General features: G+C 36.1%; 2 protein-coding genes across 5 annotated transcripts; one reads left to right on the top strand and one right to left on the bottom strand.

Annotated features, from left to right (window-relative positions):
• Positions 1 to 78993: 78993 nt before the first annotated feature.
• Positions 78994 to 102254, top strand: LOC129261334 (TBC1 domain family member 19-like). The gene is made up of 8 exons (XM_054899401.2): positions 78994 to 79068; positions 80553 to 80700; positions 84424 to 84501; positions 88484 to 88593; positions 91518 to 91609; positions 92125 to 92240; positions 94749 to 94904; positions 97474 to 102254. The coding sequence occupies exons 3-7, from the start codon at positions 84426 to 84428 to the stop codon at positions 94883 to 94885; spliced, it is 531 nt and encodes a 176-aa protein (XP_054755376.2). The 5' UTR covers positions 78994 to 79068; positions 80553 to 80700; positions 84424 to 84425; the 3' UTR covers positions 94886 to 94904; positions 97474 to 102254.
• Positions 95398 to 133107, bottom strand: LOC129261169 (uncharacterized). Of its 4 annotated transcripts, none has more exons than XM_054899228.2 (18): positions 132823 to 133107; positions 127163 to 127301; positions 124364 to 124434; positions 120734 to 120917; positions 119731 to 119805; positions 117600 to 117688; positions 116736 to 116809; positions 115083 to 115138; positions 114139 to 114222; positions 113389 to 113453; positions 109732 to 109812; positions 109046 to 109106; positions 107740 to 107893; positions 106869 to 107011; positions 104112 to 104219; positions 101349 to 101405; positions 99670 to 99759; positions 95398 to 98149 (listed from the first exon to the last, which is right to left on the bottom strand). In XM_054899228.2, exons 1-18 carry the CDS (start codon positions 133098 to 133100, stop codon positions 98009 to 98011), a joined length of 1950 nt encoding a protein of 649 aa, XP_054755203.2. In that variant the 5' UTR covers positions 133101 to 133107; the 3' UTR covers positions 95398 to 98008. The 4 variants fall into 4 exon arrangements, with proteins under 4 accessions (XP_054755203.2, XP_054755204.1, XP_063955179.1 ...); XM_054899229.2 differs by lacking the exon at positions 132823 to 133107 and adding an exon at positions 129768 to 130064; XM_064099109.1 differs by lacking the exon at positions 95398 to 98149 and having other exon boundaries at positions 99465 to 99759.
• Positions 133108 to 144179: the final 11072 nt, after the last annotated feature.

The following is a 144179-nucleotide window of genomic DNA, read 5'->3' as shown; positions in this document are numbered from 1 at the left end:
CTATTCACCAATGAAGAAGTCGTAGAGTACTGGGAAGCAACTGTGAAAGACATTTTATTAGAGAGATTCCTGCTAAAAGACAGACTTTGTTTTAATAGGCCCCTTCATATTTGACAAGTTGCCTTAGCATCTGATTCAAGCTTTGTTGTTATTACTTATAATCTTCAAACAATATTAGTTTTTAAATACTATTTGATTTATTAATTTTTTCATTATTCATTTGATTTTATTTATTAATTTATTTATTGATTTATTCATCTATTTATTTATTTATTCATTCAAGTTTTTGGGTTGATTGAAGTGTTATTCATCAATGACATCTTCTTGAACCCCACCCCAACCTCAAATATGAGCCAGTAGATAAACCAAAAGAGAGATTTGAGAAAACAGGTTTAGATCTTATTGATTTTCAGTGCAAATTATTTGTAAAGTGGGGAGTAGGGGAAAAGAGAAATAGTGAAAGTGTTTGCTGTTTATTGTACCAATTGAATAGAGTCATGTATCAGTATCAGTTTGATTTTATTGTTCAATTTAATTACATGTATGATGAATGAAAAGCATTTGAAACATTATTTATTTTGAACCGAATGTCAATGGTTCAACAAATCTGTAGGCCAGCTACTGTCTGCTTGCAACCCTTTCACATGGGTATCTTTTCTTTCCTTTGATGTGTTTTTTTCTCTGCTCCTGAGATAGTATAGTTTGTTTTTATCACTTCTATCTTTAGTATTGATTCATTCTTGTGATAACATGGGGCTTTCGTTGTTTTGGTTCCACATATAAAAGATTAAACAACTGGACACATTTTCTCAATGGAATTTCACAAATGTACAGAATGAAAAAATATATACATGTATATATAGCCACCTTGCTGAAGATTTTGTGTAGTTAATAAACCTCTAATTATTGAGTTTTAGTGGTGAAAATGAAGAGATTTGTGATGGGCGGCCCATCAGTGGAGCCCCTTGCCCCCCCTTGTATGAGAGTGGAGAGATGTTAGATATAGTGTGAAGAGGGGATGATAGAGAGAGAGAGAGAGAGAGGGGGAGTGGAGATGGGAAGTGAGAGAGAGATGGACAGGGGCCACGGAAGCGGGGGGGGGGGGGGGGTCTGGGGGGCTTCAGCCCCCCCCCCCACTTTTTTCCAAAACTGTGTGCAAAAACGTAAATATGACCATAAGATTGTGATTTTTTGCATGGTCAGCCCTCCCCCACTTTTGGCTCAGCCCCCCACTTTGAAAACCGTTCCGCGGCCCCTGATAGAGGCAGACTAAGTACAAGAGCTAACAAGAAGAGTTTATATGAGGAAAAAAGAATGATAAGATAAGGGTGAACAAACTTCAAAGACGGTTGGACTGAAGTGTATGGATTGCGTAAAAGGAAGAAAAGAAAACATTATAATGTCACCTTGAGGAGAGATCCAATATAATGGTCCAATGTAGAAGAGGACTCCAGCGGCAAATACAGAATATAGTAAAGCAGAAAAGAGGAGCAAGATCTAGTGATTTTTAGGATTTTTAAGGAAAGGCTTAACTTTTGATTAATTAGCATGCTAATTGGATGTTGGGTTAGACCTCATTTTAATCAGATTATCTCCCACGGTTTCGTTCATTTAGGATATAATAAAATCCATAGATCAAAAGATAGATTACCGGACAAGAGATTAAATGAGATATTGCATCAAGATGAAATTGGAGATGAATAGGAAGATGATATAGGAAGATGATATAGGAAAGATACATGTGCCGTGATAAACAAGTTTCTATAAACAGGAAACAAGAATGAGAGCAGGGGGCTGAGGCGCTTCCAACTATTCTATCACCCACCGTTGATTTTCCTCTTTGGACGATGCACGTATCTGCGGATTTGTGGCGGGTAAATACAGATCAGATTGGGCTTTTGGGGATGAATGAGGCGCAAGGATCCATGGTCATGGTCAATTGGAAGCACTGGATGCGTAATTACCTTCTCACCATCGTGTAGGGTCATGCTTAGAAAACAAACTAATCCAGAGGTGTCTCTTCCCCAAGAGGATTGACCTAGTAAAGCAGTGACATTTTCACTCCCCTTCCTTAGATAGCAGCGCCAAAGGCTACGATGCAACGGATGTACTCGCAAGGCCAAATCTTCCACTCCTGTTCATTGGCACCCTAATCTTGCATTGAGTTTTCTGATTCGTAGGTTCTGTTTATGTCATATTTACCTCCATGGATACATGATACCTTTCTGTTGACAGCGGGCATACTTAACACAAATTTAGCTGACTGGTCATCATTGTAGCTAATGGATTTGTAGATATGAGAAGCACCTCTCAACCCATCCACGTGTACATGTATAAAGTTCATTTTCTTGAAGATTTTGCTATCATCGGAAAAATATTAATATACTGATGACGATGCAAATGGAATGTATATCTTTTAAAGGGAAATTTATCCAACCTAAGGTCCTCAACTACTCATTTCTGGCCATATTCATTACCCATAATTCAACATTTGTAGCAGTGTACATGTAGTCTTGTTATATAGATCCACGTTAATGATAACATTCTCACTAATTCAATACTCGGTACATTTGTATCACAATGATTATGTTTAATACCAAGTTGCAAAATAATTACCTTTCTTCTTAAAAAGCAACATTTTCTTCTTCACACAAATGAAACATATAGTCTAGTCTATTCCTTGTTTTACTAACAGTTATCTCAAACTGCATATTGCAAGGCGTTTTATAACACACAGTCAATGAAAGACCACACAAGTGTTGGTCAGTTCGATCCCCTTTTAAATCCAACTCATAATTTTAAGAGTCAATGAGACTGCTTTGATATAAAAACTCACCTCCCATTTGAGTACATTGGATTAATGCTACATTCACATCTACTCTTCAGAGTCGATTAGACATTGAATCTAAAGGAATGTTGTTCAGCCAACAATGATGCCATGAGAAGGTCTTTAAAATTGAGCGCAATTGTCAATTTTTCCTCATCTGTCTAGATCCGGTTCATAAACATGAACCTAACTTTGTGGATTCATGAAATCTAAGCTGATATATGACCATGCTGGAGGTCTTGACGACTCCAAGACAGATGAGCACATGTGGGCGCAGTGCATCTTTAATTGGTATTTCATTGGGAAAGACTCGATACCTACATACTGTAGCTGGAATGATCTGCTTATTTTGTTAATTTCTCCTCAATTAAACATTTTCTCCCAACTATCACTTGGCATGTATTTTATATTCATATTACAAGCACTTGGCTGGTTGTTTTATTGGATCCTGTTTGGACTCATTATGAGGTTGTTGCCATAACTGGCATTTTTGTCTCACCTGCATAGCAGAGTGAGACTATAGGCGCCGCTTTTCCGACGGCGGCGGCGACGGCGGCGGCGGCGTCAACACCAAATCTTAACCTGAGGTTAAGTTTTTGAAATGACAGCATAACTTAGAAAGTATATGGACCTAGTTCATGAAACTTGGCCATAAGGTTAATCAAGTATTACTGAACATCCTGCCTGAGTTTCATGTCACATGACCAAGGTCAAAGGTCATTTAGGGTCAATGAACTTAGACCATGTTGGGGGAATCAACATCAAAATCTTAACCTAAGGTTAAGTTTTTGAAATGTCATCATAACTTAGAAAATATATGGACCTAGTTCATGAAACTTATACATAAGGTTAATCAAGTATCAATGAACATCCTGCTTGAGTTTCACATCACATGACCAAGGTCAAAGGTCATTTAGGGTCAATGAACTTTGGCCGAATTGGGGGTATCTGTTGAATTACCATCATAACTTTGAAAGTTTATGGATCTGATTCATGAAACTTGGACATAATAGTAATCAAGTATTACTGAACATCCTGTGCAAGTTTCAGGTCACATGATTAAGGTCAAAGGTCATTTATGGTCAATGAACTTTGGCCAAATTGGGGTATTTGTTGAATTACAGCCATAAATTTGAAAGTGTGTTGGTCTAGTTCATAAAACTTGGACATAATAGTAATCAAGTATCACTGAACATCCTGTGCAAGTTTCAGGTCACATGATCAAGGTCAAAGGTCATGTTAAGGTCAAAGAACTTTGGCCACGTTGGGGGTATTTGTTGAATTGCCATCATATCTCTATAAGTGTATTGGTCTAGTTCATAAAACGTGGAAATAAGAGTAACCAAGTATCACTGAACATCTTGTGCGAGTTATAGTAGTTTTCAAAATCAGCACTGCTGCTATATTGAATCGCGTGATGCAGGTGAGACGGCCAGAGGCATTCCACTTGTTATCTTTAAAATCTTTGATGTTCTGTAAGATACCTTGTCTTAAGTCGAGTGGCATCTTTCCTGCAGGAATCCCGTAAGGATCTTTTCAATTACTAATCTTCATATTTCATAATAGACAAAATAATGGGAATGCAGGAAAGACTCTCCTGTGCTGGAGACGTGGCACATGCTTTTGAAAAGCTGCCATAGAAGCACCGTGCTCCTTTTCTAAATGAAAAACATGTTCTTGACAGTGTCATTCAGACCCCCTTCCACAAGGGTTGCCGATGGGAACGGGAAACATACAAGACAGATCCTGACCTTGAATGTGAAGGGTATTGTGCCTGCAGCCTTCCTTTACTTGCTATGCCATTATCTATTTCCCTTCCTCTTTGGTTATCATTTGCCCATCTTATTTCCTGCTTTCCCCTCTTTTTAGCGGTATCTCCTTTTGAGCTGCAAGACTGTTCCCTTTCACTATCCCCTCAAGATACATGTATATCAGGGATTGTGTTAACATATAGCAACATGCTATCATTACATCTTTTCAGGTATCAAAATATATATGGTAATTCCCCTATTTCTTTATCTATACCCCTCCCTCCACTTATCTTTCCACATCCTAAGTCCCTGTTTTCCCCCTTTTTTATGTGTCCCGTTGTTTTATGCTTTAGGACTCCCCCCCCCCCCCCTCATTTTCCCCTCAAAATATAAAGCAACATGCAATCTTAAGCCCTTTTCAGCCCTGTGAAAAAAATATAAATATAGCCACTTCCCTCTTATGTCTGATGTGATGATATTGCACCTACCCTAGTTCATCTAAAATAAAACTTCACATATTATAGTTCCCTTTTATTGATATATAGGAAAAAAAAGAGTACCCACACTGTAACAACAACAACAACAATAATAATAGTAATAATAATAATGATAATAATAATAATGATGATGATGATGATGATGATAATGATAAAGGTATATTAGTATTTATTTACCCAGGGTGGCCACTTCAGTTTCGAAAAATGTTTTCCCATCGGGCCCTGCTATTATTGTTACCCCAGGCGCTCATTCACCCATTCACCTCACCTGGGTTGAGTGCAGCACCATATTGGTAAATTTCTTGCTGAAGGAAAACATACCATGGCTGGGATTGAACCCACGTCCCTCAGATTGAAAGACGAGAGTCATAACCAGTAGACCAGGACACCCCCACAACTGTTGTAAATCTGACACTTACTAGTGTCTTTGGAGTACCACATGTTTAAAGTGTTAAATTACACCCTAGAGATTGAACATAACACCTAAAGAGTGTAAGGTAACACCCAAAGTGTTATAATAACACCTATGGGTGTTGGAACTACATGTATGTCTGTAAATTTAGCACCAGAGTGAAATTATTAATGTAGTCCTCTGTCTACACCAGTCAACACCAAAGTTTTTGTTGTGTAAACAAATGAAGAAGTAGCCCTTAGGATCCAGTGAGAACCCTCCCTGTTGATGTAGTTATATTTTGTGCAATTCCCAGACAATGTTCCGTCAATAAACTGATGAATGCTGTCTATTATATTGCCTGGTCTAATTGTCTTATAATGCCATAATTGGAGAACATCATGTCAAAGTCAAGGCTGAACTCACGTTGCATACCATCTGCTTTTATTTGTCCAATCTGCGATACTGCTAGCAGGGTATATTACCCAACGTATCTCGCAAGTGATAGAGTTCCATTTCATATAAAACTCATTGGGTGATTTCAAGTTCAGCGTTGTTGTTAGGTCAATTTTTACACAAGTATATAAACACCAAACATAAAATTAAGATGGTCCTGAAACATCACTCTCTAGTTTTTTTATGTCAAGAATGTGATCTGGATCAGTTTTACAAACTCAGAATTGATTTTGGAGCTAGGGGAAGCAATTCCAATTCCAACACCAATGCCAACACCATACTCAAAATCGCCCATTATCTTTGATAACCTATATATGTAACAAAATGATGAGCCTTTATGTTTCTTGACATAATGAGGTACATGTATGTAGTTCAGTCAGAAAATCTAGATGTTTGAACTAACAAGAGTACGTACATGTAGAACCAGTGCATTTTTTGTGAAGTTCACCTTTACATGTATTTTAAGAGAAAATGACATGACTGAATGTATTGTTGAATCAAATAAGACTCAAGCTGTCTTTGAACTGAAGAAGTTTTGTTTAGGTTGTACTTCAAGTTTGACTGGGGATCATTTAGGTAGATTCAGTTTTTTTGTATGACTACAGCTTGTAGAATCATCTTGGTACTTTTGGCAGCAATAATCCATTTATCAGCAAAGAACATACAGCTTGTCATCTCATCTTATGCACATATGTTCCTATTCTTATTACAAAGTCATAATAGCATTTTAATTGTTGATGCGTTTTATGTGTGTTTCGCATCCAAACATAATAATCATGCCAGTAAACACTTAGCACCTGCACTGTTCGTGTTTGTCAGAAGAAAATGACATTGAGTATTCATGGAATAACTTAGCACCATTTAACATTGAACTCTTAAACCTGTCTTGGAGGTTATACGATTTCCGGACAGGGATGGGGGGTCACCATGAGTTAAGTGCAACTTAGAGTCATGCTCAAACTCACACTTATTTAATCTTAATGCGTAATCTTTTTATGCCTATTTAGTGGTGCGTGTGCCTAATCTGACTAATGCGGTACTGCGCGCAACTTTGTAAAACTTACCCCCTTTTGTACTTATATGTTTTGCCATTTTGTCTTGCCTGCATATAGCAGAGCGTGACTATTAATAGGCGGTGCTTTTCTGATTGTGGCAGTCGGCGTCGTCAACATTGAAATCTTAGTCAAGATTAAAGGAGAATGAAACTCTTGGAACCTGCTGAATCCATATCAAAGAGAAAAATCAAAGAAACATATTGTTGAAAGTTTGAGGAAGATTGTATGAATAATAAGAAAGTTATGAGCATTTGAATGTCGAGATCACTAATGCCATGTAGATCCTCCAATTGGCAATGCGACCAATATCTGTGATGTCACACACGTACAACTCCCTCATTACTTTAGTACTTATTTCACTTATATTCTAACTTTTATAGAGTCTATCACAAGGTGAGGTGTTCTCTTTATGAGAGGACAAGTACAGTGGTTTCACAACATTATATCATTGATGAATCGTTTGTCATATGATTAGAATGAGCAAAAAGAGATGTTTTGGGGTATATTTTCAGTGTCCAAAAGGGGAGTGTTGTTCATCTGTGACATCATAGATCTTGGTCGCATTGCCAACGGGAGGATCTCCATAGCATTAGTGATCTCGACATTCAAATGCTCATAACCCTTCTATTGCTAGTCCTATTTTACTCAAACTTTTGTTGATCTTATTCTTTGATTTTTCTGCTTTCACAAAAGCTAACTTGCTCTAAGAGTTTCATTCTCCTTTAAGGTATTGGAATATCATCATAACTTTAAAAGTATAAGGATCTACTTCATTAATCTTGGACATAAGAGTAATCTAATGTCAGTGAACATCCTGCATGAGTCTCAGGTCACATGCCCAAGATCAAAGGTCATGTAAGGTCATTGAACTTTGGCCATGTTGAGGGTATTTGTTGAATTGCCATCATTACTTTGAAATTTGAAAGTGTACGTAATAGAGTTCTTTTGAATTTACCTCCTTTTAACAAACCTTGAGCACATTATCTTATTTTGTTGAGGAAAGGAATTATGAATGAAGCAAAAACTATTGGTTTATCCAAAAGATGCTAAAATCTTGCAGTTTGTAATAAAGGCCATTGTTCTCATAGGCCTGTATTCGGAAGTCCAGGGGGCTGTTTCATAAAGCTGTTCGTAAGTTAAGAGCAACTTTAAAAACGACTGGTGATCCTTCTTGTGTTAAATAATGTACACCAAAATTTTCATTGGCAATGGTTTAGCGTGTAGGAAAGGATCACCAGTCGTTCTTAAAGGCCGCTCATAACTTATGAACATCTTTATGAAACGGCCCCCTGTTTAACTTAGGCCATGGTCTCTAACTCTGTGCTAAAATTATGGAAAGCCAAAAATGTCACAATTTTTTTTTACATTGTATATTCCCATCTTTACTGTGTTCATTTGTCATGCTTTAATGATGAAGAAAACTGTTTTAGTTACTTCTTCCTGATAGTTATGAATTATTTTAGTGTCAATCTAACTGATAAATTAAACCTGTACCGCTAGTCCTCTAGGATTTGTGTCACAATTGGCAACTTAAACCGCAACTTTAAACCAGTGTTTGCATTAACCCCAACTTCAGAACATGGCCCAATTAGTCATGCTTTTGGTGAAATGTTTGATACAAAATTGCTTCCAGCTGACAGATCTAGGACTTTAATAAAATCCCGGGGGGGGGGGGGGGGGGGGCAGTCAAATGTATTTGCTGTACACATGCGTGAGCAAATTATTTCCCAAAAACCCCTAAACGAGTTTTATCTTTTTCGCGGGCTTTATTTACACAATTTGGACCCTAATCAAGTTTTCGCCAAAATGTGACCTCCGAGTAAAAGCTTGGGGGAAAAAACATACCCTAAACACATTTGGCTAGTCTTTCAAAAAAAAAGCTTGGGGGGGGGGGAAACATACCCCAAATACGTTTGACCACGCAATTGACCATTGACCAGTCTTTCAAAACCACCCTTTTTCTTGAAAATCAGTGTTTTTTATACCCTTAACAAGTCCACGCGCGGACCGCGTCGAAAACTGAAAAAAAAACGCCCCTTTAAATGCGTTATTTTGGTCACGCATGTGTACAGCAATGTATTTGACTGCCCCCCCCCCAGGGGGTGGGGGGTGCAAAGAAAGTGTGCACTGTGATTTTGTTAAGCAAAAATTGTTCTTGATACCAGAAAGCATGCAACTGCTACTCAAATTTATGTCAAGCAAGCTAACAGTTATCAATTTCACCGATAATAGGGGGGGGGGCACACACTTTTAAAACAGTATAGGTGGATTTCACAATCTCAGTGAGTAGGCAAGTGGGGGGGGGGGGGTATGCACTCGGTTCCATTATCTTGTAATCAATCGTAACTCTAGAAATCCATCAGTGTCATAATTTTTCCTACACCAAACTTGCAGGATGTCCTTTGTAAACAAAGAAAAGCACAGTGAATTCAACAAAAAAAAAACCCAATGCATGTATGAATATACATCAAAGCTACAAAATATTTTTACAAACATGCATTTTAAATGTTGATGTTGCTGGCCGTCCATAGTTGCGATTGATCGGATCAATCACAACTCTTTGTAAGACAGGGCCCTGGTATACAATAGATGTTACAGATGAATTCAATTCAAACAAGGCAATGAGCAAATAATAGATTTACAGAGAATGTAACAAAAATAGTTTCAAGTTTATGGCCAAATGTTTCTATTACAATATGAGAAATTTCTCAGAAATTATAAAAAAACACGTGTCCACATGTACCTATTCAGAAGCTAGTTTTCATTGTTCAAGCTTGCTTATTCTTTTTTCCTATACCTACTGTGATTGCATGATAAATATTCTGTCATCAATTTAAGGATTTTATTTGAAATTGTTGCTCATTCAACTACTTCTCTCTTTCAGTCTCATTCTCTTAACTTACATTTTCTTTCCTCTCCTCTTGTGATGTTTTTCCACCTTACCCCATCATCAACATCCTCCTTTTTCAATTACCCATATCTGCTCAATCCTTTCTCTGTATCATTCGATCTCTGTCTTCATCTATCTGCATATATATCTTGTGAAGAGCTTTTTCACATGAAAGTAAATGTGAATTTGCACCACATTGATTTAAATTTGTCAAAACATGTTTTAAAGTAATAGTGGATACAAACTTATTATGTACCCCTTCAATATCATTTCCATGATCAACACTAGAAGTCCTAATGCAGTACAAAACAGAGATGGTTGTATTGAACCAAACCGGTGCAGAATAAAGTTGTTTTCTTGACATTTTTCATTCAATCACAAGTTTCAAATACAATTTTGAAATTTCAAATTTGCATTTACGAATATCAACAAAGAAGCAGAGATTGAGATCTCTGGAAATTGAAAATTGTGAAAATTTGGCATTTGCTTCCCCCTCGTTCTCGTGTGAAAAGCTTCTTCAACAAATGCTTGTATCGCTTGCATGTTCATCATGTTAGTCACACACTAATGATACCATCATGTGATGGATGCCGCAGAGAATTTTCATTTCCCATCGATCAGAAAACACTTTACTCCCTACCTCCCCATACCCCATCCAGGGGTTTTCTTTAATATTTTCGTCACCATCCTCTTCTCTTGTCTATTGTTTCTCTCGTTTAGGCCTCCCAGGGGCCCCTTTGTAATAAAAGTGTTGCATGCATCCATGCATTTTTGTGTTTGTTTCAATTGCTATATATTTTCATGTTTTTGTTTCGATTTATTTTCATGCAGCAAATAACCATGTTGTTTGTGTTCTTGTATTTGTATTCACCCTTTTCTTTTCCTCACACCTACCTAATCATGAAAAGCAATTTTTGTCTCACCTGCATAGCAGAGTGAGACTATAGGCGCCGCTTTTCCGACGGCGACGGCGGCGGCGGCGGCGGCGGCGACGGCGGCGTCAACACCAAATCTTAACCTGAGGTTAAGTTTTTGAAATGACAGCATAACTTAGAAAGTATATGGACCTAGTTCATGAAACTTGGCCATAAGGTTAATCAAGTATTACTGAACATCCTGCCTGAGTTTCATGTCACATGACCAAGGTCAAAGGTCATTTAGGGTCAATGAACTTAGACCATGTTGGGGGAATCAACATCAAAATCTTAACCTAAGGTTAAGTTTTTGAAATGTCATCATAACTTAGAAAATATATGGACCTAGTTCATGAAACTTATACATAAGGTTAATCAAGTATCACTGAACATCCTGCATGAGTTTCACGTCACATGATCAAGGTCAAAGGTCATTTAGGGTCAATGAACTTTGGCCGAATTGGGGGTATCTGTTGAATTACCATCATAACTTTGAAAGTTTATGGATCTGATTCATGAAACTTGGACATAATAGTAATCAAGTATTACTGAACATCCTGTGCAAGTTTCAGGTCACATGATCAAGGTCAAAGGTCATTTAGGGTCAATGAACTTTGGCCAAATTGGGGGATTTGTTGAATTACAGCCATAAATTTGAAAGTGTGTTGGTCTAGTTCATAAAACTTGGACATAATAGTAATCAAGTATCACTGAACATCCTGTGCGAGTTTCAGGTCACATGATCAAGGTCAAAGGTCATGTAAGGTCAAAGAACTTTGGCCACGTTGGGGGTATTTGTTGAATTGCCATCATATCTCTATAAGTGTATTGGTCTAGTTCATAAAACGTGGAAATAAGAGTAACCAAGTATCACTGAACATCTTGTGCGAGTTATAGTAGTTTTCAAAATCAGCACTGCTGCTATATTGAATCGCGTGATGCAGGTGAGACGGCCAGAGGCATTCCACTTGTTGATATAAAACTCCGGATGACCTTCCAAATCTTTTCAGGTGTCTTTCATTATTGTTTTTGTTATCATCATCATGATCATCATCATTACCCTCATCGTCTTCACCATCACCACCACCACCTCTACCAACATCATCACTATCATCATCACAGTCAGTATCACCATCATTATCAACATCAGTGACACCAGCATTAACATCATCACCATTATCACCATCATAATCCCCCCATTACTAATCTCCACCATCATTATCATTATCACCATCATCACCACCACCACCATCATCATCACCATTGTCACCATCATCATCATCATCTGACAAAAATGTGGTGACGCTGATGGAACTTCCAAGTTTGCCATCCATGAGCAATACAATAGGTAAATAATCATTTGTTATTAACCCATGAAGATGATCTAAGCTAGGTATGACATGTTTTTTTTCTGTAACATTTCTTGACCTTTATCAGTTAAAGCTCTATGCAGAAATTAATGAAGAACTGAAAGAATAGAAATGCCTTTATCACAAAATCTGTGTGTATGGTACAAATTATACCCTGCAAACATCCTTCATATATTCTGATAACAATGCAGCATTCGCTAGCAACAGTGCCCTTCACATTTATAAATCTCTACTTCCACTGCTATGTCAGTTTCTTTGAGGCAACAATTTTAGATTTTTTTTTTCCTGAGAATGATTATGATACTCCCTTGGTGTTTGGTTTAATGCGATTTACCTTGGTGTTCTTGATTATCAAGACTACATCCATCACCATTTCTGTTTTTGCAGTTGGACTTTTTCAATTAGGAAGAGAAATGGTTGCATTGGAGGTCCATTAGATAGATGGAATGTTCACGTTTCTAAAGGCTGATTCCATTAAGACCTCCTGTGATAACAAAATTTGATCTTGGAAAGGATAACTTGGAAATCATGATTCATTTGAAGCTATGAGATTCTATGAATTGGAACTGAATTGTTTTGCCCTTCCACGATCTGGGACCTGTTGCAGGAAGATTTGTGTTCAATTGCAACTCAAAATATCAGTGTAAGACCCAAATGTGTGTTTTTGATTGGTCGATATCAAGTTGCGATATTTAAAAATTGCATTAGATAACAACTCTTTCTGTAATGGGCCTATAAACAGTATCATAAAGTTTTTCGAGAGCCGAAATGATAATAATTGTTTTTAAAGTTTGCTTGCTTCATTCATTCATATTTTTGGCGGAATAATGGCAACAATTATTTCAATTATACTTTTGATTTGAATGTTGATTTGTAATGCTGAGAAAACACAAGTGTGCCAATACTACACATTGCTAATACTTTGGTTTTAGATATGCAACATACATGTATTTGGTGTTAATTTCTGTTAGTGTTATGTAAACCACAGGTGTCACCTCATAATCAAACATTTTCCAAAGATGGTCAATAGGTTCCTGATTCTTGTTGATTTGAAACTTTGAGAAGAAGAATACTACATGTAGCTTCATGTTCAACTACCGTTGATGGGGGAACAATTGTGATTAGATCTATGCCATAGTCACACCAAACATTGTAATCCCATGGTGTTAATGCCATTGAACTTAACACAACACCAGGAAGTATTATTGTTGAGTTAACACCATCACAGTGTCAAAATATCACCAGCCTGTGGTGTCATGTTAACACCATGAAGAAGAAGTGCCACTTATAATTACTCTTCTTCATTGTGGTTTATGTCGAGCACTGTAATGGTGTAGTTTCTGCACCTGTATTTGTGATCCTGTTTTGAACCTAGGCGGTGTTATATTTAACGCCTGTGGGGTTAAATATACCATCTATGTTTTGTATTGCATTAGCACTACTAGTGTTGATAATGATATTGAAGGGGTGTATATTAAGTTCATATCTACTATAGATTAGGTTTAGAGATGTTTCTTTTCTTTTCTTCAAATGTTGATCGTCCTGTTTTTTATTGAAACAATGAATTTTATTTATTTTGCATACCATAATAAATGACCACCCTTGCAAAGCTTCAACCCGGAATGTGGTTTGAGTAGTCATTGCACTTTAACTTACACCAAAATAAGATAAAATAGATCGGCAAAGCAAGAATAAGTCATGCACGATTGATTGTTACATGAATTTCCTGTTGTAGTAAAAACAAATCAATCACAAAGTTTCATTTATTCGAAAGATTCTTAACACTGCATTTTGGGACTTATGCATGATTTGCAACGGAGCATAAGTTTCTTCAAAAGCCTCATTGGCCTCCAGTGGGTTAAGACTCTCTGAACATACTGAATTGATAGACACTTGGTGCCTCCGAGGCAAATAAGGACATACACCAGTGTACTGGGAAACAAGAATTATATCCACTGGGATGGGACTTTTGATCTCTAATGTAGTCATTGCTGCCTTCTGTTATCCTGAAAGAGATAAAACTCATCTTAATACCATACTGAATTGATAGACACTTGATGCCTCTGAGGCAAATAATACATTCTACAATCTGGGACAATGAATTGATAGACACTTGGTACCTCCGAGGCAAATAACCTTGACATTCTACAATCTCACATCAGGGCAGTGGGAAACAAGAATTGAATACACTGGGGTGGGACTGTGATTTCTAATGTTAGTCATTGCTGCCTTCCAACATCCTGAAAGAGATTAAAACTCATCACGAAATCCACCCATGAGGTAATACTTAAAATGCTGTTAGAAGTATTCCCAGCCACTAAAAGGAGAAAAAGACGACATTAAAAATTCCAATATCCTGTCCAGAGATCTGGGAGAGAGCAAGCGGTTATATGTCTGGGCTTCCAGCGGTGGTCCCAACTGGGCTAATCCCGGGAGATTTGGGGGACTGAAGCATCCACGGTGTCATGAATATGTGTTTTCGGGGAGGATTTGTTTTCTCTCTTTTTGAGCCATTGATGGTTTGAAGCTGATATGGGCTTTCAATTACGAGTGTTCCCGAGAGGGTTCAGACTGTTGAAGGACCTGTTGATATCTTCCAAGGGGTAGGATCACTGCAGAACTGCAATTTGGGATGATTTCAAAGAAATGTCATACATGTTTTTTTTTATCATTTAATGTTTTGTATATCATATGCATGATTTATATGTGCCATGACTGCAATGAGGCATGGAACCTCAGTGTCTATGCCATAAATTTCTGGTAATCCCCTGTTTTTAATCTGCAACAAATCTTACCCGTAAAAACTTGGATTTTGAGCAAGTTTTATTTTTTTGTGAAACCAATTGAAGTGTCCACTTTTGTTTATTTTTTTCCAGTAGAATGTATATTTGGCAATGGAATATACAACAAAAAGGTAAACACAATTTACCCTTATTTTTATGCAATTGTTTTCAACAAAAAAGGAAAAATAAGAGTTATATTGTAACTTGAGGATTAAATTGGCTGAGAGTGTTTTTATAGAAATTCATCATTTACTGTTGATTAATTATCATGAACTGGATATCTGACTATTTTCTTATTCTCTTTTTTTTTCATCACCATTGCCTGTTTTGAAATTAATGATTATGGGATACAAAATGGCTCCCAATTCTAAAACAAATTAATATAAACTCCCATGAAACATTAAGCAATGGATCATACTGTATAATCACCTCAAGATCGAAAAAAAAAATGTTAGAAATCACAAGATACTCTCACATAAAACACCTCTATATTTTGAATGAGTTTGTAAGAATTAATGAATGTATGAAACCATTAGACACACAGCCACATCTCCTCATGAAAAATTTTCGGGAAAGTGAAAGCCTCCACAGAAACTAAGAAATGCAAAACACTATCAAAAATGATGAGAAAAGCAAAACAGAAGCATCATTTACACAAGTTGATGAAACTTTGAGATTCAATTGTGATCTTAAGTTGTGTGACCACCAATGGAAACCCTCAAGTTGCAATGAGCCTTGTATCATAGCCAACATTTTGTTAATTCAATATCTGAATGTTGAATCAATTGAGTGAACTCCCCGTTGATCCACATATGAGCACATCCACACAAAATGATATTTGAGCCATGTGAACAAAACCAAAGTTGTTTAAATTCAGTTCAGCTTACCTTTTGTATTTCATATGGAACCAGATGAGTGAACTCCAAGTTGATGTAAGAAGACATTCACCTATGTTGTGAGATGTGATAGAAGATAGATTCACTGAGTATATTAATTGCTATGCTATTCTTAACATTTCAATGTTGTTTTAATCACCGATGTGTTCTCATTAGAACTTCGCTTATGAAAGATAAATGACATTGGCAATGTTACTTTCTTTAATGATTCCCTATTTTCTTTCCATAATTGCTTATACATGTAGACCCAGATCTTCCCAGACACCCCTGAGTTATCAGTAACTAAATGGAAAGTCTGCAGGTGAAGATTGCTCCTTGGGCTAACAAAATGTGAAATTTGTCCCTCATATTATATGAACAGATTAATGCTTCAAGGTATTTTCAACATCTAATAGCACTTTCACTGATACCTAAACTACCATAGCTCCGATATTCTTGTTAAGATTGCACTTATTTCCCCTCATGTCATAAAAAGCTTCAGGTATTTATCTGTTTCAATTTGTTATGGCACTTGTGATGATATCATAACCACCTACAACGTTGCGTCACAAGAAAGGAGACCGGGATTCCCACATCTTTTTTCTTCAAAGGCAAATTAATTATGATATTTTATTTAAATCATCAGATAATTCAATAATTCCTCTACATTTTGATACCTAATATGTGACAAATACTTAATGCATTAATAAGCACAACGAGTTGGAAATTTTAATGTCAAAATCAGGTTGTGCAGAAAAATTTGTTTGTGATACCTACAACCGTGCTATTCGAGAATGATCTAATTAGGATATTTCTTTTGTATTCTTCGTTAAGTTTCTCTCACTGATTCCTGAAATGAGAGTGGAATCAGATGCATTCTGATAGGCCTCAATATTTATTGTTTGTTATCTGCAATGTGTGAATGATTTGCAAGTTGTTCGTCTCAAATTAAAGATGAGATTCCACTCTTACCATACATGTAAGTATCAAATTTATAGTTAAAACCTGTTTAATAATTGAGAAAATTTATCTCTGAAAACGGATTTTCTTTTTTTGTTGGACACACTGTATAGAGCCCTTGAATGATGCCTCATCTAGTTCCCACATAAAAGCTGTGTCCCCCCTCATATCATGTATGTAGATTAAAGCTTCAGGTTTTTTTTTTTAATATATCTTATCAAACTTGTAATAATGCCTTAACCAGCTCAAACATTATTATAAAAGCTGTGCCTATTTCCCCTCATATCATCCTATAGCTTTTTTAACATCTTATAGAATGTTTAATGATACTTGTAAAACCATCTCCAACATTATTATAAGAGCTTTGCTCATTAGCCATTTATATCTCATTATCATTCATCAAGTCATTCATGCCTTGATGAGGTTTTGTGTCTGTTTAAGCACCTGGATTGCCTTCACACCTGTCTTCCGACTTTACAAAAACAAGAGTTGCTCTGCTTAGGCAATCATTCCTCCATCTTTTCTCTTTTTTTTCCGGGGCAGGAGGGCGAGGTGGGAATGGGAGGAGGGGGGAGGGGTGATGTGAAGAAAGAAAATCAAAAGGAAGTGTGCAGATTGATGCTGTGGGATTTACCATGTAATAGATATGATCTATCACTAAAGGAAGCAATAACATTTATGAAGCATGCACCAAAAGAGGATATCATCAAGTGTTGACAGTCAATTTCTCATTAATGGCTTCTGATATACTCAGGGGATTCCATGCACGTTTGCAGTGGAAACAGGTACCATTCTGATGCTTCCATACTGCGGAATTGGGTCATTATTGGCTTCAGATATGTTGAAGGGATTGCATGCACGTTTGTACCGGAAACGGGTATGGATCTGATGTGTCCATACTGCTGAATTGGTTGTTATTGGTTTCAGACATATTTAAAGGTGGTTTCACACCGGAATCTGCCAATGGTAGAGAGTTGCGTAGCAAGTGTGCGAAAATTTGCTGCTTACTCTCAACAACAAAAAAATAAAAAAAATGGTAGTCCCTGCGCAGGGTTGGGTACGTTTTGTTACTTGTCTACGTACGTCATGCCGGCATTGCTTACGGATTCAATGTCGCAGCTGTGCTGACTTTGAAAACAACTACTGAATAGTTATTCACAAAAACACTATTCATATGACAATAAAAGGCCATGTTCATTAACCCTAAATGACATTTGACCTCGATCATGTGACCTTAGACTCATTCAAGATGATTGATTACCCTTATGTCCACATTTCATGAACTAGATCTATATCTATAAACTTACAAAGTTTCAAAGTTACATGTATGATGACAATTCAACAAATACCCCTAACATTGACAAAGTTAATTGACCTTAAATGACCTTTGACACACTGGTGGGAGTGTGAACACACTGAGTGACAATGTGAACACTGAACACACTGTGTGCCACTGTGCACACACTGTGTGACAGGGTGAACACTTTGATGGCAGTGTGAACATGCTGTGTGACTTTGTGTTCTTTCCAGCAGTGATTAATTATCTCACATTGTATGGAAACTGATTATGCACTCTGCTGCATTGTATCCTAATGACTCTTTTTATTTTTTATACCGCATTCACATTCTTCCAGGTTTCGATTTTCAACCACCCATAATGCAATTTCCTGCTATTTTAATTCAACATTAGCTTAAAGAACATGGCAACAGAAAGGAATTTGGGTTTGACAATCTAAACTTTGTTGTCACTCAAGTGTTTTAAGATAAAAAATAGAAACAAACTATGTCCTTCTTGTGTAATTATCCTGACTGTCTTCAAATTAAACTAGGCAGATTTACCAGTCCACATTTTTTTTCACTAATACATATTATAGCAATGAGGGATCTGTGGGGTTTAAGTGTCTTTAATTCAACCAACTCTCTCTATGTATTAAACATAAGGTGGTGTCCAATTTTTTCCTTTAATGATTATCAAAAGTGCTTCCGTGATACTTCCTTATTCTAGGTTTCAATTTTTAACCACCCATTTACATTCACCCTACTTTACTCCTGTTTAATTTTCTTCATTCATCATTAGCTCAGCTGTAGAGAGTTTGGGGATCACAATCTAAACTTTATTGTCACTCTAGTGTTTATAAATAAAATAAAATGGAAAGAAAAATCAATGTCCTCGTGTAATTATCTGATAACTAGTCGGATTTACTGGATTTGCTTCTTTTTTTCACTATTCTTCTAGTGACAGAGGGATCTGTGGGTTTTAAGTGTCTTTGATTCAACCAACTCTCTTTTTATAAGTATCGACTTTAAAAGTGCCTTGGTAAAGACTTCACATTATTCTAAGTTTCGATTTTTAACCACACATTTACAGTCACCCTACTTTGCTGATATTTGAATTTTCTTAATTCCACATTAGCTCTTCTAAAGAGTGTATAACAGCAATGGAAAATTGGGGAACCTTCTAAAAGGCAGTGTCCTTCACGTGTAGAAATTTCAACCACATTTTTACTATTTTGACAGCCTGGCAAACTCTATCTGTCAACAATTGATTTTTTTCCTTGCGTTCTGTTACTTTGTGGTGGGGATTGTTAAGTGTCTTGTAAAGCAACACGTCTGCCCTCACCGCATACCGATTTATTTTTTCTTTATCTGACAAGGACGGAATGCTGGATGTTCGGTTCTCCGCTGATTTTGTACATGTACATGAAATATGTAGGATACTTTTGAAGTTTGTGAGACTAACACAGATACCCAGGCAATCCTCAATATTGTCCCTTGTTTGATATACATGTATAGAAAAAAAGTGCCAGGATATGAAATAAATGAATGAGTGAATTGTACCTTTCATTGCTTATCTGTCATTGGATTTGTGCAATCATGGACGAATTTCCATATTGCTTTTTTCTCCGCCTCCCCCTTCTCCCATAAGATTTTTTTTCTTTGATAATGCAAGTTTACTGCATACTCTACATAATGTAATGTGAAAAAAATAGTTGGTTTTGCATTGATAAGTAATAATGATAATAATAATTGCTGGATTTATAAAGCGCTTTTTGCCTGAGGATACAAAGCGCTGCTATTTTTACCCTGGCTTTAGCTCGAGCTACCATCACCGGCGCTCGGTGCATTCAAGGAATTAATCCTGTCTGGTACCCATTCACCTCCTCTGGGTCGAGTGCAGCACAGTGCGATAAATCTCTTGCTGGAGGAAAACACGCCGTGGCTAGGATTCAAACCCACAATCCTCTGAAAGGTGAGAGACACCACTAGACCACGACGCGCCCACAAATGTACGTGTCATACACTTTTTGAAATACATATATCTATATTGTGAAGTTCGGACTCACTGGTCTTTTAGGTGCTTCTGAATGATATTGTTGCCTCACTTAGTATTTCAAATTTTATTGGAGATGTGTCTACTCGTAGCCAGCGTACAACATACATGAGGGCGAGGTATGATCTCGTTCCCATCACCGCCCATATTGTCCCTTAGTTTCCCCAGATGGAATACTTTGGGGCAACCATCTACAGATCTACCACAAAAAATATTGAAGAATACAGATGAAATCAATATTCTACATACACTTTGATAATAGTATTTGCATAACCACATAATTTCGCAAAAGAAGTAGCCCTTGAAATGAAAGAAATAGCCCCAGGAGCACATTAATTGCCCCAATGAGAGAGAAAAAAAAAAACCTTTAACAATAATACCTACTTCGTACTCTGCTCATAGCATCTGGAATTTTATACTGTATCGATTTGTGAAGTGCAATTTATGTTTTGATTACCATCCTCAAATTTAATACAGTGATCTTGAAAGACAAGAAAGAAGCGAAGGCAGAAGAAACAAAATCATGTCATCAAATTGAAACTTAATTTGCGAGGGAAAGATCGTCTCTTGGTGGTAAACGACCCAAAACGTTGAGACCCTGAGGGGAGGTAATCTGTATCTGAAGTGGCCTTGTGTTAACACGCAAAAGTATTTTTCTAAATTTCTGCTTATGTAAATCCAAATCGGCGGGGGTCTTACGCAGTCAAGAGGATTGGGGAAGCGCAGTAGAAACATCCTAAAGCGAAACTCATTTGCTACTGTTTACACTCGCGCCGTGGAGTGATGTCGAGACCTCCCGACACGGTGCTTTGAAACAACAAGCCGTCCGGCGAGAGGAGCGATCTGAAGTGGGTGGATAAATACTTGAGTGAAAATTGTTTTACAGCTCACCATTGATTGCATGCTTGCGGATACGAAGAAGGAGGAGGCATAAATGGATGCAAGAGTGTTTGGTTTAAGAGAGGCATTTCCAGAAAGACATTATAGGAAAAAACCCTTAGCTGTGACGGTGGAGTAGGGAATTTTGATTTTTCAATTCCATGAAGATAATACATAAGTTGGGTGCAATATCTGTTTTAATCATTATGCATCTGTGGAAGAAAAGAAAAGAAGAAAAATGCTTTCAAAATCATCTTGTACTTTTTACAGGGGCCGTCTGTTTTCCCCTTTGTTTACCTTTCTTTCAGTTTCTGACTAACTCCTCTATTTGCCTTTTAGGCCTGTTAACGTTTACACTGTATGTACCCATTAATTTATATTTTACATATACTTTTAAATTTGCTAAGGATACCAGTTAAATGCAAGACACCACAAAAATTGCATGGTGTTTCAAGCAGATGTTATAGCAATAATGATTTTGTATCTCTCTGTCTCTCCCTCTTTGTCCCCCCCCCTCCCCTTTCTTTCTCTCTTTCTCCACCTCTCTCTTCCTCTTTCTCTCTCGATCCTCTTCATCCCCTTCCTTCTCTCTGTTTATCTCCATTCCTCGATTTTGTTTGACACGCTTGCTTTACCGTGCCTATATGCTTGATTCTCCTTTATGGAAGAGTCATCCTAAACGCTGTCAAGTATGGTGAAATTGCAAACCATGTATAGGGAGATATTGGCTTTTCAGTAAAACATTTATAATTTGATAGCTATTCCAGGACAGGTATTGACCATAAAAAAAGGGTCACTCAGGGACAAATGTGTATGTGATGTGGAGGACATTGACATATCCTGCAAAAGGATGGACAAATGGGTATGTCATTTGAACATGCAAAGTTATATTACTTTTATGAGTGCACATGGCATGGTATTGTTGAACTTGAAATGGGAAATGTGTTTGGTTGAAGCGGCTTTTTATAAAAAGAAGCCTTTCAATTTTGTAAACCAGTCTTTGCTCCAGGGGTCTCATGTGTTTATCCATTTCCTCATGACTTGACGTTGAAGAAGTGTGAGCGTCTGCTGATGTAGTTTAAGAAATTTAGTGTATTGTTTAATTACAATTAAGTACTTTTTTTAGATAGGTCTATTCTGAATCATGCTTCCTGTCTGTATCTTTTCAGTTTCAATAAACGTGGTAAAGCCTGTTTAGATCTTTGGTATAGGTTCAATAATTACACCATTTTCGATGGCAAGGGATGGGATACCAGAAATATTCCACAAGTTAGGGCCAATTTGGCAGGAATTGTAGATGAGTGTGATATTGCGTGTAACAAGTCATGGGGTTTAATATAATACCTTTTATATTTCATCCGGGGGGGGGGGGGGGGGGACTTCCATTGACGAGTGGATACCATGCGCTACCGTGGGGTCTCGAAATAGCACCCTTAAGTATTTTTCCATATTCTGAAAATGCACCCCTTAAAAATTGTTGGCTGTAAAACCCTACCCATAACAAGTATTGAAAATAAAACAACACTCTTGGCAAGTATTCCCTGAATTGAACCCCTAAACAAGTACAGCGATATTTTAATTGTTATATGTCACGGACGTCGGTTTTACCCTTACCTACTTGTACATCATAGGGTTTAGAACTCCCACACCTCGCACAAATCGAACTCTAAACACATAGTGTTGATTGTTGGGGCAATTTTAGTCTTTTTTATACCCTTGCAAATTTGACCCTAAAGACGTAGCTTTCCTAGCGAAATAGATACCCTTTTTCATTATTTTAGTGTTTTTGACACCCTTATTACGTGCCCTATCTTGAAAAAGACATCCTTTTTACGTGTATTTTGGTCGCGCATGGTATCCACTCGTCAATGTAAGTGCCCCCCCCCCTGGATTTCATCTGATGGTACCATAGCATTTGCTCCTTCTGGAAATATATGCATATTCTAAACATAAGTTTGAGCTTCTAACCTTACCTCAACCATAATCCTAATAATATGATTCTGAACCAAAGACTATCACAACCCTCATTTGGACCTTATTCTTCAGAGATATAAATGGCGGAGGAGCAGTTGTCATAAGTCATAAGAGCAATTTTTTACCTTATCTGACAATGAAATTCTTTAGGCTTCAGTCACAACTCGGAGCGGCGACCGACTGATATGTAGCCTGCACTGGCATCGCTGGAATTTAGGCATTCGCCCAACGATATTTGTAGAATTCGAGCAGGCTGTAAAAATACTTCTCGGTGGCCGAGCAGTGCCCTGTAGTACCCATTACTCAATAACAAATTTGGGTCAAATCCGGAACTTTTCTGTTTGGGGTCTGAGCAGTGACCGACTGACGACCCACTGATTTCTGGGCGGTCTCCCACTGGCCACCAGCCTATGTTTCAGCAATCACTCAACCAATCTTGAATTCACCCTGAGATCATCGACCGATCTCTGAGCGGCCAGCTACCGGCAACCGGCCGGTGAACACTCAACAGCCTTTGATCAAACAAGTTCAATTTTTTACCTTAATCGTTCGATGGTGACCGCTCGATTGGGTCGATTGAGCAGCAAGTAAAAAGTGAGCAGTCGCAGCTAGAATTTTAACTCCGCGCTAAATCTTGAGCGGCGACCGAGCAATGCCCCCAAAACTAGTGGTGCCCGGATGGCCGCCGCTCATGCCTGGGCGAAATTGACTAGAAATATGTCGCCTGGTCGCCGAGCCGCCTAATTTTGGGGGTTGTGACCTTAGCCTAAGGTCTACCAAAACATAACATAGACAGATGGGGTTAGTGCAAACCTTTATTAAGTTGGAAAATACCTAAGATCAAAGAAACTCTTTAAATAAAATGAAAGTATTATTTCTTCTACTTATTGGTATGATCATTATCCACATCTTTTCCAGACACTTTTCATTAGTTGCGAAAGAAATATATTTTTCTGCTTGGTTGGGAACGTTTGATCTTCACATACCATAAGTAAATACCCTGAATAAGACCACTTCTTTTCCTTCCTATTTTGTAAAAGGTTGTTAGGTTGAGTAGAGAAAATGTCTTCAGACCTACAAGAACCCCCATATCAGACACAATTTGAACAACCTGGAAATAAATTGCATCACCCGAATGACAATGTACTTGAAACTATCGACGATTGGTTCTACGAGCAAGAGGTATTTATCTCGGTCGATAGCGACGGACCATTTTATTGCAGCGGGCGAGAGTGCCACCGCAGACCGATCAATGAGCAATATTGTCCTAGGTTTGGACACGTTGAAGTAATTGCTGAGGCTTTACTGCAGAGAAAGCTTTAGCTTGATCAATTAATCTCTGTAAAGAAGACTTGTGGGAGATAATTTATAGTTGGTTTGACTTTTGGCTGTCAGGGGAGATAGATAGTTGCTGGGTGCCTGTGAAGTGGTGAATGGGAGAGTTGTATTGAGATTTGTCTTTTGTTCCAAACATGCTCTTGTCTTTTATTATTCTGCTTAATAATTTTGTTCCCTTTCTTTCTAAAATTTATTTAAATCATTTGGTAATTTCATACCCCTTCTTTATCTTTTCACCCAACTTCCTTGTTTCTCCTGTTTGTACATTTCCAGTTCTTAATATTACATTTCTCCACAGCTATTTACTATTTTTTTCTTTCCTGTTTATTCCTCTTTCCATCTTTTCTTCATTTATCTTATCCTTCCTTTATTTATTGTATGTCCTTATCTTATCTTCATCAGCTCTTTTTTTTCTCTCTGCCATGATTAAAAAAAAAACACGAAAAATTGCTCTGTCATTTCACCTTCTCTTTATTTACTAATGAATATCAGATAACTTGCCAGAGCTTAGCAGTTACTGCATTTCTTTTTTGCAGCCGTCAGGTCTGTAGGGCATGGACCTGCTGGTTCGGTTATATGTTTCTTATTGAGATTAGGGCATTGGCACAATCTGACACACTGCCCCAGAGAAATAAGATGCAACAAAATTTGAGAGTGTACCTTTTAAAAACTATGCTGAGGACTTGAACTTTAATAACGAAGGCAGCCTTACAAAATTTAGAACTTAGATTGGCCTCCCTGATGTTGTACATCTTTGGGGTTTGGAAAATGGACAATTTTTTTTTGCATCAAGTCTGTGAAAGTCAGTATTAAGGTCATCAAGATTAGGCCAGTACAAATCCATGTCTCCCTATAAAGACAGTATACGATTAATGCATTGCCTCTAAAAAAACCAGACCATATTCATAAAGGCTGTTGTTTGTTCCTCGCTCTGTCGCTTTGCCCAATTTAGAGCGTTTTGAGGACATATGCCGGGACAATGTTTTGCCTTTGATATTGAATGTAAATTGGCTGATGGTGGATAAATATAGGGGAGCACTTTATTGATTTGTTAGTATTCAAACTCGGTGCGTGTCCAAACTGATCGGATGACATTACTCCAAACATCGGATTTATTTGCACCGCCCAAACATAGATTTCTCCTTAACTTGTCTGTTGGTATTATGGAGTCGGGTTTACTTGAAAGTCCTTAAAATTAAAACATGGTATGAGTGGATGTTGTGAGCATATCATTAGAAAAATAGGATAAGGATTGCATGAAAACAATCCTGGCCATGAATCAAATGCAGGAACAACTGTGGTGTTAGATCAGTGTACATACAGGACCACACCATTCATTTTACACCGGTGCACAATTGGTGGTGTTAAGTGTTAACATCCCATGGTAACACCTGATATGTTATTTTACACTCTTTTATGTTATGTTTAATCTCTAGGGTGTAGTTTTGACAATTAAAGGGTGTATTCTCTTGGGACACCAACTGGTATCAATTAGATTTAGAACCCCCCAATTATTACAGTAAAGAAGCTTTGGGGTGTTAATTACCTTAAGTGTGCACTGAATATCTTTTCCCAGGTATCCTATTGTAAAGGCACAATGCCCCTTTTCATAGCGGTTTCCTGCATCCCCCCATTGTTTTGTCTATGATATTATGTGCATATTGGTAATGATAGGCTGCTTGCGAGATGCCTTTTATTCAACTTTAAAACTTCAAAAAGTTTTCTATATAAAGAAGAAGGAATTACTCTTTCATATATGCTTTTTGTTTTTACCTTTTTGAAGACTGAAGTACTCTTTAGGCTATTTTCAGAGGACCTTCCCTGGCGTTGGCCTTGGGGTGGCTTGTCGCTGAGGTTCCATGCCAATTGCTCCGCTGTAAATTCCACACGCTAATCGAATGACCAACTTCAACCCTTGGTTTAATCCTACCCTAAACCTAACATAAACCCTATTTCAACTCCAACCCTAACCCTACATCTTAGACGAAATTAAGCCCGGAGCAATTGTCGCAGGAGCAAATGTTGCGTCACCGTCACAGATGGTCTCGTGTGAACATTGCTTGCTCATTTCCTGCATACATGTGCTTGTGTACATGGTGGTGCTTGGGAATATAGATTTAGTAAGGTTAGGACTCTTTATTGATTGCAATTTGTATGAGATGTCAATACTCAAGATGAGATCAGGATATTGTCAGGATTATGAATTCTGTGTTGGCTTGGATAATGGCAAAGAAGAAGCGAAAAACATTCATGCATGTTTAGATCTGGAGTAAACCGATGACAAAAATGGGCATACTCCTCTTCCTCTGTTTTGATTCACTAGTAGTGTTTCCCATGTTAAGAGGCAAATGGACCTCTGACATCATCGCTGAACCTGGCAAGCTTTTGTATTTAAAAAAAAGGTGAACAGTTTGAGGATAGCTCAGATAGGCTCTTGATTTTATAGAGTTATAATTTAGAAGCAACCTTATTTTTGTCTACACAGTAAAAACACTGTAAAAATTTTATACCATGCTGTTCAGTGTATGAACCTTGCAATAATCGTTAACAGAACAACCATGTTTAAATATTGATAATTAAATATTAGAAATTGAACTTTATTGTTTAAGATTTTAAACACTTGTATAAACTGCTTAAACAACTACTGTAAGGCTTATAAAGTAAACAATGTTTTATAAAGGTTTTAAAAAGCGTTTTTTTCTGTGTAACAAAGTTCTGGGGCCCATTTCATTAAGGACTTACAACTGTGGTAACTTTGACATTATGGCAACTACCATGGAAACCATGATTATGATTGGCTGCTGAGCCCTGTTACCATGGTAGTTGCTATTATGGCAAAGTTACAACAGTGCAAGTTGTTTATGAAACGGGGGCCCCTGGACAGGAATTAGGGGGTGCTTCGAGATGATGGCCGAGTAACCTTCTGTTCCAATGATCTGAAGTTCTGTTTATTAGTTTTTCTTCCACCTGTTACTCTTATCACAGTTATTTCTCTCTCCTTTCCATCTACCCATGCTCTATTCCCATTTTCCCTTCAGTCTTTCATTTTGCAACCCTTTCTCGTCTCTCTCACCCTCTTTCTCTCTCTTCCTTTCTACTTTTTACACTTTCTCTCCCTTACCCAGCCAGTATCTCTCTCCCCCTCTCTCCTTGCTATCTCTTTTATATAGCAAGGATATATATTATAGCTGCCCCGCTCCCTTTGTCTTCGTCTTGTCTCTCCTTTCCTTTCACTCCTCTCTCTCTCTCTCTCTCTCTCTTATCCTATCTCCCTACTCCTGTCTTTCTCTATTTGCTGTTCTCTCTGTCCTCCCCTTCCTCTCTGTCTCTCTCCATCATCTTTATCATTTTCTTATGATAATTATTTTACCCTGCTTTTTTATTTATGTACATCAGACTTTTCAGTCTATGGACTGGTTTTCAGTATTTATTTCTTATTAAGATAAATACCATACTGCCTACCTAGTACCTACCACCCCCCCCCCTCTCTCTTGATGTCTCTCTTTCTATCTCTCTACCCAATGCATGTCATACCCCATGATGCTCCTTGATACGGCTCCTGCCAGTGGATCCCTGTGGCATCAATCAATAGAGGATCAAAAGAACACAGGTTCTTCTTGGTCTGTTATCTTGTCATCCACACTGAGGGTTGGCCTCTAGAAAAGCTTTCAATCCACATCCTCCATTCTATGTAAAAAAATACAGTCTTTGTTTTGTATACAAGGCAGCACCAGCAAGTAGGTGATGGGTGCATCCACACACGGCTTGAACCTACATACCAGTTGTTCACAGTAGACATTTTGTTTAAAAATTTATACAATGTGGTGTACTCCATGAACTAGGCCCTAATGTGAACCTTGTAGGAGTTGTTTAACACTTTGACAATGGATAGGATCCATGCTTTGACCAATCATGCAAAATTTATTGAGTATTATTTTTGATTGAGATTTTGAACACTTGTTTTAAAAACTGTTTAGACAGCTACTGTAAGGTTCATATACTGTAGTAAACAGCATTATACAAAAATAACAAATTAAACATTGCTTTTACTGTGTAACTGTCTAAAGATGACAAACAACATGATCCATTTAAATAATCACCAAAATGTTGCATGTTTAAAAGTAAAAAAAAAAAAAATGTGCCAAATGACTCTCATAGAAAATATAGGTATATAATTATTGAGAAATTACAATTTCCAGCCAGATATCTGGGCCTCGTCTTAGAAAGAGTTACAATTGATCAATCGTAACCTACTAACTGTACCTGATATAGCCTTGCTAAGCCGTTAAATCCATTTTTTGCACTACTTGATGACTGAACATATTGATATAGGTGAGAAATTGTTAGCTACTGAGGAGTTTGAGCAGGTAGTCCATCCACTAGGGAATTCCCCTATAGGTGCCACGCGCGTAAAACATTCCCCATAGACTTGTGTGTTAAAATGACACTTTTTTTTAAAAGTCATAAAATATAAACGTGAAATTAGAGGGTCGAATGTTTACTACCATTGGATAGGATAATGTATCTGACATTCCATATCTGACCAGAAAAATGTATTGTAGCCAGCTGATTTTAAAAATAAATCGCCATTTATGAAGATAACTATGATGGGATCAAATTTATCAACTGAAACAGTAAAATAGCCCTAATTCTTCTGCAAGTCAAAAATAGTTCCAAAGTCATTTGATATATCTTCCCAATTTTGGCAAAGGAAGTTCAGTAGTTACCATCCGTAGAATCATTGTTAGATTTTCAATCATATTAAAACACTTTTGTCAATCAGCAATATCAAATTGAATTTTTTTTTAATAGGTCGTGTCGATGAATATCCTTTGCCTTCATGTTATAATTAAGCTAGTGGCACCAATAATAATGCACCCTCCCATATGATCTTCAGTATGGTTGTTTTTAGTTTAGATCTCATGATAAAGTTAGGTAATGTAAATAAACTAGATATAGATTTATTTTAAATGATGTGACAGTTTAACCTTTGATTTCATGACTTTCTCATGAAATAATTTAGCTGCAACCTCAGGTACTTGGTTTAAAAACTGACTCCACATAAATATTTGTTTTATTCATATTTTTTTAGTCATTTCCTAGTCATGCTTGCAAACCACTTAAATTTTAGACACTGTGTATATGATATGTACAGGTACTTGTGAATCTAATGAAATGACAGTGTGTGTATGGAAAGTACCCCCGCCCCTTGAAGTCAATGTACAACAATTACTTTGAACAGCACTAGGCCCTAAACAGCACCCCTGTTATCTTAATGTCCAGTTGCCCATTAGGAGGACAAATAAAATGCCATCTCTATTTTTTGCTACATTTCTACAAAAATATGTTGCCAAGAAGTAAAATTACCTCAGTATGCTTCTAATCTATATTGCTCTGTGATACAAGCAAATGGCCATCTTGATTTAAACCAGAATCCACAATAAATTGCCAATTGTTTCCTAAAAGGGTATACAGTGCATCCCACACAAATCAAAACCGAGATTTAGCGATGATTTATCATAACTTAATCATAAATACAATAGACAAATGACGTACCATTGTAAAGCTTAGAATCTCCTCTTTCATCTGAAATTACTGGGGGGGGGGGGGGTATCTGAATTTCAAAAAGAAAATCACATGCTTAAAAGTTCAATATCTGCTTTTTTATTTGATACCTTAATCACAGAAAATTGTCAAGAAGTGAAAAAAGTTGTGTTCCCTTGAAAAAATGCCTGTATTTCCATAATTTCATTAAATGAAAGTGTTTTCGCTGGTTTCCCTCAGAACCTATCACATGGTTAACAAACGACTTAATGCATGGCTGGTCGTCAACAAAACAGAGTGTTGAGTGAGTCTGAACGCTAGCCTGTAAAACATCTTCATTTTATAAAATTATTGAAATTCAAACCTTATTTCAAATAATCAGAACTTTTTTTATTTCTTGACCATTTTCTGTAATTGAGTTATCAAATTAAGAGCAGATATTGAACTTTTCAAAAATGTGGTTTACTTTTTGAAACCCAGATACAGCCCGCCGAGTGACTTTTTGGCATCCCCTCTTCAAATTATTTTTGCTCAATCATGCGTGAATGAGAAATAATCTAAGTATAAACTTCAGATGAAAGAAGGGATTCTAAGCTTTACAATGGTTGGTCATTTGTCTATTTTATTTGTGATTAAGTTATGATAAATTATCATTGATAATTCTTGGTTTTGTGGGACACACTGTAAAGACATATCAAAACTATCATACAGTGCATGCCCATATGGTAGGGAATTCAGTGTGCAATTGAGCTTCTTGCAGGGCATTGTCCCTTTTAGATTTTTGAAAAGATATCATGTCATTATTGCTATCTTTTTGTTATTTTTGTGATTTGTGTATAGTAGAATTCAGTCATCATTGTTAAAGATCCCATTATGTCCTATGCATAGTTTTATCAAATTGCCCTTGGCAGCACCTTGGGAGACAATAGAAACAAGATCAAAAGGCCTTTTTGCTGGTGCATGTGTTTATGAAGACCTTGTTGGAGGGGAATAAAAATGTACAAGATGAATAGATAGAGGGAGACATGCTAGAGGAAACAAAATGAGCAAGGGGAGGGTAAGATGAAAGGAGAGGTATGAGAGGGGGAGGAGCCGTGGTGTAGTGGTTCTGACTCTCGCCTTGTAAACAGAGGGTGGTGTGTTCGAATCCCACCGCGGTCTGGCGTCCTTTGGCAAGGCGTTAATCCACACCTTGCCACTCTCAATCCAGGTGCTAAATGGGTACCCGGTAGGATGTGAAAGTCACTGTAGCTTGTCCAGTACTGTGTGCGCCTCATTGACGACTGACTGGAATACTCCCCAGGGAGTGGTGGATATGCACACATTGTGTGCGGGAATGACTGATTGAATCCGATGACCGGGGTAATAATATATCTGTAAAGCACTTAGACACGTCGTTTCCATGTATTAAGCGCTATATAAAAGCGGATTATAATTATTATTAGGGGGAGGGATAGGGGGCTGGATAGCAAAACAAAGAGAGGGAGAGAGGGGGATAGATAAGAGAGGGGATAGTAAAACGAAAACAGAGGGAGAGAGGGTGGATAGGGGATGGATTAGTAAAACAGAGAGAGAGAGAGGAGAAATAGAGGTAAGAGAGGAGAGGGATAGGGTAGTGGATAGCAAAACAGAAAGAAAGGTAGAGGGGTGTTGGATTGGGGAGGGGATAGCAAAACAGAGAGAGCTACAGAGGAGGGGATAAATTGGAAGCAGAAAGACATGAAGGAGATATAGAAGGACAGAGAGACAGAGATAGAGATAATTGGGGAGGGGACGGGAAGAGAGGGGGATATAATGCAAGAAAGAGAGGGGGAGAGAGACACTCACCCACTCACACATAATTGTATGAGAGGATGGGGAGGGGAGGGACAGGGTAATCACATGGCAGGAAGTGTATGACCAGAGTTCACTTAAAACAGTACCTAAAGAACAGGAAACGAACATCCTTAAAAAAAAAGGTAAATATTAAAACTTGTTGAGATATCGAATTCACTGATCACCTAGACAATTAATGTGATATTACTCAAGGGGCATTGGGAATTTCCCCCTTCGCCCACACTTCATTTGAATTACCTGGAAAGGAATACCCTCATCACATGGGCAAAAATCAATAACACATGATTATGGAAAAAAAAAATCAGGAAAGAAGCCACCACATATTTAGCATTTCCTCACAGTTTGAACAATGAGGAAGCAATAATAACCATTTCCTACTGGGAGCTGATGTTGGTCTTTATGAGTTACAGGCATCAACTGCTTACAAAAAAAAGATGGCTAGACTTTCAGTTCACTGCACCCGAATTACTGTATAGGAACAGAATGCCCAAGTTACGTGAGCAAAAAATCAATATCACATGTTCTTCAGTAAGTGATGAATGAACCAACAATGATGTAAGAATTTATGAAAGAATGGATAAAAGAGTTCATTAAAATGAATATATACTAAAAAGATGTTTTACCTTGTCTTATCCCCTCAAACTAGTCGGGAAGCAAAAGTCTATCTAATGGTAAAAATGAGAATTGTTTGAAATGTTCATTGAACTTTTAAAAGTAATTGTTTGTACTTTTTATCAGGAAATGAATGTCTCTCTCTGTTCCACTCTTCTTCCCCCCCCCCCCCTCTCTCTGTGCAATGCTATTACGAAAACCCAGTGTATCATGTGATTATCTAAGACTACTCACTGCAGTATTATCTGTTATTTTGATAAACATGGTAATGTGCAAAACATAAAGATTGAAGAAGTAGGGAATGTTTGAAATCATTTTCTGAACTCAAGCCCTAGAGTATATTTACTTCCGCTGCATGAAAAAAAAATAGAATATTGTAGCCTTTTTGCCTCTTTTCAAATGTTGGAACTCAATAAAGATGTATTTATTTCAAACTTCTTATTCTATCCATTCCAACAAAATTCCAAAGACGATTGATGTAATGAGAGAAAAATAATGAATGATACAAAGTGGCTTATTGCTGACTATTTTCAAGTAGTTGAGAGTGAGGAAAGCAAGGAAGAAAAAAATGTTGTGGGAGCTTTCAGCATGATATCCAGAAAATTAGTTCTTTTTTTTCAGTTTTCCCTTTTCGATTTATTTCTTTAATTTTCTTTTACTTTTTTGTGTCAGTTGTGGATTTTTTTATTGTTTCTATTTATCTTTATTTTTCATTTTTTTCATTTTTTTTTTGGAGGGGGAGGGTTAGGGGGGGGGGTCAAATACCCTCCAACCCCTTTCCATTTGTATACAATTGGTCTTCACCCACCAATTATTGAGCATACACTTCCTTGGATGTGAAACAAATCTAGATCATCTGGGGTTAATGACTGCCTGGGTTTGATGACTTGTTGTCCTGGAGATTTAAAGCTGAAAAGATTTTTTAAAGATATGTATTTAGGATTCAAAATTAATCCAGAGCTTTCCTTGTCACTGTCCACAGCTGCTCAGGTTTTATTATAAATCCATGTAATCTAGGGTGTACATATCAAATAAAATATATCTTCAAATCAATTTTACTAGCTAAATTCCACGTGCTCTTCATGATTAAGGTCTACTTTTATTCGCATAACTATTTCAAAGTTCTGCGCAAATCATTTTACACTAACATTTCAAAAGTAAGTGGTGCTCACTCAAGCGGAAATATTTTTGGACAGTTATATCGTCATTTGCTTAAATGGATCTGTACCAATGTTAAAATGTGGAAAAATCTGTAAGATGTTACTAATGTATAATTTTACAGGATTTTTTCTAAGTGTAAACTTTTTTTGATACGCACTGTATATATAGGGATGGCCATATAGATAGGGTTTGCATTAGAAAGCAATGTGAAGGCTTATACTAAAAAGGCTCACCCCCCTCCCCATATAAAATACACTGAATATTAGAAATACATGTATATTAGAAATACAAATATAAAAAAGTAATGCACTAAAATTACAACATTACATCTGATAAAACATAAATGAATAGATGAATAGATCAATGAAAAAAGTAGTAATTAAAGTCATCTAGGAAAAGTTTCACCAAAGATTACCATATGTTGTTATAACAAAATTCCATTTAGAAAATGTAAATCCTGCTTTTGGTCATGTGCCACCTTTAAAAAAAAGGCATTTTCCATTTCAATTCCCCTATTTCTTCTATCAAACATTAATTTCCTCCTCACCAACACATGCCATGTGCTGGCTTCCGTTTCAAACGAATCTAATGTTAATGCTAGAAGGTATTCCCCCATGATAGCCCTTTAGCTGTTGGCAGGTGCTATTTCAAAGCCAAGACAACTAAGGCTCTTGTATGTCTCCTATGTTTTACCTGTTTTTCCTGTACAAATCACTTGTCGTGGATTTTTTTATCATTTTTGTTTCCAAAGATTTCATATGAATTCATTATTCATCTTTATGTTTCACCGTAAATCACTCCTGCATTTTTGCCACTTTCATTAACTTGACGATACTATGAATTGCACCCTAGAGACTGAAATTCGCCACATCCTCCCCAACTTTCTTTCTTTCTCCCCCCCTCTCTCCCTCCCTCTCTCCCTCCCTTCCTCTCTCCCTCTCTCTCTCCATCTCTCTCTCTTCCTCTATCTCTGTCTCTTTCATTAACATGTAAGATGAATGTGCCAGCTTTATAACAGTATCCTTAACCACCTGGAACCTGTTGAACCATGTACAAAGCCTATAATATTTCTGAAAAGTACCAAGTGTTAAAGCTGAATTAAAACAGAAAATGTTGGGGAGGTTACATGTATTTCAATCCAAGTATAACATCAATAATGCATCATGGTGTGTGTGTGGGTTTTTTTTAGTGGAAACTGCATAATTGTACATAATGATCTTCAGATATGGATAGTGTGAACAAAGTCTTTTTAACAATATAAGTTTTGGAGTTAACACCTAAATTTTGATATAGTTTTAGTGTTAGCCCCCCCCCCCTTAAACAAAAAAAAAACGTTCTGTTGTATAACTTCTTTGAAGTTTGTCAAGATATTTTTGTTCTCTTGTGCACCCCTGGACCTGATGTAGAATTATCTTGAGTATCTTGAGTAGATATGAACTCTCTCTCTTGAGACCCCAACTTTTTTGGGGGGTTTGCCTCATATGCCATAAACCATTTGACTTTAATCATACTGCCAAGTGTTTATTTCTTAGTTTACTTGTTTCACGTGTGAATGGGCCTTTATCAGACTGCCAAAACCATCAAGGCCACCCCTTCAGTGTACTCTATTAGTCGGCACAAGCCCTTCACATTCTTTACCCAGAGACAGGGGCATCTTGGTCCTTGCTCCTCGAAGAGAGGGACGGGGGGGGGAGGGCGTCGGTTGCCGTATCAGCATTGCTGCCAACTGCCCCAGTTTTCCACCGGCAGTCTCGAGCCCTGTGACATAAAGCGTGGCGATTGATCGTTGGGCTGGTTTCTACGATTGATCCTACACTACAATCAATCATAAGAACAAATCCCATAAGCAGTCAATGAGTTTTATGTTACTGGGACGTGATGTAGGTTACAAGAAGTGACTTTTTTTTATACCCATGATGGCCTCATGGCCCTTCCTAGATGTAATGTTGACGTAGGTGGGACATTTGGAAATGTCCCTAGTTTTGACATTTTCAGAATATCTGAATTTTGTTTCAGATGCACTCCATTAACATTGAAGTGTAATTTAAGTAGCATGTTTTAAAGGTCGGCTTAAATGGGGCGAATCCTGTTTTCATATGTCTCCCCCACCCCCTCATGTCTCATGTCTCTCTCTCTTTCTCTCTATTTCTTTCATCCTTACTACACTAAATTTCATGGATAAAAAAAATCCAGTTCAGCTGCAGTTAATAGTGTCTAACCAAACACTGGATAACGAACAGTTAATATTTTATTTACTAAAAAGATTTAATTTTAAGCTTGAAGAATATTTAATGATTGAAATTAAATCCAATAGATCTCTTCTCTTACGTTCAATATTAGTTTTTCTCTTTTATTTCCTGTACCATTTCAATTTCAATTAAGTTACCATTATTATAAATATAATGTCTCTTAATTCTTCTCCTCATCTTTATCACTTTAAATATAATTAATGTTTTCTTCTTCACCCCCTCTCTCTCTTTGTCTTTTCCTTTCCCCTGTCTCTCTCCCCTCCACTCTCTTCTTTTAATCTTTTTCTCTGTCTCCCCCCTCTCTCTCTTCTTTTTTTCTTTTTCTTCTTTTTTCTTCTTCTCCTTGTTTTTCCTTCTTTTTTTCTTCTACTGCTTCTTCTTTGTCTTATTCTTTTTTGTTCCTTCTTATTTTATCTTTTTCTTCATGTTCTTCTTCTTCCTCTTCTTTCCCTTCTTTTTCTTCTCTTTTCTTCTTTTTCTTCTTTTTTCTTCTACTGCTTCTTATTTGTCTTCTTCTTCTGTTTCTTATTTTATCTTCTTCTTCTTCATCTTCTTATTATTATTCTTCCTCTTCTTCTTTTTCTTTTTTTGTTTCTTCTACTGCTTATTTGTCTTCGTCTTCTGTTTCTTCTTCTTTTTATCTTCTTCTTCTTTTTCTTCCTCTTCATCTTCCTCTTCTTCTTCTTCTTCCTCTTCCTCTTCTTCTTCTTCTTCTTCTGTTTCTTTGTCTTCTTCTTCTTTTTCTTCTTCTTCTTTTTCTTAATCTTCTTCATCTTCTTCTTCTTCTCTTTCTATCTCTGTCACTTTCTTTTCCTCTACTTACCCCCACACCTTTCCCGCCTCTCTCCTCATCTCTCTATTTGTTTTAAAATGAATGAAATTGAGTCCTGAAGGATGATCTGAATATAACTTCACTTTGTATTTTTTTTTTTTTTTGGGGGGGGCGGGGTTCAAGTATTCAAGGTGCCTTTATTTATTTCTCTCTCTCTCTCTTTCTCTCCTTTATCCCTCTATCTCTTAGCACTTTTAAGTTGTATCCACCCAGGTTTGAGGGGATTGTATTTTGTCTGCAGTGTACAAGTGCAGACACCACAATAATCAGCAGCTTTGCTGATGACACCAAAACATGTTTATACTACAGTGGTGCGCTGGATGAGTGACTATGCTCTGACAATGTTTCTTAAAGTGGAGATTCATTTTGGCCCTCGAGGGAATTCATGGGATTGCATTGAACCCCAGTGTTTGGATATGGCCAGTATGTTTTATTCACTTTTGTTTTCCAGGCAAGCTTGTCTGATTTTATCAAAAGGGAAAAAAAGCTAATATTGTAACCAAGAAATGAAGCTATTTGGTCATTAGATCAAGAAATTGTTGTTTGTATGAACCATAGATACTCTATACAAAAATCAAATTAAACAGCCTTAGGTATAATTTGATTTAATTTAATTTACATGTAATTCAATGTAACTCAACAACAATACCTATCTGAACACTCCAAAGAAAGCATAGAATGAATTGGATGGTACTTACATCTCTTAGACTCTTATACAATACCTGATTAGTTCATGTAAAAAACTAGGTAAGATAGAAAAAGATCACTCTTTCTGCTGACTAACCATTTCAAACATTGATCAATCAAATAAAAATATATAGTTGCCAGTTTGAATTATTGACACAGGATTTTTTACTACCACTACCACCACAGCAACCACCACTTTAGCCACCACCAAAGCCACCCTCACCAATGCCACTACCACCACCACCACCAACACCAACAATTCTTCCTTTATCACTACAGCCACCATCACCAGTGACACCACCAGCAACACACCCACCACTACCACCACCAACACCATCAACATACCAACCACCACAAATACAACCATCACCACCACATTTCCCCATCATCTTTATGTCATCCAAATACTGTACACAATGGTACCTTTAAAGGCTTTTTCAATTATTAGTAGAGGTTGTCTTAAATTTAGGCTGTCATCAGGGTACGGGATGTTTGGAGAGAGTGTTTAAGTTAGGGCGTACTCTAATATACAAATTGGCCATGGATTTGCTGAAGTCTGCTGTATTTCTACTGTTCATAATGCATTGTTTTGATGACTTGTTCAGTCATGAAATCCCTCTTAGTTGTGAAGGGCACCCATAATAATGACGATAAAAGTAATAAAGATGAATTTAACTAATTGTCTTCATTCGATCTATGGAGTTAGAAAAATACAATTACCCACCCTATAAAAAATACTAAATAACATATTCATTCTGTATGGCCTCTTAGAAGTGTGAAAAGGGGAAGAATAAATTTTCCCATGGGAAAATTTATTCTTCAAATAATAGATTGAATTTGGCTCAGATGATTGCTAAAGTGATATTTCTTAGAATGTTATCATTAAAGTGTGAAGCTAATTGTGAATGCATCATTTACTCAGCCTTTTCATTAGTTGATAGTCATTAGTCATTCTGTGTGGTAGAATTACCATACAGAATTTCCATGTAATGTTACAAGTATCTTCTCCCGTATTCATTGTGACTCCAGTTTGATCATTTGTGTGGGGGTGTGTGTGTGGGTGGCTGTTTGTGTGGGGATGGGGGTGTTCGTGTGTTTGTAATTGAGTTTTTTTTTTCAGACATGTATCAATCAGATATTGTTATATATGCCTGAGACCAACGCTCAACGTTATCATCCGAAAGATGCGACCAGGGCTCAAACCTCAAACCTTTGCATCAGTTCTTAACTTTCCAGTGTAAATTGGATTACAGGCGTGTGCCTCAAAGCCTAGTATTTCACATGTCCCTATAAAAACGCATTTATTGTTTAATATCTTCATATCAGATAACCAACTGAAAGTTTGAATATTGTGAGGTTGAGTAGGTGAACACTGTAATGGTTTGTACTCCTTTGGTCTACACGTATTTGGTGGTCCTCTTCTCAGACAGGCTATACCACTTGGTCTAAACCCATTTGGTCTACTATCGATTTGGTCTCGTTACTGTTAGGTCTACACCACACTTGGTCTAATGCAATTATAGTCTAATTCTAATTTAGTCTGATGGTCAATTGGTCAAATGTCCAATTTGTCTACTAATTGTTTCAACATCGTCATATCAGAATTCGGTTCATAAACAGTTCATCTAACCATAAGTCTAAAGTGTTAGGCCAAGTTGATATTAAACAATTGCCTAACTGGTAATCAACAAAATGACACTGATCAGGGGAAAAAAGGCAAACAAATATATCTGACAAGATTCTGGGCCTTCCCATAATTGTTTTTCATTTTGAGTAGTTATATTATTTAATATTCTTTTAACTTACCTGTGATTAAAGTTGATAAGTTGCTCTGGAAGTAAGGCAGAAGATTTGCTCAGGGCCTTAAGGTACAGGAGTGCAAAGAAAACCATTCAGGTATACCAGGTAGTCATAAAAAATATACACTGTATGTAATTGAAAAATCTGTATTACGGAGAAACCAAGCACCATGTTTCATAATTTCTTCGTGGCATTTGACCCAAATCACAATCGTCTCAGCACCACATTTGCATAATTGTCCATGATAGATGACTGTCCACACTAATGATTCGCATCCAATACATTCCAAAATAGTGTTGTCATATGAAGCTCACAGGTGTACTCCAAAGATTAACATGTAAATCTTGTTTGCAGACAAGTAGCTATCAAATTCCTCAACTATCAACAACAATATCTATTTGCAAGCCTCCAAAGAGAAAAGCATGGGAGCGATTGGCATTCATAGCATTAAAGCAATCAGTGCCATTAGCTTCTGTGCTTAATATGAAATGCAAATACTAGAGGTTAGGTTACTACAATTTGAGAGAATTAAGGATAGGAGGTGAAATACCAATGCACTGCCAAAGATCATCATGATGACTTTTGAGGACAGCTTTCTGTCAAAGGTTGCCTCGATGGAGGGGTACAACAATATCCTGGCGAGTTATCAAGAATGCTAGGAAAGCTTTAATTATTGATCCATCAGTCGGATATTTTGTTTCCCATGTTTACTTGCATTCACAAAGCACTCAATGCTTTTCTGCTTGGCAGACAGATCAGGTATCGAGCGGAAACTCCGTTCAGATCGATACAGGTGAACTGCCACACGCTGCGGAAATCGCTTCAGCAGCGGAAAGGTTAAGCGATTTGTTTCAAGGTGCGACTGGTATCACATGCAGCCACTGAGATCTTTACTGAATACGCTTCCCAGGTACCTTTCCTTCGACCCATTGTATCCGCTTGCTCTCGTTTCCTAGTGCACTGTCAGTCAAGAATATCTTAGCATTTGATTGCTTTAATGGTCCACAGAATGCCAACAGAAAGAAATGCCACTTTGGACTCTTCAAATTGCCTGACATTATCCTGAATGAATGTCTGGTCTCTATACTTTTCCCCCTCTCTTCTTCCATTCAAAGCCTACTGTCTTTGTCCTGTTTTTCCCCCTTCCATTCAAACGCCTATATTCTATACATTTCCCCCCTCTCTTTTGCCTTATTTCCATTCAAACGCTTGCCACATCAGTCAGGAAGCTTTGATTCAATGTCAAGAGCTTATGGCACAAACCATGGACATAATTTTCAACTGAACAGGAAATCCTTCAAATCATGCGTGGTGCTATATGATGCTTCTGCTGGAATAAACCTGTTTTATGCCTAATTCAACTTTTAGAATATAGATGGGTGGCAAAATTCTACCCTTCATCAGCAGAGTGGAACTGGATATGCTGCTATTCCACAGTATTTCCGAAATCAAATGATAGATTCATTATGCCTGATACGTGTTACATTTATGGTTGACTAAGTAGATCACTTTCTATAGTAAAAATGACTTTTGAAAATAACCTTGTGAAATTCTGATTTTGTTTGTATTTTTGTTTTATAAATAGGTTTGTGATAAAACAGGATGTGTATCTGTTAGATTGAAAAAATTACAAAGCCTAAGTTTTGAAGATGTTATCCCTATAATTCACTTTCACTAATTAACTTTGTTTAAAGAACAAGTGCTAGCTCATATGATAAGGTACCTTGCGGGAATCCTCGGATTCTCACACTTCAACATTGACAAAACAATGAGGGATGCAGGAAAGCTGCTATTAAAGGGATGCTCCTGGCTGAAGATAATATAATTTGAATAGATAGAAAAGTCAGACAAACATAACACTGAAAATTTGTTCAAGATCGGACAATGCATAAGAAAGTTATGACATTTTAAAGGTTTGCATTTTTCCAGTAAAACAGTTCTAGGCATGTCTTCATGAATAGTAACTGAGCAAATTGATGATGTCATATCCCCACTTGCAGTGGCGTACCTAGGATTTTCCACAGGGGGGGGGGGCAAATTCGTCCGCCAAAAAATTTGACAAGGAAAAAAAAAAAAAAGGCTTCAACCACAAATAAAGGATTTCGTACCAGCAAAAAAATTTGAGAAGCCAAAAAAAAAAAAAAAAAAAGGTCTTCAAGACTCGTCAGGGGGCAGGGATATGTCCCTTGCATTGGTTGTGACTCGTCAGGGGGGGGGGCAGTCTGCCCCCTCTGCCCCCCCCCCCCCCCGTAGGTATGCTAGTGCCCACTTGTTCTTTTGTATTTTATTGTATAAAATTAAGTTTATTCATATTTTTCTTTTACAAGAACTAGAAAAATTGGATTGAAACTGATTTAGTGCATTAGATATTCATTCCTGCAAAATGTTCTTATAAGGGAGACATATCATTCACACATGTATGAAATAATGAAACAAATATGATTTCATGTAATAACATGAGAAAAAGGAAAGTGGGGATGTGACATCATCAGCCCACCTAATGAATATTCATGATGACGTGCATATAACTATTTTCACAAAATGCTAAAGTTTAAAATTTAATAACTTCGTTATTTGTTATCAGATTTTGATGATATTTTCTGCATTTTGCTCTGTGAATTTTACTCTATTTAATTAGGTATAAATATTTTCAGCCCTGAGTACCCCTTTAAAAGACGCATAGTGCCTTTAAAGAGAGGTTCATGCAAAAATACATGGCACAGACCTTTGACAAGGAGCCTAAACCAGGTTGTATGAATCAAATTGATTTTTTTCCTAATCTACTGGTTTTTAAGGTTGTAGCTTATACAGGTTGCTAAAAGGCATACGAACCATCAACATTAATACACCCACCTCAAGTCCTGAACTACTCGTACCTGGCCAGGTTCATTCCCCATAATGCAACACTCTGAGCAGTGTAGTCTTATAATACAGGCCCACTTGAATTATTACACACTTATTCACTAAATACATTCATATCGAAATAGTTAAATACCAAGTAGCAAAACAGACAACTTTTCTCTCAAAACCTTTTAGATTCTCTGTTCAAAATAAAATAATTATAGCCTAATTTTATCTTTGTATTAGTAATATTTTTCAAAAGGTATGTTTTAAGTCTAGCCATTTATAAAACACACAGTCAATTAGAAACAACACACACAGTGTTTTTTAGTTGGGTCCGCCTTTAGATTTCATCTTTAACATGTCGGGACCCATTGATTTCACCCTGGCAATAGATTTCACTGCCCAGACCATGACACAGAATTTTCACCTCCTCAATGCTGTACCCTCATCAATGTGCAGTAAGGCTGATTTCCCCGAACCAGAAAGATTTTTTGAGAAACCTCCCTACCATCTTTAAAAGGCGGGATGCAAATTTACCACCAAATAGGTCGTAACAGATTAAACGGCAAAGGTTATACAGTGCGTCCCAAAAAAAACTATACACTTTTGAAATGGCTGCCAAATGAAAAATGTAGCACTTTGGGGAAAAAGACTTACATATATGGAAAGCCAATAAAGTCAACTTTCAAATGACACCAAAAAGTTGGAAAACTATTCATGCTTGAGCGAGCACTGCCCACTGAAACAAAGGGTATGAAAATTAGGGTGGGCCGGAATTAGCCTTCCAATTTCTTTCAGGTTTTTTGTTTGGTACATGCAAAGTTGAGGATTATTTGGTGAATTAAAGATCAGTTGTGATCAGTTTGTTGATTGTGAAAATTTAATGCGTTATTAAATTGAAATGTAATGCATGAGTGATCATGAATTGCAATATTTAGTGCAGCATTTTGTCTTTATCATGTGGATCTCAACAATGTGTTCATGACAGTCAGGAGAAGAGGGGGTAATATGACTTAGGTAGGTGAAGTACGTCGATGGGATAAAGGTCAACAGACCATTTAGCTACCCCTCTCTCCATCTCAATCCCCCCCCCCCCCCGCTTCTCTCCTGATCGAGAGACTAAGCTCGGCTAGGCTGGGCAGGAATTAGCCTTACAGTTTTTTTGAGTGGTTAGTCCTTTGGAACTTGCTAAGCTAAATTAATGAGTGAGATAAGTTTTGGTTTCTTAGGCAAATTTCATGAGTTACTAAATTGAAATTTAATGCATGAGTGAACAGGAATTGTAATTTTAGTGTAGCATGTGGTGGTACCTGTTACAAGCAAGAGGGCTAGATATGCTAAGACTTGGTTAAAAGGGCATTCCTCTTCTTTTTGTCCTTTTACAAATTAAAAGTCATATGTACCCTCCCCTCTCCACCTCCATTTCCCAGCCTCCCCCCTCTCTCTGTCTCACTTCCTGGATTGTAGCCTATTCAAAACTTATAACTGCCAAGAGACCGGTGGCTGATGGTCAGTTTTTTTTATTGAATGATTACCAAGAAATTTAATGATTATGATGATTAATGAAATAATTTATTTATTGAAAAAGAACTGAATGTTTGATTGATCACATTGCACATTGAATGAGTTGATTTACTGATAAATTGTTGATTAAATGATTGATAGGAAAAAGTTGATGCCCCAATTCAGAATTATTCATTAAATCAACATTCTGCTCTGGACTTCACGCGTACATGATAATAGCCATCAGTCTCTCAACAGGAGGGGAGGGCGGGAAAGAGGGAGGGGGCGGGGGCTAAATGTTTTGTTGACCCTTATTCCATCAACCTACTTCTCCCACTTAAGTCCTATCTCACCCCCTATTCTCCCGACTCCCATGAACACATTGCTGAAATCCACATGATAAAGTTGAAATGCTGCCCAAAAAGAGATCCAAATAATAAAGTTGAAATGCTGCCAAAAAAGTGGAATTTGTGTTCACTCATACATTAAAGTTCAATTTAATAATTTATAAAATTTGCTTATGCAACCAAAACTGGTCACGGTTGATCATTAATTTATCACAACGCTTTGCAAGTTCCAAAGGATTTGCCTCTCAAAAACTGACATAAATTGGAAGGCTAATTCCAGCCCACCCTAATTTTCATACCCTTTGTTTCAGTGGGCAGTGCTCGCTCAAGCATGAATAGTTTTCCAACTTTTTGGTGTCATTTGAAAGTTGACTTTATTGGCTTTCCATATATGTAAGTCTTTTCCCCAAAGTGCTACATTTTTTATTTGGCAGCCATTTCAAAAGTGTATAGTTTTTTTTGGGACGCACTGTAGAAGGAGATTTTGAAGCAAACATGGCATTATCACTTCTCTGACTTCAGGACTGTCCGTGAACCTGCATGCCATCCAGGTCATTCAAGATCAACCATCACATGTACCCACTTTCATCACCGTTATTTAGATTTTCTTACGTTAATGCAAAGTAGAGTCTCGTACATTACCATTTTACGTTGTCACCGTGGTTGTGTTTATTTGGAAACCTTAATCTCATTATATTTTATTATTGATGCTGTATATACTTGGATGCATCAGGAAGGTGATGCAGTTATGCTCATCAATGCTTCAAGAAATAATACAACAATATTTTGACAGGGTAAGGTAGATTCTTAAAGAGATGAAAGGTTTAAGCATTGATTGAGAGAGAGAAATAAATCTATTTTATTACCGAATTATTTATTTTCTTCTTTATCATGCTACATTGATATGCATGCTGTATATATTTTCAAGTGCATTGTATAGCTATTAAATGACACTTTTTATTCAAGCGGAGATGGATCTTCTTTTCTTTGAAGTATAAGCAGTTTAGACAGGTCATCTTTTTCTAGTTCAGGAAGAAAATTTGTCTTTTTTTATACGAAGTGTCGTGTGAGGAGTGCAAATAAAGTAGGAACTCAAAAAAGAAGAGATATCTGTTTAATTCACTGCATGCAGTGCATGCTTTTATTTCAAAGTCTATTTTAAGTTTTGGAAAATCCGCCAAAAGGCCATTTTTAAGGCATAATTCAAATATTACTGATAATGGGCAGTGTTTTGAAAAAAAAAATAGTTTCAACTTTTCACAAAGAAATAGGGTTCTAATGTCAAAAAAAAAGTTTGGTCGTTCATCACACTGTTTTTGAAGATTGGAATATGAGATGATACTCGTTCTTTTTCAACTATCACATCTTATAACCAACCACACAAACAGCTTGTCATGTTGGTGTCATGGCCACTTTCTCCCTTTTCTACATATTTCCATGGACCCTAGGGTCCATGATATTTCTTTCTTTCCATCCCCCCCTCTCTCTCTCTCCAATGTCAGCTATCAATCCAGCCTGTCCTCCCCTTGCTCCATCTTTCCATATCTTCACATCTTTCTCTCTCCCTTTCTCTTGTCTTAACTCCCTCCCTTCCTCACCTTCAACACCCCCCCCCCTTCATCCTGTCCTCCCCTACCTTCTCCCCCTCCCCCTCTCTCTCTCTTCCCCCTATTCACTCTCCCTCTATACCCCTCTTTCTCTTCAATACTCCCCCTTCTCTCTCTCTCTTTCTGTTATCTACCCTTTTTACCTCCATTTCTCCATGATCTGAAAGCTAAAACAGAGCTCAGGGTGAAAATGTTCCTGGATGTTTGCTACATGTAGGTTATACCTGAGGGCAGGGGGCTCTTTGTTTTACCATCAAACTGTCACTCAAGACAGAATGTTTCAGTGAATGTTTCTCAATTAGTATATCCCCCCAAGGTTTGCCAGAGTTGTGTAGGCATGTGGATTACAGGCACTGGAATTTAAATGAAATGTTTGGAAAGGGGCACTGCCCCCCCCTCCTTTCCACAAAAATAATAAATAAGGTAAATTTCAAAGAAAAAAGAAAAAGGTGAATATGAACAAAAAAGTTAAATTTTCCATAGAGATATCATTGATCTGGGGTTACAATGCTTTTATGAAAAGTGTCCCGGTTCATTGTAGGTGATGTGTGATATTGTTACCTGTTTTTTTAAAGATAAAATGGGGGCTTTTAGAAGAATGTTTAGAAATTAATTTCATTGTTCAAGTTGGTAAGGGGATAAATTCGTCGGCGGTCATCCAAACATACGACGGTGCAAACCCATTTCAGAGAAAATCGACTTCAAAGTTTACTATAATTTTCACACTTAGTTCCCCAGCCTTACAACATATTCATTGCTAGAAAAACACATGGTTGGAAAGACCAAGATAATTGCTTACAAAAAAACTAATGATCCAAGAAAATATCGCAAAAGAGCTACATGCTTATAATTTCGGTTTGAGCGGCTCCAATTTTCCCTGTACAAAAACGCCATAGGGAATACAATAACCCTGACCGCGATTTCAATGCGGGCGGTCAGTCAAAACGTATCGGTTTTCACGTGCAAAATCAATGCAGTTCCTAGTGCCGATACGACGGTTTGGCTGACTGCGCGCATTGAAATCGCGGTCAGTCAAAACATCGTATTGCTCTGTTACAGTACACGTTTCCAATGGGATTTGCGCATTTTATTAAAAAATTGTATGGCATTGCCATGAAAATCCTCTCATATCTCAGAAAATAAAATAAAATGCTGCCTAGAAATTTATTTATGAATAGAGTAGGACTTGTACTTTCATTTTATGAAAAAATCTCATAATCGATTTTTGACCAAAATTGACTGATACGACCGTTCGGAAGACCGCCGACGAATTGATCAATTGTTTTCTTGATTTGTATAAATAGTTATTATTATGGGTTTTTTTTTTTGGGGGGGGCAGGGGAAAACTGTATCAATCCCCAATATGCAAATGTTATCCATGGATAAATAAGAACACCAGTTACAACATGTCATTTAAATCAACTTTCTGTGTGGGTGCTCTCTGCTTTAATTGCCTTCCAGTGATGTCTTAGGGTATGGTTTTCAACTGATTTTTTTGTTGAAAGATCGATGAACGAAGAAGACCATTTTGATTCTTGCTGCCATTTTCATTTATTGTACTAATATCTTCAAATTTAGAGCGGTTGTATCTCAGGCTTTGAAGGGATATGTTATGACACTTTTATTGAATGCAAAATCAATCCTTATGAATCGAAAACCAATCTTTACGAATGCATGCCTTCTTTCTTCATGAATATGGTAATTTCATGAATTTAGTAATTGGATTAAAATTTGATTTCATAAATTCAAATGAACTTTTATTGAGCACCAGTGAGCATTGTTCGTAATTGGATGAAATAGTTCTGAACTTAAGTTTCGTGAACCCATAATTTGACCTCTTTGTTCACTCATAACAGGTTCGATTGATATGTTATGCTGATGGATGGTGTTGTTTTCGGTGACTTTGCAATATGTTTATTCTGGATTTTGGAATTTTCATGCAATTTTGCCCTAATTTTTTGCCCTGTAAAATCTTTTGATTCTTTATTCTTTTCAAATCCATGAGAGTTTTTTTTTTTGCATATCGTTAAAAAACATGAAATTTGTATTAAACCTGCCATTAGACTGGTAACCTATCATGCTGTCAATGATCAATGACTTTTTAAAGTCTTGAACTGAAACAGATATACGGCAGCAAAATTGGTAAACAACAATTCATTGCTGGCTCATTGTGGTCAAGGAATATCAAGATTATGTAAGCTATGTACATTACCAATAACATGCATTCTGATTCTCTTTTGGTATATATAGTAGTAGACTGATATTTGATGACACTGATAGGTCTGAGCAGGAAGACTAGCAATCCTATGAACAAAAGTGTAATGTAAGGATTGCTGTAGGGGTTTCCATCAGGCCCTGATGTGAACGTAGTGAAATGGGAGATGGGTGCATCTGCTGCTCAAAGTGACTTAAGAGTGGGATAGGGTTTCTGAAGGGACTCTGGCTCCTCCTGAAGGGGGGCTTTGGGGGTGCTGGTGAGTGGTGGGAAGTGGTACCATGGGGTGTGAGATATGGGATACCACTGAAGCTGTGATGGGAGGGAGGGTGGTTAAGGGTAGATGGCTTCCAGAGGAATTCATAAACAGATCATATGTAAATGCAAATATAAAATATGATAGATCGAGGAAAAAACGGGTCAGTCAGGCCAGGGTGCAAGAGATTGGTATACCAGTGTGGGAGGAGTGATTGTTATATTTATTATGTTGTTGGTCTGTTGCTGATGATGAGAATGATGCTAATTGTGATAATGGTGATGAAGATGATGATGATTATGAATATGGCAATGATGATGATGGTAATGGTGATGATGATGATGAGGAGGAGGATGGTGATGTTGATGGAATGATGCTCATGACGTTGGTGATGGGGATGATGATGATGTTGATGATGATGAAGATGATGATAATCATAATCATAATGATCAAAATGATAATAAATATAATTTGCAACATCATGTCATGCATTTTTTTATATGGGTGCATCTGCAGCTCAAAGTGACTTAAGAGTGGGATAGGGTTTCTGAAGGGACTCTGGCTCCCACTGAAGGGGGGCTTTGGGGGTGCTGGTGAGTGGTGAGGAGTGGTACCGTGGGGTGTGAGATATCGGATACCACTGAAGCTGTGATGGGAGGGAGGGTGGTTAAGGGTGGATGGCTTCCAGAGGAATTGATAAACAGATCATATGTAAATGCAAAAATAAAAGATGATGGATCAAGGAAAAATGGGTCAGTTAGGCCAGGGTACAAGAGATTGGTATAACCAGTGTGGGAGGAGTGATGTTGTTGGTCTGTTACTGATGATGAGGATGATGCTCATTGTGAAGAGGCTGATGATGATGAGAATGATACTATTTATGGATATGATTTTTCGTTGTATACTCTAGTTAAGATGTGCTAGTAAGACAGTAAAATATAATATTCACAGAGAGGAAGGTAGATTAAAGGTTTAACCTTGAAAGTGATTAAAATATTAAAACACATCTCGTAAAGTTTGAGCTTGTCACTTTAAACCCTATGATTCTTTCAATTGTGTAAGAAAAGATATAGGTCCTTTCATTCAAAGTAATGTCATAATCTTAACCTAATAAACAGTTTTATTCAAATTTTCGCAAGCCTATTCACCTAAAAGTTCCCCATGAAAATGTAATAAACTACTGGTTGTAACGTACATGTATTTAGAGTGGCATAGCTAGATGTTGCTACCAATTTCTCTGATTTTATGTGTGTTAGCTTGTCCACAGCTTTGAATTATTCTCCACTTAAATGCATTCACATGTCAGCAGTTTGTCATAAAGTCACCGTAGCATGAATGTCCGCCCCGGTTATTACATATATAGTTGATTTTAGGTTTAGCGGCGACGTTCACACTGCTACCATCACAGGCCTGGCAACTACTCCTTTTTTTTCAGGAGTTGACCTGTTTTTAAGATTTTTTTATCAACCAAAAAGAGGAGCACTCCGTTTTTTCCATTTAAAGATAAAAAATGCACGCTGTGCAATTAGGACTCCTTTTTTTTATTTTCAAATTTTGGCAGGCATGCCATCATTCCAACAAGCTGTTTCCATATTGTACACAATTGTACATAAAATATTTCAACTTGCTGATGTCCGAGCAAATACTCTCCAAAATAAGGAGTGAATGACATACTCATAAAAGAGTATGAATAAAATTCACTAGATTGAGGGTGACTTTCATTTGTTGGGTGAATTTCACCCTTACCTAGTGAAATTTGTGTGAAACATTGATTCTTGTAATTATTGTCATCTTAATTCGTTCCAAATTTTACTCTACAAAACTGTTGTAATACTATTTGATCGAGAAATTATGGAAATGGTGAGTCAAATGATGTTAGCAGGGTGAACTCAGTCCCCAGTCCTAATATAATCTAGAATATGAATCAGAATTGCAATCAAAAAGTGAGAGAGGGAGATACACTGCAGAGATGGGGAAGTGATCGCAGGTAGAGAGAGAGAGAGAGAGAGAGAGAGAGAGAGAGAGATGTGGTGGGATTTGAAAGATAGTATGATTGAGTTATAAATGCAAACCATCATTTATCAACTGATTGTTCATTAATAATCAAAAGCAGCAATGACCCCTCATTGACCTGTAGTCTTTACCAGCCATGGGAACATCCCCATTGTTGATACGAGTATTATCAACCATCCCAAGTGTGAAGGTGACATGGTTCTTATTGCCCCACTGCCCAGCCGAAGGGCTTGCATTCCCTTCCGATAGTACACAGTCCATCGAATAAATCCAATAACAAAGGTAGCTCATCTTCGGCTCGTTGGATCAGGCCCTCAGCTTGTCGAAACAATCTAAAGTGGTCTGAATTTAAGTCTACTGTAGAGCGTTGTGGCCCAGAGGATTAGTCTTCTGACTTTGAAACAGAGGGTCTTGGGTTTGAATACCAGCCATGGCGTAATTTCCTTCAGCAAGAAATTTATCCACATTGTGCTGCACTCAACCCAGGTGAGGTGAATGGGTACCCGGCAGGATTAATTACTTAAATGTATGAGCGCTGAAAGGCAGCTCAAGCTAAAGCCGGTGTAATAATAATAATAACAACGCACCTCGGAATAGAATATTTATAGATAGGTGGCACTATACAAATTCCTATTATTATTATTATTATAACAACGCACCTCGGAATAGAATATTTATAGATAGGTGGCACTATACAAATTCCTATTATTATTATTAATAATAATAATAACAACGCACCTCGGAATAGAATATTTATAGGTAGGTGGCACTATACAAATTCCTATTATTATTATTATTACTGTGTATCAATTTACATACTGGAGAATATGACAATGATTTTGAACTTGTAAAGACTCTTTCAGGACCCACTTGATTGTGAAAGTACAAAGCAGTTATCACTTTGCAACCCTTTGAATTCCATGCCTTGGTTATAGCAACAACAAAAAAACAGAACAAAATCAAACCCCCGCAAATCTTACCAAAGGAAATTTGTACTCTTTGTACTGGTGATCAATTCATTTTTATGGCTTTCATCAGTTCTAATTCTCGTTCGTTTCATATAAAAGGGTTACTGCATATAATAACTTTTCAAATAAAAATAATTCTGTTTAATAGTTTTGCTCTTATGAAGACAAATCCCGGAAAGAATGTTTAACCCCGAAACACATGGATTATTTTGGATTTATCAGCAATTACATGGCTATAACATGTATACTGACAACATCTAAATTTACCCTTGAATTTAATCTCTTTCTTAGATATCACTACATCTGTTGTTATATGGGTAAATTTGTTTTGCCACTTACAGGGAAATAGAGATTACTTTGATGGGATTCCGACAAAACGGATCTTAGAATTTCAATTTGAACTGTTTCTGAATAGTTCATAGGGTTCAATCATGGGGGTTGTGTTTGATTTTCAAATCAAATAAATGGAAATTTGCAATTTAACATAGTGCTTTGTACATAAATTAAACAAAGGTAACATAAAGAGGATATGAATTAGAATGAAATAAACTTTGTTGCCCCTTTCAGGAAACTTGCCTTTCAATTTACAATATAGATATTTAAAAAGTGTATATAAGAACATGATTGAGGTTAACAAATAAGATGACATGTATTATAAATCAACTTGTCTGCAGAAATAATCAACATTTTACATCGGGTTTATGGTCAATCTCTGGTGTAAAAGTACAGAATGCGGAAAAACTTAAAAATTTCAGTAATTTTTGTTTGTTAACATTATAACCAATGGCAAGATCTGGGCTACGTAACATAAAGGTTTGCGATGAATTGCAAATATAAAATAACTGCACCGATTGGTTCCCTGTCAGTAGTCAAAACAAGGTGCGCATGCAACGATGACCTTGATTGGTCACTGGTATTAAGCGATTGATTGCAAATATTGGGGGGGTGGGATTAAATCATGTTACTGGTTCTTGACCACTGGATAGTAAGTAAGTAATCCTGGCATATACATGTAAGAGGTGAATATGATATTGTCAAATATTGACATCAAGGTGATCAGACTTTAATAAACATGGCATTGAAATTGACATTGAAAAGAAAACTTCAGTTTAATTTAACAGGCTACCTAAGACAGCATCAAATGTTTGGAAAGGTGGTAGTTTCAGCATTAACCCCAATGTAAAATCTTGGAGGGGTTGCAAATTTCAACTCCTGTCCTAGGGAATTGTTTTCTATAGAACATTGTCATAATCGTAACTCTGGACCTGATGCCCTTTGTAAAAAAATTTCTTCCTTATTCCTTTTTTTGCACCTTTGATTCTATAAATGCATAATTTGTGACCTGTAGCTTAAAACTTACTGAAAAAGGTAACTTTGCTAATAGATGCACATGTAAATAGTAATTCATAGAATAAAATACTAGCTTTTGCTTGGCTGTTGTGCAACATACCATACTCATCAGCCAATCACAATCCAGTATTTTGAATAAAGAAATGAAAAGTTATCAAAAGAGCAAAGTTACTATTGTAGGAAGTTTTATGTAACATGCCGTTGGATTCTGTGCCCAGACTCGATCTGCATTGCTCTAATGAGATAGGAATCATCAAAGAACTTGTGTATATATGTCAACAAGTGTCACACATGCTAATTAAGATTGATATGTAGATATGTTGTCTTACTGATCAAACACTTTGCTTTAGTCCGGTCTGTTTACACACTGGATTGTCAGCATGGCATCTGAGGTATGTAGAGACGGGACAAGTGATCTATGATAATGTTTGGTACACTCCAAATTTCAAGGATTTAAAATAAATCCAGATCGGCTGTGAATTTTTAACACCTGAATATTTCTCCTTTTTTTTTCAATTCAATTCAATGTATTTTTCTCAGTATAAAACAACAATATAAAAAGTATGTAATGACATGAATCAAACAGAGGCATGATTATTATACTGAAAGGTTAGCAGCCAAAATGAAATGAACCCTGTCTACGGCTGACCCAAGTGAAACAGACTTAGTATTTTTAAAAATCAAAGGAGAAAAGTGGAAAGGTTTGAATATAAATCTATTATTTTGCTGGTAACTATTCACATCTGGATCTATTTTAAATCCTTTGAACTTATTAATAATGATAGTAATAAAGTTTTATTTACCCAGGGTAGCCACTTCAGTTAAGAAACTGCTCTACCAGCGGGCCCTGCATAACATAATATGTTATTATTACCCTTCTCCAATCTTAAATGCTGAGCACCTAGCAAGAAGGCAGAAGGTCCCATTTTTAAAGTCTTTGGTATGACTCGGCCGAGGATCGAACCCACAACCTCCTGTTCATGAGCCGGACGCTCTACCACCGAGCCACCATGTCCGTTTGAAAAAAATACTTACTCTGCCTGCTACCGCATTGCCCCCCCCCCCCCTTATCCAAGGGACATTGATTTGATGAGTTAAGTGTCTGTCATGTTGCATAAAAGTTCATCACTTAAATTCAGCTATGTGATATAAATAGCAATTGCCATGAATACAGGGCTCATCAACCAATCAAAACCAGGATTTTAGTGGATATTACCATTGATTGCAAATTAAGTTATCATCAATTTTTTGTTTCGTGCAACAGGAATGACAAGACAATTAAATATTGAACTCAATTAGCTACTCCCTGGAATTAGACTGTACTCACACGCATTGTATGAAAGGGGAAAAATAATGTATCCTAACAATCAGTCACTTACTGGAAAAAACAAGGGGGGATTATATACGGTGAATAAGTGTAACAGGGGAGCCAAATGTGTGTAATAGAGGGTTTTTCAGACGTGTATCAATCAGATTGTGTCTGGGACTGATCTTCAACGTCACCAGGGCTCAAACCTCTGCATCAATTTTTAACTCCCCCACATAGCTTTTATTCCAGGCATATTTAAACATGCACGTTCAATTTTCACCAGAGAGGGGGCTATTTTTGAAATGTGAGTGTAGAATAGGCATGCTGGCAAACGTCGGAAACGGACACAAATATTAGATCTTTGAGCTGATGACCTATTCCCCATGCTAAAATACTTTTTTTGTAAGGTGGAATCATTCTTCGTTCTGAAATTCTATAGATACACTGTACATAGGTTTTGTTTAGGGATCTTCTGGTACCATTTGCAACAGATTTGTGCAAGTGTTAATTCAGTACAGATTTGTTATAGTGTGAAGAATATTCCTTCAAAGTTTTAAAATTTGTTAATTATGTGGTGTCTATTCTAACTTATTTTCAACAATTGTGGATATTTTCCTTTCTTTCTGCAACATTACAATAACATCAATTTTTTCGTATGATTAATCACAATTGAAAAATTAAAGTTTACTTACCAAGTTGCTCATCATCTGCTTTTGATAGACATCATCACGAGATTGTCCTTACCATTCCAGTAAACTTGTCCAACAATTCATGAAGCTACTCCCTGTATTCAAAGCACCCCAGAAGTTCATAGAAAGTCAAAGGTCAACACACTCTTCACCAAAGCATTTAATGTGCTTATAGGTTAATAGTTTTGGATCCCTGAGGATGATAATTACTCCTCAAAAATTGTTGGTTTTTAAAAGAGAGATATATATGGAATAGCATTCTGGCTGCCACACTCCTGCCCTGTGTGCCTGCATAAATACAAGATGCTTATTACCATCCCAGTTTGTGAAAAATACGAAATAGCAATTCAAATTTGTCAATTACACAAGATAGAGCATATTCTACTACTTGTAGTAATTGTGCTGTTTGAGTTGTATTGATATCCGTTGAATTCGCCTAAAGCCTTACATTCTTTAATCCATTATGAAGAGGGATTTTTTTGAGAGAGAGATAGGAAGGTGACCAAATTTGGAAGTACGTTGGAAAATATTTTTTTAAAGCATTACAAATGTAAAATATTTCATTCCTTGGAAAATATTGTGATATGGATGCTGTAGTTAGTAGCAGAAAATCACCTGTTTTTTGGTAGATGCATATGTGTTGCATCCTGCATGGGAAAGGTTCCAAGAACCATATAAGTAGTTTAGGTCTTGAGCTGGAACTGGCAATACGCAGTCTGGTGCCCTGCCAGGTAATTTTCAGAAGGTTCAGAAGATAACGAGGCAGTGGTACATGTATAGTAGCTTTGATGCATTTTTTATTTTTTTGGGGGGTAGCCAATTTTTAAAGTTTGGGGTCAATTTGCCAATTAATGCTGATTTTGGTTGCCAGTAGCCTTTTGATGAAGCCAATATCTGAATATTTTTATGACAACATGTGTCATTACTCCAATGTGCCAGACTAGAGTGTTGCTGCCTTGTGCTATATCTCTTCGAAAGGAGTTTGAACTTGTAATTTCAGCCGTCATATTCTCTTTACCATTCCTGCCATCCATCAAAGAGAGGGAAAATACCTGGCGTTCCATCCCTTAAAATTTCAAAGGGCTTAAACTTTCAACTTCAACCTTTATAATATTTTAATCATTCCTGAATTTCAGATAGAAGAGAAGCTTACAAAAGACAGGGAAAATAGGAATCCCTTTTTCTTTATCACTCCTGTGTGATAAATAACAAAGGTGGCTGTAATCTCCACCGTAGGAAATGGGCCATAAGACTATCATATCACCTATTGCCAATCTCTACAGGTATTATGCCATGTTTTATTCTCTCTTTTTTTGTCATTATTCAAGCCATAAATCACACCACTCAAGGTTTCGAAGCACCTCTTTTTATTTTGCTTGTCATTAGAATTGAATATCATAGGTGTACTTTGCTTGGAAAGACCATGTCATCCATACCTCTGAGGATTTTGTCTTATTTACTTCTTTAGCTCCATCCCACCCCACCCCACCCCACCCCCCTCCCCCTACGTTGGATGGTTTTATGTCATTGATTTTCCAATGTGAATGATGAATGAAGATTTGCTCATCCTGCTGCATAGTTAATGAATTTACCACATACATTTATGAATGCTAGCAGTATAAATGGAGGCAGAATACCCTTTATTGTCCCCTTTATCATTGAATAAAAAGACCTTGTGTTCCTCCTAGGAATCAAATCACATAAGAATCCATGATGTCTCTACATAATGTGTGTTTTGTTATTTTTTCCTAGTTTTTCTCTTTACATTTTTTATATATCTTCCACTATTAATTTCTGAACTCCTGTCATGTCTTTTTGATTTATTTTGATCTATTTCTCTGAACCTTTTATCATCTAGATTTCTGCTTATTTCTCCTCTTTTGCTGTTATCTTTCTTCATTTCTGTTCTCTTTCTTTCTGATTTCCTTTACATCTTTAGTCATCTCCTCTCCATTTTGTTTTATATTCTGTCAAAGTTGCCTTGTGTGTTTCTATACATATTTCATCTTTTCATGAACGGCAGTTTCCCTCCAATTTCTATCCACTATATTATTCTTTCTGCTCACTGTAATTGTTATTTTTTACATTTTCCTCATGATCTTTGTATCTAAATTTGTTTCCTTTCATATATTCTATCTCCTCTTACTATTATCAATCATGTCTTCTATATCTTTATTCCATAGTTCATGTTTCCTTTCTTCCCTTTCCCTTCATCAAGCTCCCTTTATCATTTTCCTCACATTTTATGAACCTTTTTACCTGATCTTTCTATATTTTTCTTCCAAATTCATTGTTTTCACATTTTCTATTTCCCCTAGCTTTTTCAATCCTGTCGTCTTTCTTTTCTGCCATTCACCATATTTTTCTTTTTAAAGGATCTTTTCCCTTCCAAATTCATCATTTTCATATTTTCTATCTCCCCTTAATTTTTCTTCAATCTTGTTTTCTTTCTTTTTTATCATTCATCTAAAATTCTTACTTTTATATTTTTCTTCCAAAGTTCATATTTCATCATGCCCCTTGCATCATTTTCCTTGCATTCATTCTACCTTTTTGCATGATCTGTAATCTTTCCCTTCCAAAGTTAATATATTCATATTTTCTCTCTTACTTTTTTCTATCCTGTCTTTTTCTTTTTTTATCATTCATCTTATCTTCCATCATTGTCCTCACATTCTGTCTTGTACATTTTGTTTAAAAAATCTGATATTTCCTACCTTTCCTCCCCATCATTCATTCCTTGTTATCTTTTTTTTCACGTCCTGCCATGCATATATATACATCCATCCACTGGAGTTGAACTGTCTCCATCCTTTGCCCTGCCATTTGAACTAATCTATCGCATTTGAATTAATTTCTTTCCCAAATCCGTGCTCCGCAATCTCCATGCACCACGTCACCATGGTAACTTAATCCCTCCCATCTGCTTGCGTTGTGGTTTTTAGTGAAATGCGTGGGTTGCTGAAAAGAAAAGGAGTCACAGGTCTTTGTGTTTTTCTTGTAAGGGTCTCTCCTCAGAATAAAAAAAAAACGACAGTGCAAAGGGTGAGTCGGGGGGGGGGTTAAAATTTTGTCATGTTATGTTTCACAGTGGCAATGTCAAGTAAACCTAAGTGGAGATCCTGACATTTCTCTTCATGTATAATCAAAATTTTCTTAGAAGACATTATCTTGCATTGAATTAGATTTGTAATTGCAAGGTTATCATTTTCAAGGAAAGTTGTGCTCTTGGCCTAATGCATGCTATTTACTGCTGTCTTATTTCAAATTTCTAGGGTGCCTTAATTTTTTTTTCCAAGATATTCATAACACCTTAAATTTCCCTGGAGTGAAGATATTTCTCTCCAGACCATACACATTTTGAAGCTTTTATGTCAAGCTTTGGTATAGGAAAAAAATCAAGAAGTCGATGATGAACGGGTCATAGATATTTTTAAATTTGATCTTCAACACTACCGTACACTGGTGTAAATACTTTGCGTCACACCTATCGTTCAAGGGGGATGGAACAATAGATCACCCCCCCCCCCGAACAATAAATGTGATGCAAGGATTAACGCCAGTGCTAGTGCTACCATAATGTGGGTATGAAATGTTAGAAAATGTCCATATGAGCTCTAGTAATATGAAATAGCTCTGTAAGCATAGGCAGCAATTGAGGGGGGGGGGGGATGTGCCCCTTCAAAGTTTTAAGTTTGTAAAGCAGACTTTGAGAGAGGGTTGTCATGCCCCCTCCCCTTGCTTCACAGCATGGAGCAGGGTGAGATAACTTCTACACTGTAATAATCAAGCATGTTAAAGGTAAATTGTGACATTGGTTTAATTCAATTTTTTAAAATATATTTCGCGCTTTGCTTTCCACAATATTGATATACAAGTTCTGATTCCTAACAATGCCTGGATTGGCCAGAATGTACTGTTTTGTTTTTCCAAAAAAATAAAATAGATGAGAAGTCCCGAATTGTCTGCTTTATTTGGAAGTATGGTTAATCGAAGGAAGGAAATATGAAGAGCGCCACCTTGAGACCAAATGATTCGATAACTTCCGATCAGTGCAAGACAACACCGCCCAGATTCGTGCCGTGTGCACAACATTTACTTTGAAACGTACGGTCGACCTTGATCACATTGTCAACAATACGGGGAAAGTCCCGCTTTGCTGCACGTTGACCGCGCAGACTGAAATCAGGGTTGTTCTGTTCCTATATTTCCTTCGATTTCGTAGAAAGCGTGTGTAAATACGGAAGATGCATTGGACGTGCAGGCCCCTGTAATGCACACTTTCAAAGAATCAGATACCGCGGACATGTCAAATCCTTGGTCAAACGTGCTTCGTGCAGTGACCATCACGACAATGACGTTATGCATGTTCAGCCCGGCTACCCCCACTTCTTTCAAATTGCGGTGATTTGGGTTTGTGTGTGTGTGTGTATATGAGAGATTTTTTCCTTTCTCTCATATATTTCGTTTCTCTCTTTATTACTTCCTCAGTGTATGGAAGGCTAGGCAAGCAGGACAGGAGGCGTGTAAGGATGCTTGTGAAATGGAAAGAAAATGGCTATTCGTATTTCTTTCTTCCTTCCTTCCTTTCTTTTTTTTTCTTTCTTTCTTATTTTCTTTCTTTCTTTCTTCCTGTTTAGTTACATTTTATTATACACAACTTTTCCTTTTCTAATTCCGTTCACTAAACTGTTATAACGTTTTTTGATTTGCTCATTATGATTCATATCACGTGTTGTATGATGTCTTTATTTATGATACTCTTGAAAAAAAAGAAGGAAAAATAATAACTGTGCGTCCTATATAGACTACCTCTATCAGTAAATTACAGCCTCCACCTACAATACCGCGTGCTCTGTTTTTTGTAATATATATAGCCTACTATTCCGTTTCTTTTATTTTGAGGCCAGCTATAATAAAGGTTACGAGTCAATCAATGACATATCAAGCTGCCTACGTGCTTGGGTCGAAGAACATCACGAATATTGTTATATTTTGGGGATTTCATTTCATCTTTCGTTCCAATGGGGTGTATGGCTTTACGATTTAAAAAATCTGCTCGCGGGCGAGCATAAATGTAATTTTTTGAAAGTATATTCATGATTATTATTATACCTCACCCTTTTTCTTTTTTCTGTCTTTATTTAATTTCTCCCCCGGGGGGGGGGGGGCACTCGACCAAAAAAAGTGGTAGGGGTGTGCCGCTGGCGAGACTAAAAACGGGGTCTTGGAGCGGGCTTATTGTAAAGAGGAGGGCCCTCGGAACGGGCTTTTGGAACTACAAATGTTTGTGAAAATGGGGGTCCTTGGAACGGATCGCCAGCGTGTGAGTGCGTATCCTTGGCGGCGGAAGCAAACAAAATTAGGGGAGGTCCACCTGAAATTTTGGGATGGACACAGGTAAAATTTGACAAGCCCCCTCCCCCTCCCAAAAAAAAGGTTATCAACCTAAATTTTAGGAAAGTGGATCACCCAAATTGTTTGACAAGGAAAATGAAAAAAAGGTCATCCGCCTACATTTTAGGGGGGGGACCACAAACATTTCAGGGGGGTCCACGTGAATTTAGGGGGGGACGCACGAAACAAAATTGACAAGCAAAAAAAAAAAAGGTTATCAACAAATTTTTTTGGGGGAACCGTCCCCCCCCCCCCCACCTCAAGTCCCCCCTGTCCTCCCCCCCCCCCCCGCTTTTATGGTGCGTATGTATCCCTATGGAACGGGCATGCGTGCATGATGCAGCGAGTCCGGCGGGCGCCGAGTGCGCTCGCGTAGAGGTGGTCGGACAGCGCTCTGCGGCCGCTTTTTACCAAAATTGCAGCTTATTGTAGCAGATCAATGCGACCGGAACGGCGTAACGAAAAATATGCGAAGTTTTCTAGCGGATTTCTTTCTTCTTTTTTTCTCGATAAGAAGAAAAATGCTATGCTTTGGAGCGGCTTTCTTTGTTCTTTTCTCAATAACACAAAAATGCTATGCCTTGGAACGGAAATTTGAGTGTCAAAAAATGGGGGTCCCCTTCGCGGCACATACCCACTATGCATTATATACTGAGTGCCCCCCCCCCATCCTTCTTTCTTGGAGGTACAGCTTTTAGAGGGGACCGTGAGTCCTGAGCCCTTTCTGTACGCCCATGTATAGGGGGTCGAGTATATACTTGAGTAAACTAAATTTAGTCCTACGAGCGCGTGAGCTGCAATAAAAAAAAAAACTGACTGACAATATAATGTTTAGTAGGTGCATGCTTATTCGCGCCGTCTCCGGGAAGGGGCAGGTTGTGGCGGAGGGGGGGGGGGTGAGGTAATTGGTTGCCGACAGATATGAGTCATTAGGCTTTAGTGTTCCTCATCTTTACTTCTTTCGTCAATATACGGGCAGACCAAGAACAAAATATCTCGAATATTGTTCGGAGCGCAAACTGACTTTTGTTAAAGATTTAGACATAAAACAGGGACATTCTAGCCACTATTTATAACCATAATATGATTAGGAAGAGTATCATGCTCAATAAATGAAGAGCCCACTTGCAAAAGGGGTTAGGTCCATTTTTCATCAAATATGATTTTTTTTTTGGGTCTCAATGTATAGATTTGTAGTAGCTCTATAAGGTGATTCCAAAAAAATTTGAAATTTCCATTAAAAAGTGATCTAATGGCAAAGAAAAATCACTTTTTTTTAAGGGGTTAGGTCCATTTCAGTTTAGTTGCAAAAGGGGTTAGGTCCACACAGAATTTTTTTAAAGATATGAAGACTGGTCGATTTCTTTTATATCCAATTTTATGTTCTCATGGTAGGGTATCACAAACATTAAATTTCGCATAAGAATATTGCAATAGGGGAGAATAAAAAAAAATAATAAATTTCTTGGAGTTGACCTATAACCCCTTTTGCAAACAAACTATTCTGAAGAGCTCATTTGTCAAAAGGGGTTAGGTCCATTGTTCATTATTTGTTTTGTTTTCTGTCTCGAATCCTCTAAAATTTTAGTCGTTCTGATGAAAACAACGAAATTTTGAAATTCGAATCATATGAAAACGTGAATAAAAGTGGCAAAAATAAATCACCTTTTTAATCAAAATAGATTGGATTCATTCCAGTTTAGTAGCAAAAGGGGTTAGGTCCACAATGATAATTTTTAAAAGAATATATAGAAAAAAATTGAAGACAGGTAGATTTACTTCATACCTAATTTTATGTTCACATGATAGGGTAGTACATCATGACAATTTAGTTCCTCATAAGAGTATTGCAGTAAGTGAGAATAAAAAACATGGTTTTTCTCGGAATGGTAAAAAGTGGACCTAACCCCTTTTGCAACTAAACTCTTCAAATAATGCGAGCGCGAAGCGCTATCTTATTTTTTTTTATTCAGTCTGACATGAAAATTGTAGATTTTAATCACAATCTATGTATGTCGATGAGTAATCAATGACAGCGCATAAGATAAAGCATAAGATAATAGTTTTTATACAAACCCGAGCATTTAATTTTCACGTACATGTAATGGATGATACGTCGAGTGCGACAGCCCTGCATGAACTGTCATCGGTTTTCATGGATGAAAAAAAAACCTTTCATGCACTCTTTTAAAGTACTTCTCATTTCTTTTTTATATATTCTCCACCCTTTTACAACATGAACCTGAATAAAGGAAACTTCGAGAAAATTTAAAAGGGTGGTGAAATAAACGGAACACAAAAAGCAGGCCATGCAATGCGCTTACTTGCGTGGATGTGTACATCTCAAAATGATAATATCATGTATAAAAATATAAACATGAGGATATTATTTCATTTCATCTTGGATTTAAAAAAAAAAAAAAATCGCAGTTAGTATCACTTCCCGAAAGGAATGTTTTCATTCAATAGCAATACATTAGAAGAAAAATTGATTTCGAGAAAAATAATGAGAAAAACAATATAAATGGTCATTAGTGCGTAAATCCGATATCCATCACTTCCAACGTCATGATAATTACGTACATTATTATTACTATTATTAATACACCATCGTTATCATTATTATTATATTGGGGGATATATACCCCACCCACCCCCGGGATCGAAACCTATATTTGTTATAGTCAAATAACAGAACGTTCCATCATTGTTTCCGCTCACCACACATGGTATTTCGTCATTATTTTATCATTTATCAATGATATGAACTATCATGACTAAAATTTTTGTCTACCATGTAGATATTTTGTTTCAATTATATTCTGTTGAAATCGCTGGATTACAGATGGGGTGAGGGCCATGGACACCTCCCCCGGCCCATAAAAAAATCACCGTTAAGAAAACAGAAGAGAATAGGAAAGAACTGAGAGACAATAGGAAATAAATTATCATCTCAATAATAGGTCAAAATCTATCACAATCAGTGTTTTGTTATGAGAAATGTCAAGACATTTGCCCGATACGCCATTCTGTCCAACTCAATTTTTGCCCATTTTACGCTATTGGTCACTTATCATTGTCAATTTGGAATTAATGAGTTCTTGAATAATTCAGTATTGTTTTTATCTTTCTGTATTTTCGTTGCTATACAATTCCTATATCCGGTTGTGTCTATAGTCTTCATGTTCACATTTTCAAAGGGACTTTCTTTTATTTCAATATTGTTCTCCAACTCTTTTTTGGAAGTTTTTTTTTCGATTTATTGATTGGATAAACAAAATAAATTTACAATGCATGTAGCATAATCATAATACGGCCTGAAATACAATGAACAATGTTTTAACTGTATGAAGATAGGACTTAGACATAAAGAATGTAAAAGCATATAACTATCATGAACAATGCAGAAAATGCAGAGTAAAACTCCAAAAGCAAAGAAATGCTTGAAACGTATCAGCCAAAAAGGGGGAGAAGGGCTACACGGAAACTTATGAATTAAATTGGTCCGTAAGAAAAATTTAATGTCACAAATAATCAAAGTATTACAGGGGCCACGGAAACGGGGGGAGGGGCTGCGGCCCACGCACTGCAAAAAAACGTAAAAGTTACCATCGGATTATGATTATTTGCATGGGCAGCCCCCACCCCATCACACTTTCCAATCCGTTTCGCGGCCCTTGAGAAAGGGAAAAAAGTAGGAATCCAAAAGTGAAGTGTGAGCTTTATTTTGGTATATGCCTAGATTCAAAGAAATATATCACTTGTGAGTTATTGCCCCGTGGCCGCTGTGCATTCATATACTTCTACATATCGAATTACCGCTCAGTGAGGATTCACAAGTATAATTATCATTTTTCTCCTGGAGTTTATGAAAACATAATAGGCAAGAATATTTTCATCGGCAACATGAAAAATGTGCATCTCATATCCGTTAAACCTCGGGACCTGCCCATCATTTTCAAACAAGAATGTCATCTTTACTTCCAAAGGTAGGCTTTTCCCGCCCCAAACTATTCTTACACGCCATATATAGACGAGTAAATTTACTTTATCATCAATAATGATTTCAACATTATTTTCCGCCTGAGTTGTAAAATGTTGATGACGCCGTGGAGCTAAAGGCGTCGGATATAATACAACATTTAATTCGTCTTTCTATATATACTCTAAAAATGCGTTACAGGATAATTATGCCCTTTAATGATAACACCCACTTTTTCATGTATTCTACCATTTTGATTGTTTTTTGTTGTTGTTTTTGTGTAACTTTCGTTGGTATTTTATTTTGTTTATTTACACCCAGCTATCACTTCGGACCGTCTCGACCTCGTATTCTTTCGGTTGTGTATTCAATAGTCCAGATACTTCTTTCATTCTCTTTCCCCTATTTCACGACGGCAGCATATCATATTTTGGAACCTATGAATTGAGGGGTTCGGGTTACTCTACATCTTTTAAACATATAGCAAGATAAAACGCAAAAAAATGCCATGTGATTTTTTTATGGCCAGCCCCCTTCACCCTTTCTGCTCAGCCCCCACACTTTCAACTCCATGCTGCCACTGCCTTAGCGTTAAATGACCCAACAACTCGACGCAAACAACATTATTTTTTGTGCGAGTGAACTAAGCGAGGGAATCCAGAAAATTATTCCTTCTTTCATGTCATTGTTTTCTCAATTTCTATTTCTACATCTTTTCTATTTCTATATCTTGGTCACAGATCTTCTTTCTTGTGGGCGGATGGTCCCCAAGCCCCCGCCCCCAACATGTACGCCATGCAGTGACATTGCATGTACTCTATTTATGTGACGCCCCTTTCCCCTTCTTGATATCAAAGCCATTTAAACCTCGCAGATTGCCGGTTTTTTAATCAAATCGCAGGTATATACAGAATATAGCTTTTACACATTACATTTATTCAACCCAGTTGAACCGAATATTTTGAGGTGGCCAAACATAGCAATGTGGGAAAATTTGTAAAAAGTCGCCAGCACGCGAGCAAATCGAGCTAGAAAAAATTGCCCATCGAAATTGACATTTCATTGTTTCCATTCATTTCATCATACGTTGTCTCCTATAATTTATTTTATTACTTCTTGGGTGTAGAACCACTTGTAGGCCAGTGATTGAACTTAAAGGAATGGTCCCTACAAGGAGCGTTACAGAGCCATTTGAAGGTTATAGATGAAGAGCTCCTACCGCGTGGGGTCTGGGGCAACTGCCCCGGTAGCTTATTTGAATAAAATTTAGCAAGTTTATAGCACTATGTTGTAAGCAGTCCTTCTTTTTTCCCACTCTTTATTTTCATTCCTCGGCAGCCCGGTTGTGTCATTAATTTTTTTTCTTGTCTTTTTTCTTTGATTTCCAATGTAGCTTTTGACTATTTCCATTCCGACCTTCATTTACCGCTATGTTTTCTATTGCATAAATATAGGCCTATTTCGGAATGATTTTTTCTTTCTCAAATGTTCTTCTTTCATTCCTTTTCCGTCCGATATCCGTCCTTTTCCATTAAAAAAATCTTCGTTTTCTTTCACTTTTCTCTTGCCCTTCCCTTTTCCTCCTTTCCTTTTCTTTCCCCTTCCCCTTTCACCCTTATGTTTGTTAAAATATCCCTCCCTTTTCCCCGTTTTTTTTTTCTTTTTTTTTTTCAGTGAAATCCGTTAGGGGGCAGCTTGCCCCCCCCCCCCCCCCCCGCCTGTTACGCCACTGGTCGTGCCGAAACAGAATCTACGGTATTGTTTACATAGCAAATCTCAGAATTTCCTTGCTCTATGAAGTTTTCAATCTTGGCAGAGGCTGGGACGAGCATGTGGAAGTAGCTAGCGACCACTTTGTGTGCGACCATGGTGCAACTCCCCTACAACCCATGCCTCAGGGGCCGCGGAAGCGGGTCCGGGGGGGGGGGGGCTGGGGGAATTCAGCCCCCCGGCCCCCTCACTTATTTCCAAAACAGTGTACAAAAAACGTAAAAATGACATTAGGATTGTGATATTTTGAATGGTCAGCCCCCCCCCCCACTTTGAAAACTGTTCCGCGACCCATATTGCCGTACCTATTACCCCATACCACTGGTAGAACACGAAACGGTAGCTATAGGCCTACGTCTAATCCGTAAGACTATGGAAAAAACTGAAGGCCAATGCATGCAGCTGCCTCTACCTGTACCAATATCATATCATGTACGCATAAGTGGGGGTAAACCCATCCCGAAACCCATATATACCTAACAGTGCTGTAACTTCCATTTCATTTTGTAAAGAGGCAGAGAATCTATTTGCGATGACCGTAGCAAGTGGTTCCTCTCATGCCCCCAAACAAAGTGTGAGCCGTGTAATTGTCATTTTCACCGCCAAGCACGTACAAGCAGTCATTTACATTTTTTTCTCAAATAAACATAGAGCGAATGCGTATTTTCTGCTATTTTTTCTACATGACCAGCTCATCTGTCCAGCCACCAATTCATTTTATTTCATCATTTTATCATTGGTATCCATTCGTTCATCCATTCAATCCGTCCATCCTGGGGGGTTATCAGTAGGCCTATCCATCGGATGATCGGGCGGATGATACAATACACCCATACCCAGGCCCAGCTATCAATCCATCATTCATTCTCTTCACTCGATCTTCAGTCATTTCTCCATCCAAGGAGATTGCTCCATCCGTCCATAGAATATAGCTTTAGATCTGTCCATTGGTAATAAGGCTACCACCCTCTCTTCTGCCGCCCCCAACTTTCCGGCTCATGGGCTCGCATGAGTGTGTGTGAGCGAGTTGATCTCCTCGAAATTGATACACAAATCATACACCATGGGGCTATAAATAGCTCCATGCTTACACATTACGTTGGTCTGTTCTCTTCTGCTTCTCCAAGTTTGCGTAGTCTTCTTCACGTACCTTGCTTCCCGGATTCCCCACGCGTTCATTGTAAATACCGTCTTAGGAATGAGACCCAAATACACATTGTATCTTGCCTGTACGGCCTGTACTCATGTTATTATTTGTACTTTGTGTATATTTTTATGATTGCATGTGACTGTGCTTTTTAAACAAGCAAATAAAGAAGAATTAATAACTCTGGGTCTATAGCACAGAGTTCGGTCCTGTATATATATATATCCCCAGATAAAAATCACACTTTTACTGCTGAGCAATACTGAACTTCTCATTATTAAAAATCGAGATGCAAGTTTCCTTGCAGGGCTGCAAAATTAATAGCTATTTTGTCACTGTTTTTTGTTGTTGTTAAAATTTGCCGAGTACGTCATGTCTGCCCCATCCCTCAATTTTCTCTGCTCATCATCTGCTTGTGAATTAAAATTCCAAAACGTGCATCGATACTCGCATACACGCACTATTCGGTCTATATGTGTAGACTATACTCACGTACTTTGCATGCGATGATAATGTCCTGTGACTGTGATGTGAACCGGTAGCTTGTGTGCAAAGCGTAAACAAGTCGCTAGCCGGCTGGCATCGGCGCTTTGAGCTTGCACGCACCGTTCGACGTTTGCTTTCTCAGCTACACACATACGGGGATTTCTAGATACTGCGCATGCGCGATGACGTATTCATCAATATGCATGACGTCGTAATGAATATGCATTATTCGAACAGTGTTCTAAGATCAATTTATTTTTTAACCCGAGAGGGCGTCAATAGAAAGGTCCTAAGTATAAACGGTTAACCGAGAAATAGGTAATACATGTTTCACCCCTCAATATCATGAAAATAGAAAAGTTATGCAAGTTTTTTGTCCGTGATAAAATCGAGCAATAATATAGGTATTTAATTAATGTAATAATTTTGAAATTGATTCATTGCCCTTTTCTGAGAACAACCAATCATACACTATACCTTTAACATTGAGAATCACATTTTTACCAATTTTACCAGGTGAACATGCTGAACACTCACTGTAGAGATGTCCATGGTGTGAAATTACATTCACACTGCTACATTTGAGCATATTAACAGTGAGAATCACGTCTTCCACTATGTGAACAGTGTAAATACACTGCATAGCTGACATACCATGTAGCATACACACTGCACTCAAACTGTAGCCTACACTCTGTACACATGCTGTATAGCCTACACACTGTACACACACAGTGCAGCCTATACACTATACTCACACTGTATAACCTACACACTGTACATACAGTACATCCTATACACTATACTCACACACCCTAGCCTACACACTGTACACACACTGTGTAGCTTACACACTGTTTACACACTACTCACACTATGTAGCCTACACACTGTACACACAGTGCAGCCTATAATACATTACACCATGGACCTCCATGCTTACACTGTGTAGTCTACACACTTTACTCACACTGTAACCTACAAATTGTACACACACTGCACAGTCTATGCACTCTACTCCCACTCTGTAGCCTCCACACTGTACATATACTCTGTATCACTATGTTCCTTCCATCAGAGTATAATTATTTGCATAGTAATACCAGGCAACTATTATTTGACTGTAAGAGTCACTTCAGAAATACATAAAATTCAGCAGTAAAAGGGACCTCAAGTGACAATCTTTTGAAGCCCCACCTGCAAGTCCGAAACTGTGATAGGCTGATACTTAATCTTTACCACTAGCAGGTGGAATTCTATGTATTCAGTCAAGTCTCCATGGCATGTCAGTCCACTTGGGGTCTTTTTTTTTCTTTATATGTATGACTCGACTATCAGAAAGTTCTCAAACAATCGTCAAGGTTCATTTTATTTTGCATTAATTGAGAATGAGCAAGGTGTATCCTAATAAAGATTGTTAATCTTCAAACTAAATTTATTAATCATTTTGAATGATACTTAATACAATATATGAATCCTGTGTGATTCCTTTTTTAGCCTGTGGCATGTATTAGTTTTATCCTACTACTTGAGGGGAGGGAGGGTTGCTTTGAATTGCATCGTAAACATCATCCATATAATTGTGTGGGCTTGTTTTGTTGTGCCTATGCCCCCGGCATGAAAAATGGCAACTAAACAAATAGATAGAAATGAACAATAGATAAATAAAAATATGTATATATATTATAATTATTAAAATGTACATATTTTTTTAAGTCTGTAGCAATACACAGTTACATGACACTTTTGAAGTAAGTATCAGACTCTGAGATGATTTTGAGGGCAATGAAAATTACTTTATGACAATATATTTACTAGCAAATAAGGCAAAATTAACATCACTCAGAGGCATTTAATTAAAGTGTGAGTTCTAAAGAAGATAGATATTGGAAGGGTTGTAAATTATATCTTGATTTTTTTGTATTTTAAAAGTCACTAGACTGATAGGCTTTTATACAGCGCCATCTATGTAGAAATAATCTACTTCGAGGCGCGTTATTATCCTTATTATTTTTTTTATTACCTTGGCTTTAGCTTGAGCTGCCGTTCAGCACTCGGTGCATTCAAGTAATTAATCCTGCCGGGTACCCATTCACCTCACCTGGGTTGAATGCAGCACAATGTGGATAAATTTCTTGCTGAAGGAAAACACGCCTTGGCTGGGATTTGAACCCACATCTCTTTAAAAGATGAGAATTGTAACCACTAGACCACGGCACCCCCCACTATACTAATAATAATAATAAATAGTTGTGTGGATTTGTTTTATCTTTGCTGCTTCCTTCTCCCCACACCACTTTTCTTTAGTCAGATGCTGCATGTAGGAAAACTAGGAATTGCAGATGACCTTAAAGAAAAATAGTAAAATCATGAGAACTAAAGTTGACAACATTGAATTTCATCCCATGCCAAGCCCCTGGTGCTATTGCCGACACGCTTTCGTAAATAATAAGGGGATCGCTTTCCTGAGAACTCATCATTCATTGCAGACACGTAGAATGGATCGCTGTCAGGGAAATGATGGGCATCGTGTTCGGTGAAAATTACAAGACAATAAACAAGACTTTTGTTTTTTAATCTGTGTGATGTCTAGCTGCTGCTGGTGATGATGGGCAGTGATTTATTTGTATGGTGAGGAATAAGAGTGGACTCTACACCCCCGGAAAAGTGACACCATTCTGTATTTTTATATCAGAGATGAATGCAGGAAGTGAAAAAAAAAATAGAGGGAGAGAGAGACAGAGAGAGAGAGGGGGTGAATAGATCGTTTGTGAGGGAGAGAGGGAGTATTTAATGCTACCTTTAATATATACATGTACAGCGTATGTATTTTTTGTTGTACAAGGTGAATTATTTCATGAAAAGTAAATTACTTTTTCATATCTTGATCCTAATTTAAAAAGAAATTGTGGACAGCCTCTAAGTTAAGACCCATGCAACTCCTATGTGTTAAGCGCACATACTCATTGAACCTGATCACGATATTTAGTTGCTGATATTTGCTATTATTTTTAATCATGTGCCTACATGTAAATCACATATGCAACCTTCATGGTTTAGCCCTTTACTGCTAATGTTCATCGCCTCCATGTTCATTCACTCTTGTGCTCCTGCAGGTGAAGTTGCCAATTTGCATCTAAAATCAGTGATTTCAAGTTTTCTATTATTTTTATATATTTTGTATGAATTACGTGCAAAATAACAGTACACCTTGTGTGGCCAGTTTGTCATGATTGGATCAGATGCAAAGTTCAAATAGCAGCTGAATGAAATGTATTTCTTTACAAACCATCCTTGAGTCATAAAAAAAAATTAAGCCTTGATATATAATATAAGGTTACATGCACTTGACATACATGTATTCACATTCATACCATGGGTGAGTTGGTCAGGGCATGAGCTGAGCAGGAAAAAAATGGATGATTGATGGCCGATAGGTGCTCAACGAAGTTAAGTTGTTTTAAAATTGGAGATGATATATGGCTTATATCATCTTCAATACAATACTTGGTCATATCAATGTCTAGTCTGATATAGCCTGCCCAGCTCTCCATTACATGTAGCTGTTGTTTCCTGTTCCATTTGTAAATCAAGATTTCATGAATGTTGGTCGCCTCTTGGCTAGCCATCAGGGTCATGAATGTTGTGAATGTCTTTTCAGAAGTTCATGCCCTGTAACATGAAGATGTTTTATAGCGATTAATGATGGGGCTGATTTGAAATTGATCATGCACAGTAATCAATTCAATCAGGCTAAAATGGTCAATCACCTCTATGATCGATCGCAAAGCTTTGTGTTAAGTGGTCATGCATGGCCTCTGGACTCTGCACACTGTAAAAATGCTTTTTTGTAGTTTTTATTTTTCCGTAAGATTAAAAATTTACAATTTTACAAATAAAAATGTACAGTATATGCAAGCAGGATAAAATTACGGCTTTCCAAGCATGTTGTTTAAGCCTGTCACTCTAACCAAAGTTGTTTACACTTTTATACAATTGTTTGAACCTTTTTTTTTAATCGTTGAAATGTTTAATGCATCTTGTTTGAGAATTTATTTATAGTTATTAGAATGGCATTCTTTAAAAAACATGCTTAAGATTTTAAACAGTGTTTTTACAGTGTGTCAATTGATTTCATTGGTAGGTATGACCGATCACCCAGATCCAGAGGAGGGTTTTGCTAAAGATGTGGCAAACTGTTTTATCTGACAGATATCACAGTGACTGTGCTTTTCAGCCAATCAATATCAAGGAAAGATGTCTGATCTAACACCTTGTCAGACAATGAAAAAATGTTGAAAATCTACTCTCCTGGGGATGTATTGAAAGTATCACTTGTTTCATATCTAACAATGATTTCCACCTGACATTACCTAATACAGCCAATCAATATCAAGGAAAGATGTCTGATCTAACACCTTGTCAGACAATGAAAAAATGTTGATAAACTACTCTCCTGGGGATGTATTGAAAGTATCACTTGTTTCATATCTAACAATGATTTCCACCTGACATTACCTAATACAGCCAATCAATATCGAGGAAAGATGTCTGATCTAACACCTTGTCAGACAATGAAAAAATGTTGATAAACTACTCTCCTGGGGATGTATTGAAAGTATCACTTGTTTCATATCTAACAATGATTTCCACCTGACATTACCTAATACAGCCAATCAATATCAAGGAAAGATGTCTGATCTAACACCTTGTCAGACAATGAAAAAATGTTGATAAACTACTCTCCTGGGGATGTATTGAAAGTATCACTTGTTTCATATCTAACAATGATTTCCACCTGACATTACCTAATACAGCCAATCAATATCGAGGAAAGATGTCTGATCTAACACCTTGTCAGACAATGAAAAAATGTTGATAAACTACTCTCCTGGGGATGTATTGAAAGTATCACTTGTTTCATATCTAACAATGATTTCCACCTGGCATTCCCTAATACATTGTACATGTATCCTTACCAATCATCCCCATCTTCATATTGCATTGATAATGAATGACAGGAAAGATTGTAGTGGAATAAGAAAAAGAGGAAGATGATGATCATGTATTGAGGGGGGGGGCAGAGAGGAAGAAGAAAAGGAAGAAAATCTTACCACTGATATTCGCTTGTACATGTACTCAGAGACTATAAAAATGGATGCTTTTTTTAGTCATATGCTACCTTCCTATTGTAAATGAAAGGAAAGAGTTCAGTTGGAGAACTTTTTTTACCTCCCCTCTCGATGTCCAAAGAAGTAGAAAAATTTAGTCATTCTGACATTGTATTTGTATTTCATAGATCATGCATGATGCCACAGACAATTGCCAAAACATTTATCCATTGGGGTGAAATATTTTGTTTTATTCTTTAATGTTAATGTTGTTATTTACTCATTTCTATTTCTTAAATAACCATTCGGTACCCTTAAGGAATTAATTTGGAAAATTTGATGAAGATATTGAAGTCAACAAGATTGTTGTATGAACATGTTATGACCAAATAAATTGCAAATGAGTGCCACTGCTTTCATATTTAGTTGATGAAATGGATTCATACCAGGTTCAACCCTATAATAATAATAATCATCCTTATCTCTGTTATTTTGAGTATCGCATGATGCAGAGCAATTTCCTAGCCCAGTTTAGACTATGGTTTATAGGAAAGGTGCCATAGTGTAAGTACCAGTGATATCTTGGGCCCGTTTCGTAAAGAGTTACAACTGTTGTAACTTTGCTATTGTGGCAACAACCATGGCAACAAGGCTTAGCTGCAGCCAATCACAAACAAGGTTTCCATGGTAGTTGCCATAATGGCAAAGTTACATCAGTTGTAACTCTTTATGAAACGGGCCCCTGATTGCTTTCCTCACCTGTGTCAACACACACCTTGCTAGAGCATTTAAAGTAACATCACATGAATCTTCTTGTTAAAGAGAAATGCCTGTATTTGCATGAGAAAGTCTGTAAAACCAGGCTTAATTGTCAGTATATCATCGAGGATCTAGATCTGGTACAGTTACATAAACTGAACTTTGTGAAATCTTGAAATCTACGCTGAAAAATTTTCACACTGAAGATCACCAACACAGATAAGCGCACGTGGGACAGTGTATTATTATTGCTTTTAATGTCGGCCCGACGCTTGACCCGAATCCTGTGCTTATTTGCTATAAATTTCTCAGCAATTACACAATTTCTTCCAGAATCCTTTGGCACATATTTTTTTTTATACAAACAGACACTTTGGTGGTCATTTCATTGGATTTTGTACGAACTCATTTTGATATCGTTCCCACAACTGGCATTTACCTTTAACCATAGTGGAGGAGAGATAGCAATGAACTTCCCATAGCTACATGTAACATACACTGTATATGCAGATTTTATGTATGGAATGGTGATGATAATAATAATCCACTTTGATATAGTGTGTGACACATCAGAATGACATCTCTAAGCCCTTACAGATACAGTGGTGCACAAACGTTAGTGGACCCACAAGAAAAGGATCATATTTAAATTTTTCAAGTGCTGTCATGTTTTGAATATTTCATTGTGAAGTTACATGTAGGTGATTTAATAAAGTTTGTTTCTCTCTGCTCTTTACTGTTGTGTTGTTGTCTCCATTCAACACTCAGCATGAAGGAGTCTATTTTGTGATGAGTTCATGAACTTTTGAGGACAACTGTATATTATTACCCCGGTCTTCGATTGTTGGCTTCCCTGCACACAATGTATATCTGTTCTCCACTCCCTGGGGAGCATTCACTAAGAGTTTCCAAACTCAATTGCTAGACATACTAGCTTTTGCATACTCCGGTACCAGGTGTCCATTTAATACATGTACCTGGATGAAGAGTGGCAAAATGTGAATTAATGCTGACACTCTAATTCCAAGGATTTAAAATTAATCCACATCGGCTGTGAATAGTGAATTTTGAATTTATTTTAAATCTTAAGGATTAGCTTTTAAATCTCTCAAAAATTATTTGAATTAAAATCTTTTAGATTCATATTTAAATCAACAAGGTTTAAATCTAAATCTAATATCCGGCTGGTCATTATTCACAGCTGATCTGAATTTATTTTAAATCCAGTGTAGCCATAGGATCCGAGATGATAATACACCTAAAGAATAGTGTAGGGGAGATCAGGGTTAGTTGGAACGCGGGGTAAGGTGGACTTTTTCAGTAACCATCATAGAGTTAAAAATTTTATGGGGTACATTTGAAGCCCTTAGATATATGCTTCAAGCTGATCTATTGATTGATTCTCAAATAAAAACTATTTGGATTTTACAGCCATTCTTGTCAAAAATGTTCCAACTAACCCCGGTCTCCCCTATGTTAAGAAATTTTGAAATCGCCTATGGCCAGAATATAAACAAGTTTAAATTAACATTAACATGTGCTCAATTGTTGGATTTCAAGAAGTCATTATTTCTGTGTGACTTGGAATCAATTGATGATTCTTTGTTGGTGTTGTTTCCCTTTAAGTCCCAAAGGGGTGCATTGTCTTTCGTCACGAGAGGTCTCACTTTGTCAAGTGTGTGTAAGGCATACTCACTGGCATGGCAATGAATATGTCTAAGAAAGCAATATGGGATAGTTCATCACACTTGATGGAATTCATGGTTCTTACTAGAAGTTTGCAGTCTAAATAAAAAAAAATGATTTCAATCAGAATGTTCTGAGGATCTGGGATCTATTTCATAAAACTTGTTATAATAACAAATTTGCAATAACAGTTAAAAGCTATTGAAATCCTTCTCTCTGATTGGCTGATGGTAAATATTTTTATAGAAACTCTGCATTAACAAGTCTTTATGAAACGGGACGCTGGGCTCTTAAAAGCATTAGAATATAGACCACTGATGGTTTTTCCTATGTGAATTATTGGATCTGACAATAATGTTTGTCATATTTTAATAAAAGTAAAGTTGACACCCCCCTTTGGAAATGCAGCTTCCATGTAATTGCTAGTCCAAAAAAAAATGTTGGCATATTTGGAATTAAAATTAAAGGGGTACTCCAGGCTGAAAATAATATGGTTTGAACAGATTAAGAAAAATCAGACAAACAAGACACTGAAAATTCGATCAAAATCGGACAAGGAATAACAAAGTTATGGCATTTTAAAGATTTGCATTATGCGGTGTCCCACAAGGATCGATATTAGGCCCATTACTTTTTTTATTATATATCAATGACTTAACTAATACAACTTCTCTTCTATCGTTTATATTATTTGCAGATGATACTAACATATTTTACTCACATTACAACCTTAACACTCTAGTTGACACACTAAATAATGAGTTACTGAAATTATCATTATGGTTTAAATGTAACAAATTGTCTCTCAATATCAACAAAACTAATTTCATGTATTTTAAACACATACAATCTCATATAAATGACGTACATTACAACATATTTATAGATAATGTTCCTCTTGATAGAAAGCATCAAACGAAGTTTTTGGGTGTCGTCATTGACGAAAATTTAAATTGGAACGAACATATACGCCATATAATAACTTCTATTTCTAGGAATGTTGGTATACTATATAAATTAAAGAAATGTATTCCTTGCAAAACACTTGCGTTGCTTTATAATTCATTGATTTTACCGTATATAACGTATAGCAATTTAGTATGGGCCACAACAAACAAAACAAAAATAAATTCCATTCACTTATTGCAAAAGAAAGCGCTTCGCATTTGTACCGGTTCACAATATTTATCTCACTCCAAACCATTATTTTACCAATTAAAAACTCTGACAGTATTTGACATTAATACACTACAAAGTTTATTGTTCATTTTCAAGTATTTAAATGGGATGCTACCAAATTCATTTCAAAATTTTTATACTTTGAATAAAACCATTCATGATTACCCCACCCGTAATTCCTCTAATTTACATTTAGTCAATCCAAAACTACGTATTGCCCAGAGATCCGTAAGACATCATGGTCCTGATCTTTGGAATCCTCTCCCAGACTCAATTAAATCCTCTTGCTCCCTACACTCATTCAAAGCTAAAGTTAAGGTCATGTTACTATCGGAATATGTAAAATAAACTTTCTTGTGTCATAATCATGTTCTAATATTCCGTTTCCATCATCATTAACATTATTTCCACCACCACCACCACCGTCACCACTATCATCATCATCATCATCATCATCATCATCATCTTCATCATCTTCATTTGTCATTATCATTATTATTATTATTTTTTTTTTTTTTTTACTTGATTATATATATTATAGCAAGTTTTGGCTTGTTAGATTTTGTTCTTCTCTTTTTATATTATACTTAATTGATACTTTAATAATTTGTTATTGTCCATTCTGCTCATAATATGATTATATGGTTAAAATATGTTTCGGTTTGTCATAATTTTCAAGCATTTTTTTGCTTACTATGGCAATCCATCTTCTGCTATTAATTTTATGCTAAATGATTTATACCTGATTTATTGTCAATGTATGTTTGTTACATTCATGTTATATTATATTGTTATGTAGAAGAAAAATAAATTCAAATCAAATCAAAAATCAAAATTATTCTGGTGAAACAATTCAAGGCATGTCTTCATGAATATTCATTGCGCAAACTGATGATGTCATATCCCCTCTCGTTCTTTTGTATTTTATTTTATGAAATCAGGCTTATTCATTTTTTTCCCCTTCAAGATCCAAACATATCGAAATAATTGATTAAGTGCATTAGATATTCATTGCTGCAACTTATTTCATTACAAGGGAGTCATATAATTCACATGTACAAAAAAAGGAAACAATTATGATTAAAAAAGGAAATGGGGATGTGACATCATCAGCTCATCTAATGAATATTCATGACGAAGTGCATATAGCTGTTTTCACAATATATTGCTAAAATTTAAAATTCAATAAACTTCGCTATTTTTTATCAGATTTTGATGAAATTTTCAGCATTTTGCTCTTATGAATTCTACTCTATATATTTAGATATAAACTCGGAGCATCCCTTTAAGAAAGATGGATAAATGAACAAAATTTAAACCCATTTAAAATGAGTAGCACATGTACTTGTTTAAATTCCTCCATAATATTGGGATTTAAACCACAGGTGAAAAGAATATTTGTCCAGTATTCTGTATCAGAGCAGACTTTTTCCCTCGTTCTCTTTTCCATTCATGTCTTGGAAGAAGTCATAATACATCAGTCATCTACATTATAAGTTGAAAATCATGCTATACCTCTGAGCTTGAACCTCTCAAAGAGCCATTAGATTCATTCATGCTACTCTTACCCCATTCATGGATTCAAGGCCAATTTTCACAAGCTGTTGAGTCATTGAGGAAAAAAGGGAAGAAAGAAACAACTTACTAGTATATCCAAGAAAAGATGGTGTTGCATTGGCGTGATATACGGCAGATATGGGGGAGTGGGGTTTTCAGTGTTAAAAGCCCCAAATAAGCTTTTGATTGGAAAAGATTTTTGGTCTAAGCGAAACAGGTCACAAGTCTTCTTAAAAAATCTCGTAGACCCTGTGTGCCCATTTTCTCTTTCTATTCGTGGGAAAAAATGAAAAGGAGAATAGAGGAGGCGGCGGTAGTAGACAGTAAATAGCTTTTGAAGGGAATAAATTGGGTTTGTAAATAATACACAGAAGACAAAGACGAATATGTTTTTTGCTCTCTCTCAAATATCTCTTTAAATATACATCTCCTATCGCAAATTGTGTTCTATTTTACAGAGAAGCTGTTATACTGGTTGATTCCACGCAAACAGCTTTTTCATTTACCTTTAAATTGAGTCATTATATAGGTGTTTTTGGACCGACTTGAAGTTCAAGAATACCGGGTATTTTCTGATTGGGAAATTAACTCTGATCTACAGTACCACAATCAGATAATATCAGGTATTTTTGCCAGTGTGAAAGCCATACTTGAAATATCCCCAAAGGAAAATACCTGTGAAGTACATGTAGTAGCTACTACTAGTCAAAATTATTACAAGAAGTTTTGCATGGATTTTTGCGAGGTTGTGGGTATTCTTCCAGTGTGAAAGCAAATTTCAAAACTTTTCCATCCCAGCAATTGCGCTAGGTGTGGGTGACGTAGCTGACTATTCTGCGCCTGTGCACAACATTGAGAATTGGCACAAAAACGTTCTCGTTCGGGTCTACATGCATGAATGCCAAAATCAAATAAGCAGGTATTTTGAGGCCTTAAAAGGTTCTTTTTTAATAAAATTTACAGGTATTTTGGTAATCAAGTTGGCAGGAGAAAATTACACTCCTAGAAACTAGGCTCCAAAGAAAGAGCCCAGTGAAACTAAAAGAAAAGCCCCTGAAATTACCTTAGGGATCAATTTCAGCTATGATAAAATCATGGAGCTATTATAAAATGTAGCAAATTTTGGATGGTGAGCTTAAAATGTAGCCCAGGAGAGTCTTATTTTTTGGCCCCCAAGTCTGTCTGAAAGCTCCTAAATTGTATGAGGCAATTTGTGGGGGTACAGTTTAAAGATCAATTCAGCGACCTTCATTGTGTCATTGGAGGTGATTGGGAAGATGAAGAATCTTACCTCTGGAATTGGAAAGGGGGTGGCAAAGATTGATCTGGAAAAGATTGGGATTTGGCTGCAGCCAATCTCGAGTTCTAGTTATGGAGCAACTACTGAATTGGCAAGAAGCTAGAAAAATCCTGTTCTTATTTTTGAGCATTAGGTTATTTGCAATTGAGACTATAGTCAGGTGCAACATGTATTTCAACAGATATGATTTCATTTACATTTATAGATGAATTATAAATCAGGGCCCATATTTATTAAACCCGAATAAGTCTTTTCCACCTTTTAAAGCCAAAGTGCAAAATAAGGTGATAATAGACTTGCAGTTTTATGAATGTGGGGCCTAGAGATCATTGCTTACATGTACCGGTATGTAAAACCTTTCTTATTTTTAATTGAACATTAGTATTATCTCTTTCTCTCTCTCTCTGAAGCTGTAAATTTGATTAATACTTTTATGTATACCTGACTCTCTCTCACACACACACTCTCTCTCTCCATCTCTCTCTTTCTTTATCTCTTATATACAGGACAAGCTTTTCTATGATCAACTGAAGCACTATGTATTCCAGCATGATCTCCTTGTTGATAATCTCTACTATAAAGTAAGAAAATAGAAACACAGTACTGGACTGTACTGCATTGTATTGGATTGTATTTTTTTATTATATCTATTTTCTGGCAGTTTTAAACAAAAATTAACTGATAATAGTGATAATAAAAGTAATAATATGGATAGTAATAATAATACCAGCAACAACGATGTAAATAATAAATAGTAGTAATAATAATAGTAATAATGATGATAATAAGGTAATAATGATATAATAATGACAATGATAATATCAATAAAAGTTATAATAATAATAATAACAGTTCTTGTATAGCACATATCACTTTGTGATATAGCGTCCCTTTGCTATCACTGTTTCAAAGTCAGAAGACCAATCCAATTGGCTGCTCGCTATGCCCCACTTTGTATTTACAGTTACAAAGAAAATATCACTAAAACGACAGTTGTATTTTCCTACATTTCACATTTAAAAAAAAAATTTTGGTGTAAAATACTTTGAAAAATGAATTCATACTGCTTAATTTTGATTTTCCAAAAAGGTTATCATATGGAAAATCATTGCAATGCCAACAATTATTTCCATAATTTTATAAGCAAAATTTGCTATACATTTATTTTAATATTTGGTATAGTAATTGAATGTGTATTTTATTTAGTTTTATTTTAACATGAAAATAAAATAATTCAAAGATATATGATTATAATTCATAAACATTTAACATTGATGCCATGGTTTATACAGGTTTCTATTAATGTATCAAATATATTTTGAATAGACATCAAGAAAGTTGTGTTTTTTTAATTCAGAATATACCCTCATTCAGTCATACCACATCTTGTGTATGTTTCACAAAGTTGATTGTAAGTTACAGATAACTTTTCAAGCAATTGGGGACCACTTTTGTGCTAAATCAGATTCGTTAACTTGCATTCCTGGTCATCAACTTCATACATTGAATTGTGGGGCCCGTTTTACAAAGAGTTGCGATTGATCCGATCAATCGCAACGATGGAAAGCCAGCAAAGTCAACATATGAAATGCATATTAGTTCAAAAATCTAGATATGAATGTATATCCATAAAGTCATTGATCTCTTGACAGTTCTGTGTGTTCTCCTTTGTTTACAAAGGACAATTTGCAAATTTCCTGTATAAAAAATTATGAAACTGATGGATTTCCATAGAGTTATGATTGATTGGATCAATCGTAACTCTTTGTAAGACGGGGCCCTTATCTGTTGAGATTGAAATTCTTGTTATCAAGAATTTGAATGCAAAGTCTGTTATTTTGCAAAGTTGTATTAGAATTATAGCAAATTTTGAACAGCTATGCTTAATGTATTGAAGATTAGAAATTAGAAATTAAACTTTGTTGTTTCGAATTTCAAACACTTATTCAAACAGGTTAACAACTACTCTAAGGTTCATAATAAATAATGTTGTATAATAATTGGGTGTCTGAATGAGCATATGAAAGGCTTACAACTACAGTCGCCCTGTTCTTTCTTTATTTAGGATGTAAAACTAACAGCGACCAACGATGATCAATACTTCGTCTTTGAGGACTTTCTTTATCAAGTCCTCCTTATCTTCTCAAGAGATACCAGTGTCCTCAAGCACTTTGGGAAGAGCTCCGCGACACCAGCAAAATCATACATTAGAGGTAATCACTGTTCCTGTAAAATCATTGTCAAATTGGCAATGTGTGTTTGCAAATGGATTTTCTCCTAGTAAAAGGCTGTTTAGGGGAGCACAATGTCAATGCAACATCCTCGGGGCAACATCAAATCTACACCCATTTAAAATGACATTACAAATTTGTTTCCAGTCAAATCAAAATCTCAACATAACACAAAGTATTCCTTTATGAAAAGCATGTGCTGGTCACTTCTTATGCTCTCTTCTTGGGCCAGAGTAGTTTGTGCCTTGAATAAAAAACAATACTCTTTGGAATTTTATTTATCATTAGTGTTTACAATAAGTATTTCAAAATGCTTATTAAACACACTCTTTTTTATATATGTATGGATTAGACTTGTATATTTGTGCAACACTGTGAAAGAAATTCATGCAGGAGAAGATTACCAATTTTAAAAAGTTGGATAATGGATATGTGGTATTATGAAAAGCACCTTTGGAAATGAGAACATGGTATTGGTAACTGATATTTTCTGGGAAAGTCAAAGACTGTTTTGTGATTAAAAGCAACTAATTCCTGTTTTTAATCTTTTGTCAATTGCAAAAGTTCAGAAGAACTCCATGCTGTATTTTATCTGTTTTAGTACCTGCCTTTGTCAATATAAAGATATATAAATATATTTCTATTTATCCCACAGCACTTTATTTGGTCTGATTGGACTTTTTTTTTCTCAAAATAGATGTGGTCAGAACACCAAAACTGACACAAGGGGTCAACTCTATCACTTTCACTTTAATTTTACACAACTTCAATACAATTCAAACCAACGGCAATTGATGGCCTGTATTCTGAAGTCTGGTCTCAAGTTGTGGTTTAACTATGGATAGCCAATCGTGACACAAATCTCTTACAGTAGAGGTGCAAATTATCACCTCATTTGACACTGAAATATAATTCATGATTGTCTGAGAATAAAGAAGTTGACACTTTGTCTCCACAAGTAAGCATGAGGAAAGACCCAATAGACATTAGAATCCTACAATGAAAATAGCTTTTTAAAACATTTTTGGCTTCCCATAATTTTAGCAAAGAATTAGACCATGATCAAAGGTAACTGGACTTCAGAGTAAGGGCTGATGTCTACAAATCCTCCACAGCTAGGCAATGTCAATTTGAAACCAAAAGAACAGGGCATAACTTGTCACCATGACGCTTCAAACATTTGCAACAGTTACTGTTGATTGAACTGAAACCCAGTTTAAAAGAAAAAGAAACAATATAGCACAGGATATTCCAAAGACTCCCCAGAGACTTGCATGGTTCGGTAAAAAAATGGTAGGCTACATGTACATCCAATTTCCAATATCTAAAGCATTCATGGGAAAATGTAAACTGATCTTGACATATAGTGGCTCTAGGCAGATGCCATACATTACTTTCCATACATTAGGAAAGTGATTCTTTCCAGTTGTATCTATTCCATTTTTGTTTTTGAAGTAACCAAATATGTCAAGTGCCTAAACTTAAAAGAAAGAAAAAATGTTAGGTGCTATATGTTACAATGTCAAAATTGCAGAGAGAATAGTGTTACAGTGTATGTATCGTGAACTGTGTTAGCTATATCATTACTTTGATTCTATTTTGTAACTCAGATGTAATTTGGTTCAGGTACATGTATGTAACTAACTGTTGTAGGTATATCAACAAGAATAATTGATGATGGATCTTGAGAGAGGGTCTATGTCATGTGTTTGAAAAACTCACTTTTGTATTGTATTCAATATATTTATTTTTTATTTCAAAATCCTGATATGTAGCAATGTTAAATGAAAAAAAAAGAATATTGTACAATAGGCCTAACTAATTTCAGTTTTAGTTAAAAAGAATACTTCTAATAATAATTCTCTCTCCTAATTTTGTCATTTAAGTGAACACACAAATGTTTTGCAGCAATTAAATAAAAGATTTGTTTTATGATTATTGCATTTATTGCTCTACGACATTTAATTGGGCGTCATTTCCCCCTCAGTTTACTATTTGAGGTTACTTGACATTTATCGCAACTATCTTTTTCAAATATACTGTCACAGCCTTAATCAATTTGGCAAAGATTTTTTTCTCACCACATGTACATCAGAATATCCCCCCCCCCCCCATTATTCAGTGAAAATTGGTCTTATCAAAATACATGTTATGCGTTTCCTGATATGCTGTACACACTAAAAACCAGTTGACAGGCATGAGCTGAATAGAAAATATATTAGTACAAGGTCTATATAAACATGATGGTTAGCATTGCATTCATAATGAGAATTGACATCTGCAATATGTGCCTTGTTTTAGAATAATGGTCATTTAATGACATTGTTCATTGTTTGCATGCTAATATGTGAATGAAGGTAGATTGAACAAATTAGCACGCAAAGTTCATCTTCAGTCAGTACTTATCAAGGAGACATGTAGGGGAAGGCGGGGTAAGTTGAGCATTGTGGTGGTGTCATGCATTGATGACCCATTATATAACCCCTAACCCCACCACATTGTTTTCAACTTTGAAACAAAAAGTACTTTTTTAGAGGGAAAAATACAAATTTCAGCCAAAAAAAGTATTAAAAAAAGGGTGTGAAATAGATCAGTGCTTTTTACCCACACACATCTTTAAATATAATAAAGAAATACGAACAATATTGTTAGTCCAGGTATGGATTCTCATTCTTGTCAGTCTTTTACATGATGGATGCATAAGAAATGTGTGGATGTGAAAATATCGCATTAAGTTCGGACTGGGGTAATTTGTGCCAGCGAACATGGGGCAAGTTGAGCCATGGTAATTCTTATGGTAATGTATAATAAATAGAAAAACAACCTTAAAATGCCATTGATATGCAAGCAGAACGGAGCAAATTCACATGACAGTTCTTTTACTTTTAGAGGATGTTAGTATTTATAGATAATTAGCAAGTGAAAAGACTTTGAATTAAAAATTGACATGCCGGTTCTTCCCACGTACATTTTGTACATAGCTTTTGTGGCTCAACTTACCCCAGAAGGTGGCCCAACTTACCCCACAGATGGGGCAAGTTGAGCCATTTGACATCATTTTTTTTTCAAAGGTCACAATGACTTACAGTGTGGGGGTAGAAAATTATATATCTAGGTGAAAAATATTTCCCAGGAATCAAATTTAAAGGCAAGGTACTTCATACTACAATATTATTAGTCATATCAATTCTAACATGCAAAATGCAAAAAGTGTCACAACTTACCCCGCCTTCCCCTACCCATTTGCTCAGATTATAGTAAAGAAAAGAAATACATGTATGAAGGAGAGAAAAATGAAGAAATTGTTGATTGATAAGGTGCAAGGAATGCTAGAGGAAAAACATTCCCCAAATCCATGAAACTCTGCTCATTGTTTGCATGCTAATGTGGAAATATGTGAATGAAAAAATAGACTTGGGAAATGAGCATGCGAACTTGATCTTCGATCAGTAGTTACAACGGAGACACTCACCCATTTCCTCGGATGGTTAAAGAAAAGATAAATAAAGGAGGGCAAAAAGTTATCAATGAATTGCAAATAATTCAGAAAAATAATTCATGAAAACATGATTTTTTTTTTGCTAAAATGCTTCAAAATTTCTAATAAAGATGTAGGCCTACACTATTTGAATCCATACTAAGATAATTTTTTTAATGCATATTTTGTTTTGTTATCTGACCCCCCCCTCCCCTCTTTTTTTACAGGAATGCTGGGTGTTGATGAGTTTGCTGTTGTGTATCCACCGAATGGAGTTATCCCTTTCCATGGATTTGCCATGTTTGGTAAGCTTTAGACCTTCCAATCAGCCTAACTCTGGCTGAGTTTTGGCTAGAATTAAAGATGAATACTATTTGTTGTAACGTTCTAAAAATGAGCTCGAACAGAATCCAATAAAATGTCCACCCAAGTGTTTGTATGTATGAATAAAAAATATGTGCCAGCTGGCTCTTGAAAAAAATTGTAATTGCTGAAAAATGAGCAAAACAAACACAGAATTCCATAAAATGTCTGAGGTTTTTTTTTCCAGGCAATATAGTTTATTATCACCCGTATCAGACATCTGAGCTGGTCATTTACAAAACCGTATTTCCCTGTATTTTATTATTATCAGGAAGGGATAGGTATATTGTTTGTATTTTCCTCAGTCTCAATGTGCGTATTGACTTTGCATGCAGAGACGACGCAAAATATACCTTTGTATTTTCCCTGGTCTGACATCCGGGCCTTTGAGGATGCGAATGAAGTGATACGCTTCATAATGTTCCGCGCACCAATGATCTACGTCATAATAAAGACAACGCTGGATCTGGGCGCTTGCAAGTACGTCATAATGGTAAAGTGCAGAGCCTATACACTGATATTATCATGACACAACAGAACTCTATTCTTAAAAGATATCGCTGTTATCATGATTTTTGCTCTAGATATCTGATTTGGATGATAATAAAAATATTGACTGCCCTTCTTTCGGGGAACATCAAATATATTGCACTTAAAAGACCCATATTGCCCTCGTCTAAAGACTCGGGCCAATATGATTCTTTTGCTGGCAATATATTTGATGTTCCCCTCAAGACCAGTCAATATTATATAAGTAACACAGTGGCGATCATTATCTCCAGAGTTCAGATGACCTGGGCCTGTCTTTCAAAGAGTTGCAATTGATCTGTTGCATCAACATTCAAAATGGGTGTTTGCTCAACATATTTTCTAGTTTAATATGCTATTAATTCATACATTCATTGTTTTTTTGTTTAATTTCAGTGCACTTATCTTTGTGTAAAAAGGACATTGTGCAAATGTTTTGTAGAAAAAGTTATGACATCGATGGATTTCCATACCGTTGTGGTGATTGGATCACTTGGTACGTTTGCTCAGTAGGCTTATTCAAATCTCTCCATTTGTCACAGTAAGGAATGATGTGGGTTCAGAATGGAATTTTCTAGATGTTTTTCATGTGATTGTTATCAAAGTTTCAAGTGGATACACCCTTGAGTAATCCCTTTGATACAAGAAAGGGAAATTCCCTTGGAAGAAATTGAAGATGAATCAGGCATCAAGTAACATGTTGAAGATACTGTGAACATCCATTTTATAGGTTTCATCATGACTTAGATATGCCTATATAAATCAGTTATTTTCAATTGCCATTTAACTCTTGCATGAGATAAACAAATATTGTGGCCCTTGTGTTATGTGATTGTAATCCTACTATGAGTGGCAATAACAAATTGATTTCAATGTGGTTTGATCCACGCCATGGGTTACGTCTTTTGGAAGATGGTGTAACATATCGGTCCCAGATGTAAATAATCATTCCTATCTTTGTTGATACACGTTTGTTCAAAACAGAAGCCTTATCACACACACATTAGTTTTTAGTTGTTGTCTATGATATATTTAAATTGTTTCTCCATTTGCAAGATATATATGCACATTGGTTTTTTTTTCATATGAATTCCAAGCCTTGTCAGTGAATTTAGTTGTGATGGCATGTAGCTTATTAGCCATAATATGTCCCATAGGAAGAGTACATGAACTGATTAGTCAAGATTAATACATCAATGATAGAATGGATAATGAAAAGTTTTCTGATCTTTTCTTCAAGCAAAAACTAAAGCATAACCGATGGATTTTATGTAAGCAATGTAAGCATTTTGAATCAACTGCCTTGCCAAAACCAGCACTGTCCTAGTTTATCCTAGGTTATCAACTTTAACGAGGATGTTGAGTATGGACCTTACTTGTGATGCGTTTCCATGGCAACTAGATGATAACACCCTAAATCAAGTGTCGGCTAGATTTACATATTCTGCAGTGGAAATCATAACACTGTAATTCATCCAGCTCATAAGGCATTCACCATAAAAAGGATATTATTGAGCCGTGCTTAGAGATTTATGAAGAGATGCTGACTTTATGAGCAGTATGAATCACATTGATGGATCTTGATCCTAATGAAGATGCGACTCTAGACATGTCTTTCACCATGATTCAGCTTAAATAGACCCTTTTCTATAATTTTTAACCAATCTTAAGGAAGGTATACACCCGGGGGGGGGGGGGGCAGTCAAATGTATTGCTGTACACATGCTTGACAAAATTATTTCCAAACACCCCCTAAACAAGTTTTTCTCTGTGTGCAAAATAAGCCCCATAACAAGTTTTTCGCGGGCTTTATTTACACATTTTGGCCCCTAAAGAAGTTGTCGCCAGAATATGACCCCGGGACAAAAAGCTTGGGGAGAAAACATACCCTAAACACGTTTGGCTAGTCTTAAAAAAAAAAGATTTGGACAAATAAACATACCCTAAATATGTTTGACCCCACGATTCAAAACCACACTTTTCTTTGAAAATCTGTGTTTTTTATACCCTTAATGAGTGCACGTGCGGCTTGCGTCGGAAACTGAAAAACACACCTTTAAACATGTTCGACTGCCCTCACCCCCCCTCCCCCTCCGGGGGGTATAAAGAGATGCCAGTCTTTAGGCTTTAGCCTGATATTCAGGCTTTATATTGGGGCTTTAACATGTTCTGGCTTCGTTTTCAGTCCCAGTGAGTAAAAGTGTCTGACAGCTCTGGTGGGTGTTTCATAAAGCTGTTTGTAAGTTAAGAGCGACTTTAAGAATGACTGGTGATCCTTTCTTGTGGTAAATGATATGCACCATTCAATGTTCATTGGAGATAAGAAAGTAAGAAAGGTTCACCAGTCGTTCTTAAAGTCGCTTTTAACTTACGAACAGCTTTATGAAAACCCTCCTGGGTATACAAGTTTTTGTGTGTTATTCTTTACATCATTTATCCGAGTAACTTCAGTATGATGAGAATAGGAGGAAGGGAGGGGTGTGAAAGAATGAAATGAGGGGAGCGGATTTGGAGAGGGGTGGGGGAAGATAAAAGAAAGATAAAAAACACACAGACTAATTTACATAAATTTAAATAAAGGGGTAGAGATCGAGGCAGGGATATTGAGACATGGGGAGAAATTAAGAGAACTAGAGAGAGAAGAATGAGAGAGTTAGGGGGGCTGGAATTAAAGATTGAGTTCGAGAAAGAATTCTGAACCTGGTGTGAGGCAAAGTAAATCACACAAATCTAGTTGAGAAAACTACATTAAACACGTAAACTTTTTATTTCTTTACTGTGATGTGTTTTATTAACCAGTTGAAGGTTAGCAGAAGAAAAAGACTTCTACTTGTAGTTAGCATTTGGTAAATGATATATAATTTCTTATTTTATTTTTTATCATGATTTCTATTCTCTGTGTTATAATAAGGTAGAAACTCATGCTAGTATTAAAGATAATACCAGCAATTGTTAAAGAGAGGGAAGGAGAGAGAGAGAGAAAGTGGAAGATATTGCAGAGGCATCGTGCATGACAGTTCTTATTCGCAAAATTAATTCAAATTTTAAACAGAAGCACCAAGTTTCTACCCCTGAAGCCTATACATGTAAAAAATGTGAGGAATTTTATCAATACTCAATCTCAAATGATTATCCACGTAAATCTGCCGTATCCCCTCTGCCCCATTTCCTGTTTAATCAATACGAATAATTCATTTGTTTCAAAGATGGAGTATGTAGGCTGACTTCGCTCCCAGATAACTTGTAAGCACTTCTCTGGGATGTCCATCATCAATCAAAACCTTTGCAGTTGTTATCATCGTTTATTAGTGAAATGTCACTTCTTATCTTGTAGTCCTTCACTCATATACATGCATGTATAAAATATCTATCTTATTTTGTTTCTCTCTTTGCCAGTGGCCCCGTTATGTTTTGTCTACGACCAGCCACCGGATCTCTACTACGTCTTCCGTGAATTCTACATGAGGCACCTGTTTCGCCTTCACACAATATCTTCACATCCTCAGGTATGATAGTGGACCACAATTTACAATACTGTAGATTCTTAAATGGAATGATTCAAACCCCCCCCCCCCCCACACACACACCTCTCCCAATATTGCCAAAGAATTAAGACTAGGTATATGTATGCAAAAGAAATTTATATAGCCTAGAAATATCTGGGTTTTTTATCTGTTCACCGATCACCTCTGGAAGGTTTATATCATGCAAACACTTACAAAGTGATTAAGACATTGGTCAAAGTATCTCTGAATGCTTTAAAAGGAATGTGTAACTTTTACCCATCTTTTACTAATTCTATTTTGAATAGATTTTGTTTAACCCTTAACGTGCCATGAACACATATCTGTGTATCCACTGGAGTGCCACGAACACATTTTTGTGCAATGGTCATACAGCTATTGTTATGCCTATTGCATTTTGAGGAGTGCATTGCATGCATGAGTGATTCCATTGTTCAATTCAGCTTATGGTCAAGAGGTTTAACATTAATGTATCAGGAGTGATTTCCGTTTTTTATAAATAAAACAATTAAATATAGACTCTGAAAAAAATGGCACTCGCTGATTACAGTGAATGGCACATTAAGAGTTAAGGAATTAACTTGTTAGGTAGCAACTTAATGACCAACACCAGGTTTGAGTGTGTCAGATTTAAACCTGGGTCATGACGTACTTAGTAAGATGTTCTTCCTGCTCCTCAACTCCGTCTTTAGAGTTGTGTAAAATTCCTTATAAATTGCTTTCAAGTTTGATACACACAGATTTGTTTTTTAACAAATGAGAAATTTAGGGGAAAAGGCCCTGTACAGAAAATGTATTTTACCACTGGAAATACTAAGTCATGACCTTAGCTGTCTTTCTGTACTCCGTAGCAATCAAGGATTGACCTATTAGAAGCCATCCATCTGAATTAGGGGATTAAGGGGCAATGGTAGAGATTAGCTTAATCACCCCAAATGACTTTGACCTTTAGACATTAATCTTAAAGCCTTTATACCAATCATTGTTTGTAATCCGAGGTGTCTGTTTGAGAAATGCAGATGCAAATCTAAAGCAGATGTTTTTTTGTTTTTTTTTATAATCAATAAATACCTACATGTATGAACTTGGTAACTACATGTATTTGTACACTAATCTACTACCATTTCCGCAGCGTAACTTGTCAGTATTGTCAACTTTTGGACATTTGCCCTCGAAAAAGATGTCGGGATCCATAACAGATCATGCTTTCTAAGTCAGTAGATACATGTACTATTCAAATAAGGGAAACCATAGAGCCTCTGATCTTTCTCTGTTATCTATTTATATAAAAAACGTCTATATAGATACATGTACATGATTAAATTTGGCACTATCAGTTTTCTAAATGCCTTTCCTAACATGTAGGTGTACTAATATTGATTTTTTTTTATAAATAAAAGATTGGGAGAAAGCCAAGTCGAAACTGATATTGTACGTGGAGTCCTGCAATATACAAATAGCGAATAGGCATGAGTGCGATGGTGCGAGATTTTGCATGAGGTGAAAGAAAGATGCTCTATTCAACGAGGCGTTGGGTTAGCCGAGTTGAATAGAGCATCTCTTTCTTTCACCAAATGCAAAATCTTGCACCATTGCACGAATAAGAATATTTGCTATTTGTGTTTTACAACGCCTCGGAAGTTAGCGAAAATATGAAAAAACAAGAGTTTTTCCCTGCAGTAATCTATGAAAAGGGAGCAAAAAAATTGAAAGCGAAAAGCAAAATCCCACAAGCGCACATGACCTTGGGCAGCAATGCGCATTGAGCCAGCAGGCTTATACGCGTATCGCACCTTCATTTTACTGAGCGCAATGAATTAAATCGTATTGTGACGTCACCTCCTAAAGCCGTGCAACGGTACATTTTGGACGGTACATTTTGGATGGTACGTCTTGTGTGCAACGGTACGAATGTTTGACATTCAGCCTCCCATTTGCTCGCGTACAACAAGCTAAGTAGGCGTTGTACAATATCGATTGACTGTTACTCCAACCATTTAGTTGTTTGTTTCAATTTTCAGTGATGGAGGTATTCTCTCCTTGTTTTTGTTTAAAAGAAAGAGAGAAAGCATTGTTTAGTTGCTTATTCGAAAATGCAGTATACATGTACATGTATATTCCCCTGGCTTTAGCTCAAGCTGCAATTTCCCACACTTTGTTCCATTAAAGGAATTGATCCTGTCAGGTACCTATTTACATATACCTCACCTGGGTTGAATGCACCACAATGTGGGGAACTTTCTTGCTGAAGGAAATTACCCGGGGGGGGGGGGGGCAGTAAAATGCATTGCTGTACACATGCGTGACCCAAAAACGTGTTTAAAGGGGTGTATTTCAGTTTTGGACTAGGGCCACGCGTGCACTCGTTAAGGGTATCAAAAACACTGATTTTCAAGAAAAAGGGTGGTTTTGAAAAACTGGTCAATTGTCAATCGCGAGGTCAAACGTATTTAGGGTATGTTTTTTTTCAAAGCTTTTTTTTCAACAACTAGCCAAATGTGTTTAGGCTATGTTTTTTTTCCCTGGGGTCATATTCTGGCAACAACTTGTTTAGGGGCCAAAATGTGTTTAAAAAAAAAAACATGCCCGCAAAAAACTTGTTTAGAGGGTTATTTTGTACACAGAGAAAAAAACTCATTTAGGGGGTGTTTGGAAATAATTTGGTCAATTTGGTACAGCAATGCATTTTACTTGGATTGGATTGTTATTCCTTTTGTCAACTCCAGAAGTAGCTAATAATGTCCTTGAGTAGTAGTATCATCTTGCAATGTGTACATGAAGGCCCCTTTTTGATGATTTTATTTGATATTAAAGTTAATTCAGTGATATTCCTTTAGATACATGTAATCAGCTAACTATCCGGTAGAGGGAGCTATAACACTGTTCTCCGTCCTCTCTCTCCCCAGGGTATCTTATCTCTGTGTATCCTGTTTGAGAGTTTACTGCAAACCATCCAGCCGCAACTCTTCTTTCATCTGAAGCAGATCAATGCTCAGCCGTAAGTATATCAAAATTGTAAAGATTTTATTATTATGTGGAGTGTTGTGGCCCAGTGGATTAGTCTTCTGACTTTGAAACAGAGGGTCGTGGGTTTGAATCCCAGCCATGGCGTAATTTCCTTCAGCAAGAAATTTATCCACATTGTGCTGCTCTCAACCCAGGTGAGATTGGTACATGTACCTGGCAGGATTCCCAGAAATGCCACCACGCCGTAATAAAAGGCTGCGGGGCTAAAGCCAGGGTAATAATATTCAAGTCCTTTGGAAGCGCAAAGGGACGTTATGACATAATGTGATATGCACTACACAAGAACTGTATTAATAAACATACATGTAAATAGATGAAATTGCCAATTATACTTCTCATACATGTAGCTTCCAAAACTAATATCACATTTGCATTATTATCATGATTATACCTTATACATGTATTTCAAATTTATATATGTAATTGCTTTTGTAATGTTTGTTAACTGTTGATTTTATTTCATATTTTTCCGTGATCGTATTGTAGATTGAAGATTGCTTTTAAGTGGATGATGAGGGCATTCTCTGGTTATTTGGCCAGCGATCAGCTTCTTCTCCTTTGGGATCGGATCCTTGCCTATGATAGCACAGAACTCCTTGCAGGTAGGATGTGGGTATCTTATATTATATTGACTGGCCTTGAGGGAGATTTATTTGTGACCACCCACCCCAAACCAACAATACATGTAAGTCCCAGGAAAAGTTCTCTTTAAATTGCCAAAATTTGGTCTTAAAAAAGCAAAGGTAACAACTTAGCTTATCTGAAAGTGTGACTCTTCTTCTTCATACTGTCAAAATTTCATGTTGTAAAGTTGAATGGAAAACAAGATACAAGAATTTCTTTGATGTAAGTTTTTTTTGCAGACTGGTTGGAATTTAAAAAAAGGGAGTTCACAGTGTGCACATCTCGTTCTTGAGCGAACCCAGAACTTCAAACGTTGTTTTCTCCATATTTTTTAGAAACTCGCTTAGTTTCTTCTGCGTTCAATCAGTTGATTAAAGGTCAAGTCCTCCTCCGAAAATTTGTTTTGAATCAACAAAGAAAAATCAGACAAGCATAATGCTGAAAATTTCATCAAAATCGGATGTAAAAGAAAGTTGTGATTTTGAAATTTTGCTTATTTTTCACAAAATAGTTACATGTATATGCACAATTTACCCACATGCATATGAGAGAATCGATGATGTACATTTACACTATTTCTTTTGTTTTTATTGTTTGAATTATACAATATTTCAATTCTTACAGATTTGACAATAAGGACCAACTTGACTGAACCATATAATGTTAAGCAATGGTAACTCCACATGTTCAGTGAGAAATAAAACTTTGTTTCACAGGACAATGAGGAGAAAATTAAAATATTTCATATTTCAAATAATAAAACACAAAAGAAAAAGTGAGTGAGTGATGTCATCAGTTCCCTTGTTTGCATACCGACCAGGATGTGCATATACATATAACTACATGTATTATGTGAAATTAAGCAAAACTTAAAAATGTCATAACTTTCTTATTTTACATCCGATTTTGATGAAATTTTCATTGTTATGCTCGTTGGATTTTTGTCTCACCTGCATAGCAGAGTGAGACTATAGGCGCCGCTTTTCCGACGGCGACGGCGGCGGCGGCGTCAACACCAAATCTTAACCTGAGGTTAAGTTTTTGAAATGACAGCATAACTTAGAAAGTATATGGACCTAGTTCATGAAACTTGGCCATAAGGTTAATCAAGTATTACTGAACATCCTGCCTGAGTTTCATGTCACATGACCAAGGTCAAAGGTCATTTAGGGTCAATGAACTTAGACCATGTTGGGGGAATCAACATCAAAATCTTAACCTAAGGTTAAGTTTTTGAAATGTCATCATAACTTAGAAAATATATGGACCTAGTTCATGAAACTTATACATAAGGTTAATCAAGTATCACTGAACATCCTGCATGAGTTTCACATCACATGACCAAGGTCAAAGGTCATTTAGGGTCAATGAACTTTGGCCGAATTGGGGGTATCTGTTGAATTACCATCATAACTTTGAAAGTTTATGGATCTGATTCATGAAACTTGGACATAATAGTAATCAAGTATTACTGAACATCCTGTGCAAGTTTCAGGTCACATGATCAAGGTCAAAGGTCATTTAGGGTCAATGAACTTTGGCCAAATTGGGGTATTTGTTGAATTACAGCCATAAATTTGAAAGTGTGTTGGTCTAGTTCATAAAACTTGGACATAATAGTAATCAAGTATCACTGAACATCCTGTGCGAGTTTCAGGTCACATGATCAAGGTCAAAGGTCATGTAAGGTCAAAGAACTTTGGCCACGTTGGGGGTATTTGTTGAATTGCCATCATATCTCTATACATGTAAGTGTATTGGTCTAGTTCATAAAACGTGGAAATAAGAGTAACCAAGTATCACTGAACATCTTGTGCGAGTTATAGTAGTTTTCAAAATCAGCACTGCTGCTATATTGAATCGCGTGATGCAGGTGAGACGGCCAGAGGCATTCCACTTGTTCTCTTTTTTAATCAAAGCAACTTTTCGTTGGGGTGGACTTGTCCTTTGACATTGACAAGTTATATATCATTTAAAAGGATATGATGTGTTTCTTTTCTAACTCAAAATTCATTTTGGATGACTTATTTCTGGTTTTGGGGTGACTGGTCACATGCATGTACATGTATTGCCCCAGGTTATGACAAGAGCAATATTGGTCTAGTGAGGGGAATATGTGTGGTACGTGTAGGCCTACATGTATCTCCTGGAACTTAATACCAGTCAATATCATTATTATTACCTGTAGCTATAAGGTGAATAAATGCAGTGTATAATAATAATGTATTCAAATAGTCACTTCTCCTTTTATTTCGCAGTAATTTTTTTTTTACGTGACTGAAAAAATTCCAGAATTTGTAGTAAATTTATGCATGAAAATTGGATGCAGATACATGTATATTGCACCCCAAAATGCTTAGAATTCAGGCATGAACACTTGACCTGCTATGGTCTACCTCCTTGGAACAGGTTTGTAGATATTTATCCAAATGTGAAGTTGATGATATTCATTTACATGTATATGTCATTTGATTTCCCCTATGTAGTTCTCGCTGTGGCCGTCTTCTGCTTTCGGCGGACCAACTTGATGGAAGCGTCGACCTTAGCCTCGGCTGAAGCCATCCTTGCCGATATCACGACCATTCAGATCATACCCTTGCTTCAAATCGTCATATTTCCTTGACCTCGTAACCATGGCCATGGTAAGGCCTCGTTCATACACGTTTTGACATTTTTCATCAATATTTGATGTAGAAAAAACGAAGAATTATAATTATAGACATGAAAACTTCAAAATGTCAAAACTTCCCAATCCCACCTCCCCCAATTTCCATTTAATTTTCACCATTATTGCTCATATTACTCTTCGTTTTCTTTGTGTATTAAATTTTGAATGAACTTGTATTAAAAGTGTATCTTCGCGGGATTCAAGAAGGCGGTGTTGGACATACGTATGCACTGCGGACAGCTGCCCATTGACACAATGTTATTTGACACTCTACTCAAACGGTGCATCTGGCTTATGATTGACAGCTCCATTGAAGTTATGTTGATGATCTTGGTAATGAAGATTGTAGCGAGTACAGTACGTAACAAAACTGTCCAACAGCACCCTTTTCAGAGAGTGCACATTATACAATTAACTTAATATCTTTAATAGATACGAAATACTGCAGCACATCATCACTCACAAAATACTTTGAACAATATTTTTATTTTTCCTCTAATAGCAAGATAAGCAGTATTTGAAAAGTATTCTCAAAATCAAAATTTCTTATACAAGTACCCTGTGGTGCATTGAAGTTAGGCCCTTAAAGAATTGGTTTGTTGCCCTCATAATATTGGAAAGTTGGGTTGGCTGGTTTGTGTTCTTTTGTCTATTTCTTAATACTTTTGTTGCACTAAGAAATCCTTTGCTCAAATCTTATGCTTTCTCACATACTGTACACAACACATTTTTGAGTTTGCCCAAAAAAAAAAAATGAAAAAATATAGCAACCCTGTTTTTTGCATTTTATGGTCAGATTGGATATTTTTAGGCGTTAGACTTGTACAATTTTGTCAATTACGTAATATTTTTGTGATTTCTTTAGAAAAGAAAGATAAGGAAATTTTTTACATACATGTACATGCCCATTTTAAACAATTTCACAGTAAAAAGGATTTTGTCTAATAACTCATTAAATTCACCACATAGTTATTTCTCCTTATTTCCTTCCTGATCGATAAGTTATTTGATATGAGTTTTGAAGAAATTGTAAAATGCACTAAAATCAGCTAGCTAACAATCTTGTTGATTCCCTAGCTAGCTTTCAAAATAAAAAAAAGTTAATTCCCTTCACCAGTACATATATATTTAATATTGAATATGAATACTGTATTCGGCAAATATATATATAAATCATATAATTTGTTTTAAAACAAAATGCTGCATAGAACTGTGACAAAAACAAACGTATACACAGGTATTCAAAATATCTAGAAACATAGCAAAACATTGACATGACTTTAAATTACAAATGATATAAGGCCTATTGTTTTGCATTGGCAAGAAATTATTGCAATTCCAAAAATAAGATCTGAATAGCTATCCAATGATACACACAATTTTTAGCACAGCATTCCTACATGTAGATATTTAAGGACGTGGATGGTACATGTATCCACATCATACGCATGTATACCTTGTACCTTTCAAAGTTAAACAGTCTTTCAAATTTTAATGGTCATTATATTTAGAATGCATTACCAATTATTTTTTTTTTTTTCAACATCGACAGCTTGTGTAAGACTTTCAAAGTTTAACGGCCATTATATTTAGAATGCATTGCTGATTATTTTTTTTCAACATCTACAGCTTGTGTAAGACTGTGCAAATGTTGTTAAATAACATGGAGACCTCAGTTATGATTAGCTGCTGTGACAAGGGTCTCATTTTGATTTTATTTACTATCAGCCAATCAGATTGAAGGATTCCAGTAGCTTTTAACTCTTATCACAAATTTTGTTGTGATAGCAAGTTATATGAAACTGACCTCTGTTCCCATGGCAGTTACCGTAAATGTGAGTTCATGATTAATCAGGCTCCAGAAATACACTTTTACATTGTATATTTATACATAGATGATTTGTTTTCATTGACTTAAAAAGAAATTACTTGATGCAGTAAAAGATGGGGCCCGTCTTACATAGAGTTGCGATTGATCCGATCAATCGCAACTATGGAAAGCTAGCAAAGTCAACATATAAAATGCATGTTTTTTCAAAATTTGTCCAGATAGGAATGAATATCCATAAATTCATTGATTTCTTGACAATTTGGTGTGTTCTCGTTTGTTGACAAAGGACATTTCACAAATTTCCTGCAGAAAAAATTATGACACTGATGGATTTCCATAGTTACGATTGATTCGATCGATTGTAACTCTTTGTAAGACGGGGCCCAGCTATTACATGAACTGCCCATGCACTCGATTTGCATCAAGTATAGAAGTTGAATTCTAAGCTTTGTTGATCAAATTTCCCATCATTAACAAACATTGGAATAAACAATTCCGTCTTTTCAAACTTTGACTGGGGTTGTAAGCGCTCCTCTGTTCTCTCAAAACTGGGAAAATGTTGGGTATCTCACTTAGCACAAGGAAAGGTCACCAGTTTTTTGTAACTTACGAACAACTTTATGAAAAGTACCCCCTTGTTCATTGTAACAACGTCTAATCTTAGAAACTGATGCATCTTTTTTTTGTTCTTATTGCTTTATCCCATGCACAGGTTAGGATACTGTTGCTGCTGCGGACTACAGACGGAAAGGCATGTAAACGTCTTCAAATGGGTGTGAACCACCACCACCCATTTCCTTGCATGAGCTTGTTTGTTCACTGAAGGACTTGAAGTCTAGAAGGTCATTCTGAGTAGGACTTTCTTCTGGATCTTGTTATTCATAGCTTCACGTCCCAAGTCTCATTCGAACCATGAAGGTATTATCATGGAGTGAGAGTGTGAGTGATCAAGTTTCTACAGACGCTTGTAATTCAGATATGATTATTTGCGTCTGGGACGGACCTTTAACCTCACCATTTGAAAGACGTGAGCAGGGATTGAACCTCTGCATCAATTTGTAACTTGCCCACTCAGCGTATCATCTTATAAAAGTCTCATTTAAGTCTTGAAGGTACATGTATCATCTTGAAGTAATTCTGAGCACAACTTGTGTCCAACTCTGTTGTTGTTTTAGTTTATACGGCGCATGTCATTCAGCTATGAATATTAGCGCTACCTGATAGCCTCTTCCAAGTCTTTGAAGGTATTATCTGGATGTTATCCTGAGTTGGACCCTGTCCTTGACCTCATGCATCGTTTTCTCCATCTCCACCTTCTTGTATCTCTGCCACTCTGTCGTCTCTTCAATGTCTTTCAGGCAGGTGTCCTGGTCGGGATACGGCTCAAACTGAATTAAAGGATTCAAACGTGAGAAAGGCAAAGTTTGGCAGAGTGCATCAAAAAATTATTTCAGTGCACTTTGTCTATTAATTGTGACTCGGGAGATACTAGTTATAATCAGATTATTTTGTACATATGAACATTTGAATAATGCTTTGTGAGTTTGATCTGACTATGCAAGAAGGTGGGTAAAAGGATAATCAATCCTTTAAAGCTTGACAATCTAAACACATTCATGTGCAAAAAAAAATAATCAATTGCAATTTGGGAATGGACAGGGAACCAGTGTAGATTTTGGAGCACGGAAGTTATTGTTTTTTCCACTCCTTGGGCCCGTTGCATAAAACTTTTTACCTGAGAAAACTCGGGTCGTTTTTACCGGAGTTTTTGCCCTGTGTTGAGGTCAATGGCAGAAATCAGACTAACCTTAGTTTTTACCAGAGTTTTCTCAGGTAAAAAGTTATATGCAACAGGCCCCTTGTTTATCTTGCTGCTGAATTGAGAAAAGTTTCCAGTTTTCTGATTCAGCGTTCCGACAGACCAATACATGTAAGTAGACGTAAAAACAAACATCCAATCACACTCTGATATTGACTGTATGGTATTCAAACAGTTCTTGCTGAGTTTATCAGTTACATACAAATTGAATTACAAAATTGTATTGAACAGTTGTAGAGAAAAGGAGCATAATAGATAACATTTGCATGACAAATGTCATATCTGTTGCGCTAACAAGTGAATTTTCTCTACTCCTGTTCTGTAGAATGTTGAGAAAGTCATTGTATACATGTATGTAACTAAATGTTAAACTCAGCAAGAACTGTGGATACTGGAAATTTTGAAGTGTGGTGCATTGAAACATGCAATTACCCCTTGTACTGATTTGTGTGTGTGTGTGTCTTTCTTATCCTGTTTTGTAAAGACTTCATTGGTATATTAAAAGAAATGTAAAATTTATATAACAAGTGTACTTTCAGCTAATCAAATTGAATGATTTCAGTAGCTTTCGTTTTAAACCGTAATCGCAAATTTGTTAATATATAACAAGTTTTATGAAATAGGGTCCAGGGGCCTGTAACACGAAGGTTAGTGATTAATCACTAAATGAAAAGCCTCTCAAGATCATCATTGCACATGCATTTAACTCATTGGACTGCCTACAAACCAATTTGAATTGCTCTTTCAAATCAGCGATTAATCGCTAACCTTTGTGTTACGGGCCTCAGGTTACCTGAGATTGATAAGGGCCCCATCTTACAACGTGTTACGATTGATCCAATCAATCTCAACTGTATGGAAATCCATCCATACTGTAATTTTTTTCTACAGGATAATCTCTTTACATGTAGTTAATCTCCTTAATTAACATAGAGAATCACACTGAATCTTCACGAGAACGATAAATGTATGAATATACATGTACATCATATCTAGAAAATGTATTGAACAAATTTGCATTTTATAAGTTGACGTTGCTGGCCATCCATAGTTGTGGTCGATCGGAAGTAAGACAGGACCCAGACTTACCCTCATTTCAATCTCTGTGAACACTCTCTCATCAGCGTACTTGAGGAAGAATGATTTGCTGATCTTTATTGCTTCTGCTCCTTGGCTTACCTGGTATGCAAAAAAAAAATGTATTAGTTCCCAATTTTTCGAAATCACTGCCTGAAAGGGATTTCACAGCAGGGCAATTTAGGCAGCATATGCTGACGTACATGTACATGTACATGTACTATCCATGTGATAAGCTCTTTCTCATTTGATAATAATAATGATAAGAGTAATAATAATAATAATAATAGGCATTTATATAGCGCCATCTGTCTAGATATAATCTATTCAGAGGCACATAGTTATTATTACCCCAGCTTTAGCTCGAGCTGCCTTTCAGCGCAGTGCATTCAAGGATTTAAGTAAAATTGTGTATATGAAGGATCATTAATCTAGTAAACAAAAGGTAAATTTTGATGCCAAGTAATGGGAATAAAGAAATTAGCTTACCATAGCCTACGTATGTTAGCATACACTGGCTAAAATGTTCAGCTGTGGCGGCCCCTTTAATAATGAGTGTTACTTGATAGCAACAATTTAATTTGTGATATCAAGAAGATCAAATGATAAGATAGCTTGCCATACGTAGGTTGCCCTATGATCGCTATTTCGTCTGGCTGTAACAATCCTTTATTATTGGCCAATTGATCATTTTCAAAAGCACAGATTGTGTATACATATATCCAAAAACTTGGCTGTTGTTGGTTGAATATTGTGATCGTTCTAAAAACTGGAATTTATCTTTAATTATGTTGTTTGCAATGTTTTATGACTTGCATCTTGGGAACATTTTATGAAATACAGTAATTCTCACTCAATAATGATGTAAGTTTCCAAAATTCTTTCATCTGATTGACTCGGAGCAAATCACTGCCGAAATTCTCATAAAACGCTACCATTAGGCCGCTTATCAAAATTCTGTGCTGTCTTCTTTTCAGGAATTGTATTATACATGTAAATGCTATTTGAATCTTATCATAGCAGCTAGCTCTCCCACATTTTCATTGTCTAGTCTGTGAAGAAATGCGAAGATTGGCATTGAAAAGTTACTTGCAGGATTCCTGCAAGAAAGACAAGGGGTCAGATGAATTGCTTTTGCTAGACTTTTGATTCCATATGCATAAAAATGAGCAAGCAAATGCTCTTGCTAGTATATAGCACAAGAGATTGCTAACTGCCTGCTGGCATTTGCTTGACGATTAATCTATTTCTAAATAGCATATGCCTAAAACAAACTATTTCGCTTTTTTGTTTAAGCAATTGGTTGACACCTCATCTAGGGAAAAAATGTTAAATGAGAAAAGCAATATTTTGCACTACCAAACTTTTTCATTCGAGTCACAAACTTTTTCTGTGAGTCGTGTTCGCACCAGCATGATGTCGCTATTGTTCAAACCACTGGCAATTGCTTTCTGAAGGCAAGAAAAGGTTTTAGGCAGAACTAAATATGAAATAAAGCAATTGCTAAGGCGTGATCTTTTGCTTGGCTAGGAATTGCTTGTGCTGGCAGCGATCTTTCAAGCAATTGCTACTTTTTATGCATCTGACCCAAGATACGGCTCCCTTTAGGGAACAGTGTCTCTTCACAAGTTGCATTACACACACATTACACCCATATGAACCTTGAATAGAAAATTGAAGAGAAAACTCACCAAACTGACTTTATCACTTTTGTTGAGTTTGTATCCAGGCATTACAGTAAGAATATCCTATAAAAAGGGAGAAAAAATAGAAAACAAAATTATTAAAGGTTAATTGGGAACTTGACTCTAAGGAATTAACCCAATAGAAATAACATTTCAAGCTTTTATGGGATGTCTTGTTGAATCTTACTGAATTTATTCTTGTGTAAAATCCATTGCTATTGTTTGGTGACTTGGCAAAGAAAATCAATCAAGCAATGTGTAAAAAAAATTAATAATTGGTCGCATAGTTTGAAAGTAAGAATTTGAAAGGGATTTATTTGTTGTGCCAAGCTGAATTAACACAAGTTCTTTGATTTTCATGCAATATCAAGGTTTTTGACTGTCAGTAGTCACGTGCAAAGTAAATTTTTTTTTTGGTCCATGACATTTCACATCTAGAAATATTCATGTGAAAAAAACATTTCAAATTCATATTTATTAATTTCCACGTAATATAGTCACTCATTCCATCACTAAAACTTACACTCTTTGCTAAAATATTAGTATAATGGTGAAATTGTTTGTGAAAGACAATGACAATTTTTTTTCCATAGAATATGACCAGAGTTTACATTATATATGGTGTGTTAAGAGATATCTATGCAGCATCACTGTTTGTAAAACGCTTAGAGACACCATTCAGATGTATCATGCGCTATATCAGAGTGGAATAATATTGTTATTATTTGATTATTACTAGAATGAATATTCATGTAATTGCCACTTTATTGTACATACATCTGAAGGAATTCCCATAATGGTTTTTATCATGTACATTCTGAGTTACCAAACATTCCTTTTTATATTGTACATTTTTCCTTTATGGACAATGTGAATTTTATTATTGTTTTAATTAAATTATCAACGAAATAATATTTGTAGTTTAAATTCTATTAATTTGTCATTTCATTTTATTGTAATTTATTCATAACCACGCAATCATTGATGGAAAATTGTTGATTAGCACCCACTTTAACTACTTTCCTTTCAATATCAACCCACATTGGTCTAATCCTGCTTCGATTACAACCAGGGGGCCCGTTGCAGAAAGAGTTGCAATCAATCGCAACTCTAAAAATCATGCGCAACTTAATTTTCAACCAATCAACAGCGCGCATTTGGGACTCGAGATTGATTTTTGTACTTGGGCCTGTTGCAGTTCATATACGTACCAGGGCCCCCGTCTTACAAAGAGTTACGATTGATCCGATCAATCGCAACTATGGAAAGCCAGCAAAGTTCAACATACATTTTTTTTTCTAGATATGAATATATATCCATAAAGTCATTGATTTCTTGGCAATTTGGTGTTTTCCTTTGTTTACAAAGGACATTTTGCAAATTTCCTTTTGGAATAAATGATGACACTGATGGATTTCCATAGAGTTACAATTGATTGGATCAATCGTAACTCTTTGTAAGACAGGGCCCAGATGGTCTAATTCAAATTTAACCTATTCATTGTTTTGTCTAGTTTCAACTAACGCTACTCCCGTTTCATCTAATATCCACTTGGTCTAATACCACTTTAATAGTCTACATGTGACCAGCCACCCCAAAAACCAACACTAAGTCGCCCCAAATGGATTTTGAGATTTTGAACAAGCACATCCTAAGCTTTAAAATGATATATGATTTGTCAAAATTGATGATCAACAATAACTCACTCAAATACTTGATCAATAAGAAGAGAAAACAAAGCAAGAGCTTCAGAAAATATGGAGAAAACAAATTGAAGTTTGTGCATGAGATGTGCACACTTGGCAATTTCAATAATTTGGAAAATAAACATACCCTATATACGTTTGACCCCACGATTGACCATTGACCAGTCTTTCAAAACCACCTTTTTGTTTTGAAAATCAGTGTTTTTGATACCCTTACCGAGTGCACGTGCGGCCCGCGTCCAAAACTGAAAAAAAAAAAACGTTTCGGGGGGTCACGCCTGGTACAGCAATATATTTGACTAGCCCTTCCCCGATGATGATTTGAAACGAAAAGCTGCTTATAGGATTCCTGCAGGAAAGACTGGCTCTGACTTGGGACAATGTGCCTAAGGGTAGAGCGGGGGTTCGATTCCCAATTGGTGCCCTTTGAGAATTAGACTAAGTGAAGCAAAGACCGAAGTGCAATTAGACCAATGAGATAGTAGACCAAACGGGTTTAGCCCATGTGATATTAGACCTCATCATCTTTAACATCAACATCACCACAATCATCATTGCCATCACCAGTTGCATGAGGGGGCAGAAAGGGTTGGATATTGTGCATTATTTCTGAGAAAATTGTGAGTGAGCAATGCAAGTGGGCCAAAAACATCATTACTTTCTGTGTTCCATTCATAAAAGTGGCATGTAAAAAGTACAAAAATACATGTAATCAAAGGAAATACACCTTTGGGGGAAACTTGGTGGCAATCTCCATATTTTATTCATCCGCCCACTTTACACCAGTGATTGTCATCCTAATCATCTCCTACAAGGTCAATCTCACCATCATCAATAATGTCATCATCTCCACCAACATCATCCCCATCATCATCTCCATTATCATCAACATCGTCATCATCAACATCCCCATCATCATCGCTTTCATTGTTATCATCACCATTATCTTTATCATCATTATCTTTATCATCATCATCATCATCACCCTTATCATCATCCTCATAATCTCTGTCACTATCTCCGTCTTCATCATCACCCCCCCCCCCCCCATTGCTATACTCACAAAGATATCTCCAGCTTCTAATTCTCCAACTCTCACACAGAAAGGAGTGTCTGGATGGCTCCCATTCCTTACGCATTGGAGAATGCTTTTACTTCTGAATACAGTATCCTGCAAACAAATAAAATAAAAAGACAGTACTCAGTATTATATTCCACTACAACCCTCACTATCATTAAAGGTCAAGTCCACCCCAGGAAATTGTTGATTTCAATCGATAGAGAAAAATCAAACAAACATAACGCTGCAAATTTCATCGAAATCGGATGTAAAATAAGAAAGTTATGACATTTTTGAATTTCGCTTATTTTTCACAAAACAGTTCAATGCACAACTCAGCGATATGCAAATGAGAGAGTCGATGATGTCCATCACTCACTATTGATTTTGATTTTTATTGTTTGAATATTACAATATTTCAATTTTTACAGATTTGACAATAAGGACCAACTTAACTTAACCATTAACTGTTAAAATAATGGTAATTCCACATGTTCAGGGAGAAATAAAACTTTGTTTCACTTGACAAGGAGGAGAAAATTAGAATATTTCATATAATGAAATACAAAAGAAATAGTGAGTGGGTGACGTCATCAGTCTGCCAATTTGCATACCGACCAGGATGTGCATATAACTGTTTTGTGAAATTAAGCGAAACTTTAAAATGTCATAACTTTCTTATTTTACATCCGATTTTGATGAAATTTTCAGTGTTTTGCTTGTTGGATTTTTCTCCGTTTTTTCAAATCAACTTTTTGTTTGGGTGGACTTGTCCTTTAAATAATGCTGCTGTTTGGTTGTTATAAAGTAAACTGCATGATGAATTGTTGATCTACCAAGTATTTGCTATCCCTCATGTTAAAGGGGAATCCAGCCTTGGCCATTAAATGTTGTGTTATAGGAAGGAGAAAAATAAATTAAACAGAATGGTGAAAGTTTGAAAGAAATCGGACAAGCAATAAGAAAGTTAAAGCTGCTTTAAAATTGAGATCACTAATACTATGTAGATTTCAAATTGGCAACTGGGTAAGTAAATTATGACAAGGGGCAAGGACAACTTTCCCATAGCTAGGCCACGTACTTTATTGTCAGGGATTTGTGGTTTTCTCTTAAAGGAGAATGAAACCCTTGATACCAGCTGAATCCATATCAAAGAGAAAAATCAAAGAAACATATTGTCAAAAGTTTGAGGAAGATTGAATGAATAATAAGAAAGTTATGAGCATTTGAATATTGAGATCACTAATGCCATGTAGATCCTCCCATTGGCAATGCGACCAAGATCTGTGATGTCACACACGTACATGTACAACTCCCTCATTACTTTAGTACTTATTTCACTTATATTTTCACTTTTATAGAGTCTATCACAAGGTGAGGTGTTCTCTTTATGAGAGGACAAGTACAGAGGTTTCACAACATTATATCATTGATGAATCGTTTGTCATATGATTAGAATGAGCAAAAAGAGATGTTTTGGGGTATATTTTCAGCGTCCAAAAGGGGAGAGTTGTTCATCTGTGACATCATAGATCTTGGTCGCATTGCCAATGGGAGGATCTCCATAGCATTAGTGATCTCGACATTCAAATGCTCATAACTCTTTATTTGCTAGTCCTATTTTACTCAAACTTTTGTTGATCTTATTCTTTGATTTTTCTGCTTTCACAAAAGCTAACTTGCTCCAAGAGTTTCATTCTCCTTTAAGTACCCATTCCCCTGGGGCAGTAATCTAAATATAACCCATGTAGTATATAGTTTCATGTCCTCATGAAAGAAAAATATAATTTGAAATAAAACTTTTGGGGAAAATGTCATTTTAGCCATAATATGTATTGGAGTACATGGAAGAGTAGTCCTTGCCTTACATCACTATGACATCCCATATGCGGCCAATTTGAAGTCTCCATGTGTATAGTGATTGCCAACATTTACAACTTTTAAAAATTCATAACTTTCTGGTTGTTTGTCCAATATTGTTCAAACTTTCACCTATCAACTTGTTTGATTTTTCTTTTTCTTATTAAAACAAGTTTTTATTTGGGTTGGATTCCCCTTTAAGGAGTCTTACACTGTGCATTGCATTGTATACTGTCCTAGATACAAGTGTTTACACTTAATCATATTATCTATAACCTCATTTAAAGGGGTACTCCAGGCTGAAAATAATAATGTCTAAATGAGTAGAGTAGAATTCATCAAGTGAAATGCTGAAAATTTCATCAAAATCTGATAACAAATAACAAAGTTATTGAATTTGAAAGTTTTAGCAATATTTTGTGACAACAGTTATATGCACATCGTTTAAAGCACTTTAAAGAGACATTGTTCCAATGCATTTGCACTTTGTAATATTATTCCTGTAGAGCACTGAAATGATTATGTCGCAAAAACCTTTTATTTTGCATTTCAGCAATTTTATACCATACCTTGGTTGGGGTATGATGAAAGACACCCACAACTCAAAATTTGGTGGAAATCGGTCCATGGGCCCCAAGTTATGACTTCAAAAACACATAATTAGCCCCATCTGAAGTCCATGTATTATTTGCCTGGTTCATAACATTTTATACATAGATTTTGATGGGGTTAATTACATACATGTATTCATAAGGTCATATCTTGGGTCCCCATTGACCGATTTCCACAAAATTTGTGCTGTGGAGGTATTTCATCATGGTATACCAAAATAGGTATAAAAAAACACTGAAATGCAAAAAAAAGGAACATTTATGACATTATACTATTACAAGTACTTACTGTTATATGCGAACCACATTTTTTCCTGGCCACCATGTCATCCGACATCCCGGAGATCGGCTCCCGACCCCTCAGGGTTTGGCCAGTACTGCTTCGTGTACTGCTCCGCCTGCTACTAGGTCCAGGTGTTGTCAAGAATGTCACTGTATTGAAGTGATTTTGAAGAAACATTAATAGTATAATGATAAAATAGCATTTACTATGCACTTAGTACAGGCATTCCTATTACATTTTATTATGTTTTAACTTAACAATGGATATTAAAACTACATGTAAATGGGACTACTGATACAAAACAATGCACTTAACCTTAAAAAAATAATAAATTTATTCGATTTCATTTCATTGATTGTCAAAAAAAAAATGTTAACCTGTTGACTAATTCTAATTGGCTTTGGCCTCCCCCCCCCCCCTCCCCATTTCGTTCAGTAGGCCAGAAGTCGATAACCTACATGTACTGTGCACAATTTTAATGAAAGGAAGCTTCTTAATTTACATGTACCAAATGTTTTTAGGATTAAGAGGGATTCAACTTGATATAGACAGACAATGCGTTTTTATAATCCGGTCCACAAAAATGCTTCAACTTTGGCAATTATTCAACATATAGAAGTTCAAATGAGCAGCCTTATCTGTAGATATTTTCTTTTTGTTATAATGTGAGAATCTTACACTCCCTCAAAAGGAGCTCAGATAGCTCAATTGATAGAGCACTGGTCATGCAAGCAAGGTTTTGGGGTTCATATCTTTGTCGGGGCAGTGTAATTTTCTCACAAACCTCTTTCTGTGAAACAATTTTTTTTCAGAACGATCTCAATTATAGTGCTCATATCAATACATTCTGACATATAAAGATGAAAGGCTCCCTTACCTCTGGTTAGAGGGGGCAATTTTTCTGCCAACTTCTGATTGGTGAATTCAATCTCCTTGGCATTTTCAGCCTTCTTGAACTCCTTGTAGAATTTACTAGTCTTATCTCTCATGCACACGTCTGCTTTCAAATGCTTCAGTACATCACAAGTACCCTGAGGAAATATCCAAGAAAATGTAGACATTTGTGATAATTTTGACTAAAGGTACCTGGGGTGCATTTCATGAAGAGTTAAGTGATTTCCACTGACTAGCTTGCTCTCGGCCAATCAGATGCAAGGATTTCTGGTAGCTTATAACAGTTTGTCAGTGGAAGTCACCAACTATTTGTGTCATGAAAATGCTCTCCTGGTTTATAAGATTTCAAACTTTCCTGATTCAGTGGAGCCAGCATGGACTACCCAAAATAGTAGGGGGGACACAATATCAAATGTCCCCCCCCTTTCTTTTTTCGGTCTTTTGTGATGGAAAGATAGTAATCAAAATGAAACCTGTATTTTGAACGAGATGACCTTACTTTTTGGTTGATAACCAATTTTTTTTTTTTTGCTTGTCAAATTTATTTTGGTCGAAATGACCTAACATTTGGGGTGATATCCTTTTATTTTTTTTTTTGGGGGGGGGCTTGTCATATTTTCCAGCCCCCGGTCCCCCTACCTTTGGGAAGAAATTTCCGCACTCGGGCGCCAGAACATTTGAGTGGACAAGGAGTTTGGAGGGGCAAACCATGACTGCCAACACACAATAGTTTCCCCTTCCAAACCTTTGCCTGATCAGGGGCCCGTAACACAAAGCTTAGCAATGATTGTAGAACATTTTTCTACGATAGATTGCATTGACTACAATGTACAATCAATCGTGAAAATCAAGCGTACGATTAATCGCTAACCTTTGTGTTACAGGACCCAGAATGTTTCATTTCAAAGTACATATATGAACAAGATTTTTTATGTAAAGGTGATAACATTTACAATTTTTTTTTTTAAATCGGGTCTTCCAATAGAAGAAAATCTTTTAGGTAGGTCTACATTTTCATCAGTATTGTTCCCATATTCAGGGGAAAAAATACATTTTTAGGACATATGCGTAAGTTGGTCAGGTATAATGGGTTTTTTTTCTCTCAATTGTTGCTAATTCCATCCCCTTATTTCACTTTTTCTCAAAGTACATTTTTTCTCTACCTTTCTCGCTTTTCACAAAGTTTCTCCTGGTATACTTGTAAGCTACAACTGCTTCAAAATTATCCCACTGCATGTAATTGATAAGTACTATTGTTAATCATAAATGACAAGATTTGTCTTTAATACCGATTTGATGACATAAATCCAATCATTCTTGATGCTGTCTGGGACAATGACTTGACCAGCTCTGTGGGAGAAAAAGTGAAAGGAAGTGAACAAAATTACTTTCCAATACTGCATGGGTCCTGTAACTTAAATTATAGGACTGAGTTTTTTTTATGATTGATCGTACACAATATTCAATTCAATCAATCGTAGGAATTAGCTCATTATAAATCCCTTCAACCACATGCACACACACACACAACTTTTTTTACGAAGTGCAGCTGCTGTGTATACTAGTACAGTGCAGAAGAATTCATTTTTGTTTCTGCCATGTGAAACGACTCAATGCAATGTCTTGGGTAATTAGTTATATATAGCTTGGCGTTTACCAGCAAAGTGCTGTCCTGCCGAGTTCCTCCGGGAGTTACCAGAAACAGAAGCAGAAGGCTGTCAATGCTTGTGTTAAAGTTTGAAAAAGATATTTTAGCACCAAGAGGTTCATCTGCATCTAGTCATCTTTTGATTTTTTCCCTGAAGTCATAGTATAAATCTTAATTTGTGATCAGAACCTAGAAAGTGGAAATAGCATAAAAGAAATAATTTTTTTTTCCCTTTTATTGGGGGGGGGGGGACAATTCCATGAGATTTAGACTGTGCCAAAACGTTGTGATTGCCCTATGGCTTAAACTGTAGACTACAATACGAACCTGTAATTTTGCACACCCCAGTTGGCAGGAAAGTCAGGAAGTTTGTCGTGCCCCGTCCATGCCTTAAACACAGGAAGGGACCTATGATAATAACAAAAGATACATTTAAGGGATGATTTGTTTATATCAGGGATATACTTTTCATGATGACAACGATAATCAAAGTTATTGCTATCTTCTACATCATCACTAGCGTACCTACGAGGGGGGGGGGGGGCAGAGGGGCAGTCTGCCCCTGTTGCACCCACAAATGTAATAACGCCCACAAATGTAATAACGCCCACAAATGTAATAACACCGCCCACAAATGTAATAACACTTTACCCACAAATGTAATAATTTTTGATCGCCCACAAATGTAATAATGACTTTACCCACAAATGTAATAAATTTGAAGGGATTTTTGGCGAATCCGTTCTAAACTAAAATCCTATAGTAATGCGTTCATATAGCACAAAAGTGCAAAGTCTTTTTTCCAAACCCGATTAGTTCAAAAATTATTAGATAATTTAAAGTCTTTTTTCCAGACCCGGTTATTTCAAAAATTATAATATAAGTCCAAAGTCTTTTTTTTTCCAGACACGGTTATTGAAAAAAATATAAAATAAATCCAAACTAGGATACGATAATGATATTCCAGTGGAATGAAAATGAGAATCGAGCTTAGTCTTTTCTCCAGACCCAGTTAATTAAAACTGATGGAATTAATGTCTTTGTTGTTGTTTGAACTTACACGGTGTGTATTATGAATATATGCGCTAAGAGGAAATTGAGAATCAAGTGTAGTCTTTCTTCACACCCGGTTACTAAAAACTAAATCCTCATAGTGATGCGTTCATATAGCACAAAATTGCAAAGTCTTTTTTCCAGACCTGGTTAATTAAATATTTATGACATAAGTCTAAATTAAGTCTTTTTTCAAGACCCGGTTGTTTCAAAAATTATGATATAAGTCCAAAGTCTTTTTCCAGACCGGTTGTTTCAAACATTACAACATAAGTCCAAAGTCTTTTTTCCAGACCCAGTTATTTCAAAAATTATAATATAAGTCCAAATTAAGATACCATAATGATATTCCAGTGGAATAAAAATAAAAATCGAGCTTAGTCTTTTCTCCAAACCCTGTTATTCGAAAATTATAAATAACAATAAAACAACAACAAAAACAGTATAAAGACCCCATAATCTTATTAATGCTGGATAACAAGGACATATAGCATAGTCTTTCAGCCAGACCCAGTTATTTTTTTTCAAAATAACGCTAACAGTAATAATAAGAAAATTCCAAATCTAAGACCAAACAATCCTTCAACCTAAGAACCTGTTTTAAAAAGAGGTTTAGAGCATTGTCTTTATTCCAGACCTAATCATTAAAAAAAATTACAAAAAAAAAATCTTCTAACGTAAGACTATATCATTTTCTAATTTTTCTGGAATAACACGAGTTTTAAAACGTACTCTTTTCTCCAGACCCGGTTATTTAAAAAAAATGAATTAAAAAAACTTCAACAGTTCAAGTCTAAGACCAATCTTCAAAAGTTACACCCTTACTGGGTGTAAAAATATGTATTTACTCCGCACCCAGGCCAGTTTTTTTTATAAATAATACTAAGACCCCTACAAAACATTGTAATAATGCATGGGTAAAGCAAACATCCTTTCTCCAGACTTGGTTATTATTCGAAAAAAAAGATAGTTTTTACAAATATTCTAAAACGAATACCCAATAATCTAATTACTGTGGAATAACATGAAGTTCGATTGTACACTTTCCTCCAGACACAGTTATTTCAAGAATAAAAAAGCAATAAAACCCAACCCCAACAACGAATCTAAGAACCAACAATCCTCCAAATTAAAACCATGTAGAAAAGCACATGTTTAGAGCGTTGTCTTTATTCCAGACCCAGTCATTTAAAAAATAATTCAAACAGTCTTAAAAACACAAGACTTTGTCATATTCTTATTCCTGTGGAATAACACGAGTATTATGCTTAGTCTTTCGTCTAGACCCGGTTATTTAAAAAATAAAGAAATATTGAAAAAAAAAAACTAAGACCAAATTTCAAATTAAGCCCAGTTAAAATGCTTGGGTTTAGAGTGTTGTCTGTACCCCACACCCAGTTCTCTGAAAAATACAAATTAAGCGAAACTTTAAACTTTGAACTTACAGTATAATTTTTTAAACAACCGGGTATGGAAAAAAGACATTGGACTTATAATAATTTTTTAATTAACTGGGTCTGGAAAAAAGACTTTGCACATTTGTGCTATACAAACACATTACTATAGGGTTTTAGTTTTTAGTTACTGGGTCTGGAGAAAAGACTATGCTTGATTCTCAATTTACTCTTAGCGCATATATTCACAATATGCGCCGTATAAGTGAAAACAACAACAAAGACACAAATTCCACCAGTTTTAATTAACTGGGTCTGGAAAAAGACTAAGCTTGATTCTCATTATTATTCCACTGGAATATCATTATCATATCTTAGTTTGGATTTATATTATAATTTTTAAAATAACCGGGTCTGGAATAAAGACTTTGGACTTATATTATAATTTTTTTTTAAACAACCGGGTCTGGAAAAAAGACTTTGAACTTATATTATAATTTTTGAAACAACCGGGTCTGGAAAAAGACTTTGGACTTATATTATAATTTTTGAAACAACCGGGTCTGGAAAAAAAGACTTTGGACTTATATTATATTTTTTTAAACAACCAGGTCTGGAAAAAAGACTTTGAACTTATATTATAATTATTGAAAAAACCGGGTCTGGAAGAAAAGACTTTGGATCATATTAGACTTTCTTTATTAACCGGGTCTGGAAAAAAAGACTTTGCACTTTTGTGCTATATGAACGAATTACTATAGGATTTCAGTTTAGAACGGATTCGCCAAAAATCCCTTCAAATTTATTACATTTGTGGGTAAAGTCATTATTACATTTGTGGGCGATCAAAATTATTACATTTGTGGGTAAAGTGTTATTACATTTGTGGGCGTTATTACATTTGTGAGTAAAGTGTTATTACATTTGTGGGCGTTATTACATTTGTGGGCGATTATTACATTTGTGGGTGTAACAGCCCCCCCTGACGAGCCACCACCCATGCATGTATCCCTGCCCCCCTGACGAACTTGAAAGACCTTTTTGCCCCCCCTGACGAAAATCCTGGAAAATCCTAGGTACGCCAGTGTACATCATCGTTTATTATTTTCTACATCATCAACACATTCACACTTTAGTGGTACCTATTGTTAATCTCTCTCCAATTTGATCATTCTTTTTTAAATTACCATCATCATTGAACTTATTTCGGGACTAGTGTGTATCTTGTTAGAAAATGTTCCATAACTTAATTCAATCTCTTTACAGAAATAGAAAAAAATAACTCTTAAAGTAAAGCTAAGTAAAACTAATCATCACACTCTAAAGTTACCACACTATGAAAATAACAAAATCATTTTTAAACTTGCAAAATTACAACTTCTCAGTAAAATTGTTCTATTATCATTGACTTTGACCAATGTTTATCAATTTTTTTAAATATGAAAATAGAACATTGATTATTGTTGCCAATTTGACAAGCAAATTAAGATTAATTTTGATCTTGTGTAAAAAGTGTACATCTATGGGTCATACTTACTTGAGATATTCTAGGCAATCTTCTGGCTTCACATTTAACTTTGTGTCAAATATATCAGGATAGTCCTGTTAAACCAAATATAATGTTCAAGAAAATATTATAATCACGTATTGTTAAACTTCATTGACTTAATTTTAAATATATAAAATGAAAATAATGAATGATGTGTCTAACATGCTGAGTACTAATACATGTTAAGCACTTTACAATATTTTTTGTCTTAAAATGATAGGAGTTGGCAGGCATGGCCTGTCAGACTTTAACATGTGAGAAAATAAGGGCCATCATTCCAAAAATGAAGGATATTTTTTTCTGAAAAGCTTGATATTCAAAGAAAGAATAGAAAATTAGAAAAAGATAATCACTTCATTTTATTGGGTCTGCAATGAAGGCATTTGTAATGGGTGAACCATTATATCTTCTAATTTTATGGGGTGTGCCTGCACCTTTCACCCCCCCCCCTTCCCCTCAGATCCGCACCTGGTCGGTCACCCCCTAATCTATCTTAAAGTGCCCCATCCTGACGACAGGCAGGATGGTATCTATGATATGTATTTATGAACCATTTTCACCAGTGGTTCCCTTAGCATATTTCATAGATTAACAGCTCCATATTTTTTTTTTCTAAATTGTATGTTAAAGTGTAAATGTCATTGAATGATGCCAATAGAAAGGCAAAACATTGACCGCTCCAACCATTTAATGTGTTCTGAGAACACACACAAAAAAAAAAATTTCAACACTCTTTACCTGACTATGTATACAGAATAATTCAACTTGATCTTTAGACATCACTGTACAACTCCTGTTCGTGTTGTTGATCAAATCTAATTCCTGTTTAACAATTAAGGAAGACAACAAAAATCATTTTAAAAAATGATACGTCATATCAGATACATTGATTGAGCGAACAATGTTGAATGTAATAGAAGTGTGCTTGGTTTTATGCACTGATCATAGGCTGAATTACATCAAGTTTACAAGTTAAGGAAATACAATCATGGAAATACAGAATAATACATACATATGAGTCACATGAATGACAAAATATTTTGTTTATATCTTGATTAGCATCAGATTGTATGCTATCAGTATCTATTAACTTTTGAAGCCCTAAAACACTGTTATAAAGTATCCTACTAAGAAAAAACACTGAATTTTCATTGAAGAGTGCTCTGAATCTTGCTTTTGTTTTTTTCTTCTTTTTTTAGTTATGTTTTGCATTAAAAACACAAAACAATTAAAATGGTACATGCAATAATCATTGTATTTCATTGGTAATTCCATGAAAACCATACATGTACATGTAGTGTCACGTGTGATCAGTTTTGAAAAAAATGGGATGGAATTCAGAACGGTGACAGTCAAATCATCTACAGTACAATAGATATAAGGAGCTTAAGTTGGGTCTGTTAATGATTTATTATGAATTTGATCTCAGTAAACCGTTGTAGTTCTCAAGTAATAAAAATGAGTCATTGTATTTCATGTTATCATGTAAGCAAACATGATCAACAGCGTTTCCACACCTTCCACAAAGGACATGGATAATATCAGTCAAGTACAGTTAATATGTTTGAATAGTGCTCAATTATCTATCAACTGAAAGATAATAAACACATTAGTGATGTCTGCATACATTTTTCGAGATATGCATACTTACTTTTAAGCGAACATTGTCTTATACAACTTACCCCAAATTTATCTCCTTTCTTTAGAATGTAAGTTGCACCAGCTGTTGTCATGGTAACTGTAAAATTATAAGGCCAATCAATTCAAATTAATGGTAATGATTTCACCATATTACTTCAAATGATTTTAAAATTATTTATTAATGATTTGTCCAATCTGGAAAACTAATTAAGAAAACCAATAAGTTTCACTTATCTTTCTGAGGAACAGAGAACTTACTTATCTAATTTAATGTAAAACTAAAAGTGTGTTTTTTGCAATATGGCTGTTCCATCACCTTAGTGGTATAACAGTCTTTTTGAAATTGTACCTGTTTAGAATTCACCACCTTGAAAATGACATAATAAATTTGAAAAAAAGTGATTGTCAATTGTAGATTTTGATTGTGTATTTTACATAAGGGCTTGGTTTTAATAATTATTGATTTGCAATAAGCCAGTTCGTAGTTCCATTCTGCGCATGATCAGAAGAATGTCATTTGTACTAAAGTGACGGGGTGATTGCCGTTTAATGAGATAAGCACCATCTTCAAAGTCTTGATTATTCTTTTGAAATGTGATTTTTCACTAGATCCACAAAAACAACAATGCATCCACTAACACTGGTTTTTAACAGTTGGCCAAGTACATTGCACTATTCTGGTCACCTTGTCTATGCAATTTCTGCATCCTGCTATGTGAGGCATGCTTACACAGTATTTTTTAGATACTGGCTTTAAACATGGGTCCACATTCTCCTCCAGTTTTGGCTGATAAACTTCTTTTTTTTTTGCTTGTCAAATTTTAATAAATCCTTAGTAATGGGTACCTTTTTAGCCAAATGACCTGTAAATATGGGTATGGGTTTTGAACCTTCAGCCACACACCCCCATCCAAACCAAATCTAAGTATTCACTGTGTCAGATTAACAAGGGTTCAAGGATCATCTTACAATTACTGGATATTCATTGAAGGTGTAACTATAATAAGAGAACAATGATGGGGCATATGCCATGCACACTGAAAGAATCTAGGGTGTTAAAACGTACAGCAGTTGGTGTCCAAAGAGGACCACACCCTGTGTTAGTGTTAATATTACACCATACCACAGAAGAGTGTAAAAGTAATAACCATAGGTGTTTTAATAACACCCTTATTCGTTGAACCAACACCAAACATTTTAATGATGGGTGTGGTTTACTCTGCAGTTTTAAAGGAGAAGTTGACCCTGACAAAAAAATAGTTTATTGTAAAAGTAGCAGAAAAATGATTAAAAAAAACTAATGGTGAAAGTTTGAGGAAAATGTGTAAAAGACAGAAAGTTATTTGAATTTTAAGTTTTTTGTCATATACGAGCAGCTGCCCCAAAAGTTATGTTCTACAAACTATATAAATTTCAAAACTTTTAGTGTTTCATGATGACTAAAAATTGTCTTCTCTTTTGGGCGGGTATGAAATAATTTTTCAGTTGATGTACTAAAGGTACAATAAAACCTATTTATAATTTTTTTAAATGATATTTCAGATACATGTGACGTTACAAATAAAAACAATAAAACTTTAAAAATCTTTGATGGATTTTCCTCAAACCTTCACCAATATTTTTATTTTTTTTGTTCTACTTGTCAAGGTGAACTTTCCCGTTAAAGATTCTTAGAGAATTATACATATACGTACGTTTTCCAGACAAGACAAAATACATTCCTTCAGCTCGCTCTCTATCTCGAATGATGACTCGATTTCTTGTGAATCTGTAAAAATGGAAAGAAAATACATAATTTACATGAACGGTACGTTCGAGGTAGATATTTTGTATCTTGATAGCTTCATTACTCTAATAGTTATATTTCGGTCTTTCTCTTTCTTCTACTCTGTTCAGTTTTGCTGAAGCTGTTCTTCTGATTGTACTCTGTTAATGCATTATCAGCATCATCGTAATTACTACACACAAACACCACAACCACCAGTATAAGCACCTATACCACCACCAGCACATCCCTGATTGACCAGTTGGCGAGAAAAATGGACCAACATTTTGGTTTAACATTTTTGGAAAAGCACCCCCCCCCCCAAAAAAAAAAAAAAAAAAAAAAAAGTCCGGTCAAAAGGCACATTTTTTTATTTCCCTGTCGAAAATATTTTTTTTCTAAATGTAATCACTCCTATCACGTTCAAGTGGGAGGGGGGTGTGCAAAATGTGCAAAGTAACTTTTGTAGACTTCTATTGTGGTTTAAGAATGGGTTCATATTTTTCCACCAATGGGGGGGGGGGGCTCGCTGGAACTGCCACTGGCGACCACCACTCCTACCTCCATATTTTCATCATCTGCATTATCATAAAACATTGTACGAAAACAAACAAGACCATCGTGATAATCATCATCATCACCTTTGTCATTACCACCAATATTATCATTGCCTTCTCCAAATCGTATATGCATATAAACTCTTGCGTGGTTTCCCGTTGTTGATTAATCTATTCATATATTCATTAAATCACTAAACCATCATCAATTAAGAAAATATGTAATCAATACTTACACGTCATACCAAGCATATTTACACATCCTCTTTTGTATTTCTGGCGGATATTTAGCAAACTCCTCAATACTCTGCATACTTCTAACGACCTTTAATAAAACGTTACAAAAAATTCCTTCAATTATGAAATGTATTAGGCTTTGAAATAAAAAAATCCGTGAAAAGAAAGTGACAATCTTTCAGAAACGATTTCAGGAAATAAACATTTGGTAAAAGTTTGTGGTCAGCCATTTTAAAAGATGATACGTTCACTCATGGGCAAAGTGAGAAAGAATAGAGAACTATTTTTTCACTCAAAATCACGCTGAATTCAACCGCGTAGCCAGGATTTAATTTTGGAGGGGCGGTAAGTGCACGCAAAGCGTGCCAACACTTACAGAGCGTGCTCCCTAGGGGTGGGTGCATGGAGGGGGGAGTTTTCCCCCTGCCGCGAGATGTTGATATCTCATCAAATTTGAATCAAAGAAGATGTCTCTTGCGTCTCTAATACCCTTATCAACTCGAGTTAATTTGACTTGCTGTGATTAAAACAAAACCTGTTTTCAAAAGAAAAGATGAGCGCCCCAAAACGGGAAAAGGTTGATTCAAAATAATTCCTCTTACCGCGCGAAGCGCGAAAGCTAAGACGTTTTATAAAAAGAAATTGAGAACAGAAGTGGTATAAAATGCCTACCTTACATCAGATATGATTGTAAAAACTTTAGCCACATTAGATTTCTTTAACTCGCAAAACAGAGTAGATGCGGGTATATGCAGGGAGGAAATATTCCTTCCCGCGAATGGCCTGAAGCTCTGAATTTTAGAAATTCTCTTTGAAACTTTAACCTGCTCTAACTTTGATATTTCTATAAATAATACGAATAAAAATGTAGCGCAAAATGTGAAAGGGGTGATGCCCGGCTGATGCAAGCTTGAAGAGGGACTTTTCCTTTCCCATGCACGCGAAGCACGGAAACGTCTGAGTTATTTTGGAAGAAAAAAACTTGTGCAATTTCGCTTATAATATTAAGCGCTATTTTTGTATGATTAAGAAACTTCTGTGATATTCAAAATTTCAAATCAATGGCGCAAAACAGGACAGGAGATGGATGTGCAGCGAGATAAAAAAAAATTGCTTGCTGAAAAGCGTAAGAAATAGCATTTGGGGACTTCGGGATCGAGTGACGGTATAAAAGTTTACCCGCTCTGAACAGAAGAGCCGAAATTTTGTGTCAGTGCAAATTTAAAAAATACTTCTCATACTCTTTACACCCATGTATACTTTATAATTTCTGGCAAAGTGAGAAAGAATAGAGAACTATTTTTTCACTCAAAATCACTTGTGCAATTTCGCTCAAAATATTAAGCGCTTCTTTTGTATGATTAAGAAACTTCTGTGATATTCAAAATTTCAAATCAATGGCGCAAAACAGGACAGGAGATGGATGTGCAGCGAGATAAAAAAAATTGCTTGCTGAAAAGCGGAAGAAATAGCTTTTGGGGACTTCGGGATCGAGTGACGGTATAAAAGTTTACCCGCTCTGAACAGAAGAGCCGAAATTTTGTGTCGGTGCAAATTTAAAAAATACTTCTCATACTCTTTACACCCATGTATACTTTATAATTTCTGGCAAGAATGCGATTCCCATGGCCGGGAAGGGGAAAAACGGAGTAGAATAAAAGGTGTGGGAAACAAAGGGGAAAGGCAATTTTGATATTTTTCCCGCGCAGAGCGCGGAAGCAAAATTTTGTATGAAGAGAGAGAAGAACATCTCGTTTAAGTTTTTATTCTTTTGACAAAAAAATTTGCGGAGACTTACAAAATAATTTCACTCTCTTACTTACTTACTTAAGGTTGATTTCAAATAAGAGTTCGTATAAATTTTCATTTCTGACACATTTATATGTTTATCCAATTCACGCAATTATCTGTTTCTGAAAATTAAATATTGCCAATTATTTATGGACCATCCTCATTTTTTTCAGGGGGTGATTGTTTATTCTACAACTATATAGTTTATTATTTTCCACAGTCCTGAACATTTTTTTTTACATTTAGATGATGAACTACGTTTAAAACATCTCAATAGTTTCTACTTTTGCAAATTAAACAAATTATGTATTTTCTTTATCATTCCTCTTTTGTACTTACATTTTGTATTTGTTCTTGCGATCTGTCGTCTTCTTCCATTGATAAGATGTCCTTAATCTTATTCGGTAATCCTTCCTATTCAGATTAAAAAAAAAATCTTGAATGGGTAAATATCCATGCAACACCAATAATATATTCCGGGGAACGTTTCAACAATATAGTCTGACAATTTGTCGGTTCCATGACATTTGCTACGGCGACAATATTTCCGATGGAAAATCTGCACGTTAAGCCAAACATAAGATCTAACCTCCAAAACTAAATAAACCATAATCCTTATCCTTACATTTTTCTGAACCAAAACCTGTATTTCAATCTTAACTCTAACCCTATGCCCTTTGAGATATTAAGACCCGAGCAAATGTCGCAGGAGCAATTAAATGTCGTATCACCAATTTTTCAGGTCTGAAAACTTTCATTGGTTTTGATTGGCTTATAGGAACAGTTCCATGGTAACTGTCAGATAAAATGGGACTTGTCTGATAAAACGTCTGACAGGTCCTTTCATGAAACGCTCCCCGTGTCGATATGAATTCTTTAGGATGGTTCTTCAAGGCTATTGTTGGTATACAATATTTCTTTGTTCGTCTTCAAGCATTTTTTTTCAGGCCAAAATGGAAATTATATACATGTAATTCACAATTTTTCTAGCAGCTTTGCTTTTGAAAGTTGCCTTTGAAATAATGCTTTAGCAAACCAACCTAATAAACAGGAATTTCTTCTTACTGTTATTATTATTATAAAATTTGATTTGATTTGTATTACTTTATATTACTTTGTATTATGTTTTGAATGGAAATGGAATAAAGAATTGAATTGAATTGAATTGAATTGAATTGAATTGAATTATTATAATTATTTAATTTTCATTATTCACTAATTCGAGTTTAATTTTACTTTATATTTTATTTTTACTGTCATTTTAATCTTCATTCTCTTTTTTTTATTCATTTACTTTTTTTTTGTGGGGGGGTACAAATGTAGGTGGGGGATAAGCACATACCTCTCTTTTTGAGAAGCGTTGATAATCTGCTGCATCGAAGGTCATATCGGGGTAAGCGGAACTGACAATGCCTTTTGGGTAGTCCCCATCATTCCCTGTTCGTTTTGCTTCTTCTTCCGCTGAGGTCAAAATCTCTTCCACGACCTCCAACAAAGTTCCTTTGAGAGCTCTCTCCGATGCTTCTCTGTATGAGAAGATACATGAGTGTGATGATATTTAAAATGAAGATGTTGATGATGACTGTAATATCAATAGTAATTATAGTTATATTGACGATAATTGGAATAATAACATCAATAATAGAACAATAGTGATAATGATGATATAATACTGATGATATCAATAATAATAATAATAACCAGCATCTAGTAGCAGAACTATCATGGCAAAAATTCCTTTTGTCTGATTTCGAGACAGAAAGGGAAACAAGAAGACTAGTTCAATTTTCTGTTTCGTCAAAGCAAACACGAAAAAAAAAATTCGGTCAGGTCCACCCCAGGAAGATGTTGATTTGAATGAATAGAGAAAATCAAACAAGCATAACGCTGAAATTTTTCATCAACATCGGACGTAAAATAAGAAAGCTATGACATTTTAAAGTTTCGCTTATTTTTCACAAAACAGTGAAATGCACAACTCAGTGACATGCAAATGAAACAGTCGATGATGTCCCTCGCTCTCTATTTCGTTTGCTTGTTATTGTTTAGATTATACAATATTTCATTTTTTTACAGATTTTACAATAAGGACCAAGTTGATTGATCTGTATTATACAATGCTAATTCCACATGTTCAGGGAAGAATTTATCGTTGTTTCACTTGACAATGACAATGAGGAGAAAAATAGAATATTTCACATTTCATATAATAAAATACAAAATAAATAGTGAGTGGATGACGTCATCAGTGTCCTCATTTTCATATCGACCATGCAGGATGTGCATATCACATATCACTGTTATTTGAAATTAAGCGAAACTTTTAAGTGTCATAACTTTCTTTTTTTACATCCGATTTTGATGGAAATTTCAGTGTTGTGTTTGTTGGATTTTTCTCTTTTTGTTCAAATCAACTTATTGTTGGGGTGGACATGTCCTTTAAAAAGTAAACGAGAATTTTAATTCAATTTTCTGCTTTGTCAAAGCAAAAACTAAAAGTTAAAATATGAAGGAAAAAATAGTAAAACGGAAAACGAACCGTTTTACTGTTCTTACATATTTCATTCCTGAAACAAATGATTAATCAACGACCTTTTTTCTGTTTTAAATCTCAAAAATATAATAATTTTTCCCCTCAATATTTTCCTTTCGAAATCAGAAAAACGAATTATCTTCCAGTACGTTGATTTCAGAGACTCCTCGGTGTGAACACATTGTGAAAACGCACACTACAGGGATGTCGAGTATGACATTGGAAGTATCTTCACATTGTTACATTTTAGCATTTTAACATCGTAAATGACAGCATCACAGTCGATGTGAAAACAGTGTGGGTCACTGTGTACTATGCAGTTAGCTTATATACAATATTCACGTCTGAAACGCAAATAATGTGACTAACATATCCAATAATAATTAGGAATATCATTTCGGGTTCAAATTGAGATAACAGCAAACAGGGAAAAACAAGGCAAACGCCAAGCGTTGTCTCGCCTGCATATTGCAGTCATGAAGAGACTGCATGTCAAATCTGAAGGGTAACATTTAAGAAACTTTGACAGCTTTTCTATTGTACCATTGGCAAATATATAAATGGTGCCAAGAACTATAGCTCATTAAATAAATAACAGTTTTTAAAGAATAAACAAGTAAAATACAAAATCTGGTTCAGGTATAGAGAGTACTGAGTTCTGAAGTAAAATGTTAGTGTTAAAAAGTATAAAATTATAAAGTTCATGTCACTAGAGGAACAAAGTAGTGTGAAAGTTCATTGACCTTTGACCTTAATCAAATTCAACTCACATTCGAACCTGACCTGCACCTTCAAGAGATGAACCTCTGTTACGAGTTTGGCGATCCCACCTCGAAGCTATAGAAAGTTATTGTGTGTACAAAATAGCACAGTGCCAGTCATGGAAAGTTCATTGACCTTTGACCTTAATCAAATTCAACTCACATTTGAACTTGACCTGCACCTTCAAGAGATGGACCTCTTGTATGAATTTGGCAATCCTACCTCGAAGATATAGAAAGTTATTGTGTGTACAGCACAGCACAGTGCCAGTCATGGAAAATTTATTGACCTTTGACCTTAATCAAATTCAACTCACATTCGAACTTGACCTGCACCTTCAAGAGATGGACCTCTGTTATGAATTTGGCGATCTCACCTCGAAGCTATAGAAAGTTATTGTGTGTACAACATAGCACAGTGCCAGTCATGGAAAGTTCATTGACCTTTGACCTTATTCACATTTCGACTAATATTCGAACTTGACCTGTGCCTTCAGGAGATGGACCTCTGGTATGAATTTGGCGATCCCAACTCGAAGCTATAGAAAGTTATTGTGTGTACAACACAGCACAGTGCCAGTCATGGAAAGTTCATTGACCTTTGACCTTATTCACATTTCGACTCATATTCGAACTTGACCTGTGCCTTCAGGAGATGGACCTCTGGTATGAATTTGGTGATCCCACCTCGAAGATATAGAAAAGTTATTATATACAACATAGCACAGTGCCAGTCATGGAAAGTTCATTGACCTTTGACCTTATTCAAATTCGACTCATATTCGAACTTGACCTGTGCCTTCAGGAGATGGACCTCTGGTATGAATTTGGTGATCCCACCTCGAAGCTATAGCAAGTTATTGGGTGTACAACACAATTGTTGACGACGACGACGACGCCGACGCCGGAAATAGTGATACCTATGTCATGTATTGGAAGTATTGCCAAAAAAATCTCGCTCGGAGCTATCTTATGTGTTAAAGGGCAAGTCCACCCCAACAAAAAGTTGATTTGAATAAAAAGAGAAACATCCAACAAGCATAACACTGAAAATTTCATCAAAATCGGATGTAAAATAAGAAAGTTGTGACATTTTTAAGTTTCACTTGATTTCACAAAACAGATATATTCACATCATGTTCGGTAAACAAAATAATGAGGAGACTGATGACATCACTCTCTCATAAAAATTGCACTATTTCTTTTGTATTTTATTATATGAAATGTGAAATATTCTAATTTTCTCCTCATTGTCAAGTGAAACAACGATTAATTCCTCCCTGAACATGTAGAATTTAGCATTGTTTAATACTATATGGTTCAGTCAAGTTGGTCCTTATTGCCAAATCTGTAAAAAATGAAATATTGTATAATTCAAACAATAAAAATAAAAAAATAGTGAGGGAAATCATCAACGGTCTCATTTGCATGTCACTGAGTTGTGCATATAATTATTTTGTGAAAAATAAGCGAAACTTTAAAATGACATAACTTTCTTATTTTACATCCGATTTTGATGAAATTTTCAGCATTATGCTAATTTGATTTTTCCCCATTTATTCAAATCAACATTTTTCTGGAGTGGACTTGACCTTTAAATGTGTGGTGTTTTTTTTATGACAGAATAATTCTTTTTTTTATTATTCAACAATATTTGTCATATGTAATTTCAACTTACCTCATATAAACTAGGCAGACCATACAAAGCCACTTCACTGCGTTTGCTTTTAGCTTGAACCGCTCATAAGGCTGTAAATAAACATAAATCCACATTATTAGTATGAAACTCCATATCTCTTCATTTTTGTTAAGTCATGAGAGGGGTTGAAATGTAATTTAAATGAATTAGATCACTTGGATGTGTTTTCACATTCCTTACAAACTATGGGGCGTTGCAAAAAAACCGTATACGTTCCTTTACAAATCAAGCGCTATTCCCAAATTAAGTGTAAATGTTTTGATTAGTACAACGCAAAATTTGTAGTTCATATTCATTTGCAGTATAACGTAGGTTTCTTAGAACGCCCCATAACTGTAGTTTATAATATGAAATCCACATTCATTGCTTTTTAGGCCATGCATGGTTCTAGGAAAAAAAACTCCCATAAAGTTCAACCCTGGCCCCCGGACAACTTCCACCCGCTCTCCGATGGTGTTGTCTATTTCACTGAATATTGTTAAAAACTACCGAAATCTTAAAGGGATGGTCCAGGCTGGAAATATTTGTATCTCAATAAATAGAGTAAAATTCACAAAGCAAAATGCTGAAAATTTGATCAAAATCGGATGACAAATAACAAAGTTATTGAATTTGAAGATTTGCATTATTCCCGTGAAACAATCGGTAAGGCATGTCTTTATGAATATTCATTAGGTGGGCTGATGATGTCATATCCCCACCCGTATTTTTGTATTTTATTATATGAAATTAGGTTTATTCAATAATGTTCTACCAAGAACTCAAGAACTAAAACAATTGGACTGACAACTAATTATAGCCGCAACTTATTTCATCATATTGGAGACACATCATTCACACATGTATGAAAAATGAAACATTTATGATTTCATGTAATAACATAAGAAAAGGGAAAGTGGAGATGTGACATCATCAGCCCACCTAATGAATATTCATGGCGATAACTGTTTTCACAAAATATTGATAAACTCTAAAATTCAATAACTTCGTTATTTGTTTTCCGATTTTTATGAAATCTTCAGCATTTTGCTCTGTGAAATTTACTTTATTTAAATATAAATATTTTTCAGCCCGGACCATCCATTTAACATCTGATTGGCTTAGAAAAAAATAAATTGCCAATGAAAATCAATAACTATTTCATGAAAAATTCTTCTGATCCTATTAAATATGAGTATTAGAACTTGCTGCACTTTAATGTTGATGCTTATTTGTGAAATTTAGGAGGACTATATCATTTGTAAACTATTTCCCGTATTCTGAACTCGGGTTTAAATTACACTCTCGTTTAAAGTTGTGGTTTAACTATGGAGAGCCAATTTGAGCACAAATCCCTAACAGTACATCCAGTCTATTAACATTAATTGAATTGTCAAATTGTCTATAAGTGTCTGGGAATGATAACTGAAGTATTTGTCTTCATTATGAAAGTACCAAGAAACAAAATAGTAAACATAAGGACATAAACATATACAATATAAACAGAATTTTGTAATTTTTGGCTCCCCATAATTTTTGCACATGTCAGAGTCATACTTGACATCAGAATAATGGCCTATATATGTGTATTATTTATCTGAAAGCTGCGCCTCCAGTCGCGTTTTATAGACTCGTATATTTTTTATAAGCATGGGAGCTTAATAATGTAGCTGCGGTAAGTTACGATATTACCATAGTAACCAAACAATTGATTCACCCTTGGGACCGTTACGCAACTACATGTATACCACTTTAATCGATAGATGTGATGGAGTTTCAATGTCAAAATAATTCACAATTTTATGATAATTTAGACAGAGAACATGCTCTTGTTTATGGCCACACGGATTTGATTCTTAGTGCATTTTGCAATGGTTACTTAAAAACATATATGTAACAATCCTAAGAAATAGATTCTAGATATTCATTACAGACTAAAGTATGTTCATTTGTAGAATTGTAGTAGTATAGCAGTGGTAGTTGTAGTAGTAGACCTATAGTAACAGTAGCAGCAGCCGTAGTAGTAAAAGCAGCAGCAGCAGTAGTAGAAGCAGTATAGTGGTGGTGGTGGTGGTGGTGGTAGTAGTAGTAGTAGTAGTAGATGGCCATGAAGGTAGTTCGACACCCGGCGTATTCAAGAACACAGTAATTATATTGAAAATGCTCATCAAATGACAAAGAAAAGTTTCAACGTCTTTGTTGGTAAACTGGACTACGGAAACAACAGTTTCGGAGCTGACGGAAATTTGCAAATATGTCATTATTTTGTCCACAGTCCGGGGTGAAACTGTTGTTTTGATTCACCGATTTTCGGAAAAGACTTCTAGGTTGTTCTTTGCCTTGAAGGAAATTTGGCAATATATTCCATATTCTTGAATTCGTTGAGCAAAGGCTCCCTAATTTTCAAAAGATAAAAATACCCTCATATTCTGTTTTGCGTTAGCAGGGACGGATTCAGGATTTACGGATATCGAGGTTATAGGCCCTTTATCACAGGAATAATCAAAATGCATGAGAGAATGTTCCGATTAAAAGATCTGACAATAAAAGGGAAAATTGTCTTGGGGCGAGGACAAAGGCCACCCCCCCCCCCCCCCACTTGACCCGCCTGCATAATACATGTATAGGTAATGAGGAGCAACATGAGAATCGTTTGATGACTATATAGGACAGGATAGTATTTAGGTACATCTAGGCGGTCTTTAAACATGTTAAAGGAATGAAAATGATACAAACATAAAAAAAAACATTGCTAAAGGTAAAAAAGGGGGTAAAATTCAATATATAACCCTAACTTACTGTTGGTCCTTGTGGCTTATTTTCCTCGGGTAGGGACAGTGCGGTCCTGCGGCGATTCATAACCTTTCCCGCCGATGTAGCCCCCTTCCTGGAACCACTCCCATGGCTCATGGTGTCCATGTCAAGCACAGTTATCCGCCTAGAACGAGACATTGAGATAAATACCCGTCAAACGAACAGACGCAACATTTAAAAAATCAATTTTTTTTTTCTTGCAAAAGTAAACGTTTGCTCCCGTAATTTATTCGAACTTGAAAATATGTCACAAAACGCTTACAAGAAACTGTTGATTCCTTTCAAGCTCTCAGGGTTGAGTCAACACGGGGAAATTCAGAATAAACAATTTTATGACCAGGAGCTTTTGTTTACTTAAACAATGAGTAATTAATTTTACCACAGATAAAAGAAGTAATCGGCAGTTTGGAGACAATTTTGTCCAAGCTCGATCGTTTGCAGTCTGATTCCAAAGTTTATAATTTGATGACATTCCGTACTACCAAACTTAAATCAGGTTTTGTCATTGGACCTTTGCGCTCACCGCAGACAACAAAAACGTTTACAGCGATCTACATGTACCATGGACCTATTACAAATAGTTCCATGGTTCTACATCCCATTTTCTCGTTATAAGAATTGCCTGTCATTTCCATAGAGATCAAAAGTCATTGAGATTCGTCAATCGGGCATAACCTAAAATCATAGATGGGCATTGTTGTGTATAATCGCGCTGAAATAAGCAAAGACCTTGACTAGCTGCGAAGTCCTGTAACCCGGCCCCTCACGAGGCAAATCCAATCGCGGATAGACTTTTTTTGTTCGGAAAAAAAGTACATGTAACCCCCTCCCAACAATTAGATTGCGGTTATATTGTATACTAATTGGACTATTATTTATGCATATTGGTCATGTTTAGATGTCTAACAATAATAGTTATAGTTGAAATAACATTTATCAACATTTGGGGTTGGTGGACATCTTAAGATTGAATATCCACTTTCATTCATTATTCAACTGTTCAACATATGCAGAACAATTGCTCTGAAGTCAGTAGATGCCCCCAAAACTTGAAATATACTTTTACTTGAAAATATCCTATTATCATAAATGAACATGAAATGTTGAAATTATGAATGTATCGATGAAAAATGATGTATTGCTTGAACAAGACCGTATCAATTGAAATTGCAGTACGATAATAAAAAAGTGTGTTAATTTTCATTTCTATTTTCAAAATTTTGAGATCCACGCGAGTCATATCGTGAAATTGAACTTGAAATCTGCGATTACGATGATTTTCATGATTATGCTCGCAATAGTACACGTGTTTTTTTTATATAATGATGGTGATGACAATGGTTGGTTGTGATGATGATGATGACGACGATGATAATGGTAGTGGTGGTGGTGTTGGTGGTGTTGGTGGTGGTGATGATGATAATGATGATGATTGATGATGGTCATGATGATGATGGTCATGATGATAATGATGATGATGGTGATGATGGTGATGATGATGATGATGAGGGTGATGAGGGTGATGATGATGATGATGAGGGTGATGATGAGAGTGATGATGATTGTGGTGGTAAGAAGGAGAACTGATTGATATTTTTCAGACGGGAAGACGATTGGGTAACTGCATGGGTATGCTCATTGGGTACTACATGCATGCAATGCAACACACTGCCACGTTATTGAGATGTAACTGTAATTGAAAAGCATTCCATTTTTATAAGGGAAGGAGTATTCCTAAGTGATAAAAATGATGTTGTTTATATATGTCTTTATCATGGGAATTAAAAAGAAGGGAATCTGAATGAAAATAATATATAAAACAAAAACTTATTCTTCATCTACTGCCGATAAGCTGTCCTTGATAACAAATCGGCATACAAACACCCCCCCCCCCTCCCATTCAGTTAGTTGACTAATAGCAATGGAAGTTAAAATATGTGTTTACCCGTGTATAGGACACCATCCTCGCAAGCTTTCCTTTTTTAGGAGGGTCCTTCGGATTTATTTTTAATTGTTTTACTAGAGTTTTTAATGGAAAATGTAAGTAAATTGAATTGAATGCTAAGAGATGAAATTCCTCTAATTCTATTATTATTATTACTATTATTATCATCATCGTAATTATTATTGTTATAATTTCATTATCATCGTCATCACCATTATTCTTCTTATTTTACAATTATTCTTACACTTATGCAAAACATTTTTGGTTAAAAAAGGAGAATATATAATGATTTATAGAAAGCCAGTTTATATTTTAAATGTGTTATATATAGCAATGCACAAGGGTGTTTTTTGTGTGTGTTTTGTTTGTTTTTGTTTTTTTAGGTGGAACATCGTATTGTAAACTTGCTCCGTCTTTTCACTGACTACTAATATATTTACTTTCATGTTAATCTCTTTTTAATGTTGAATAAAATGATATCATAATATGATATTAATAGCGATGATTATTTTAACAAATCATTTTATGGAATGTACACACTAAGGCCTATAAAGAGTAGCATGACATATTTTTCATGATAATTTGTTTTATATTAAGAGGTGTAACTAACCACGTCTAGAGCCTATAATTTCGTGCTGAACTAACCTGTGCTTTGGTCTAAAACTTTCGCTTGGGGAACCAAGATCAGCTCGCTCCATGCTGGCCCACCTTTGACCCTCCACCGCCGCCAATTATTCCAGAAGATCTTTCCTATAATTCCAATCCCCTTCAAGAGTGGTCTCTTTAATCAGCCGATTTGGGTAATAAGATGCTTATAAAACTCAAGAGGATTTGAGACGCGATGTTGCACAAACAGAACCCCTTGAAGATTTGTTTTCGAGTACTCGTTTGTGGCGTCTTGACCGCTATATGCACGTACACGCTTAGACACACTGCAATGCCGCCGCCGGTTCGAAGCTGCGTTGCATTGTTTGTATAAGTAGATGTATAGAATTTCGGGACAATAGGATGTTCCTATTGAATACAATAGAATTATAGGATGAGTCTTTGGTGGGGGTTGCTAACTGCTTGTGTTCAGACAGTTGTAGTCGAGGCTTTCAAACGATACATCGATTGCTATTATCGTTGTCAAGAAGTTAACATTGTATACATTCAATTCAGTGAATTTATTGCAATTACATAATTTTATGGCGAGACAGTACTGTTACGTACACTTGTAGCTATTTTTTTTAAAACAATATTTTCCATTTCTTTTTTTGTTTCTAAATTATACTATACATATTATTCTGTGTTGGTTGATAAGACACCCCCCCCCACACACACACACACACACACACACACACACCAACAAGAACAAGTATAATCCCATAACATCACCAATCCAACTCCCCCTTTCAAAACCAACGCACTGACTCGATCAGTATATATAATCGTAATATGCCCCCCCCCCAAAAAAAAAAAAAAAAAATCAGGGGGTGAGTTATGATCTATGTGGCAACATATGTTTTTAAAAAAGCTGTGAGCGAGTAAAGTGAGTGATCAAAACAATTGACCCAGGCCTATAATGCAAAAATCTAATTTCATGATTGAATTTGACATAACTTTTCAGAAAATAATAATTACATATGACGATTTTCCTGTCATTTTTCTTTCTTGTCTTTTTTTTCTTGGTCGTGAAACTTTCTTGGTGTCCATTGCCTCAAAAACCACCTCCCTATCTCTGAAATGTTACAGTCACGCCAAGAAAACCGCATCCAGACCCTTGATCGGTCTGGAGGAGAGGCGTAATGAGCCAAACAAAATTGAGGGGGCTAGATATCGTGCGAAATATATATAAAAGTTGCAAGGAGAAGAGAGCGAGCAAAAGTTTCGACATTTTTATTTAAAATATCAAATTTTATGATAGATTTTGACATAATATAAAAAAAATAATCATATTTCACCCCCCTCTCTGTCCTTTTCTGTTATTTTTCTTGGTCTTGAAAATTTGTTGGGACTAGCGCCCCCACGCCCCCCCCCCCCCCCATTTGTACGCAAATGGAGTACATATAAGCAACAAAACAACCCTTTTGGTTCCGTTGAGATTAACCTAACATGGTCCGGCCGTATGAACAACGTTGGGCACAGTCCTCGCCGCTAGACAACTAAAGAGCCTTGAAGATCACTCTCTTGGGGACAGATCGATACAAACCTGGTGTTAGGATTGTTGATAAAAGTCCAATGGCTCGCAATTAGGGTCTCCGTCATTACACGTTTTCCAAGTCATCCCCGCGCTCGTGTCCTTATTTCAATCCCCAATCCCGATGTGACCATCGTCTCACCATTTATCATAAAAATATATGTAAATAATATGTATTTTTTGTCTGTATGTGTGTATGTTATTACATTTTTATGTATTTACGTACTATTGTATCACTTTAATGCTCCACTTCGCCAAGATGTTGCACTTTTTATTCTGGCGTTCCGGTCTTTTAATTGTCTTTCGTTATCTTCATCGATCTGCTTTTGTTTCTATCACTAAGAATCGTCGTGCCCCAGTAAACACGGACATGTGCAAAAGGGGTCCAGAGAGTTATGCTACCGTCACTTGGTGCGATTCTAGGGGGTGGGAGTGGCTTTGGGGACTCCGAAATAGTAATAAAGAAATAGATGATAAATAATTATGATAATAATGATAAAATGAATAATAATAATAATATTACTATTATGATAAATAAATAAATGAATAAATAAATAAATAAAAAGTAAATAAGTAAATAAGTGAACCAAAGTTTCGACCACAAAGAAGAAATATATATAGGCCTTTATATGTCAAGTGCTCTATAATTAAAACTTAAAATTCAAATTTTCTCACATCTAAAGGGATTTCAAATTAATGCTTTGGTAAAAGAGCTAAATCAGGCTGAAAACAATACGATATATAAATCGGAAAAACAAAACACTGAATTTTAATTACACTGAAAATTTCAATTGAATTTGGGCAAGGTAGAACACAGTTATGGTTAAAGTTTGGAATTATTTCAGTTAAACAGTCAACTGATGATGTCATATCCCCTTATATTCTTTCGCATTTTATTATATGAAATCAAATTTCTTTTCTTCATATTTTGTCCACCAAGATCGAAAATTGGATTGAAAACTGATGTGCGTTGTTGCTATAACATATTTTGTCACAAGGGAAACATATCATACATATAGTGTCAGTGGCGGACCGTGACCCAGAGGAGACAAAGCATTGGAGGGGCACAGCATTGTTCACAAACAATACAGTGCCCCTCCAATCATTTGTCTCCTTTGGGTCACGGTCCGCCACTGCATAGTGTACATAGAAAATATTGAATGATTATGATTTTCATGTACTTTTCATTTTCGGTAGGAGCTATTATCGTAGGAACAAAGGACATGGGACCTCAAAGTAGGAGACTTTTTAATAAATGAGACTTCTTTTAAACAAATGCCTTTAAGTTTATCGTTGATATTTCTCCTTCTTAATTGTTTTTTTCCTTACGTTTTTTACACTTATCATCACCAAAAATCATGAATACTATACAACCAATATGATTATATCAACATCATTACCAACACCATAATAAAGTCCTACTCATCACAGCCACCAACACCATCATCATCACCGTCGTCGTCATCATCATCCCCATCATCATCACAACCACCACCACCACCACAAGGCCAAACTGATTACCTATTCACGAGATGTTTTCTTGCAGACACCCTGGCCTCCTCATAGATAGGGGTCAATGACATCATGGTCATCGATCTGGTCAACGACCTCCTCCTATTAACCGGGTTATCGAAAGACAATGATCTCCGACTGGCTCGAACCCCTCCCAAACCGATTGTCCTCCCGATGAAGTTCTTCGGAAGACGAGCGATGGTCGAGGATGATGCCGGAGACGTGAGCAATGAGGACCAAGGCGAAGACGGTATCGCACTCTCTTCACCATTTGCGTTATCCAACATGTTGTTTTTGCTCTGTCAATAAAATATAATATGAATATAAAATAAAATACCATAGTAGTAGACAACTGCAACTGCTGATACTACGACTACTTCCAATACTACTTCTGTTCATATATTTAAGGAAATAGTTCTTAAAATGTCTCTTCGGGTCTATATAGATATATATAAATTCATCTCCCGCTACGCGCTTGCATTATTTATTTTACGATATAATGTCACGGATTTATCCTCCTTTGCAATATCATGAGCTTAAGATATATTTCGTTTTCAGATTGATATATCATAAAATTCATACAGCTCGCGCTTCGCGCTCATTATTTGTTTAGTGAGACATACTCTGGAGATGTGTGAAATGCTCAGGATTACAAAATGTATTGAAATGTCCTGTTTTCAAATTTTAGCTCGCGCTTCGCACTCGCAATATTTATTGAGAAAGATACGTTCAATTTATGCAAATACTCTTTTAAAATAAAAACATAAAAATCAAGTTAATATATCGAAAATTTCAGCTCGCGCGATTAATTAGTGAAATACGCACTATATCCATAAATTAGAAAAAAATACAACTTTCAAATTCCTTCAGACGGGCCTGTCTGAATTCACTCTCTTTATAACTCGTGAGTCATGTCAGTATATTGCCTCAACCCCACTGCAATTGTCCATGCATCATTTTTTGTGCTTGTTTTTCCCCTTCAAAATTTTGCATAACCTATGGAATTATAAGTTTCATGCATGTTAATTTGGAGGCAAGCGATTAAACGTTGGAGAACCCTTTGACCGGGCCCTTTGATAACCCACTAAAATCAAGCACAAACAATCACTAGTTTCTTAAAGACTATTTTACTGATCACTATACTGGTCATTTCAATTCTTATGTTTTGTTTTGCCTTTTTGAACATGCAAATTCTCTGATTATTTCAGTCCGCAATAATGAACCTATTTAGTATTGTGCAAATTCTCTCTTTAAAAATCAAAACAATCTTTGCATAGATTTCTGACAAACATGAAAAGAACACAATGAATGAATTAACTAACTGACACAGTCAATAAATAAATATAACATACAAAAAGATCAATACAATATGAATGAAGTAATCAATAATATAACTATTAAGACATTAATGGTAAAAATTGGTAATAACCTGGAAAGGGGGCACTTTCCACAAGATAAACATGAAGAAGAAACTGTCCTTTTTATCTGCCACTAGTTACTGAAATACAACTTGAGATGAATGATTACATTTGTATCGGGATATTTTACAATTTAGACCCAGGCATTCATTTTTCAATTCATACATTTCCGAAAGTAGTTCCTTCGAAATGCAACATGATGTTTTTTCCTGCACAGATTGCCTATTCATTCTTATCCACTGCACAAGCCATTGAAGAGACTGCACAACAAGGAATCTGAGTTTATTTGTAAATTTCGTTCGCGCACGCCGAGAGCAAGAAACAAACATCTTGTATCTTGGCGTAAGAATGCTAAACACCTGGGGGGCGTTTCATGAAAGGACTTGTCGGACGTTTTATCCGACAAGTCCCATTTTATCCGACAGTTACCATAGGAACAGTGCCTCTCAGCCAATCAAAATCACAGAAAGATGTCAGATCTGACAACTTGTCGGATGAAAATATTGATGAAACACTCTCCAGGTTCAACCATGCTTACAGCAACCAATAGTCAGTGATTTACACTGACTACTGTTATAAGCTACCAGAATCCTTGCATTCTATTGGCTAAGAGAGCTATTTGTCAATGAAAATCACTGACTGTATGTTTCATGAAATACGTACAGTACTCTCCTGGTATACCAGTCCAAAAATGCAGGTGGATTAGATATTTCGCCGTCAAGCCATTTTTATGGGCAAGATGAACAAATGACCGTTTTACCCTTCAAGTTTATCCACTAACAAATTAGTGCATGGATGACGCCCTGTGGGCGGGGGTTGGGAGGATATCGCCCATGTACTTTTTCGTGATTAACAAACTAAATGGGGAAAATAATTACTTTGTTCATGTTTATCCAATGGAAAAGAAAGAAAGAATGCATTTACGACGTCACATGGGTTTGGGGGCAGGGATGAGGTCATCAGGGCCAATTTCATCAAGTGTTTAATCAAACAAGGGGAAGGAAGGGGTATTGAAATGCTTTCGAAATTACATGTTTTTAAGCTTCATCAGGGTCGACTAAATACAATGGAATGTTAAAGAACATGGTGATTTTTCCAAATTTGAGAGAAAGATACTGAGATAAAATAAGATATAATGATACTGATGAAACATCAGTGTCGTTCTGTCCGGGGATTATTTCTTCCGCCCCCCCCCCCTGAATTGTTATGAGAGTTTTTATCCTCTTATGTTTCTAATTGCCTATACGAGCAAGTTTACCATGGTTTCTGGTTTTATAATGCTGCAGTCACATTTCCCCTACGGCAGTTGTACGGCGAGTCGAAAACAGCCGTTTGATTCGTTCTTATTTAAACCATCTACATTGTATCTGGTACAAAGAATGGTTAAAACGACTGTTTTCGACATGCCGTACGGCCGGTCTAGGGGAAATGTAACTGCACCATCCATTACTGATAAATTCTTTCACTGACAACGCCCGGATCAATTGTCGCGCTAGCAAATATCGTGTCACCTGTTCTAGGGGGGGGGGGGCGGTCAGCCCCTAAAAATAAAAATAAAATTATGACTTTTTGCGTGATAATTCTTTTTTTAGAGGGTGGCTAACAATTTTGCACCCCCACCTTTTACGAAATACTGTATCCGCCCCCGGTGACCAGTGACAGATTGGATGGTTGTTTGGCGATGGAATCTCCGGCATCTATTGTTGCTATGCCAGATGTGCACATTTTGTGTTGGCACCGCCAGCTTAACATTGGCCCGATTGCGAATACGTATTCATTTGCGTTTTCACAGTTCATTAGCAGATCACAGCAAATGTAACAATACGGATAAGGGGCTACAATTCCACGTTTATCAGTAGCATCCTACAGATTTATACATTTATTATCATCAGAAAGGCAAAAATAGAGGTTAGTTCATTAATAGAATCATGTTTTTTTTAGAGTTTTGTTAAGCATCAAGTGAAATTTTAATAACTTTGCCGTTGCTTCAACTGTTCACACAGAGTACAGAGGCATGTTTTTGTGCAAGGCATGTAACAGAAGCCTACGGTCAGATGCATTTTGCATTTGCATTGCACTACAAAGATAGATGGTAAAGCTTATTTCTTCAAGGTTGGAATGTACAGTACGGTCATTCATTTTCATTGAATTACAGAGAAAGATAAAGAATTTACTTCTTCAAAGCATAATTCAAATTACAGTGAATAATTTACCTTTACAATGAATTCGAATTAAGAAGAGTGCAGCTTATTTTTCGATGGTTGAATTTGAAGTACATTTGTACGATACATTACTGTAAAAAACGTTTGACATTTTATTTCAAGCAATGATGTTTGAGCCCCTTACTCTAACTTTTATTGTAGGCTATTATAGGGAAGATATGTCTTTCCCCACTTTAAAACGTTTTTGAATTGCAGTAAGACTCGTAATCCAACTTTAATCAGAAGGCCATAACCAGAACAGAAGAGAGGGTCTAATTTCACTCATTATTCGATAGTTTTGGAACCGGTCGAAGCTGGGGGCTTCGACCCCCCCCTCCAATCATTATTTTTTCACAAAACCATGTACAAAAACGTAAAAAATGACCATTGTGATATTTGCATGGTCAACACCCCCCCCCCCACATACACACACACACACTTTGAAAACCGATCCGCGGCCCCTGAGTTAAAAAAAATGATTAAGCTCAAATCATATCTGATCAATATTAAAACGCGATTAGTACTGCCCCCTAAAAATTGTTGCAAAATGACCCTTATTTTGAATGACATTTTTGTATTTTTTTGTTATACAGAATTCCAAAGATTTGTTTAATTGGGACGAGGCAGCACAATAATCTGTGACTAATAAGATTTTGCGGAGCAAGCTCGGACAGAAGCCATTAACTTGTACCATACCAGTCAGGCGCATACGGGAAGGAGGAGGGGAGGTCGGCCTTGAGAAGCTGGAGGCGAGACAATGAATTTCGCTTAATGATACCAGAACCACTTGGACAGTCCCCCGGGAGCAGCCCAGGAGAGAGCGAGATGCTGCCGTAGTCTGAGAACGCTGGAATAATAAGTAAGTACCATTAACACAGAAAATTAAATTTCCTTTATGTTGATACCACTTTTACCCTTTCCGGATTTTTAAAAATAATTATGGTCTAATTCTAGTCTTTATATTTTCAAAAAATATCTACAATCTGGAAAATTAACTCTGTTGAATGAATCATTATCACATGCATTGGCTTGTAACAATGTAAGAAAGCTTACCGGATATCTACTTGAAGTTTCAGCAAAAATCTTAAAGCAAAAGCTTTAGGGGTTTCAAATTAAAAGTAGAGAGAACGAGAGTACATACGAATGTGCTAAATCCTAACTTTAATGCATTATGTGCTTATACTTTGTTATAGTTTTACTATATCTGAAGTTTAATTACAGTAAAATATGAAGGAAATCATCTTCAAATACTTTTCAAAGAAAGAATTCATTCTGCAGTTGACCCTGGATGACACCTATCTCACCCTCTCGTCCCCTCTCTTTTTCCACCTCTCGCCTCGTTCAACCTCGTGAGCAGAAATTCTTGAATGTAATTAGCTGTCAGTCACTCTATGAAACGAACAAGAGATATATCTCAGAATGGACATTATTTTGCATTCTAACAGAGGATATTGTACATTTCACGCATGCAAGTATGCGTTGATTAAAAGAAGATTCGTAAATTTCTTGACCCGTTATTTTGATTGACAAATAATCAATAGGGCGTGCGGCACGTGCCGACTGTCATATCACGTCAAGCAGCCAGATATCATGAATCGCTTAACATCGATTTTCAAATCAATTTCAAAATACTATAATTAACCCTTAATTCAATCAACCCCATTTTTCCCACCTTCTCAAGCCTGGATGAAAGTAACAAGATTTGATAGAGTAAAAATGACCCCCCCAAAAAAAAAAAAATTATAATAATAATAATAAAATAAAATACAAAATAAAAATAACGTATAATAAATAAATTCAGTTCAATTCAGTCAAAATAAATAATGATAACAATAACACTTGAAAATTGTTCAAAATCGGACGAGGAGTAACAAAGCAAACACATTTAAAATTGTTACATTGTTTCAAAACAGTTTTCTGCATGTCTACATGACTATATAATTATGCTATGGGCTAGCTGATGTCATCTCAACTATCCTTCTGTTTTTAATTCATGATGTTTTAGCTGTTTAATCTTTTCCTCCAATGATGTAAAAACAGGATCGACCACAGATTAATGTGCAAAGCCATCAATGCTTAAACTAATTTGTTTCACGGGAGACAAGTTTTACACAAATGTATGAAATATCAAATTATGATTGATGCATATGAAAAAGAAAGTGTGGATATGACATCATCAGCCCAACTATGGCATATGTATAGGCATGCATTCAAGTATTTTTTTAACTTTCCATCATCAGATACAATCCTCGGTAGCTTCACAAGCATGACAAGTGCGTATCAGTAATCGGCGCCAGCTGAATATTGGACATAAATTTATGCGTCATAATCACGTGACCTGAGCGATCGAACCATTTTCTCCAAAAAGAGGCAGAGCAGTCCACCCGAAATCGCCGCTCGTCAAACAAGAATTTATACTTCAGAAAACATTTTTTTACGGCAGTTAGAGAATCTTCATAATTTGGAATATTGACTGGAAAATCTTGAGTTACAAGGAGCAGTTTGAACAGTTTTTCTTGGACAGAAACTTTAAATTTTCTGTGTGCGGACTAGACACCACTTGAACGGCTGAGCTTCGCCGAGGCTATCCGAACCTCTCGGCGGGGTTTGTTGATGTGTCTCTGGACGGTTGTTCTGCCCTTGATAATCGATTTGAACTTGATAACTGATTATCAGCGGACAGAGAAGTGTTTAAAATGTTGTGGAGCTATATGGAGGAAGATTTTCTCACTGGATCTTGGATGACAATAACTTTTGATGCTTACACTTTGTGTTCCTGCAATCATGGATGCATGACAATACCATCAAAGAGTGGTCAGATCATGGAGGGACATGCTGAGACTGAACAAATGTTGCTGTATGAGTGAGTCCTTTTACCCGTAGAACAATACGGCAATATCACTTAATGGTCTTAATGAAACTTTGAACTTTATGAAAATTGGTTAAGTGTATGTTTTAGTGTCAGGATTTGTAGCGTAAGTTAGTTTAGCCCCCCCCCCCCACCCCCCCCCCCCCCCCCGTAGGCGTAGAATAAGCGCCTGACCGAAACGTATTCTTTTGCCCTTTTCCATAAAGTTTATCGTTTCATATCAAGAAGATTGGTGTGTTGTCACCTGCGGGTAATCAAATTAATTTTCATAATTTTCATTGAATGTATGCCGAAAGCTTTACAACTTTTTTTTCAACACGAAAAGGTAGTAAGGCTTTTACCCCGACAATTCTCGTTGAATTGTACGCTACGATTTTGTGTGTTTCTATAAACAGGAGCGGTGCCAAATGTAGGGGGAAAGGGTTTATTCCCTATGATTGTTTAAGTAATGAAGAAAAAAAAAGATAAAAATAAAGATAAAAAAGAATTCAGAGATAATTTGAGGTCAACAAATTGTATAAGACCCTTATCATTCAATTGAGAGAAAGGATGACGTCACTTTTCCGTCCTCTTGCCCCTTATGATAATACCATTGCACCGCCCCTGAATGGAAGTACTTAACCACGCCAAGATTTTGGCTGGTGGAATTTGTGTAAAAATGATATTCGATTATTCGATCGTTAATCGATTCCGCGTCTGAAAGTCGGAGAAATCACGTTCGTTTCGTTCGGAAATATTCGTTTCGTACGTCTACTTTACAAGGTGAAATTTATTACATATACTTTATCATTTTTATTTTGCTTTATCGATATATCCGTTTCGTATAGTTTACATGGTGAGCTCTGTTACATTGATTTTGTCTGTTGTAATTTTGTATTTTCATTTCGGTTTGTCGATTTTATTCGTTCATTTCATTGCTCTATATTTCTAATCAAATTGTCATCGTGTGGATCATTGTACAGTCCAAAAAAAAAGAGTTCTAGGACCATGGATAATAGGCATAGAGCTTTAGAGAGTGACAAAGAGCCAATGTTCACTATCAAAATATGAACAGGTCACGACTTATAGCTTATTATTCCACTTCATAAATGTAGATCTAGGTGCTCAGATTGTTATTGTCTAAATTTTTGTTTGGCAGTTTAAAATTATAACAGTCCCATGCACGTACGTATTATAATAAAAGATCTATACATTGTTTAGATGATTGGTACTTAATTTGGAATTTGAGACAGCACAGGCCGTCAGGCGTATCTAAAAATGAATTTATAATCATGACTATCTGGCAGAAACAAAAGCCGAAATTTCTGTTAAGACCTAGCTGAAACAGAAGCAGAAAAAAAATGGGTTTCATGGTAGTGATGATTATGATAGTGAATGATTATTGTCAAAAGGAAAAAAGACAATGGAATTGTTTCATATTCTAGATCTAGTGCTTAATCAGACATGTTATATGAGAACCAAGCTACATGTAATTTGTTTTGTATTTTTAACCTAGTCCATGATTTTTGTATTCAGATTTATAGCATCTGTTATGACCATGTTATTTCATTATAATATGGATTTTTCATTCTAGCTATACGTACTTGATAGAAACCGCTATAAGAACCATGCAAGCTATTTCATTAACACGGATATTTTTTTTATATTGTAGATCTAGTGCGTATCTTATTTCATTATTCAAAAGTTATAAAACATCATCAGAACCGAAATATTACATTAACATAAAACTTTGCTTGATATCTAGACCTAGTGCATATTTAATGCTCAAATTTAATTTTCCATCTGTTAAGACTTAGGGGAAACAGGAGTAGAATTAACAAACAAGTTTATGGTGATTACGATTATGATTGTGACAAAGACATTTTATTTATCATTCTCGATTTAGTGCTTAATTTATGAATTTATATTAATAGAATCAGAACAAAGCTGTTCCATAAACTAAATGTCTTTTTTTACATTCTAAATTTAGTGCATGATATGTATTCAAATTTATTTAAAAAAACTGTTATCAACAAGCCATTTTTAAAATTAACATTGAATTTTGTTTTATGTTCTATATATTTATGCATACTTTATTTATTACAGTTCACAGAAAATTAAGAACCATTATCATAACCAAGCTGTTACCATGAAATTTTGTTTGAAATTCTAGATCTAGTGCATCATCTATCTTCAATTTTCTTTTAGAAACCGTTATCACAACCAAGCTTTTTCATTAAAATAGACTTTTGTTTTATATGTTAGATAAAGTGCATAATTAAGAGAACCAGCATATTTGATTAAAATGGGATTTTGTTTTCTATTGTAGATAAAGTGCATATTTCATATAATCAAATTTATTGAAGCAGTAATCACAACCAAGAATTATCACGGGATTTTTGTGTTTGTTTCAGATATGGAATGCCCAAAATATCTGCATAACATCAGCCAGGAAGCAAGTCTAGTTCACACAGATTACAATCGTAGACCACAATTAGGTGATTACCATGACTACTAGACTCATCAGTTTTTGTGTGAATGTCGGTCCAGAACAACCAATTCATCCATGGCTTTTGTCAGCCTGACGCAAACCTGATGTACATGAACGAAGTTCTGCAAGAGTAATTACCTGTTTAGAAGAATATCACTTCATGCTGAAGCTATACATTCTATCGAGCTCGTTAAGATATATCATTTCATGCCAAGAAGATTGCTGCATTGATTTGTCACCTATTAAAAGGTCGTTTATTGCGAAAGGAAAAGGAAAATTCCTATATTTTTTGGCAAAGTTTTCGTCCGTGCTCTCGTTCATTCGTTGAGTCTTTCTTACGTCCTCTTGTTCAATCGTTGAGTCTTTCTTACGTTCATTTCGTTCTTGCGTTTTAAATTGTTATCACGCTGTGCATCGCTCATCTCGTTCGTTTGAATTATTGCGGTAAGTTTTATCGTATTAGCAATCTTTTTGCATTTTCTATATATCACTGATATCAGTCTGTATATATTTTTCATTCAAGATTAAAAGTTTCGTATAACAAGTCCCCCTCACGTAATAATAGATCTAGTCATCCCCACGGTTAATGAAACAAGGATCATGGGTGTCTGATAGAAAAAAGACACAAGCATGTACAAACGGGGGGGGGGGGTATACCTGCATGGTAGAATCATATATAGGCCTACATTTCTTTCTGAAATAGAAATATAATTATTTTAAATGTTTAAGGTGATGATGATGATCCTTGTCAAATAAAAAATACAATGAATTTTTATTCATATTTTAGATCTAGTGCTTAACTTACATTAACATTGATTTTTGTTTCGTATTCTAGATCTACTTGTTTTTGTAATTCGATTTTATAGGAACTGTTATCAGAACGAAATCTATTTCATTACCATGGATTTTTGTTTTATAATGTAGATCTAATCCATATTTTATTTCATTATTCAAATTTATAGATAACATTTTCATAACCAAGCTATTTCATTAACATGGATTTTTGCGTCTATTTTCAGGTATGGAATAGGCCTACCCCGAATAACCACCCAGCACTTCCAAGAAGGCAAGTCTACTTTTCACCTAGTTACAGAAACAACAGTACACAATTGCAAATATAGAACATTACTAGACTTATTAAGGTTTCACGAATATCGGCCTATAAGGAGGCAGAAATCATGACGTTTTGTCTTGTCGATCTGATCATACCTCAAGGACATGAACAAAACTCCAAACGAGTAATTAACCTGTAGAATACCAGTAATATTTCATGATCTTAATGAAACGAAGGATTCTATCGAGCTGGCTTGTGACGCCAATTTTAGTGTCGGGTTATCAAGGAAAACTCACACACTTCTAAAATAGGCGTCTCACAGTTTAAGCTTGTAATGAAACAGGATCGTTTGATATCTATATACATTAGGCCAATCCGTATGCATCACCTGAAGGTTAATAATTTTAATGTGACTGGGAATGTTCGATTGTTCCGAAAAGCCAAGTGTTGCACCTGCATGACGGAGAATCGTTCAGCGTTTTGCCTCCCGATGTTAGAATTTCGCTTAGCAAAAGAAAAAAAGACAACATTACACACAAAAAAGCAGACAAAGATCGTGAATATAATTCGTCCATCCACTCATATACATCCGTTGTAGTTTTTCGTAAGATCATTCGTTTTTCGTTTTTAATCATCATGCTCAACATGGACATGTGTCGATCGTCTCGTTCGTTTGCGTCATTACGGTAAGTGTAATCTAAACAGCACTCTTTGACAATTTCTTTATGCACATCAATCGCTGATATGAGCCTTATAATTCTTTATTAACATTGCGGTAGTTCAAATTTAGAAATTTAGGTCTGACATTTCATACAGAACTAGCCCATGCAAGTAATGCAGTGATGGAGACATAAGTAAATTAACGTGAATCGTAGGGTTTAGGACAAAGTAGGCTAGTCATAATCAAACGAGCAGCACCATTGATTAAATATTCCGATAGATCTACGTCACAATACAAATAATATAAATAGAAATAAAAACTACAAAACAGGACGATAATCATTATTTGACAGCATTCTGCAAAGTTGATTTTAGATTCTAGATCTATAATGCATGAGTTTTGAAATTGAAATGTAATTAAGATGCCCACTACTCATTTAACTAAATATTTATCAACAGCTTGTTTATGTCGTACAGGTCTGGAAAGAGAATACTTCTTCACGCAATTTTGGCGAGAAGCTTCGGTTGCAACCATGCCGACATATTATCTTCACGCAGTTTTGACGAAAAGCTTCGACTGCAACCATGTCGACATATCTTCACGTAGTTTTGACGAGAAGCTTCGACTGCATCCATGTCGACATATCTGCACGCAGTTTTGACGAGAAGCTTCGACTGCAACCATGTCGACATA

The sequence above is a fragment of the Lytechinus pictus genome, chromosome 5 (genome assembly GCF_037042905.1).
Source record: "Lytechinus pictus isolate F3 Inbred chromosome 5, Lp3.0, whole genome shotgun sequence".
NCBI classification, from domain to species: Eukaryota; Metazoa; Echinodermata; class Echinoidea; order Temnopleuroida; family Toxopneustidae; genus Lytechinus; species Lytechinus pictus.
Note: the sequence above shows the minus strand (reverse complement) of the source record. Positions and strands in the feature narration are given on the sequence as shown.

Coding starts and splice junctions, on each gene's coding strand:
- LOC129261169 (XM_064099109.1), bottom strand. CDS start 133,100: ATGTTGGATAACGCAAATGGTGAAGAGAGTGCGATACCGTCTTCGCCT. Junction 124,435..127,162: donor ATAAGCCACAAGGACCAACA/GTAAGTTAGGGT, acceptor GTTTATTTACAG/CCTTATGAGCGGTTCAAGCT. Junction 101,406..104,111: donor TAGAAGCTGGAGATATCTTT/GTGAGTATAGCA, acceptor CCCTTTTTATAG/GATATTCTTACTGTAATGCC.
- LOC129261334 (XM_054899401.2), top strand. CDS start 84,426: ATGCTGGGTGTTGATGAGTTTGCTGTTGTGTATCCACCGAATGGAGTT. Junction 84,502..88,483: donor CCATGGATTTGCCATGTTTG/GTAAGCTTTAGA, acceptor TCTCTTTGCCAG/TGGCCCCGTTATGTTTTGTC. Junction 91,610..92,124: donor AAGCAGATCAATGCTCAGCC/GTAAGTATATCA, acceptor ATCGTATTGTAG/ATTGAAGATTGCTTTTAAGT.